Source organism: Marmota marmota, unplaced genomic scaffold (assembly GCF_001458135.2).
Source record: "Marmota marmota marmota unplaced genomic scaffold, marMar, whole genome shotgun sequence".
Taxonomy (NCBI): Eukaryota; Metazoa; Chordata; class Mammalia; order Rodentia; family Sciuridae; genus Marmota; species Marmota marmota.
Window position 1 is genome coordinate 1 of NW_025999894.1, and position 127,287 is coordinate 127,287.

Below are 127,287 nucleotides of genomic sequence, written 5' to 3' on the forward strand. Positions count from 1 at the left end.
CTTTTTTNAGTTATTCGTTGTATTATGTATTGAGGTAGGGGTCCAACCTCATTCTCTTTATGTGGATATCTAATTGTCCAGCACCATTTATTAAAAATTATTCTTCCCCCCACTGAATGGCTTTAGCACCTTGTGGTCAAAATCAATCAAAAAATTGATAGATGTTTGGTCTACCTCTGGACTCTTGAGTTGGTCTGTATAATATTTATCTTTTGGCAAGTTTTAAATCAAATTGGGAATTATGAGTTCTCTAGTTTTGTTCTTTTTCAAGATTTTTTGGCTTTTTGAAGCTTGCAACTCCATATAAATTTGAAAATTAGCTTTTCTGTTTAAGCAAAAAAGTTCTGAATTTTGGAATTTCGATAGGGGTTGTATTAAATCTGTGGGTCACTTTGGGCAGTATTGCCATTTTAGTCTTCAACCTATGAATACAAGATTCCTTTCCATATATTTAGATATTAATTTCTTTAGTGTACAGGTCTTTCTCTGTCTAGCCTAAGTTCAGTTTATTCCTAGGTATGTTACTTTTTAGATATTACTGTAAATAAAATTTTGTTTGTTTGTTGGAGCGTCCATTGGTCGAATATAGGAACACTACTGATATTTGCAAATTGCTCTTGTACCCTGCAATTGTGAAATATTATTTTTTAGCTGTAGTAGTTTGTTGTGGGTTTGTGTGGGTTTGTATTCTTAATGTTTCCTGCATGTAAGAACAGGTCACTTTCAAATGGAATTAGTTTGACCTCTTCCTTTCAATGTGAATTTTTTTGATGCCTGATATTTCTGGGCAGACCTTTCAGTGCAGTGTTAAACACAAGTAGTGAAAGTATCATCCTTGCTTCAGTCCTGAACTTAAGGGCAAAAGCTTTCACTCTTTCACCATTAAGTCTGATGTTGGCTATGGGTTTTTCATAAATATGCTTTATCATATAGGGTAAATGTTCTTCATTCCCTGGTTTTCTGAGTCTTTCTGTCATGAAAAGGCATTGGATTTGTCAAGTGCTTTTTCTGTTTGGAAGTAATTGTACATTTTCCTCCTTTATTAATTCTAGTATTTTCTGTGTGTGTGTGTGCGCGCGCGCGCGTGCTTGCGGGGAATCCCTTTATTTTGTTAATGTTGTGTATTACATTTATTTTTCTCAGGTTGAACAACTCTTGCATTACTGGGTAAATCTGACTTGAGTAATTTTATCAGTCATATTTGTTGTTCTTTGACATAAGAGCACTTTTGTGGCTTTTAATTTAAGAAAACCTTTTAAATTTTGGTTTATATTGTACTTAGCTATTTTGTCTTAGGAACTATTTGTTTCACATGAATTATTTCTTATTTAGTAACTTTTCCAAATAACTGCCATTTACTATACTTAAAAGACAGCAGTTTATAGATCTCAGGAGCTTTTTTTCCGGTAAGAATTGAGGACCTCCCCACACTCCAAGTTGTCCAAGCTGGTCATGATCCTCCTACCTCTATCAGTTTAGGCACTTTATAGTGAAAATGACTCAAGAAGTTTGGAAAGAGAAAAATCTATAGTATCTGCTTATGTATTTCATGTTATACACATAAAAAATTAAAATGCCAATTCAGAAGGTAATATAATTTCTTTTTCTTTCTGTTTCCTCCATTTTTATTTTATTTGTTTATTTATTTGGGAGAAAGGATCTTGCTATGTTGCCCAGGTTGGTCTCCAACTCTGAGCTCAAACAAGTAATCTTGCCTCATCCTCCTGGGTAACTGCGACCACAGGTATGCACCACCATCCCTGGCTATGACTTTTCTTTTTTGCTTTCTTTTTTTTGCAGCCTTATATATAACATACTCAGAAAATGCCTGGGCTTAGTCATCTCAGGTTGTTTTCTTATGCTGGTTTATTTCTACCATTTAACCAGCTACTGAGTTTCTCCTTTAGACATAATGACTTCTTCCTCCTAGATTTCTTGTTCTTTTTCATTACAACTACTCCTCCTTTATCTGTATGATTTTCTGTCATAACCTCAGAAGAGACAATAGGCTTGTTTTGGTTAGAGTCCTTTTATTTGTTTTGTTTATTATTTCTTTGGTTTTCCTATCTTCACTGGCATGGGTTTTTGCTATTTGATGATGTTTGATGAGACAAGGAAATACATGAGACCATTTCAAAAGAATTTCAGAAAAATAAAGAAGTGTCTAAATGAAAATATGTCCTGCTGCCTTCCTCCCTGAGATCATGGGATGAGGTAGGCTTTCCTGTCGATGCACCTGTGTATCCTTCTTTGAATCAGTTTTTTTGTTCATTTGCAAAGTTTCTCATATTGTAGGCATCCATACAGTGTGCTAGGTGTTAGTTCTATTTATATTAAAATTGATGGGTGTAATTGTGAGAAAAATAACAATGGAAGCCAGGCACATGTGGTACCTGCTGTAATCCCAGCAACTTTGGAGACAGAGATAGGAGGATCACAAATTCATGACCAGCATGGGCAACTTAGTGAGACCCTGTCTCAAAATTAAAAATGAATAGGGCTGGGATTAACTCAATGCTCCTCTGAGTTCAATCTCCAGTATTATTAAAAAAAAGGTGGGGGGGGGACCATACTTGAAGTAAATAACATAATGTAATGAAATGGTTAAATTTTAAGAATGTAATTTAACAATTCTGTCAAGTATAAGTCAGAAACAAACTGCAGCTCAGCTTCAAAACAGTTTATCTTCCATGTGCTCAGACCTTGAAAGTGGGTTCATCTTTGCCTCTAATCATCACTAGCACTTATTACTTCAGTTTTCAACATTAAAAGATTCTAGGTCAGGTATCATGATACATGCCCATAAACCCAGCAATTTGGGAGACTGAGGTAGGAGGATTGCAAGTTCTAGTTCATCTTGGTGACTTAGAACTGTTTCAAAATACAAAATTGAAAAAGTGGCTGGGGACAGATCAGTGGTATAGCACTCAGGAACCCTCACCCTCTCTCCTCCAAAGAAAAAGATTCCAAAGCAGCAGCTAATACTTTAATTGGATTTGTTTGTTTGCTTTTTATTTTAGGGATCTTTTTTATAATAGTACAAGGATGATTGCCCTTTCAGAAATTTGTTTCTTTAGCATACGGGAACTACAACATGTTGAAATAGTCATCTGTGTACCACACTAATTTGGAATTTGACAGTTAACTGGGATTTGAATTGGGTGACTCTCCTCATTATACTGTGAAATTGCATGTAATTGGGAGTCATGAGGGGATTTTCTGTTGACTTTATAGAAGCACCTTTATAACAGTTATTTGTTCGCATAGAGATGTGAGCTAATCACTGATTATCCTATTTTTTTCTTAAAAGGAATCTGTGTGTCTCACACCTTAGTAATACTTTCATCCTAGGTAGGCATTCCTTCCATTTCCAAAGGAGACTTTTGTTTTGAACTTCTCTTTTTGCAAAACTTCCAAGGAATCAGAGGACAGTTTTGAATCTTGGAGCATTGCTTTTCACTGACTGTCAGCATGACCTGTTAGAGACATAGTGGTAATCCCCAACCTCTTGTCTATCACAGATCCCAGATCATAGGAATGCAGTCATTGTGGTCAAGTCTCCATCCTCAGCTAAGAGGTAGGTGAGATCTCATACCTGTCCTTGGTCCTGCTTCTGAGGATGGTTCTGATCAAGTCCCAGGAGTTCCCAATCAGATGTTAGTGGTACCCCTGGAATCCCTTCTTGCTCTTCCATGTACTGATTTTAAGATTGTCCTGTCAACTCTTATTTATTTTGAGTTTATTTCCCCTCCCCTCCTCATTGCAGCCAGTGACTGCCAGTCATATTTCTTGACCAAAGCCATCCAGGTCTGGGGAGTATTAATTAGCACCTCCTTCCCTTCCAGATGGGCAAGCACTTGTGGGTCTTTAAATCTGCCAGTTAAAATACTGGTGAATATACCTTGTGGTTGTTTGCTGCCTCTTATTCAAAGAACTAAGTAACTTATTAACAGAAATGTATCCAGTTGAGAGGCTACATATTTATATATGTTAAAAGGTAACATTTTAAGAAACTGAAGCTCCCTGAGCTATACAAAGAGGGCAGCCCCGAGTCTGTACAGTGAGTTATGTTTAGCGTGAAGTAACCACTGAGTCAGGGATTCAGTACTTAAAATTGGACTTTGGATGACAGAATTTCATATGGCATTATTTTCTAGAGAAGCCAGTCCATTGGAGAGAGAAGGAACAAAAGCACAGGTAGGAATAAAGGCTTTTTTCCTTAAAATAGGTCTTCTAAAATGATTTTCCAGTTGTTTACCTTGTCTCTGTGGATCATTTTTTAAAATATTTTTATTTTTTTTGATTGTTGTTGGACACAATACCTCTTATTTATTTTTATGTGGTGCTGAGGATCAAACCCAGGGACTCACATGTGCTAGGCAAGTGCTTTACTGCTGAGTCACAACCCCCTCCCCTCTGTGGATCATTTTTGAGTCCTGTGATATGAAAAAAGCACAAAGTACCTCCACACTGGACCCAGCTTCTGTTAATATTGAAGAATGAAGACAATAGCCCATAGTAAGATATGATTTTATAAATCTTGCAGATAAGTTGTTGGATATTATTAATTAAACCTGACAATGTATATGCTTAGTATATTAAGTACAATAAGTTGGTCTTGGGACAGGTGGAAGCCTTCTCTGGGCTTTCTCTAACCTCTTTCTTCTCATAGAGGTTGTCACTAGCCTGAAAAATATCCATTTTTGTCCTCACTATTCTTTACAGTCTGCGGTGAGAATGTGTTTCCGAGTGCTTTATTTTTTTTTTTGGTTTGGCTTATTTGCGATATTACCATAAATGATTTCTCTGTGTACTCTTTTGTTCAGCAGTGTTGTTGAGATTTACCTGCTCAACGACATGGAGCTAGACATTGTTATTTTTCAATGTTGTATAATTTTCCCTGGTGTAACTGTTATGCATCTGATTTATCTGTTCTCCAGGCATTGCATATAGAGGGTTTTTTTTTTTTAATTTCCAAATAACACTGCTTTGATCAAGGTGATTGTAGGTTTGAAGGCAGCCCTACCAACTCAGAGAGATCCTCAGGAACTGACCAAGACCCTGTCTCAAAATTCAAAAGGAAAATGATGAGGGGTATAGCTAAGTGGTAAAGTGCCCTGGGTTCAACCTCAGTACCAAAACAATAAAAATTTAAAAAATAATAAACTTAGACCTGTGTAGCATTTACCCTACTAAGGAAATTTCCAAAATTATGTGACCTAAGAGAAAAGAGACTGCACTGATTTGAAAAATGCAGACTAGGCATATCACAGGGCTGGAATGATCAGGGGTTGCTGGGGACTAAGGGGCCAGGGGAGAGGGAGTGGTTATAGATACCCAATTCAGGAAAATGTTCTGGAACAACATAGTGGTGACTAGTGCAGAGTTTTGAGAATGTATTTAATGGCAATAAACTGAATCTTTTAAAAATGAATGAAATTTTTTCAAAAGCTAAATTTAACAAAATATATACATAAAATAAGAAGAAGCAAAGAAGCAATGGCAGAGCGGGGTAAGGGCAGCTCTGGGGTGGGAACAGTTATAAAGGTGTGCTTCATGGGTGTTGCTGGCTGAGGGGGCCTCTAGGAGCTGTTGGTCCATTACCTCCATGTGCAGCCAGTTTGATGGGAGCCTTGAGAAACCAGGAGACATGTAAATCAGGGGCTGCCTGCAGCCCAGATGTTTATAATGTGGGATATATATATATATGATCATGGCATCTGCAAACAGGGGTAATTAGACCTCTTCCTTTCCTATTTGGACACCATTTCTTTTATTCTCACCTCTTTCTGTGACCAACACTTCTAATAGTATATTGAACAACAGTGTTGTTTTGTTCCTGATCTTACAGGAAATTATTTCAGCTCTTCTCCATTCAGTGTGATGTTGTTTTGGGTCTGTCATCCATTGCCTTTATTTGGTTGAGGCACATTTCTCTTATTTCTAATTTATGAAGGTTTTCATTAAAAGATATAGAATTTTACCCAATGATTTCTGTAGTTATTTAAATGGAGCTGTGAGTTTTGTTTTTGATTCCTTTACTACAGAATATCACCTTTATGTATTTACACACGTTGAAACATCGTTACCTCCCTGGGATGAATCTCATCTATTGGTGGTGAATGATCACTTTGGTGTGCTATTAGATTAGGTTCAGTAGCATTTTGTTGAATATTTATGCATCTATGTTCATCAGGTATATTGGTCTATAGTAGTTTTTGTTTGCTTTTGTAGTGTCTCTGCATGGCTGTGGCATCAGAATAGTTCTGTGCTTATGAGTTTGGAAGGATTCCCTCTTCAGTATTTTAGAAGAATTTGAGAATTGGTAAATTAGTACTCTTTGTTTCAGTTTTCTGTTTTTGTTTTTTTTTCCAGACATAGGGATTAAACTTAGGTCTTAGCCAGGAAAGGCAAGCACATTACCACTGAGTACTGCCCTTACCCTGAATACTTTTTTAAAGGGTTGTTAGAATTCAGCACAGAAGCCATCAAGTCTTGACCTCTTCTTTATAGGAGACTCTTCATTATTTATTCAGCATCTTTACTCAGTATTACACTAAGTTTTCCATTTCTTCATAATTTCATCTTGGTAGATTGCATTGTATGTATCCTGCTAGATTATTGAACTTGCTGGCGTATAGTAGTGGTCTCTTTACAGGAGTTTCTTATGATTCTCTGTATTTCTGTTATGTCAGACGCAGTGTCTCTTTTTCTATTTCTGATTTCATTTAAGTCTCCCTTTTTTCTCTTCACCTAGCTGAATGTTTGCTGACTTTTTCTTAAACACCTGCTTTTAGTTTTGTTGATCTTTTTCAATTGTTTCCATAGTTTTTATTTTATTTATTTCTGCTCTGATATTTATTATGTCCTTCCTTTAATGAACTTTTGGGTTAGTTTGTTCTTTTTATAGTTCTTTGTTGTGTTGCATTAGCTTTTTGTCATCTTAGATCTGTTTTGATGTGGATGTTCACTGCTATAAACGTCTCTCATTAAACTTCTTTTGCTGCATACCATAGGTTTTGATGCAGAGCCATGGACTCAGGTAGGAGGCTTAGTGCTGGGGCCTGCCCTTCCTTGGTGGATTTCTCAGTTGGTTCAGCAGGTTGGGTGAGGCCAAGCCCATAGAAAGGAATTATACTGAGCTTTCTGATAAAGTTTCTGTTTCCAGTCTGAGAAACAGCATTCTAAACCCATCTTGGCTGTGCTTTGAACAGCCCAGACTTAAATATTTTTTAATTAATTGAAGGTTGGAATCTAGATCTGTTGTCCTACATATAGACCAGTAGAAACTCGAGAATGCCTTCCTCCATCATGAGTGCTGCTGGACCCAAGGTAGGAGTGTCTAAGTAGGAGTGTCATTAAAATAAAGACCCTAATGTCCATGTCAGAAGATAGGACTTTCAAATTAGAATCTATGGAGGTAAAACTAAATGACAGGTATAATTTACAAAACAGCATGTACATTGACAAGCACAATAAGAAATGATTGTCTCCCTCCCTCCCTCTCTCACCCCCTCCCTCTCCCTCTCCTCCCTCCCTCACCCCTCCCCCCCCNTGCTATTTGATGATGTTTGATGAGACAAGGAAATACATGAGACCATTTCAAAAGAATTTCAGAAAAATAAAGAAGTGTCTAAATGAAAATATGTCCTGCTGCCTTCCTCCCTGAGATCATGGGATGAGGTAGGCTTTCCTGTCGATGCACCTGTGTATCCTTCTTTGAATCAGTTTTTTTGTTCATTTGCAAAGTTTCTCATATTGTAGGCATCCATACAGTGTGCTAGGTGTTAGTTCTATTTATATTAAAATTGATGGGTGTAATTGTGAGAAAAATAACAATGGAAGCCAGGCACATGTGGTACCTGCTGTAATCCCAGCAACTTTGGAGACAGAGATAGGAGGATCACAAATTCATGACCAGCATGGGCAACTTAGTGAGACCCTGTCTCAAAATTAAAAATGAATAGGGCTGGGATTAACTCAATGCTCCTCTGAGTTCAATCTCCAGTATTATTAAAAAAAAGGTGGGGGGGGGACTATACTTGAAGTAAATAACATAATGTAATGAAATGGTTAAATTTTAAGAATGTAATTTAACAATTCTGTCAAGTATAAGTCAGAAACAAACTGCAGCTCAGCTTCAAAACAGTTTATCTTCCATGTGCTCAGACCTTGAAAGTGGGTTCATCTTTGCCTCTAATCATCACTAGCACTTATTACTTCAGTTTTCAACATTAAAAGATTCTAGGTCAGGTATCATGATACATGCCCATAAACCCAGCAATTTGGGAGACTGAGGTAGGAGGATTGCAAGTTCTAGTTCATCTTGGTGACTTAGAACTGTTTCAAAATACAAAATTGAAAAAGTGGCTGGGGACAGATCAGTGGTATAGCACTCAGGAACCCTCACCCTCTCTCCCCCTCTTTATGTTTTCTTTTTTGAGAAAAGGTCTCACTAAGTTGCCCAGGTTGACTTTGAACTTGTGATTCTCCTATCTTAGTCTTCCTGAGTCACTGGGTTTACAGGTTTTCACTACCATACCAAAATGTATGGCTATATCTTAGTGGTACTATTTTCACCAAAGTTTTTGTATTAAAGTTAAATGTCCTGAAATAATTATGTTTTTCAGAAAAAATGAGCATGCTTGGTTGATTCTCTCCTTTTCCTGAGGTGTATCAAAATCCTGATCTTCTTGAAGGTAAGAAATAAGGTATATACTTAAATAAGAGAAGTGAACATAGATTAGCTGATAATTCTGAAAACTGTGATTATCTTATTTTGCTATACTGAAATAAACAGGTGTAGCTATTTGTCTTTCAAAATTTCCTTTACTTTGGAAAGATGGTATGTGTTTCAAAAGATGGTATATGTTATCCATATACATTGTGAAATGATTACATAATCAGTCTAATTTATATACACATCCCCTCAAACACCTACCAATTTTTTGTGTGTGTTAGGAAAATTGCAGACGTTCTCTTTTAGCCATGTCAGTTGCACACTACATTATTATTAACTATAGTAGCTTCTGTACGTTTGATCTGAAATTGAATTGTATAAGTTGCTTATATATTTTTGGTGTTAGCCACCATCAAGTATATGCTTTGCAATGTCTCTCCCACTATTTGGCCTTCTCATTTTGTTGCTTGTTTTCCTTGTTGTGCAGAAGCTTTTGGTGTGATGTCATATCACTTGGTTTTTCTTGCTTTTCTGCATGTGCTTTCAGAGTCACGGTCATAAAGTCATTGCTAAGAGCAATATTATGGAGCTTTCCCTTAGTTTTTCTCTTGGGATTTTTATAGTTATAAGTTGTATGCTTAAATGTCTCATCCATCTATTTATTTATTTACTCATTAATTTTTGAATTGATGCATTATAATTACATATAAAATTGAAATATATTATAATATATTCATAAATGCATGTCAGCTTATTCCCTAGTTGTTCCCGTTTGCCTCCTGTCCTCCCTTATCCTCGATTTCCTGCTTCTACTCTCCTACTCTCAATTCTATTTTTGCAAGTTTACCCCTCTTTTCTCCTTAGATTCTACTTATGAGAGAAACCATTTGATGCTTGACTTTCTTTTTTTTTTAAGGTGGACACAGTATCTTTATTTTACATTTATGTGGTGCTGAGGATCGAACCCAGTGCTTCATGCATGCTAGGCAAGCACTCTACCACTGAGCCCCAGCCCCAGCCTCAGCCCCTGATGTTTGACCTTCTGAGACTAGCTTATTTTACTTGGCCTGACATTCTCCAGTTCCATCCCTTTACCAGAAAATGACAAAACTTCATTTTTTTTCATGATTGAGTAGAACTCTATTGTGTTTATATGTACATCTTCTTTATCCTTTCATCTATTGGTGGGCACCTAGGCTGGTTCCATAACTTGTCTATTGTGTATCGTGCTAATATATACTTTCTTATGCATATATCATTTTAGTATGTTGACTTTAAATCTATATCATAACTACCAAGGAGTGTGATAGATGGGCCATAAGAATGGATCCATTTGTAGTTTTTTGAGGAATCACCATACTGCTTTCCAAAGCGGTAGCGGTAATTTGCAGTCAAATCAACAATGTATAAATGTACATTTCCCCCCCATATCATTACCAACAATTATCATTTGTATTCTTGATGATTGTCATTCTGACCAGGGTGACATGAAATCTCAGTGTAGGTTTTTGTTTGTTTTTGTGCCAGAGATTAAACTCAGGAGTTTTTACCCACTTAGCCACATACCCAGCCTCTTTTTTAATTTTTTATTTTGAGACAGTGTCTCACCATATTTCTGAGGCTGGCATTGAACTTGCAATCCTCCTGTCAGCCTCTGAAGCCGCTAGGATTATAGGTACGTGCTTCTGTGCCTGGTTTCAATTTAGTTTGATTGGCATCTTTGTTGAACATATTTTTATATGTTTGTTGGCCATTTGAATTTTTTTTGAGAAATCTGTTTAGATTTTTTTGCCCATTTATTGGATTCATTAGATTTTTTATTGTCAATATATAACATTTTATAATATTTCTGGTTACTAATCCCCTGTTGGAAGGGTATCTGACAAACATTTTCTCCCATTCTGTAGGCTGTCTTCATACTCTTATTTTCTTTGCTGTGCACATATACACATACACAAGCATCCAACTAAAAAGATTCTGCACCTTATTGTGAATTAGCATGCACATATTAGAGAAATCATTTGGCCTTGGTTTTGTGGGATTGTTTTTTTTTTTGACATATGTATACATTGCAAATGATTCAGTTCATTTACATACCCACTGCCTCCCTAACTTACCTTTTGGTCTTCGTGGTTAGAACATTTAAATCCCTTAGAAATTTTGAAATATACAATTTTGACTGTGGTCATCATGCAGAGAAGTTGGTCAATAAATTTTCTTCTCCAATCAGGGAGACCCTGAGCAACTTTTTGAGACAGAGTTCAGGTGGCTGCTGCTTGGTTGGGGGGCCTGCTCCTGTTCTTGTTCAGCCTCCTTTTTTGCTCCAGCTGGGGCTGTCTGTTGACCTGCACATGGTGCAGGTGGGAGCATCTCCTCTAGGTGCCGTGCGCACTGCTGCTGCTAGAGCCCTACACAGCTTTCATGGAATGTGTATGTGTCCATCCCTCCACCAACATGTGTTTACTACAAACTGAGTGTCAAGTGCCTTGCACAGTCTGAAAGGTGCCTCTGCCTGGGCCTCCACCCAGGTGTGTGACATTCACACAGGTGGTTGACCTTTTATTGCCCTTTAAGGAAATTCCAGAATCTGTGAAAGCACCTTGTGACCTCACCTAAAGCAAAGAGGATTAACTTTGGCAGGATCTTAGAGACAAGGGCTACCGAATTGGTGAGGGTTGGGGTGGGGTGAAAAGATTTGTAAAAATTAGAGTCCTGTGCAAGGATCCCACAGAAACATTGTAACTGTTCTGAGCCTGGGATGCCTGGGTAAATCAAATTGTGTTATTGTGCTCTTTCAGTCTTTTCTTTTTTCCTGAAATGATTTTTAGGCTGGTTTTTATATTTCTGAGTAGATGTGGGATATTTTGAATGCTCTGTCACCATAAATGTGCACAGATGTTTTTGTACCTGTCAACCTAACTTACAAAGCAGGGTGACTAGGCCTTCCTTTCTGTCCTGGGAGTTAACCATATTGTTTGTCCTTTCAGGTCCTGACTCTTCCATGGTTAAATTTTCCATTCTGAAGAAACAAGGACATTTTCCCTGAAGAATGTAAAGAAGCTTGGTAAGCCTGTGTGAATCTTCTTTCCATCATTTTTGATTAAATGGCATTTTGTATTTTAAAAAAGAATATAACCATAGACTATGTGCTCTTTTTGTGTGAGATTTAGTAAGTATCTTCAGGTTTTTTATGCTTTTCCTGTGTCTGCACTGCGATCTCGCAGGGCAGTGCATTAATAGTGTACAGTTTGTTCATACATTCTTCTGCTAACCGACATCTGTAGTGTTTCCTGTATTTGTGTGCATATTTGAAAGGATTTGCTATGACCATTCCTGAAAAAGACATTATAAGCACCTACACTTCTATTTCCCTTCATTTAATACCAGATCATATTGGTAAATACATGTTCCAACTTTTTTTTTCTTTTTTTTTTTTTTTTAGTACTGGTGATTAAAGCCAGGGCTCCAGGCATGCTAGAGGTGTGCTCTACACTGGGCCACATCTCCTGTCCTTTTCCATTTCATTTTGAGACAAAGTCTTGCTAAGTTGGCCAGCCTGACCTGAGACTTATGATCCTCCTGCCTTATCTGCCTATGTAGCTAGGATTACAGCTGCACATCACCATTCCTGGCTTTGCATTCTGCTTTTAAGGACACTTTCAAACTGTTTCCCAAAGTGATGTGTCAGTTATATTCCCGTCAGTAGTGTATTGAGTTATCCACTTCCCCTGTGAGTATTCTCAATTCATGCTACTGTATTTTCAGCATTTTTATTTTTTGCAGAATCATTTGCCTTGGTGATCATTTAAAGAGTAAAGTTAAAAAAAAAAAAACACCAGAAATCCCATAAAATTATACTTCCCTAATTATTTTTGTCTTGTCCTTGATAATATTTTATGCATATGTGTAAGAGACATCATAAATAAATATTACTTTACTGGTAGATATTTCAGTTGTTTCTGTATCTAAGTATATGTCGTATTTTGTATGCATTTATAAAAAAGCATGTATGCACTCAGTTTCCCCCAACGATAACATCTTGCAAAACTAAAATTCAATATCACAACCAAGAAAACTCCATCAATACAGTGAGGATATAGAATGTTTCCATCACTAGGAGGAGTCCACAAGTGGGTTTTTTTTTTTTTGTAGCCAAACAAGCTTCCCTCCTCCTGTCTCTGCTTTTTCCTGCTGGTAACCACTGTTCTGTTCCCCCATTACTAAAATTTCATAAATCTTACAAAAAATCAAATCAATCGCATAGTATTTCCTATTTTGTGAGCATCATTCACTCAGGATATTGTTGCATGTATCAATTTTCATGTCTTAGTGGTGGCTAGGGTATAGATGTGCACAGTTTTTTGTTGTTTTTTTTGTTTTGTTTTTTGTTTTTGGTCTTATTATGTCCAAAAGGACATTTGGGTTGAATCAAGTTCTTAGTGTTACAAATAAGGCAGCTATATGAAAATCGAAAAAAAATTGGGGGTGTTGTTACTAAAGTCTTATTTCTCTGCTTAAATTCTCAGGTGTGCAATTGACACATCAAATGGTATTTGCATTGTTAGTTAGTTCTCCATTACGGTGTCCAAATACCTGAAATGATCAACTTCAATGGAGAGGTTTATTTTAGCTTGTAGTTTCAGTCCATGGTCGGTGGTCCTGTGGCTTTAGGGCCTCTGGGTGTTACATCATAGCATTAGTTGCTGTTCACCCAGTGACAGCCAGACTCAAACAAAGGGATATGAGGGGCTGGAGTTTCATTATACTCCTAAAAGTCATGTCGCTAATGACAAACTTCCTTCCACTAGGCCCCACTTCTTAAAATTTCCACCAGCTACTGTCAGCACCACATGCTGGGGACCAACCCTTCAACACATGGGCCTTTGGAAGACATTCAAGATCCAAAGTGTAGCATGCATATTTTGTTTTGAAGAAACTGCTTCCCAGTGGCTCTCATAATTATTCCCAGTGGCTCTCATAATTACATTCCCACTGGTAATGTGTGAGTGATCCTGTCTCTTCCTCTTCAGTAGAGTGTAGTGAGTATTTTCATTTGAGCTACTTTTAGCTGAGGTAGCAGTGTGTGTGTGTGTGTGTGTGTTGAGATGGGGGTCTTGCTATGTTATCCAGTCTCCTCTCTTACTCTTTGGCCCCAATGATCTCCTTCAGCCTACGTATTCTGAGTATCTGGGACTCTGGCATCTCCTACCTCACTTGACTCTCATTGTGATTTTAAGTTGCGTTTTCCTAATGGCTAAAGATGTTGTCCATCTTTTTCTTTCCTTGTTGGACTTTTTATTTTCTTCATGATTGTAATCCAATTACAGGATAATGACCTAGAAAAATTCTAAAATAAACGCAATATTAGATGAAGGAAGGAAATAATAAAGATTAAAAATGAAAATAATGACCGAGCACAGTGGCACATGCCTATAATTTTAGCAGCTTGGGAGGATCATGAGTTCAAAGCCAGCTTCAGCAATTTAGCGAGGTCCTAAACAACTTAGAAAGACTCTGACACTAAATTAAAATATTTAAAAAGGGCTGGGGGGCTGGGGCTGTGGCTCAAGTGGTAGCGCGCTCGCCTGTCATGCGTGCGGCCCGGGTTCGATCCTCAGCACCACATACAAACAAAGATGTTGTGTCTGCCGAGAACTAAAAAAAATAAATAAATATTTAAAAATAAATAAATAAATAAATAAAAAGGGCTGGGAATTTGTCTCAGTGGTTAAGCATCCCTGGGTTAAATTCCCACACACACAAAAAAAGAGGAAATAATGAAATAGAGAATAGAAAAACTGTGGTAGAATCCATGAAATGCAAAGTTTTTTTTTTTTTAAGATAAGAAAAATTAACAAACCTTCACCTTGAAGCAATGAGAACAAAAGGTAATACCCAAAATAAAAGATTTAAACATGGGGTCATTCTGCCTTACAGAAAGAAAAGTCATCCCAAGAGAATACTCTGAACAATATAATTACAGTGAATAACCTAGATGAAAGGTCCAATTCCATAATTCCATGCTAGTGAATCAGCAGGAGGTCACCAAGGACCATGAGGTCCCCTTGCAATAATGAAGGCAAGGATCCTGCCCTGAGCTCCTAGGGCCACTAGAAGACGCCAAATCCTGCTTTCTGCAGCAGGTGGTGCATATGCCTATAAAGCCTGCGCCAGTTTCCTCAGAACCCAGCCCTGGAAACTTATCCTCCACTTGAGTGGAGTGGGAGCCTCATCTGTGGTAAGGAAAAGACCTGTTGGAGGTTCTAAAGGATGAGGAAGGCAATTTGTTCCCCGCTGCTCTTGGATGGTTTTCTTAAGTAAGCCGTTCCCAAAGGTTTATTCTGTCCTTCTTCAGGTTATATTTCAGCAAGACTTGGACAAAATGACCATTTATTGCAGGTGGTGGCTCATCATAACAGAGGAGGGACATGAGGTTTTCTGCAGGCTCAGGTGGTTTCTGGGGAAGAAGTCTCCAGAACACATACAGAGAAAGGGACACCTACAATAGGGACAGAATGGACCTATCCCCCTAGCTATGTCTGACGAGCTGGGGACACATGCCTTTCCAGGGTGATGAGTGAGGAAGTCCAGGGGGAAAGGTTACTGGATGATGGCCCATGTATTTTTATAATTAATTAATGTTTAATTTTGCCCTCCAGGTGAAAGCAGTTGAAAAACAAGTGGCAAATTGAAAGGGGGTCAAGTAAAACTCATGACATTTTTCCAGGTTTCAATCTTGCATTTATATCAAAACTAGAATTCAATACAAGTTTATTTTCCTGGCTTTTATGAAAGCAAATTAATATATTTTTAAAAGGTACTTATTAGTTCTCCTTTTCAACCAAGAGAATTGTCATGTTTGACATGACCATGACCCAGTCATGACTCATGACCCAGTGATGACCTTAAATAATTTTACATTAATTTTGCACTCACTAAATCATCTTTCATAAGACCTCACTGTGAATGATGAGGCTTAGAAATATATGCCAAAGTAGGATTGGGGCTATAGCTTAGTTGGTAGAGTGCTTGCCTCACGTGCACAAGGCCCTGGGTTCAAGCCTGAGCACTATACGTACACGGCGGGGGTGGGGGGAAAGGATACATTTATGCCAAAGTGACTTTCAAGTGTGGATGGTGTTGCACCAAGCAAAATTTGTCAATCACTTTTAGAATATCCCCAAAATGATGGTGATTCTTTAATAACAACTATTGCATTTTATGGTGATAAAGGCCATTTATATAAAATGTCTACAGAGTTTAATACAAAATCCAGTAGTGGGGTTTTTTTACATGAGGTGTTTGTTAAATTAAATTTTACCTTCTTATTATTCAATATCTGAAGATACTTTCATTTTATATATCTTCAATTCATTGGGGAAAATTAGGATCACTGTAACATTCTTTAAATATTTGTTATGTAAAAAGGTAGGAAAAGGGTAATATCACAACAGATACTACAGAAATACAGAGGATAATTAGAAATTATTTTGAAAACTTATACTCCAATAAAATAGAAAATATTGAAGGCATCCACAAATTTCTTAAATCATACAATTTGCCCAAATTGAATCAGGATGATATACACAATTTAAACAGACCAATATCAAGTGAGGAAATAGAAGATACCATCAGAAGCTTACCAACCAAGAAAAGCCCAGGACCGGATGGATACATAGCCGAGTTCTACAAGACCTTTAAAGAAGAACTAATACCAATACTCTACAATTTATTTCAGGAAATAGAAAAAGAGGCAGTAATTCCCAACTCATTCTATGAGGCCATTATCACCCTGATTCCAAAACCAGGCAAAGACACATCAAAGAAAGAAAAGTTGAGACCAATATTTCTTATGACATAGATGCAAAAATTCTCAATAAAATTCTGGCAAATCGAATACAAAAATATATCAAAAAGATAGTGCACCACGATCCCAGGTATGCAAGGTTGGTTCAACATATGGAAATTAATAAATATAATTAATCACATCAATAGACTTAAAGATAAGAATCATATGATTATCTCAATAGATGCAGAAAAAGCATTTGACAAAACACAGCACCGTTTATGTTCAAAACACTAGGAAAAACTAGGGACAACCAGAACATATCTCACCATCATAAAGGCTATCATTTTAAAAGGAGAAAAATTGAAGGCATTCCCTCTAAAAACCGGAACAAGACAGGGATGCCCTCTTTCACCACTTCTATTTAACATAGTTCTTGAAACACTGTCCAGAACAAGTAGACAGATGAAAGAAATTAAAGGGATACATACAGGAAAAGAAGAACTTAAATTAGCATGATTTTCTGATGATATGATTCTATACCTAGAAGACCCTAAAAGTTCCACCAGAAAACTTGTAGAACTAGTAAATGAATTCAGCAAAGTAGCTGGACATAAAATCAACACCCATAAATCAAAGGTATTTCTGTATACCAGTGACAAATCCTCTAAATGGGAAATGAGGAAAACTACCCCATTTACAATAGCCTCAAAAAAGAAAAAAAAATAAAATACTTGGAAATCAACTTAAAGAAAAAAGTGAGAGATGTATACAATGAAAACTACAGAACCCTAAAGAAAGAAATCAAAGAAGACCTTAGAAGATGGAAAGATCTACCTTGTTCTTGGATAGGCAGAATTAATATTATCAAAATGACCATGCTACCAAAAGCACTATACAGATTTAATGAATTCCAATCAAAATCCCAATGACATTCCTCATAGAAATAGAAAAAGCAATCATGAAATTCATCTGAAAAAATAGGAGACCCAGAATAGCTAAAGCAATCCTTAGCAGGAAGAGCAAAGCAGGCGGCATCACTATAGCAGAACTTAAACTATACTACAGAGCAATAGTAACAAAAACAGCATGATATTGGCACCAAAACACACTGGTAGACCAATGGTACAGAAGAGAGGACACAGAGATTAACCCACAAAATTACAATTATCTTGTCTTAGACAAATGTGCCAAAAACATGCACTGGAGAAAAGAGAGCCTCTTCAACAAATGGTGCTGGGAAAACTGGAAATCCATATGCAACAAAATGAAATTAAACCCCTGTCTCTCACCATGCACAAAACTCAAAGTGGATCAAGAACCTAGGAATTAAGCCAGAGACCCTGTGTCTAATAAAAGAAAAAGTAGGCCCTAATCATCATGTTGGATTAGTCCCTGACTTCCTTAATAAGACTCCTATAGCTCAAAAATTAAAATCAAGAATCATTAAATGGGATAGATTCAAACTAAAAAGTTTCTTCCCGGCAAAAGAAACAATCTCTGAGGTGAATAGAGAGCCTGCATCTTGGGAGCAAATTTTTACCACTCACACATCAGATAGAGCACTAATCACTAAGGTATATAAAGAACTCAAAAAGCTAAACACCATAAAACCAAATAACCCAATCAATAAATGGGCCAAGGACCTGAACAGATACTTCTCAGAAGAGGATATACAATCAATCAACAAATACATGAAAAAAATGTTCATCATCTCTAGCAATTAGAGAAATGCAAATCAAAACTAAGATTTTATCTCACTCCAGTCAGAATGGTAGTTATTATGCATACAAACAATAGCAAGTGTTGGCAAGGATGTGGGGAAAAAGGTACACTCGTACATTGCTGGTGGGACTGCAAATTGGTGCAGCCAATATGGAAAGTAGTATGGAGATTCCTTGGAAATCTGGGAATAGAACCACCATTTGACCCAGCTATCCCTCTCGGTCTATACACAAAGGACTTTAAAACAGCTTACTACAGGGACACAGCCACATCAATGTTTATAACAGCACAATTCACAATAGCTAAATTGTGGAGCCAACCTAGATGCCCTTCAATAGATGAATGGATTAAAAAATGTGGAATATATACACAGTGGAATTTTACTCAGCTATAAAAGAGAATAAAATGGCATTTGCAGGTAAATGGATGGCATTGGAGAAGATAATGCTAAGTGAAGTTAGGCAGTTCCAAAAAAACAAATGTCGAATGTTTTCTTTGATATAAGGAGGCTGACTCATAGTGGGGCAGGGAGAGGGAGCATGGGAGGAATAGACGAACTTGAGATAGGACAGAGGGGTAGGAGGGGAAGGGAGGGGGCATGGGGTTAGCAAGGATGATGGAATGTGATGGACATCATTATCCAAAGTACATGTATGAAGACATGAATTGGGTGTCAACGTACTTTTTATACAACCAGAGATATGAAAAATTGTGCCCTATATGTGTAATATGAATTGTAATGTATTCTGCTATCATTTATTTTTTAAAAGTCAATAAAAAATTGTAGGCTAGCGTTTTGGCTCAGTGGTAGAGTACTGGTGTAGCATGTGTGAGGCACTGGGTTCACATAAATAAAATAATAAATAAAGTCATAGTTCATGTTGACAACTAAAAAAAATTTTAAAAGCATATGTTTATCTCCCCAAATAATTGAAACTTTCATCCTTGAAGCATACATTATTAAATTTTGTTTGCATTTTCTTTGCTCCTTTTCTAACTTGGAAAGTATATTCATGTCTTCTAACAGTTTTTCTTCAAACATTCTTGTAATTAGTTTGTTTTCTGGTAACTAAAGGCCTTCTAATATAGAATGCAGGTTTGTTTCTTTGTCAGTTGTTTTGTTGTTATTAAAAGCCTATTTCACTTTTCTCCATTTTTTCCAAAATATCAGCCCATATTGATGTGTTATAGAAAATTTCTAATTTATTTCTTCAGTTGGTATGATATATCTAATGTATATTATATACAATAACTCAGATACTTAATATATATTTATGTATATGAGAATATGATCAATGTTGTTAATTTTGGCGGGAAATGTTTGGATTGTAATAACCGTGTCTCCTCGTGCCACACAGAGGGGAAAATCCCAGTCTCTCCTAATCCCTGAGCACTCTCCATACTGTACATCTCTGCCACAATCAAGTGAGTCCCTTGCACCTCCAGACACTAGAACATGCCAGTAGAATCCCATAGAGCAGGAGTCAGAATGAACCCATAATCACTGTCCAATTATCTTTCTGCTGTCCTCTGCTGAACACAGGTGTGAACTGACTCAATAAAATGAAGCCTAGGATAAAAGTCAGAACTGATGCTGGAGCCATCATCTGGGGTCATGGAGAGTGAACTGAAGGAGACATTCCAGTGTGATGTGCAGCTTATCAGGAAGAGGGAGAGATGTGAGTGAATGCCCTTCTTTACAGAGTTGGGAATGGTGCAAAAGTCAGACAGTTTCAGGATACCCAGCAGAGGAAGTAGTTTATGTGAAAAAACAGAAATGATATAACCTCATGTCTCCAAAGCTGAGAGATATCAGAGAAACCTATGAAAAAGAAATTTCCCTGGGGCTGGGGTCTCAGTGGTAGAGTACTTGTCCCAGCACGTATGAGACCTTGGGTTCGATCCTCACAGCACCACATAAAAATAAATAAATAAATAAAGGTATTGTGTTCAACTACAACTAAAAAAATAAATATTAAAAAAAGGAAATTCCCTCAAAGATGTTCCAATTTTGTTTTAGTTCCAAAAGAAAGACTTCAAATGCTAAGTATGAAGAGATTATTGATAATTTTAGGAACACAGTACACCCCCTTATCTTGGAGGACCTGTTCCAAGATCTCCAGTGGATTTCTGAAACTACAGATAGTACTGACCCCTATCTACAAGCAGTGCAATTCCCCCCAGCTTATCTCATGGCCAGATGGTTGTCAAGGGAATGATGGGTAGGTAGCCTATAGAGCATGAACCCATTGGACTGAAGGTATGATATAATTCATGGTCAGGATAGAGAGTGATATTGCCTGATTTCATCATTCTGTTCAGAGAGGGAGCAATTTAAAACTTATACATTGTTTATTTCTGTGATTTTGAATCACATAGGTAGTTCATAGGTAAGTGAAAGCATAGAAAGTAAAATCATTTTTTATTTGTCTTAGATATATGTGACAGTAGATTATATATTCATATATATTATATACTCAGGGGAAAGTGAAATCTTTGATAAGAGGGAACCAGTGTGTTTTAGGCTTTTTCATTGCTATGAACAAAAGACATGACATAAATAATTAGAGGAAAATTTTCTTTTGGGGGATCACAGTTTCAGAGGTCTCAGTTCATACACAGCTGCCTCCATTTCTCTGGGGGTTAAGGTGAGGCAGAACATCATGGTGGAAGAGTGTGGTGAAGAAAAGTGTCTCAGGACATGATCAGGAAGCATAGAGAAATAAGCTCAGCTCACAAAATGTATATCAAAGCATGCCCCTCCCAGATGACCCACCTCTTCAGGCACACCCTACCTGCCTGTAGTCACCACTCTGTTAATCACTATGAGGGGATTGATGCACTAATTGTCTTAAAGCTGTCATAACCAAATCGTTTCATCTCAAAATATTCTTGTATTATCTCACACATGAGCTTATGGGGGACACCTAAAATCTAAACCATAAGATACTGTAACATTTAAGTACACCATGAGTTGCAAATTAACTTTGCCTCATGAAAAATGAGTTGGGAATGTGAAATAAAAATTCAGATAAACACATTTTGGTGTCAAGGTGTAGACATCCTATGAGTTATGATAAGAAAGACTGCGCTCTAACAGATACTTGGTGAACAAGAGCATGCAGTGTGAACTGCTGGGTTTGACCCTGCTAGGAGACTCTTGATGCTGCTATGGGACTCTTGATGTTTACTCCTTAGTTTTTCACTTCCAATATACAATTTCTGTTACCAATTATTATTTCTGATAATTTAGAACCATTTTACCTGGTTTACTTCTTGAAGGATTCTGCCACAACACATTTTTTTAACAGGGAAATAGGAAGGATGAATTATGATTAGGTTTGTAGTGAATTTAACTTACCTGATTCTAAACTGCATGAATTCTACCATACCAATACTTTTTTTTCAGTTATAAAAATCATAAATACTTCCAAACAGGAGAAGGAAAAATGATCAAAAATAATAACCATGAGTCAGTAAGCTGTCAGTGTTCCCACGTCCAGTGGATCAGAAAGGAAGCAACTTGCCTGACACAAAGCCAGCTTCCTCCCATTCTTTTTCAGAGCTGCAACAGTGAGACACCTTCAGTCCTCAGAAAATCAAAACTTGTAACTTCTTGATAGTGCACTGAAGCCATCCAGCCCTGGGGTAAGTTAGCAGTGGAAATCTCATGAGTTGTTAGAAGTCTCACAGAACACAAGTGGCAGGTAAGGCCAGAACAGGTGCTTCCAGAAAAAGGTAACCTTGAAATACTAATGGGCAGTTGAGAAGGACCCAGCATTCCCCTTGGCCTCCTCCTTGCCTCAGCAGGGAATGAGCTTCCTGAGCTCAGGTTCATCATGAGGGCTTGGCCAGGTCTTGGATCTGTGATGGCAGAGAGCTGATGGAGGGTATTCCAAGTTGAATATTCTGAGAGGAGGAATCACAAACCCTCTTCCTTTTCCTCATTGTGTTATGCTTGTCCCTTGCCTGAGGCAGAGTATCCCCAGGTGTCTCAGGTGACCCCAAGAACAAGTAGATTCATGTCCTCTGACCCTCAAAGCGACTATAGCATTCTGGCTGCAGGTTTTCGTGCTTTTGTGATGAATTTACCAGCCATCGACAAGTCAGGGATCAGCTATAACTCACCACCAAAAATTTGGTCTACCAAGCTGAAACCTGAGAAATGATACAAAATGTAAGCAGAGGTTAATAGTTAAGGTGCAAAACTGTCTTGAATAGGAGGAACATTAATAAACCCTAGACATTTAGCAGCACTTGTTCTGGTTTTTGCTTTGGAGGTGCTGAGAATGGAACCCAGGGCCATGCAAATGATAGCTAAGCATTCCAGCACACAGCAACACCACCAGCTCAGTGCTGCTGTCTTTAAGACTCATGATGAATTTTTAGACTTAGTGTGTCAGTAATATGATTTTCATTTCAAACATAATTTGATTTGTTTGCATGCAGATAGATCTGTGCATGAGTAGAAGTAGACTTTGGGCATTAATATTATGGTAATGAGAAAATGAAAAATCTGTGTGGCTAATGGTTAAACTTCTGTGTTACATTTGTAACATTAGAAGAGTGAATTACATAGGTATGTATGAATGAATTACCACATCTTACAATAAAAATATTTAAACATGTAAAACATTAACAGATCCCAAACAGCTAAATACATGCTTATATTAAAGTAGGATTTGCTGTAGACTAGACTATCTACCAAGAGAAAAAGGGAACTTCTGTATTCAGGATATACAGCCCAGATTCTAAATTATTGTTTGTGTTCTCTTAACAACAACAACAACAACAAAATGAAAAAATAAAACTTTAAGCAAACTACTGTAGGGCTAGACATCAGCCCTGGCCCATTCCCCTCATAGAGAAGTTCCTAAAGCATAAAGGAAAACAGTATAAAATTTTCTCAAAAATTTGAAAGAAGACTAACCATATGATTGATCTAACAACCCTGTTTGTTGATGGATGAATAAAGAATATGTAGTGTGTGTGTGTGTGTGTGTGTGTGAGAGAGAGAGAGAGAGAGAGAGAGAAAGGAGAATATTATTCATTTTTTTCTTTATACTGAGGATTTACCCCAGGGGCATTTAAGCCCTTAGTCACATCCCCTGCCTTTTAAAAATATTTTATTTAGAGACAGGGTCTCACTGTCAATTAGGGCCTCACTAAGTTGCTGAGGCTGGTTTTGAACTCACAATCCTCCTGGCTCAGCCTCTGAAGCTGTTGGGATTATAAGAGTGTGCCAGCACACCTGGCTATTACTCAGTCTTAAAGAAGAAAATCTTCTCATTTATAACAGCATGGATTCCTGAGGACATCATGCTACTGAGATCAGCCGACATAGAAAGAGAGATACTGCTTGTGCTCACTTCTGTGTAGAACCTAAAATAGTCAAATTCATAGAAGCAGAGAGTCCATGGTGGGCATCAGGGCTATTGAGAGAGAAAAGGGGTAGGTGATGTTGGTTAAAGGGTATAAATATGGTTATACAAGATGTAACAGTTCTAAAATCTAATGTATAGCATGGTGAAGACAGTTAATAATATGGGATATTTGAATTTGCTAAGGGGATAGAAATTGGATATTCTCACCACACACACACACACACACACACACACACACACTCAGAAGAAAATGGTGACTGAGTTGACAGATAAGTTCATTAGTTTGTGGTGATCATTTCACAGTGTATGCAAACATCATGTTTTGTACGTTAATTAATGTATGCAAATTTAATTTCACAGTTACACTTCAACAACAGTATTTACAAAATCAATAACCAAGAGTCTGCATGGTGTGGGCACCTGTGCTGGGGGAGGGAACAAGGCCACACTTCTCAGGGGATGTACCCAAAGAGCCATTCAGCAGGAAGACAGTGCCTTCTCACTGCTAAGAAGCAACCTGTCTCTTTAGGAGGTCTTGGGGATTATTTCCAGGTAACCACCACTCTCTAGATCAGAAAGCACTTGTGGATTTTGCAACAGAAATTACATTATAGCTCCACACAAAGCTCCTATCCTCAGCATAAAAAAAAATTTATGTTAAGTAGAACCAAAGCTATAACTACTTATTTTTCTTATATATTTTTTTTGTGTTTGAACACTAGTTCTTGACAAATCCAGCACTTGGTGTGGGCTTGCTAAATGCATACGTAAATACAAATGAACATGAATAAAATATATGATGCTTTGTTTATTGGTAATTTTCATGTCTTCAATGGAAGAAAGGAATAGGCTAGGCTTATGTGGTGATCCATGCAAACTTCAGTCTTTGAGGACCCCTACCAAGGAAGAGTATTGGGAAAGATGCTCCTAATGGGCTGTTTTATGTGCAACTCTTAGCATCAAAATACTTTCCAAAGGGGAAATCTATGCTGAAACTGGACATAGAGAAGAAGGCTAGGCAAATGCCCAAGAGAATGAGCAAGGAGAGAGGCAAGGGGCTCAACTCAGCAGGCTTTAAACAGTTCTTAACAAATGGGATGAACAATCAGATATTGATGGAGTAAATACCAAAGCTTAGTACAAGACTCCCAGGAATTGTGTGGACCCTAGAGATCCCCCAGATTGTTCCAGAAAGACTCTACTTTATCCAACATAGTTGGTTTGAATCCAAGAAACCTGACCCTAAGTCTCCTGGGAAAATAGTCCCACAATCTGATCAGTGCAAGGCCTGATGGAAAGGGGAAGGTCTCTTATGCACACAAAAAGGGTGAAAAATGGTCCAATGTTTGAGATAGATATTTCTGGGACTCCTTCACAGAGGATCCACTGCACCATGTTACCAAATCCACTGGGGAATACCTAATTAGGGTATAGTTAGCTTCAGAGGATAGAGATCTGCAAAGCTTGATAGAATTAAAGGAAACTTATGGATGAAAACTAGAGTTTTAAAAGCCTTCAAGAGACTATTGTATTTCATTCAATTGAGTGGTTTATGGAGATGGATACTGTTTGGTGAATGCTTCCATTACCTAGTGTTGAACAACAGAAGTTGGTAAGCCTGCAATATTAATTAGGTTTTCTAAATGTAAACAAGATAATTGCTTGAGTCCACACAGGAAATAGGATTTAAAGAGCACAGGATAAAAAATTTGCTCCCAGAATGTAGGCTCTCTATTCTCCACTCAGCCCAACCCCCTTTTTCTGGGGGAGGGAGTTTCAGTGATTTGGGATCTACTAGTGGTTCCTCTAGAACTTCTTTCTGGCTCTATTCCTATGAGGTCCCACTCCAGGGGACTTCCCTCTGGTTTCATTTGCAGCTGTCTGGACATAGGAAGATGTCCTGTCATGAGATGGCTGTGAAACCCTGGCTCAGCTTTCCTTTCACAATTTGGTTTTAACCTTTGATCTGTTATAAGGGCCCTGCTGTTCCCATCACACTTAAATTTTTATCTACCTTTCCAAATATTTTTAGTGGGTGAGTTTAAGTAAATTTCTACTCCCTCTCTGTCTTTCTTTCTATTGCCCCTCACCCCTTCCTCTATCCTGGCCTGGGTTCCAGATCAGGGAAACGTGTGCTGATTTTCTACTGTGGTATCCAGTATTTCCAGACCTAAGACTTGGTAATACTGAGTCTTTGAACCTTTGTCACTCATCTCTCAATTCTGATTTTCCTTCACTGCCTCCTTTCTGTGTGGTGAGGAGATCAGGAATTGCTGTCTTGCTCCCTTCTACCATCTTCCCAGTCTCTCATTGATTTTCTTTTAATTGATGCATTATAGTTACATGTAAAATTGGACTGCATTGTGATATAATCACACATGCACATAGTATAATTTGATCAACTTTATTCCCCAAATTCTTCCCCTTTGCCTCTTGTCCTCCCTCAACCTTTATTTCCTATTTCTACTCCTGTCCCTTCTATTTTTTGGAAGATCTCCCAACTTTATTCCTTGTCTCCCTAACTTACTTTTATGAGAGAAGGCATTTGATCCTTGCTTTCTGAGTCTGACTTATATAACTTGGCATGATGTTCTCCAGTTCCATTGATTTACCAGCAAATGAAATAATTTCATTTTTCTTTATGGCTGAGTAGAACTCCATTGTGTGTGTGTATATATCACATGTTCTTAATCCATTCATCCTATTGGTCAGCACCTAGGCTGGTTTCATAACTTGGCTATTGTGCTGTAGAATACTGATTAGGGATTTTTACATAATTACCAAGAAGTGGGAGAGCTGGACCATATGTGGTTCCATTTAGCGTCATCTCTACACTGCTTTCCAAATTGGTAGTACTAGTTTGCAGTGCCATCAACAAAGTATTAACATACTTTTTTCCCCACATCCTCAACAATTATCCTTATTTATATTCTTGATAATTGCCATTCTGGCTGTGGTAGTATGAAATCTCAGTGTCGGGGGGCCACCCTGCGCAGGAGCAAAGGACACCCCCTCAGCCTTGAGTAATGAAGGTATTGAACTGGCATCGCAAGCCACACACTGTACGAAGCAAAGTGGGCCTTACCTTCGCTCTGCAAGGAAGTGCTTCAGCTCTGGGCTTGAGCATTACCCAAAGGGATTGGGCAACCCCGCTTCTGAAATTCTATCCCCTACCTTATTTGGTTGGAATATTCCATCGAATGTCTTTTCCTAATAAATAGAGGGGTTCCTGGTGCTCTCTTGCCTTCGAGCGTGAAAGAGGACCCTAGAGGTCACAGAGCAGTCCCACCCTCGACCTGAGAAACTCATGTCGTGTGTTGCATGAACTGTTTGCCATTTTCTTAGCTTAATGTTGCAGCCGGCTCTTTTGAACCTAGCTCAGCTTGCTAGGGCAGGCAGCTGGCAAGATCTCAGTGTAGTTTTGACTACTATCTCCCTATTTACTAACACCGTTGAACATGTTTTTATATATCTGGTGGCCATTTGAATTTCTTATTTTGAGAAATGTCCCTTAAGATCTTTTTCCCATTTATTGAGTGGGTTTTCAGGGTTTTTTAGTGTTTCATTTTTTAATTCTTTATATATTGTGGTTATTAATCCCCTGTGGGAAAAATATCTGTCTAACATTTTCTCCCATTCTGTAGGCTGTTTTCACACTCTTAGTTGTTTTCTTTGCTATGCAGAAGATTTTTTAATGTAATGCTATCACACTTATTCTCGCTTTTTTTTTCTTGAGCTTTAGGAGTCTTATTAAAGATTTCCATTCTCCTGTCAGTGTGTTGGAATGGTGCCCCTATATTTTCTTGTATCAGTTTGCTGTTTCTGGATTAATTCCTAAGACTTTGATCCACTTTGAGTATATTTTTGTGCAGAGTCAAAGATAGGGATGCAGTTTCATTGTTCTGCATATGGCTGTTCAGTTTTCTCTGCAGCACTTGCTAAAAAGACTATCATTTCCCCAAGGTCTGCTTTTGGAACTTTGGCAGGAATCAGATTTATGTGGATTTGCCTCTGTGCCTTTAATCCATTTCTAGTTCACTTTTATGTACTGTGTAAGATACAGGTCCAGCTTCATTCCTTTGCATGTAAGTATCCTCTTTCCCAGCACCATACGTGGATGAGACTCTACCTTCACTATTGTCAGTTCTTGGTGCCTTTTGGTGATTGACTATGTGTGCATGGGTTTGTATCTGAGTTTTCTCTTGTGTTCCACATACATGTGGTATTCTCTACTCTCTTCTTTGTGTCAGTTTTCATGTCAGTATCTGAGTGGATTATGAGAGTCTTACAATATATTTGAAAATAATTACTATAAAACCTCTTCTTTGTTCTTCTTTTCTCAGGAGGAGATGATCTTTTGTGGTGTCATATGAATTAAAGGATTTTCTTTCAATATCTAGTAAAATTGCCATTGATAGATTGACAGGAACGTCACTGAATCTCTTGCTTTGGGTAGCCTGGACATCTTAACTATCTTTATTCTTCTAATCCATAAGCACACTATATCTTTCCATCCATGTATGTCTTCAGTTTTTCTCATCAGTGTTTTATAATTTGTATGATACATGTAAATTTGCTTTCTTTGAATACATTTGGCTCAATTTGTTCCTAAGTATTTTGTTCCTTTTGGTGCAATTGTAAATGGAATATTATTATTTGGGGGGTTTTTGTGATAGATGATTATTAAGGACATGGAAATGCATTTGATTTTCTCAGGTGGATTTTGTCTCCTGAACCTTGACTGAGCTTGTTAATTAGTTCTAACAATTTTCATTGGAAAAGAGTGTAGCATTCTCTATGAAGAGGACTTGTCCTCTGCCAACAGAGGTGGCCCTTCCTTGTTCCTTCCTGGTATGGATTCCTGTGGTTTCTTTTTCCTCACAGATTCCTTGTCTGGGGTCTTCAGCACTACATGGAACAGACATTGCTGCAGTGTGGGAAGCCTCACCTTGGTCATGATCTTAAGGAAAAGCTTTCCATTTTTTCAGCCACTGCATACAACGTTTGAGGTGTCAGATCCTTTTTGTGTGTGACCTTTTTGTCTTGTGGTGCATTCCTTTTTACCTAATTCTTGGAGGTCATGCATCATAAAATACTGTTGATTTTTTTCAGAATTATTTTTCTACTCTTATTGAGATAGTATGATTTTGATCTTTCATTCTGTTCATATGGTTTATCACATTGATTTGTTTATGTGTTTTGCAGCATTCTTGCACTCTGGTGTAGGGAGCCACTCTGAATGATTTGTGCATTCCATTCTGAAGCAAGAGGCTTTGAGAGGTCACTACACTTCATAGTGACCTGGACATTGTCCAGATCCAGGAAGTTGAGGGCCTGTCTTCAGAAGTAAGCATGTCACTCTGGGAGTTGAGCTACACTCACCTATTGCTTTGTAATACTACCTCTTTCCCTGTTTGGGATAGAATGTTCCATGAAATCATCCTTTGAGTGTCCCCTTCTCTTGCTCTGCCTTTGGGTGTGGCCTTCCTAGATGTCAGTCAACCTGCTGACAGCTGACATCAGGAAGCTAGACTCAACCCCCTGAAACGTGACCCCTTGCCTCATTTGAATGGCTTCTCCTTGATAAAAGGGTTCATTCAGCACATGCTCTCTCTCTCTCTCTCTCTCTCTTTTCCTGCAGACCCTTAAGGTCAGAAGAGCCATCACAGGACCCCAAAGAAAAAGGTATCTCTGTCTCTTGTGTGATGATTTCATGCAGCCCAGTTCCCCTGGAGTGACCCTGAGTGTTTTAGTCAATAGGAATGTGACCATTGGCACCCAAACAGGGACTCCAGGGTGATTTTTAGAAATTTAATGGGTTTAGAATTTCTCTCCAAAAGTTAAGCATGCTTAGGATTGCAGAGTATTGTAGGCTGAATCATAGAAAGCAAGTGAATTAGAAGAAAAATCTGTGATGTTAAACTTTTTAATATTTGGGAATATTTTGTCTTTAGAAAGAAAAAAATTCATAATTCTAGAGGCCCTAAATAAATATAAAGAATTATTAAGATGATTTATGGGATATGTTGTTGAGTCCTCTCCCATGGGAAAAGCGCTTTTGTGGACTTTTTTGGATTGTTTTTGTGAATCTTTATATTTTGAAATGTTAGGTAAAGATTTTTTGGGTTTATGTACTAGAAGTCTGTGCTTGGAGAGTGAGAAAAAGGAGAAAAAAATTGTGATGAGACTTAATACATAGATTCTTTACCTGTAGAGAAGTAACTTTTATATTTCTCTTGTTTTTGTGAATACTCAGAAAGTTTGTACTGAACCTCTTTACTACATTCTTGTCCTATGGGTCAGAATGACTGTAACTCAGCCTCTATGGACAAAAGACTTTAACCACTGTTCCCCATGGGGTCTGTAACTAGACCCACCACAAGCAGTGTTTTAACCCTTAAAAAATCTGGCCTGGATGCCAAAAGCAAACTGCCTTAAGATCTGATACTAACACTGGTGTCTACCTCTAAAACTCACTTTTAAAATAACAGGTGCTGCAAGGAAAAGGAGAACACAAGTTGCAAGCTCAGGTCACAAAGACAAGGCAAGCTGCTACCTGCTGTAGAATGTTGCCCAGGTGGGGGGAATGCAGACAAATCAAATAAAATTCAAATGGCTAGAGAAGCTCAGGGCCTTTGCCAGATAATGGGCAGTGGGCTCCATGATGTTTCCATCACCATGGTAACCAGAGGAGCCTGGCTGGAGGAGTGGGCTTCCTGGTCCTGCCTCCCTCATTTTCATGGGCTTCCTGTTGGTCCTTCCACTGTCACTCAGAAAGGACTTCTGGTCCCTCCTTCCAGCCACTAACCTGTAAGTCCTGTTTCAGACCTGCTTCCAGGAGCTACCCAGAGCCTGCATTTTTAAGAATGCCCATCTGTAAATGCTCTGCCTTTGGATGTGGCCTTTTTCAGGAAAAATCTAATTCCACAGATTTATACATTGCAGCCCTAAATTTAAGTTATTTTTAAGTTAAATAACCTCACTTTTTTCTATGGTTGTGTTACTAAATAATGTTCTATTGATAAGAGATATCAAACATATGCTTTTTTATATTTTGCTTTTAATTTTGGAGATTATGAGGATGCATTTGCTTGCCACAGCAACAAAAGCCAGCAATGTTCCTGTGATAGACCAAAAAAAATCCTTATTCTTTTCTTTTCTAACAATGTAATTACAAAAACAAATAAATTTATACACAAGGATCTTATTTCAGCTACATCACATGACATCACATATAAGAGTGCACTCCTAGTTAAAAATTAAATTGAAATAGATCCAAATATCTTAAGAACCACGTGGTTACATAAAGTTAATACAATTATAAGTTATGCCCTTATTCTTAATATATATTTTTGTAGGTATTTAGATAACCTATAGTTATTAATCCATAAAATAATTAACATGTCTAAATGTTTAGTTAATATATATTTATCTAATTGTTTTCTTCAACACAAAACCCATAATTTATACCTTTTATACATGCATTTCTCTGATGCTCTTTTAGTTACAGATATTTGAGATAAATATATTTTACTATAAATTTGCTTTCAGGAAAAAAATGCAACCTTCAAGTTATCTCTAATTCTCAAGGTTATTGTACAAACATTTATAAGATGATAACAGATACGACTCTGTCTTCAGAAATATCCAAAGGCTTTAACTATATTTTCATTGAGACATTTCTTATCAAGGTACAATAATTTGTTTAGATTCTAAGGTTTTCAGAAATTATTTCAAAGTATAACCATGAAAAATTCTAAAAGGAAACAACGATGCTTCACCAGAGAGGAAGCACACATTGGAGGTCCTAAGAAAAACAAAGGAATCATCTTTGGGTAAGAAAAGGTCATTATATTCTGGATGTTAATGATAAAAGTATTTTCCTAAAAAGGAAAATCTTTATATCATTATCAAGACAGATGATATAGAAAGTTAAAACAATTAAAAAAGAGATTTATATGTACTGGACTTACTATAAAATTTTTAACTGATTAATTCAAGGATACTCCAGGCTATTTTTCTGATTTTACTGTGCTGATATGAGCTAAGATTTTTTCCATATTTTGATATGATAAAGACCTATTAAAATGTTAAGTTTAACTTACTTAAGGAAGGTCTTTATTGTCTAATGATTCTTACTATTTAAGTCAAGGATTAATTTTGGTGAATAAATTCATATCCTTGATTAAACACTAAATATATTAACTGCTGACTTAGATCTCAATTTTGACAGTTCCCCTTGGATACTCAATGTGATTAATCAATCAAATTAATCAAAGACACTGTTGATTCTTACATATTACTTTTGTTTGTTGGATAATTATGAGATTTGAGAGATCATTCTATTAGGACTGAGGTTTTCCAAATTGAAGTTGTGTGTTAGTTTTGAACAATAAAGGTTGCAAACCTTGTTGGAAATTCATTATTATATAAGTTATTATATAAGTTCTATGACTGGATCTATTATCTATAAAAAATATGGTAGGAGTTATATATTATTCCCTACATTGAGAAGTAACCTTAATCATATTTTTAAAAGAAATTAAGAGACACCTATTTAAAGGACAATATTCTGAAATATACAAAAAGAGATTGAGGGTTCTTTCTAAATTCTTAGGATGATTCCTTTTTGAATTACAGGAATTTGTTCTTTGTCCCCCTAGAAAAATGATTTTCTCATGAAGTTTGATGTGTCCCTGGGATGTTAATCTTATATCAGTCTAGGTTTTTTGGGGGCAGGGTCCAAAAAGTTTTATTTATATTTCACAGCAGAATGCATTAAATTCTTATTACATATATAGAGCACAATTTTTCATGTCTCTGGTTGTTTAAGGAACACTTTGCTAGTTGTAATTTGTCTTTCTAAGTATCTATGTTCTTTTTGTTTTTTGATCAGGAGTCAGTCATTTCCTTTATGACTTCTGACCCTTGAGTCAGAAAAAAAATGCTTTCAACTTAAATGTTATCAAAGTATTTTCTAAGAAGCTTTCTTTTTACATATACACTTAGACCTGCTAGATGAGTAGCACATAACGATATCCCAGTGATTTAGGAGGCTGAGGAAGGAGGATTTAAAGTTGGAGGTCAGTTTCCCCAACCTAGGGAGCTCCTCAGGAACTTAGTGAGACTCCATCTCATAAAGAAAAAAAAAAAACTGGAGATGAGGCACTCACTAAATGCCCCTGGGTTCAATTTCTAATACTAATTAAACAAAAAAAAACTAAAAATCTTGGATCTCTATGGCATTTACTATTCAAAGAAAATTAATTAACAGTCCCTGCCAATATTGTGTGGACAAACACAAAAGTCCGACTACAATGACATGAAAAAGCCAGAAGAGAAAGATCAGAGGGAGGGTGTTCCCTGGAGACAAGCAGGAGGGAGAGCAGGTGTGGGTGGGTGTGGGTACCAGACACAGGACAGTGTAATGCACTTAAAGCCAATTAGCTGAACTTTTTAAAAAAAATCTTACATTTTAAAATAAATTAGTTTCAATAAAAATACAAAAGAAAAAAATAATAGGAGAGGTAAAGGGCAGTTCTGGGATGGGAGCTGGTGCAACGGGGGTGCTCAGTCGGTGGTCCAGGCTGTGTTCCCACTGGGAGCCACAGATCTGTTTCTGAACCTGGAGCTCTCTCTCAAGTGGTGGGTTGGTAATGCAAGATGAGCTGGACTTTCGTATCTTTTATCTTATGTTTACGATCTACTGCAAGTATGTATGTTTCTAAGTGCTTTATTATTCTACTTGGCTTGTTGATATTACTATAAATGATGTCTCCACATACTCTCTTGTTCAGCACTGGTGTGGAGAATCACAAACTCTAATGACAGGGAGCTGGACATTTTTGGTTTTGCCTGCTGGATATGGTCCCTGTTACAAAGCAGATTTATCTTTTCTCCAGGCATTGGACATTAGTAGTAGTAGTAGTAGTCAGTAGTAGTAGTAGTAGTAGTAGTAGTAGTAGTAGTTTTTTTATTTCCAAATAACACTGCTTTGAGGCAAAGGGTTTAAGTTTAGGGAAGCCACAGTAAACCAGCAAGAGGCTGACACAAAATGAAAAAGGAAAAGACCATGGATGTAACTCAGTGGTAATGTGCCCCTGGGCTGAAGCCCAGTAACAAAAAGTAAAAATAAAAAACATAAAAAACACAGATCTCTATGGCATTTGTCCTTCTAAGGAAACATAATTAGTCCCTTCCAACTTTACACAGCCCAGAAGAAATCAGACTGCACTGGCTTAAAAAATGCAGACTCAGCATATCACAGGACTAGAAGCTAAGGGGTTCGCTGGGGACTAGCAGGAGGGTGGGGAGGCAGTGATCATAGATACCGAATTCTGGAAGACGTTCTGGAACTGCATAGTGGTGACTAGTGCACAGTTTAGAGAAGGCACTTGATGGCAAATAACTGAGACTTTTAACAATGAAAACAAATCTTTAATTTTAAATAATCCTAAAATAATAAAGACAAACAATAAAAACAAATAAACCAATGGCCTGGGAGAACAGAGGCTCAGGGTTCCTCTCGGGATGCAGTGCTGACTGAATGGCCAGCAGGGTGTGTTGGCCTTGATGGTCCACTGCAGGTTCATCCAGCTCCAGTTCTCTATCAGATGGTGGAGTTGGTGGACCACGAACGGGAGCTTCCACAAGCACCAGAGCTGCTAGAGGAGCAAAGGTCCACAGACTATCCACGTTAGGTTCCAGGACAGAATATTCCCTACTGCCTTTCATACAATTCCATGCACAAAACCAACACCGGGCAGTGTTCCCCGAATGCACGCAGACAATGACAGCTCTGCCTCTCATTGTTCCTGCCCCGCCCCAGTTCCTGTGCAGTATGCTCTGCTTGTCCCTCCCTGTCCCATTCTGACATACTCATACCCCACCTCAGTCCTCCTCACCTTTGGCCTGTTCCTCCATGGGCTCAGGGTTTTCTGTCAAGGCTGGGACCTGGTGTCCTTGGTCCTCCTCCTCGGGGCCTGTGACAGTGACCTGGCTGCGGACATTACCAAGTGGGTAATGAGACAAATGCAAGTGAGTGAGTGAGGAGACCACCAAGAGGGATGGGGGCAACAGTATGAGAGGCCTGGCCTTTCCTACCATGAGGTCAGTGTTCTTGGCACCCCACAGTTCAGAGGAGCAGGCTGAGGCTCAGAGAGTCACAGGGCCAGTATCCGGACTCCCAAATGTATGTGACCCTGTCACCCTGGGCAGGGCTTACCTTCCCAACATTTGGCCCATCTCCTCTTGGATGGAGGAACTCGAGATGTTTGAGGCCGAAGAGAAAGAGTCATAGAAGGCGGGCTCCAGGGTCTCCTCCAGGTCCCCTGGGGAATACGCCTGGAACACAATATCCAGTGCTGGTATCATCCCCTCTGTAGCCACCTTCTTGGTTGGGACATTGAGGAAACATATAGTCAGTGCCAAAGTGATCCACCAGAAGTGTCTGGGGATGGAGTCCAGTGCAATATCCAAAGCACATAGGGGCTTGTCCCACAGAGGGGCAGGAGAGCCCCAGCAGGGCAATGGCTGGCAGAGTTCAAAGAGGAATTGCTGAGGGGATAGTTAGAAACACAGCAGCTTCAGGCCAGTTTGTTATCTGAGCAGAGGTGGCAGCTCTGTGCATTAGGAGCTTATCCCCTGAGTCCCACCAGCACACCACCTTCTGGAGATGGGAAAACGGGCTCATCCCAGACAGGAGGGTCCCTGTGTGAGGACACCCAGGACATCATTCTCTGTGGTGCTGTTGAAATGGCTCCAGAACGGAATGAGGTCCAGGTCCCACAGCCCTGAAAGGTTGAATGACTGTGGAACCTGGGTCCCCCTGGAAAGTGGTGAGGCCCTGGGGGCCCAGCTCCTGCTTCCACAGTCTGGGGTGTGTTCCTTGAGGCAGCAAGTATCAGAGAAGTGGACCAATTGGCAGGAGCCTTGTGATATTTCAGCTAAACGCAGCCCTAGTAATCCTGATGATGTGTAAGACTTGGAGAGAGTGTGGAAGGACCGTCAGGCCATTGCCACCTGGACACCTGGGTGTAGGAGTTATAGTCAGTTGGATGGCAGAGTACAAATCATCAGAGAATTAAAATGAAATAATGTCCATGTTGCTGTTCTGTTGTTGTTACAAATATGGGAACTGTGACCTTGGATGAGTCCAAGAACGAGGCAGGCAGAGAGGGTGAGGAGGATGGGTGAGGATTTGTTGTTCAGATTCCTCACGGTGGGGACTCTGCCCCTCCATCTCCCATCCCTACCAGGAAGGTGGTCCTGGTGGTGTCTGTGCTCTTATTCACTTTTATTCTGCTCTGTGCCCTGCCAGTAGAGTCCCCCCTGTCCCGCACTTGGGGGGAGGCCCAGCTCCTGCCCATTGGTGCTTGGCTCTGGATATTCCTCAGTGGACATGGGGTTGGAGCTGAAGCTGCAGCTCCAGTGCTTATTGAGGATAAACTGTGGAAAGAATGGAAGACAGTGCCTGGTAGCTGGCCGGGAGCCCCAGCCCCTGCTCGCCTCCATTCAGGGTGTTTGTGTCTCTTGTGGCCTTCTGCTCCCCCGACCTAATACAGACCCTGTGTCTCAGGTTTTACCCTGTAGGACAGGAAATGATACTGGGTGCCCAGGCCGTACCGTGGACACTTTCATTCCCCACCTTTTTCCCTGTCCTGGGGGTGACCATGATAGGACACGAGGCTCACAATCTCCCACCACCTTTTCCTGCCTCAGGTCCCTGTTCTCCCCTACTGAGGAGCAAGGTGGTGGGACTCTGCAGGGCTACTCACAGTGATGTTCTCTCCTGGATGTACCTCACCAGGGCTATCAGGTGTGGAGCTAAAGCTACTCCTCCCACTTTCAGGAGTGGCAATTGGAGGAGGACCATCAGCGAGGCACAGGCAGCAGCACCTGAAGCAACTTCGCAGTTCTTTCCAAAAGCTCCTTCTTTGGGGTGTCCAGTGGATTGGGTCTGGGGAAGGGGCCGTGCAGCCATAGGGGGAGCTCTGGCGGCGGGGCCTCCTACGGAGTCGGCCTCCACAGGGGAAGCAGGAAAACATGTTTTGGCTTTGAAAGTATTTCACCAAATGAGCTGGGAGGAGGCTGTTGCTAGAATGTGGGTGCCTGGTTACTGGGTTCCAAGTTCTGTTTGGCTCTATGACCAAGGAAGGGAGAGGCCATGTCTTGGGGTTCCTGGCCTAACCCATCCTCCAGATAAGCCCATGTTTGTCCCTCTGTTGGCTCTCCTCCAGCCCCATGACATTTTCATGTGTGTACACAGCCAACCCCAACACTGGCCCCATATCCCTTGACAGGCCTGGGTGCACCAGGGTCCCAGCTCTGAGGAGACACAGCTAGGTTTCAACCCAGCTCCTCCTCCCGTCCTCTCTGAAAAGAACCCTTTGTTCTCAAACTCCTGGGACATAAACAAAACTGTATTTAGCGGAGAAATTAAGTCTGTGTGACTTCTGTATTGAAATAGCAAGACAAAATAGCAGGAAGACACAGGAAGCCTGGCTGCTGCAGCAGTGTCCTTTAGGAGCAAACTCTGTGTTAGAGTCTTATCAGCCTCAGCCTTGATCTCAGGCACACAGCTCCTGGGAATAAAGGAACTCTCTTATTAGAACACCACAATGTTTCACTGAACCTAAACCCATCTGCATAACAGTAACTTTTTACAATGGACTTTCTTGAAAGCTACACAAAGTTCCTAACATTGCACATTTTAACTTAGTATGTGACTGAGGAATAAGCTGCATAATGTTGCTAAGTCTGTAACCTGCCTTTTAAGACAATGAACAGTATGTATTAATGATGCCAATGACCTAAAGTAACCTGTTGATATAAATAAAGCTTGGCAGCTTGGCCTCTCTGCCATTCTGCCATCTTTCTTTCCTGCTTCTGCATCTTGTCTCTGTGTCTCCTTTAATTTTCCTCATACAGAAAGGTGAGCAATCCTGTGGGTTGGTGTTAAGCAGCAAAAACTCAATCTCATCACTAGTTTCACTTTTCTTTGTAAAGGAAGAAGGGAATAGCAGACACATAGGAGATGACGCATGAGAAAGGAGACCTAAGCACAGATCCAGAGCATGCATGGGCAAGACTCCAGTTCCCCCAGGCAGGGGAGGATGATTAAAGACATACCAGACAGGACTGTGCACCCATCAGGCCATCTCTACCCATGACAGGCTCACAAAATCAGCCTTGGTGGAAAGCTATGAGGCAGCATCCAAGAAAATGAAAAATGCAAACATTCCCAGGAAACTCTTACATAGAAATAAAAACATCAGTACATTCAAGTGTGTTTATGGAGCATTGTGTCAAAAACTGTCAGCACATTGTTCTATCAGCAAGGAACATTGTGGTCACATGCAGGTTGTACATTAATGTTGATATTGGCCAGGAGAAGGAATGAAGTCAAGCTGAGAAACTACATTTAAGGGTGCCCCCCCTCCCCAGAGTGGGAACAGAAGATTCAGAAAAGTGAGTCTGGTAAGACCGCATTTATTGTATTCCCCCCACCCCCCGCATCTGCTGAGCCATTGGTATTATTGACTTTGTTAGTTAGTTTTCCATGACTATTAGAAATACCTGAGATAAATCAACTTATAAAGAAAAAAATTGTTTTGGTTCATGATTTCAGAGGTCTCAGTCCATGTTCAGTTGTCCCTGAGGATTTTGCAGTCCATCATGGCAGGAACAAGGACAGAGGAAGCTGCTAACATAATGATAGCCAGGAAGCAAAAGAGAAAGGCAGGAGTCATAATAGCCCCTTCCTTTACACATTCCTACTGACCTGTTTCCAATTAGGACTTCCTGGTAGTGATTCTACCAAGTCCAGATAGTACTTCAGCCTGAAAGGGTTAAAACACTTGGGCCTTTGGGAGCACTTATCATAACCTTGGCACTGTCCACAGTGGCACCCACAGATCACCATGAGAAGATATCACCTGCCAGGCTCCTTTTTCAGAAACATGACACATACAAGTGGTGAGAAAAATATTGGGAAACAGAGGAATAATCATGAGAAGCTGATGCTGAGGAAGGAGCTAACCAAGTATGTATGAAGCAAAAGCTCGAGCTAAAATGTGTACCACTTCTCTGCTTCTGTGTTAATTGACATCTTGGTGATTGTTGCAAAGAAATAAAAGTTTCCATTTTTTGAGTTCGTTTTTTGAGTTATGAGGATGCACTTGTTTACTGTGATCCAGGGTGGGGCTGCTCAAACCCAGGCAGATCAGCAGTGCTAACCAAAGCACGTCCTGGTGCATTCTGGCATGCTTGGGCTCTGCCCCCAGCCTACCACCAGGTGCATGGGTTAATAGGTGGAGGGCTCTACAGCTGGATGGGGTCCAGCCAACCTCAGACGGACTCTGCCTGGGCTAGGTGGGCCGGGCATTCCTGCTGCCAGGTGGCTGGTGTCTAACTCATAGTGATGTGTACTTTGCCACACCCTTCCCAGTAGAACGACTCCCTGCTTTCTGCCCCAGTGGGCTGCACTTAGTCTATTATTATCATTATTGTTATTATTATTATTATTATTATTATTATTATTATTAGATACAAATGGCAGTAGAGTGTATTTTGGCATATTATATATACATGGATCCTATTCTTGTGGTTGTACATGATGTGGAGTTACACTGGTTGTGTGTTCATAATAAATACAGGAAAGTTGTGTCTGATTCATTCCATCATGTAAATATACCACATTTTCTTCATCGGTTCATCTGTTGAAGGGCACCTAGGTTGGTTCCATAGCTTGGCTATTGTGAATTGAGCTGCTGTAAACATTGATGTGGCTGCATCACTGAAGTATGTTGATTTTAAGGCCTTTAGGTATAAACTAAGGAGTGGGATAACTATGTCAAATAGTGGTTCCATTTCAAGTTTTCTAAGGAAACTCCATGCTGCTTTCCAGAGTCTTTGTACCAATTTGCTGTCCCACCTGCACTGCATGAGTGAAACTTTCTCCCCACATTCTCTCCAACTTTTATTGTTTCTTGTATTCTTGTTATTTGCTTTTCTGACTAGAGGTGGAATCTCAGTGTTTTTTTTAATTCCAGATGACAGTTTATTGATTGTATGAAGTATTACAAAATATTTGAACTTCATAAGTCTCTGTCATTTTCACCATTTCTTTTTTTTTCCAAAAAAAAAAAAATTAAGTTGTAGATGGACACAATGCCTTTACTTTATTTATTTTTAGGTGGTGCTGAGGACCCAACCCAGTGCCTCACATGTGCCAGGTGAGTGCTCTACCACTGAGCCACAACCTCAGCCCTCATTTTTACTATTTTTTAAAGCAAGTTTTTTTTTCCTCTCTTTTGCATTGCTGAGAATTGAAACTAGGGCTTTGCACTTGCTAAGGCAAGCCCTCTGCCACTGAGCTGTGCTCCCTGCCCTAACGCAAGTATTTCTTCAATTGTTCTTCACTCTTTTCAGTGCTGTAAAGAAAACTGAAGATTGGAGTCAATCAGTTAAAAACCTTTGGCTGGGATTTTGACTCAGTGGTAGAGTGCTTGCCTAGCATGTGTGAGGTACTGGGTTTGATTCTTAGCACCACATATAAATAAATGAATACAACTTAAAAAAAAAAAATCTTTGAGAGGATACATCTGGGCTCATTGCCCAGAAAAGAGTCTATGTGAAATTATTTGGAAATTGTGTCTGGGAGTCTTTTCCTTCTTCTTCTTCTTCTTTTTTTTTCACTTTTTTAAATTTATTTTTTATTTATATGTAACAGTGGAATGCATTACAATTCTTATTACATTATTAGAGCACAATTTTTCATATCTCTGGTTGTTTACATAGTATATTCACACCAATTTGTGTCTTCATACATGTACTTTGAATAATAATGATCATCACATTCAACCATCATTAATTACCCCCTGCCCCTTCCCTTCCCCTCCCACCCCTCTATCCTATCTAGAGTTCGTCTGTTTCTCCCATGCTCCCTCTCCCTATCCCACTATGAATCAGCCTCTTTATATCAGAGAAAACATTCTGCATTTGGTTTTTTGGGATTGGCTAACTTCACTTAGCATTATCTTCTCTAACTCCATCCATTTACCTGCAAATGCCATGATTTTATTCACTTTTATTGCTGAGTAAAATTCCATTGTGTATATATATGCCACATTTTTTTATCCATTCATCTACTGAAGGCCATCTAGGTTGTTTCCACAATTTAGCTATTGTGAATTGTGCTGCTATAAACATTGATGTGGCTGTGTCCCTGTAGTATGCTGTTTTTAAGTCCTTTGGGTAAAGATCGAGGAGAGGGACAGCTGGGTCAAATGGTGGTTCCATTCCTAGTTTTCCAAGAAATCTCCATATTGCTTTCCATATTGGCTGCACCAATTTGAAGTCCCACCAGCATTGTATGAGCATTTCTCTAATTGCTGGAGATGTTGGACACTTTTTCATATATTTGTTCCACCATTTGCATTTCTTCTTTTGTGAAGTGCCTGTTCAGTTCCTTTGCCATTTATCGATTGGGTTTTGGGGGTTTGGGGGGTGGTAAGTTTTTTTGTGTTCTTTATATATCATGGAGATTAATGTTTTTATCTGAGGTGAGGGTGGCAAAGATTTTCTGTAGGCTCTCTCTTTATGTTCTGGATTGTTTCCTTTGCTTTTTAGTTTGACTCCATCCCATTTATTGATTCTTTGTTTTACATCTTGCACTTCAGAAGTCTTATTAAGGAAGTCAGTACCTAAGTCTACATGATAGAGAGTTGGGCCTACTTTTTCATCTAGAAGCAGGGTCTCTGGTCTAATGCCTCAATCCTTGATCAGCTTTAAATTGAGTTTGAGTTTATTAGTGATAATTTTATATCTTGCAGGGTGAGAGAGAGGGGTTTAGTTTCATGCTATGTTCATATGGATTTCCAGTTTTCTCAGCATCATTTGTTAAAGAGGCTATCTCTTCTCCATCATATGTTTATGGCGCTTTTGTCTAGTATGAGATAATTATATTTGTGTGGGTCTGTCTCTGTGTCTCCTATTCTGTTTCATTGGTTTTCATGCCCATTTGAAGTCAACACCATGCCATTCTGGTTACTGTGATTCTGCAGTATCATTTGAGGTCTGGTATTGTGATGTCTCCTTCTTCACTTTTTTCCATATGTATGGCTTTGGCTATTCTGGGCCTCATATTTTTCCAAAGGAATTTCATGGCTAGTTTTTCTATTTCTAAGAAGAATATCATTGGAATTTTAATAGTAATTGCATTAAATCTGTATAACACTTTTCATAGTATGGCCATTTTGACAATATTAATTCTGCCTATTCTTTCCATCTTCTAAGGTCTTCTTTAATTTTTTTTTCTTTAGTGCTTTGTACTTTTCATTGTAGAGCTCTTTCACTTCTTTTGTTAGATTGATTCCTAATGGGGTGTTTTGTTTTGAGGATATTGTGAATGGGACAGTTTTCTTGATTTTTCTTTCAGGTGACTCATCACTGGTTTACAGGAACATAATTGATTTATGGGTGATAATTTATATCCTGGTACTTTGCTGAATTTATGAGTTCTAGAAGCTTTCTGGTGGAGATTTTGACTCTTCTAGGTATAGAATCATGGGTTCCTAGCGGGGGATCACCGTGATCAGAAGTGATGTGCATCAGGGGTTAAGCCAAGTCCAGCATCCCTGTCCCCAGTCTCTCTTACCCTCATCAAATAGGGATAGTTTGAGTGCTTCTTCTCCTACTTGTATCCCTTTAATTTTTTTTCTTTGTCTAATTGCTGTGGCTAGTTTTCAAGGACTATTTTGAATAGGAGTGGTGAAACAGGGTATCCCTGTCTTGTTCCAGTTTTTAAAGAGAATGCTTTCAATTTTTCTCCATTTTTATTATGGTGACCTTGGGTTTAGTATATATAGCTTTTACAATGTTGAGGTATGATCCTACTATCCCTAGTTTTTCTAGTGTTTTGAATATGAATGGGTGCTGTATTTTGTCAAATGCTTTTTCTGCAGCTATTGAGATATTCATGTGGTTCTTGTCTTTAAGTCTGTTGATGTGATGAATTACATTTATTGATTTCCATATTTCAAACCAACCCTGCATCCCTGGATTGAATCCCACTTGATAATGGTGCACTATCTTTTTAATATGTTTTTAGGTGATTTCCTAGTGTTTTATTGATGTTTGCATCTATGATCATCAGGCATATTGATCTGAAGTTTTCTTTGGTTTATGTGCCTTTGTCTGGTTTTGGTATCGGGCGATACTAGGTTCATAGAATGAGTTTGGAAAGGTTCCCTCCTTTTCTGTTTCATGGAATAATTGGAAGAGTATTGGTGTTAGTTCTTCTAGGAACATCTGGTAGAACTTAGCTGAGAATCTATTTGGTCATAGGGTTTCCTTTGTTTGTAGGCTTTTGATGGAATCTTCAATTTCACTGCTTAAAATTGATCTGTTTAAATTTTCTGTGTCCTGATTCAATTTGGGCAGGTCATATATCTCTAGAAATTTGTCGATGTCTTTGTGGTTTTCTGTTCTGTTGGAGTATAGATTTTCAATGTAGTTTCTGATTATCATCTATATTTCATTAGTGTCCATGGTGATATTTCTTTTTTGTTATGAATTTTAGTAATTTGAGTTTTCTCTCTCTTTTTCTTCATTAGCTTGGCTAAAGGTTTATCAATTTTATTTTTTCAAAGAAACAATTTTTTTGTTTCATCAATTTTTTGAATTTTTTTGTTTCAATTTCATAATTTTGGCCCTGATTTTATTTATTTCCTATCTTCTACTTTGGGTGTTGATTTGTTCTTCTTTTTCTAGCCTTTTGTCTTAACTCGGTGATTACTTCCAGTGAGTCAGCTTCCTGGCAGCAGGAAAATCCAAAGGATGCATTGATTATTGGGGATCTCTGCAGCATATCTGAGGAAGATTTCTTCTTGCTCAGTCCTACCTTCCAAGTCCGGAAACCCACAGCTTCTCTGACACAAGGACTGTTACTGGCAGCTGATACAGAGAGATAAAAAGTCCTCAGAAGTTCTCTCCTGCACTTCCCCAGAAGGTATGGCTGAATTCCAGAGCAGAAGGGCAGTAAGAGCACTGTTGGCAGTGAAAAGGAAGGCTGGGTAGGAATAAAGAGAAATACAGCCTGAAGGGGGCGAATGCATAAAGATACGGGCTACTTCCATATCTTCTGAGGTCTCCCTCTGTCCCAGGCACTGTGCTAAGTGCTGGGCATACATAATATAAGCTATTTTAGAATCTCTTTAGGTTTATAGAAAAACTACAAAGACAGTAGAGTGCCCATATGTCCCAGCAACCCATCCAGGAGCCCCCATTGCATTCAGCTGCCATGTCCCTTTAGGCTCCTCTTGGCTCTGACCCTCCTTGCTTTGAATGGCTTGACCATTTAGAGGAGCAGTGGTCAGGTTCCGTAGAATGGCTCTCGGTTGAGTGTGTCTGATATTTCTGTCATGACGGGGCTGGGGCCAGGGGCTTGAGGAGGAAGATCACAGAGAGAAGGTGCCCTTTTTATCCCATCATATGAAGGACATATGGGAGCAATGTGACACATCACTGTGGTGTTGACCTTAATCTCTGCATGAGGTCATGTTTGTCAGGTTCTTTGCTGTATCTTATTCTTTTCTCTTTCATCCACATTGAACTCTTTTGAAGGAAGTCACTATTTCTGCCCAGACAGAAGGAGTTGGGAGTGATACTTGAGGGCAGAGGATCTACATGAATGATAGTTTAGTATGGTACATTAAAATAAGTGGGCTGAGGGTGTAGCTCAGTGGTTGAGTACTTGCCTAGCATAAGGAAAGCCCTGGGTTCCATCCCAGCATTGCAAAAGAAAATGAATTAAAATAATAAAAACATACTTCATACTTAAAGTATACAACTTGATTTTTTAAGTTCTGTTTTCAACCCTCACCACAATCAATTTTTAAACATTTCCATCTCCCCTAACAGAAAGCCCATATCCATTAGCAGTCACTTCCTATTCCTTGCCTCTAATGCCTCCCCAAAGCCCAGAAACCACTAATCTATTTTCCATCCCTATGAATTTGCCTTCTCTGGATATTTCATATAAGGGGAATCATGCAATATATGAATATGTATCTGGCTTCTTTCATTCAGCATTATGTTTTCCAGATTCATTCATGTTGGAGCATGTATCAGTTGCTCGTTCCCTTTTATAGCCGAATACTAACCCAGTATATGACTATGGCACATTTCTTTAGAGCAAATATCAGTTGCTCTTTCCTTTTATGACTGAATACTAACCCATCACATGACTATGGCACATTTCTTTTATCATTCATCAGTTGATGGACATCTGGGTTGTTTCCACTTTTTGGCTATTATGAATAATGCTGCTAGGAACATTCATGCCCAGATTTTTCTGTGGACAGGTGTTCTCCTTTCTCTTGTGTACATGCTTAGTAATGAAATTGTAGGTCATACTGTAACTCTCTGTATAACTACTCGAGGAACTTCCACACTATGTTCTAAAGTAGCTGCACCATTTTATACTCTCCCAGTGATGCAGGAGGCTCCCAACATTCTTACCATCATTGGGGACTGTCTGTCTTTTTAACTATAACAAGAATAGCTGCCAAGTCAGTGGTACCAAAGCATGTTCTTCCTGCTTACAAGTGGCTGGGGAAGCCAGCATATCAGGAGGAGGCCTGGCATGCACAGGATGAGAGCCACCTCATCCCATCAATCTCCACAGCCATCAGCACCTCTCCATGGCAACTGGGAGACCCTACCAAGGCTGCTGCCTGCTTATCCATGCATCCATGATGGGTACTATCAGTCAGCTGGTCTCTGAGGTAGTTTTTCCAGGCTAACAGACCCTTCTGGCCATGTGGTCTTTTTCAATCAAGCGGTCGATAAGTTCCCACTTCTTGGGGTCATCTGCCAGGCCTGCACTTGCCGGAATTCCACATCGAATGGAGTTTCAGGTGTTCCTGGATGTTCCCACCACATGCTCACAGACCATTCTCTGTCTGCCCATAAGAGGCATCATGTGTGGGTTTTCTTGTCCCTAGGTAAATCTGCTGAAAATCATCTTTATAGTAAAAGATGATTTTTAATATGATGGATAATTTCTTTTTATCTTAGACCCCAGGCATCCCCACATGTAGGATGATTTGGCACATTGGGCTGCTTCCATATCTTCTGAGGTCTCCCTCTGTCCCAGGCACTGTGCTAAGTGCTGGGCATACGTACTGGACAAAAGCTGAGATTGCTGCCTTCTTGTGAATTCCAGTTCATGGAGAGACAAGGAGAGAAGAAAAGCGATCAAAATAGTTACACAAAGATTTGATTGCAGATTTTTGCCAAGCTCCTAGAAGTAAGGGATGTATTATTGTGGGGGAAGGGATCAGGAAAGCTGAGATCTGAACACAGGTAAGAATTAGGTTGGTACAGAGTAGAAGGGAAAGTGTCCCAGGGAGGGAGAATGGCAGGGAAAAGGCCTTGAGGGAGGAAATCTCCTGGCCCTGTTGAGGAATGCTAGTGGCCTGAAGGTAGTGAAAACAGCGGCCGGTGATATAAAGTGAAGCATGTGCGGCAGCCAGGAGCCAAGATACACAGGACTCGGAGGCCATGGAATTTTTTCCCTGTGAGCAATAGGAAGCCACTGAAGTTTTTTAATCAGGGAAGAGATATGCTCAGGCCTTTCTTCATTGTCCAAAGTCCCCATAGGCAGCCTTTTAAAGAAGACATCACGGAAGATAATTTCAGGCTTCAGGGAGAACAGGCAGGTAGTGAGGACAGTGACCCAGGAGGAAGAGCGTAGAAGCCCAGTCTAGGATGAGGATCAGGAACACATTGTTAGGGCTTGCAGAGATACCAATCTCACGAACAGGTATCGGCAGGAGTTTCTATTACAACCCAAGCTATGCCAAAGCTAAAACTCTTTTTATTTATTTATTCGGTGCTGGGGAACATAGGGCCTCATGTGTGTTGGGCAAGCAGTCTACCACTGAGCTAAACCTAAGGTCTATAAGTGAAGATTTTAACCCCCCCCCAAAAAAAAAAAAAAAAAAAAACAACCTTGGGGGTTTTGTTCTCTGTTATTTAAAACCTTTCAGGGCTTCTTGCTCTGTCTGATAACCCCCTATTGTTGCTACTTATGGCAAAAGCAAAACAAAAAATTATCAAGACATATCTGTATGATAAGATCATTGTTGCTCGCCACCTCCCCAGCCTGACCCGACTGACCTACAAGCCTCTGTGCCCATAGAACACCATCCGTCTCCTCACCTCCTGCTGGCCACACCGTACATATCACACCTTATTGGTGACAAACTGTGGTGGACAGCCTTCTCTTATTTCCTGCCTCTGTACCTTTACTTTCTGTTTCAAGGTCCCTTGCTATCCCTTGCCTGAATACCTCTCACTTGGCTCAGATGTGCTTTTCACAGGACCCTCTTCTGAGCCCCTCTAACATCCCACACAAACCCCCATTACTACAGTTTTCATTTTATTCTTAATTGTTTTCATTTATTGCACTATTCAACAAATATTTATTGAGTACCTGCTGCATGCCAAACTTATTCCAGGTGCTGGGAGTTTCAGCAGTGAACAAAACACATTCTGGTTAGTGGAGTCCAGTAAGGGGAGGCCAGGTAGCAAACAAAATAAGTACAACCATGTGTCACTTAACGACATCCTTAGGCAGTTTCATCACCATGTGAGCACCATAGAACACACTTACACTAACCAGGTGGTCTCATCCACTACACACCTGCACTGTGTGGTCCATATGTGGTATGACCTATTGTTCTCAGGGCAACAATGAGCAAAGCAATGATGATTAAGTTCCCACAAGAAAAAAATGACATTATCAAAAGATACTGTAAACATATGATGTATGAGGCAGCAGAGCGCACTCTTCAGAGGAAAAAAAAAATTTGTAAGTGAAAGGAATACACTCTAAAATGATAAGGGTGATAAAATATGGTATAAGCAAATACATGCACCAGTCACAGTTGTTCATTACCATCATCCTGTATCATGCCCCGCACATAGTTCTATGTGTCGTGCCTTTAAAAACCGCCGTGTAGTGGATTTGTTCACACCAGCAGACATTTGAGCAAGGTGTTGCCCTGTGAGATTACAATTGCCCCACTGTCGCCAGGTGGTAGGAATTTAAAACCCCATTACAAGGACCATCAATATGTGGGTTGTGGTCACGTGGCACATCACTGTGGATAGATAGCACCTCAGAAGGATAAAGATGCTCTGGAGAAAAAGGAAACAAGGACCAGGTGGTGTCATGTGACATGATGTGAAGCTGAACCACCTGGATGGATATATGCTGCAGGCTGATCCAGGTAGAAGGAGGGAGAAATGAAGACCACATCCTCAGGGGCTCATAGGTCATAATGGGGACCTTATCTTTTCCTCCCAGTAAATGGGAGACCAAGACACCCAAATGCCAGCCTCCACGTGGGGCAAGGGTGTCAGGGAAGCATCAAGTAGGAGAAGGCCCAGAGTCTGGTATAGTGAGAAGTGACAGAATACAGTGCCCCCCGTGGTGTGGCACAGAGCGGATACCCAGCAAACGTCTGTTAAACTGCGGGGAAGGGACTTCCAGGAATAGGGCCTTCCCAGGTGACCTTGCAGGAGAAGCTTCTGGCCCTTTTTTGCTAGTCAGTGAGGGAGCAGATCCCCATATCAGTGAGGACCCCCCACAGAAAGCCCCAGTCTTCAGTTTGGGGTCTCTGCCTCAACAGAGCCGTGGTACCTGTGCACATGGTGGGGACAGAGGGGAATGTGAATTTGGGAGGGGGGGCATCGCGTGGTACACTGCTGTGACCTGTGGCTCACCCGCTGCTGACCTTATATAACAGGAAACTCCAAAAACAGCATCTGGCAAACACACTTTGGAAATCTGGACAAGGCTGAATCAGTCAGTGGCCCCCACGCCCGTGATAATCCCAGGCTCCTTTTGAAGGCGGGCTATGAGCCCTGCCCAAGGCTTCACAGACTCATCTTGCCTTTCAGAATAAAACAAAAACAGACAACCCAAGACCTAATCCCCCAAGCCCCAGCCCCAGCTGTAGGAGCCAAGGTCCGGATTGTGCTACACCCCACATTTGAATATTATTTTTTCCTTGTCACGCACACTTCCTGGGCAGGGACTCCAAGAGCCAAATGGGCGGGAAGAAAGGTCCTTAAATATGTCCCCTCTTGGGTTCTGTTCATTCCAGGAGCCCCAGCCACTAAGGAGAGACTATATTGAAGGTAATCCTCTTCCCCTAGGTTCCCTTTCCTTCACCCTCCCCTCCAAGGTGGGGATACCTGGGCAGAGCCTGCACTGGGAACAGGGGCCCTTAGGGTGAAAAGTCCTCCATCCATCTGTGAGTGGGGCTGGTCCCTGCCCCAGGATCATCATCTTAGGAGTGAGCATCCTCCCAGTTGGACGCACTGAGGGTCCCAGGTCAGATATCTGGTAGCTCTGCCATTCTTATAGCACTAGGAGGTGGAGGTCCTGGGAATTCATGGAGCAGAGGAACTGAGGTGGTCTTTGGGTGGAAGAGCTGGGTGGGCTGTCAGGGCTCTTCACTCCCCTGGAAGGCAGTGGGGCTGACAGAGATGGATGTGTGTTCAAATCCTGACCTTGGTAATTGCCAACTGTGACACCAAAGCTAGAGCACTGAACAGTTTTCAGCTTCACTCTCCTCATCTGTGAGACAAACCCATAGCTGTTCCTTCTTCATGAGCTGTTTACTATGGAGCATGGTGGTGATTGAAGGGAAGGCTGGGTGGGGAGCCTAGATGAGGGATGCTAGGGCAAAGTCAAAGTCAGCACAGATGAAGGTAGTGTGTTTGGGGGATGCTGGAGGACATGGTGTCACCCAGATGGTGGGCTGGCTCTGGGAGAAGGATCCCAGTTTGCATCAAAAGACGTTCCTGTCTGGGTGCCGAGCACTATGACAGGTGCTTTGTGTCACTATTAATCTGGGAAGCAGTTCTGTGGTCATCCCTGGCTGCTCACAAATGAGGCCCACATGCTTCTGAGTGGTGACTCTGGGGCATGAGCCCAGTACCATCCTACTCATCCCCAGGCTCTTCTCCTGGTCTTAGTAGCTAGTGGCTGGTTCAACCATCCAAGGCTGAGGAGGGAGCTGTATGGCTAGAGTCAGGTTCAGCAGGAGGATCCTGCCCTACAGGCAGGTAGAGCCAAGAGGTCTCAGTAAGGAGGCTTCCCTAGCCTCCTGCCAAGTCATAGGGAGCGAGCAGTAGCATGTACAGGCCAGTAGCATGTCCTAGAGATCAGCAGGGTCCCTCTTCCCTGAACAGAAAGTCTGGGACTGGACCTGGGGCTAGGGTCAGCACCTCATGGGGAAGAGAAGTGGTGGAAGGAATCAGGAACAAAAATTCAAGCAGGATCCTATATCTATATCTAATATGATTAAGTATTATGTGTGTGTGATATGCAGTGATTTTTTTTCTTGCTTTTTTTTTTTTTTTGCAAGATGGAAATTCCCCTCCCTCTACCATGCTGCCCAATGTTAGGCAATGTCTGTGGGTGGATTAAATATCTCTGAAAGGAAAGCGAGGAACTGGTAATAGTGGCCACCTCTGGGGTAGGACCTGACAGCTGGTAGAAAGGAAGAGACACTTTCCTGTGTGACCTTTTTGTCTCTTCTAAATTTTGAATGAACACGTATGCCTATTCAAAAATGTAACCAAACATTTAAAAATATGAGCTCATCGCAAAAAAAAAAAAAGTTACACTAGAGAAGAAACAGAGATCACTGGAGCAGTGGCACAGGGGTCTAGTTTAGTGGTAGAGAGTGTTTAGCATGTGGGAAGCCCTGGGTTCCGATCCCCAAAATGAGAGAGAAGGGAAAGAAAGAAAGAAAAAAATAAAAGAGAAAGAAAAGAAAACAAAGATCACCAAATATTACCTCCATCCAATGCTCCCCTGTGATGAGGCTATCTTTCTGGTCTTCTCTTGTATGCCTGCAAAAGTGCATGTACATCACACATGCAAGCCTGGCAGTCCTGTCATTCCATAACCTGTTCCTTGTCCCTAGAGCCTGGGACACATCTGGCACACACAGAGCCCTTATTAACATGCTGAGTAACTTTATTTCATTCCTAAATACTGCCCAATAACCACCACACTGAATGCAGCATAGTTCATTTGAACTGCCTCCTGCCTTAGGGCCTTTAGAGTGTCTTCAGTATTTATTCTATACAAACTGTGATGACTTCAGTGACTGCTTAGGAATACAGTAATTACTATAAACTCCTGAATATGAACCTTTTGTGCAGGTAAAATACCTTTGGAAGCCTTTTGCTAGATATTGCCCAGTTGCCCTCAGAAGAACCAATCCAATTTGCCAAGATGGTCTCTTGAACAAGTAACGGGAATTACCTCCATATTTTTGCACAGAAACCGGAAAGCGTGCGAGTTCCTTGCTAGCATTTATCTGTGTCTCCCAGGCTTAGCACGCCCTGATTTAATGACTTATGCCTGCTTTAGCTCTTGACCAGTCACCACCAGAAAAGGTTTTCAGGTATTTTGTTGCAAGTTTTTTTTTAATCAACCTGAGCCGTGGACTCTTGACCAATGTTCACCCAATCTAATCTGGAAAGTGTGTTACAGTTCCTGGAATGTTTGCCTGGGGGTGTTTCACCAGCTTTGCAAGCAGGTAGAGGCAAGAGTGGGACACCAGAGATGCCAGGAAGAGTCCTGTCGCCAGCACACTGCCAAGAAAGAACCCACTATGAGCAATTCTGCTTAAGATCAGCATCAGGGCTTCCTCACCCTAATTGCGGATGTCAGTTTGCCCTGGGACATCTCAAAACACCAGAAGGATCCTGAAATTTGCAGTAGAAAAGGGGACCTCGCAGTAAAAATGACAATTTTCATGGATCCAGAGAAGTTAACCCTCTTCCTATACTATTAAGGCAGCGGGGGAACAGTAAGCGTGAGCAAGTCCACTGGTGTAGGTGCCTAGATGCATTTCTGAGCCAAGGACGTGGCCTTCTTTCCAACCTCCTCCACCCTGCTGCAAGATCCCCTCTGTCCCTAGGTACCATGAGCAAGATCAGCGACTTGGTGAAGAGGGCCAGGGTCGCCTTCAACTCAGGCCTGACCCGCCCGCTGCAGTTCCGGATCCAGCAACTGGAGGCGCTGCGGCGCATGATCCAGGAGCGCCAGCCGGACATCGTGGAGGCTTTGGCCGCTGATCTGCACAAGGTGCTCGTGCTAGCAGGGCTGCAGGGCTGCGCGGGAGACCTCCACGAGAGTGGGGACAGTTGTGGTTTGGTGTAGGGTATCGCTAGCGTGCATGGGGTTCTGTGCTCAACATTTTACAAAGGATCAGGCTCGGCCCCCAAAACCCTCCGTTGAGTGTCATGACCATATTATAGAAGGGAAAATGAGGCTTGGAAAGGTTTAGGAACGGCTTGGAGTCACCCAGTTCATCAACAGCTGAGAAGTGGCATACCACCCTCTCTTTTCCTCTCACTCTCAGCAGAGGGGTTCCACTGTACCCCAGTGCATTTTGCTGTTGTGCAGGGCACTCCTTACCCTCGTCTGTCTGCTTTTACCTCCTGACCAGTTTTCTTCACCAGTTTTTTTCATCCTGACCAGGTCTTAGCTTGTAACATAAGACCACCCATTCCAACCAATCTCCTCCTACAGGACACCCGGAGCATCTGGTGCCCTGAGTCCCACATGGGAACACCTGGCTCTCCATGCCAAGGAACAGTTTGCTGCAGCTGGGAGGCCACCTGCTCCCTGTGGCTGCAGGGGGGTTGGGGCTGCTCCTTCACTCACTCTGAGAGAATGAGACTCCTCGGATTCACAAACCTTTCACCGTAGGGCCCAGAACACATCTGAGCCTGTTTCCACCCTCCCTCTTGCCTGAGAGAAGAGAAAAGGTGTCTCTGCAGGGTCCAGATCTTTGGAGCTCACCCCTCTGCCATCTCAAGGCCTTCCCACCACCCTATTCTGTAGTTTTAGAAGATTGCTCAGGACTATTCATCTTAAAACTAAGACGAGAAAACTCACTCTCTTGACCTCACAGCCAAAGCTCATATTTTCTGTCTGTGCCTCCCCTCTCCTCACTCTGTGCTGCCCCAGAAGCCCTCGGTCCCCTGCCTACTCCCTCTGTCACCTTGTCTCCTGGCTTCCCTTCTGACTCTCTTGGGAAGCCATCTCCCTGTCCCCATTTCTTCAGGGTGGTCTTGAGAGAGCTCCTTCCTAGGTTCAGGTCTTATTTTTGACCCATAAACTTTCCCAGACAACACAACACATTGCTCAATTCCCCCTCTCCCCCCGACACACACACTCACTAATGACCCTCAAATCTGTCTCCTCCATCCAGGCCTGGCTTTTTCTTTCAGTCACCAGCCCTCTCCCTGCCAGAACCCCCAATGTAGCAGAAGTTAGATCCACCACTCCTGTTAGACTCTCACCTCTGTTTCTCCCCCAACCCCCATGTACTCTCTATTCCTGGTCCCCCACCTGGGCTGGGGAACCCATAGTGTACAACTCCCATTGCCCTGGCAGCTGAGGACTGGGAATGCCTAGCTTGCACCCCCAGAAGCTTGGCCTTGCTTCTGGGCTAGGAGCTTACATGGTGTCTTCACCACAGAATGAATGGACCGCCTACTGTGAGGAGGTGGGGTACGTTCTGGAGGAGATTGCGTATATGATCAAGAATCTCCATGAGTGGGTCAAGGATGAGCCTGTGGAGAAGACTCCTGAGACCCAGCAGGATGAGTCCTACATCCACTCGGAGCCCCTGGGAGTGGTCCTCATCATCGGCACCTGGAACTACCCCTTCAACCTCATTATCCAGCCCATGGCCGGCGCCATTGCTGCAGGTACTAGAGGCTCCGTTCCAAGAGGGGCTCAGGCCTGGGGGAAAGAGGAGACCTGGTGGCAGACAGTGGTTTGATGTGACTTTCACAGGAGGCTGTGGAGACAAAACCATTTAGTTAGGCCTCCAGGTCCCTGCATCCGAGGCCAGTCAGATGCAGATAACCATGAGAACAGCCTCCACCTGCCCATGTGTGTGGGTGGCTAGGGCAGCTCTCAGCTAAATCGACCAGGAGGGGCTAACACTACTCTCCCAACCAGCCCAAGAGCATCTCCCTCTCCTTTGTCCTTTCCTCTTTCCCAGCCTCCCAGCAACTGCAGAGGGGAAGGTGCTGCAGTTCTAGCCAGCATGAGCCTAGGTGTGTACCTGTGTGCCTGAGTTTGTTCCTGTGGCATCTGCTCATGCGTGCTCCTCAGCCTATGCCTTGTGTGTATTGCAAGTTTATGTGCTTGTGCATGTTCCTACAAGTCTTCCCTCCACGCCTCTGAGGACATTGATGTTGGAAGGAAGGCTCCAGGGTTGGTCAATAGGAGAGAAGAGCATTTGGGGTGGCCTGGTGTGGCGCTAAGTCTGTTTACTTTGCAGGGAATGCAGTGGTTCTCAAACCCTCAGAGCTGAGTGAGAACATGGCAAACCTGCTTGCCACCATCCTCCCTCAGTATGTAGATAAGGTAAGGTACCCTCCAGGGCTCAAAGATAACTGTTTGAGGTCAGGTCTTTGGGGCTTGACCAAGCCTCAGGTTGGGGAAGTATAGCTCCCAGGAGCTGCCCTCTCCTGCTGGGATGAACAGAAAGTCTCTGAGCCCTAATAGGGGAGCTCTACTTGCCAGTGGCCAGCCAGGGTAGGGTGCTGAGTTGCTGGGCCACAGGACCACTGGTCTCAGCCATGGCCTTACATGCAGGGGTGAGGAGGGAGTTGGTCTTTGCTGAGCCTTTCTTCTCTCCTTGCATGAAAGGACCTGTACCCAGTGATAAATGGGGGTGTCCCTGAGACCACAGAGGTGCTCAAGGAGAGATTTGACCACATCTTCTACACGGGCAGCACAGGCGTAGGGAAGATTGTTATGACGGCTGCTGCCAAGCACCTGACTCCTGTCACACTGGAACTGGGAGGAAAGAGCCCCTGCTATGTGGACAAGGACTGCAATCTGGATGTGGCCTGCCGGTGAGGAGGCCATTCCTTCTGCTGTCTCTAGCACACCCAGGCTGCAGGCTAAGCACTGCAATTCTGCTCTGAATAGTACAAATGGGCCCTTTCCCCACTGGGCCTGCAGTCCTCAGCAGGAGCTCTGGGGGCGGGGGTAGTAGAAGCAGGAAAGGAACCTCATTCACAGAAAAGGTGCATTGAGTCCAGGAAGGCTTCCTGGAGGAAGAGAGTTCTAGGCAGAGCTCTGACCACTGTGTGGACATCACAGGGGAGGCAATGGTCCAAGCAGAGACCGCAAGAAAAACAAGTGTGGGGTGTTCAGGGCACGAAGAAGTTGGCCCTGACCAGCCCTCTGCCATAATTGAGCTGATAATCTGGAGATCATGACCCATGAGAAGAGCTGCTGACACTCAGTGTCCAAGGCAGGACTCATATCTTGACCTTCCGACCTTAGCCAGGGCTCTGGCCACCTCTGTGCACCACATATGTGGTCCTTGGAGATGGGGTAGGGGGTGCAAGTAGAGGTAACACCGGGCCACGAAGGCTGATCATAGAGGCACAAAGTCCACCAACCCCAGATATCCCCCAGAAGTTCCCCACCTGCCACCAATGAGTTTAGCACACATTGGCTCCAGAAGGCGCTCTCAGCCCAGTGTCCAGAAGTGAGTGGGCTGCTTAGAAAGACTCACTGTGACCTGCTCACAGCCTGTGGCTCCCACTGACCAGTGTGCTAAGCCCACTATGCCTTGACCCTGAGCGCACGGAATAAGGCCTGCGTTCTTGGGAATCTTCCCATGGCCTGCAGGACATAATCCACTCTGGAATTTTCACAGACGCATTGCCTGGGGGAAATTCATGAACAGCGGCCAGACCTGTGTGGCCCCTGACTACATCCTTTGTGACCCCTCAATCCAGCACCAAATCGTGGAGAAACTAAAGAAGTCTCTGAAAGTGAGTATGGGGCCCTGGAGCCTGAGAGTGGGAGCTGTGAGGCAAGAGGTGGGCGACACCAGGAATGACCTCTCGACTTGAGCAAATCGTTCCTTTCTTCTGATCATACAAGGAATACACACACACAATAGAGATCATTTCAGAAAGTTTAAAAAGCATAAAAAAAAAAAAACCTCTGCACCCAGAATCCCATCACCCAGTCTGCTGACATGTGGCTTGGAAGCCTTTGTCCTTCCCTGAAGCCTCCATCTCTTCTCAGGAGTTCTATGGGGAAGATGCCAAGAAGTCACGTGACTATGGAAGAATCATTAATGCCCGGCACTTCCAGAGGGTGATGGGGCTAATTGAGGGCCAGAAAGTGGCCCATGGAGGCACTGGAGATATGGCCTCCCGCTACATAGGTGCGTATCGGGCCCTCTAGAGCACTGCCAGGCTGCCTGGTCCTCCAAGGTTCCCACCAAGTTCACAGAAAGCAGCTCAGATACGTGACCACCAGGCAGAGCCCTCTGATGAGCATAAATTATTCTCACCAGTGGGCTTGGAGAGACTCGGGGGCCCTTAGTAGGCAGGGCTGACCATGCCTCCCAAGAAGCCCCATTCCAGCCCCAGAAGCCCATCTCCCACAAGACCAGAACGCCAGTCGATGATGGGGACAGTAGAGGTCATAATAAGAACCCCTGGTGCCTAGGATTGGGTCACCAGATGAGATCCATTTGGACCCCATTTTGTTGAAGAGACAGAAGGAGATACTTGTATCCTTCCAGCTGCTGTGCCTGCCCCATTACTCCCGTGTAGGTTAATTCAGAATAGTCCAGCGGTCTGCCATGATGGACCCCAGGAGGTGCATGGATCATGGGAAGAGCTCTTTAGCATCTCATCCGTCCCCCTCCCTAACACTGGGCAGCATCCTCTGGGAAAGAGTAGAAGCAAGAATCAGACATGCTGGCTGGGTGGAAGGGGGTCTCAGCACTAACTCTGGCTCCTCTCCCACCTCAGCCCCCACCATCCTCACGGATGTGGACCCCCAGTCCCAGGTGATGCAAGAGGAAATCTTTGGACCAGTGATGCCCATCGTGTGCGTGCGCAGCCTGGAGGAAGCCATCCAGTTCATCAACCAGCGTGAGAAGCCCCTGGCTCTCTATGTCTTCTCCAACAATAACAATGTGAGCCGATGGTCCTCCTGCCTGGGTCCTGGGGCTTCTGGGCACAGCAGTCACATGCAAGTAGGATCCAGGGATCCACCGGCCTGAATTCAAATTACAGCTTCCTAGTTCATTGGCTGTGTGACATTGGGCAAGACATTAGACCTTCTGAACCTCTTTAGCCTTGTCTTTAAGAAGTATGTAAGGGGTTGGGGTGGTAGCTCAGTGGTAGAGTGCTCGCCTAGCATGCGTGAGGCACTGGGTTCGATCCTCAGCACCACATAAAAACAAAGTAATGTATCCACCTAAAACTAAAGACACATAAATAAATAATTTTTTTTTTAAAAAAAGAAAGAAGAAGTATCTAAGAAGACAGTAGCATCACCTGGTCATCGGAGCTGTTGCTCATACTACCTCCCCAGGTGGTGCTGAGGGACATGTGATACTTGGGAAGGGCTGAGATGGTAGGTAGCTGTGCCTCTGCTACCTATGTCCTTATGGCTCCAGAACATGCTGAGACAGGACAGGAAGGGAAGCCCTCGGCATCCGCTCAGCAAGAGTGGATAATCAGCAGCTTGGTCCTCAAACAGGTGATCAAGAAAATGATCTCAGAGACATCAAGTGGCGGGGTGACGGCCAACGACGTCATCGTACACATCACTGTGCACTCTCTGCCCTTCGGGGGCGTGGGTGAGTCTAGGACTGGCTCTCAGCCCACCTGCTTCCCCTCTTGCCCAGGGTTCCCACAGGGCCAGGGAGACCATCAGGGGGAATTCAGGGGGACCTGGAGCAGCCAGGAGCCATAGATTCCCACTTACCTCTCCTATTTGGACCTCTGACTTCGGCCTTGGAGCACTAATGCATCCCTGGTGCACTAATCCGTTCCACGAAGACCCCAAGTCAAGGGTCTTAACCTCTTTTAGTGGCATAGCTGGCCCAGTTTGGACTCTTCCTAGGCACTCTCTATATTGTCCCCAGCATGGATGCCCAGGAAGAAATCCTAAGGATCATTCACCTGTAGGAGGCTCAGAAAAGGGGCCCTAGAGGCTTGTAGGCACAACTTGGGGGTGGAATCCTGGCCCTGAGCAAGCTCCTCCCACAGGGCACAGCGGTATGGGGGCCTACCACGGCCGGAAGAGCTTCGAGACCTTCTCCCACCGCCGTTCTTGCCTGGTGAGGTCTTTACTGAATGACGATGCCCACAAGGCCAGGTACCCCCCAAGCCCAGCCAAGGTGAGAGGTGGAGAATGGGGCTGCCAGGGGAAGCAGGCTGTGCCAGACAGCGCAGGGGCTTGGTCCTCACTGCCCCCACCTGTCCTTCCTTATAGATGCCCTGGCACTGAAGAGGGCCACTGCACCTGGCCTATCTGTGCTGTGCGGCCACCAGAGGATGAGACACCTCTCTTGCTCTCCGACTCCTGGAGCTCCTGACTCTGGCCTCTTGCTTCTCTGCTCTCCTAGGCAAGCCCCCAACTCCCAGATGGACCCCAGGTCCCAACTCTCCAAGACCCTTCCCCTGGCAGGACACATAGGGACCAATAAAGGTTTCTGCATGAAAAGTCGTGCTGTTAATGCTTCTTCTTTTTTTTTTGGAGGGGTGGGATTTTAATATTTTTTTATTTCTTTTTGCATTACAATTCTTAATACACCATTATACCATAATTTATCATATCTCTGATCATATATAAGGTATGTTGACACCAAATTCACATCTTCATACATGTATTTTATATAGTGATGAGGGTCTCCTTTCACCATCCATGCTATTCCCCTTCTCCCTCCCTTTCCCTCCCACCCCTATTCCCTATCTAGAGGTAATCTTCCTCCCCTGCTCTCCCTCCCAACCCCATTTTGAGTCACCCCCCCCCTTATATCAGAGAAGACATTCGGCATTTGTTTTTTGGGGATTGGCTAACTTCATTTAGCATAATCTTCTCTAATGCCATCCGTTTCCCTGCAAATGCCATAATCTTATTCTTTTTTATTGCTGAGTAATATTCCATTGTGTATAAATGTCACTTTTTTTTATCCATTCATCCACTGAAGGACATCTAGGTTGGTTCCACAGTTTAGCTATTGTGAATTGTGCTGCTATAAACATTGATGTGGCTGTGTCCCTGTAGTATGCTGTTTTTAAGTCCTTTGGGTATAGTCCAAAAAGAGGAATAGCTGGGTCAAATGGTGGTTCCATTCCCAGTTTTCCAAGGAATCTCCATACTTCTTTTCCAAATTGGCTGCACCAATTTGCAGTCCCACCACATCCTCTCCAACGCTTGTTGTAGTTTGTCTTCATAATGGCTGCCACTCTTACTGGAGTGAAATGGTATCTTAGAGTAGTTTTAATTTGCATTTCTCTGATTGCTAGAGATGATGAGCATTCTTCCGTATATTTGTTGACTGATTGTGTATCCTCTTCTGAGAAGAGTCTGTTCAGGTCCTTGGCCCATTTATTGATTGGATTATTTTGGGGGGTGCTTATCTTGTTGAGCTCTTTATATACCCTAGAGATTAGTGCTCTATCTGATGTGTGAGGGGTAAAAATTTGTTCCCAGGATGTAGGCTGTCTGTTCACCTCACAGTTTCTTTTGCTGAGGAAAAAACTTTTTAGTTTGAATCCATCCCATTTGGTAATGCTTCTTTTGCATCCTGCACCCACTCGCCCTGTCCCACCTGATCCACTGCCTCTTGAGATTTGGTCATTCCAGTGAACCAGTGAATCCCTCCCCACAGCCTCACATCAATCCCCAGGGCCTCGAGGCGGGAGGTCAATGTTAGACCAGGACGCAAGAAAAGACCACTGACTCCAATTAAAATCAAATTAAAGCAAGCTTATTATTTCGACCGGGGAGGCTGCCTCTCCCACCCAAAACTGCGGGAACAAGACAGCTGCTGCAGCTTTCCTGCAGCCCAGCTTTATAGCCCAGAAAGTTACACAAAGGGGGGTTACAGATAACAAACTCTGACAAGCATAACACAAAGGCTAGTTTATATTTTTGCTGGCCCCGACATCAGAATTTATGAAGGTCTTTAGAGCCTCAGAGAGGGTCGTTATCTGGCCAGGGAAGGCCAAGATTGATGAGGCGTCACTTAAGTTTCAGAGAGGGCTGCTGTCTGGTCAGAGAGCCAGGCATGGGTGAGTTCAAGGCACGGGCAGGCATTCCAAGCAAGTTCAGAATTTGCAGTAATTTATAGTAAAGCCGAAATTATCTGTTCATGGCTTTGTGGCGAAATGGCTCCCAATTTTAAGAAAAGATCAGGTTGGGTCTATCAGTCATTATGTTGGGGTGGCATGTATTCCACTCAGACTTTGGGGTATCTGCTCCATTCCTGATGTGTCCAGCTGTGGAGAAAATAAGGAGGCTGAGCCTTGACGACTAGGGGCTCCAAAACCAGAGACCAGCGCACTCTTCTTAAATCTGATTTAGCATCTAGGGAAGGGGGTCCTCATGAAACAACACAGTGGTCAACAGGGAGCCCCCCTTGGTGATGTCAAAGTGATGCTTATTGGGGCAGAAAGACAAAGTCAGGATTTTTGTTACACAGTAGCTCACCCCAGGTTCCATCCTTAGGGTCCTGGGGAATCAGGGTCCATGGAGGGAAGACTAAAGAGGGATGATGGTCTGAAAGTCTGATCAGAGCAACAGTTAAGTATCAGCCCCACCTGGGCCAGGTAGATGAGTTGGGCAGGTAAGGCAGTAACCTGTAAGGCTGGACCTTCTGTGGCAGGCCCTCCTGGTATCATGGAAGGCAGTCCCTCCTTCAAACTGGTAAGAATGACTGTGACTGAGCTGTCACCCTGAAGGCACTGCAGCCCTATGTTGCCATCCCTCCTGTGACTACACCAGTCATTGCTACTCCCAAGACAATCCAACCCTGTGCCTGGCCCACATCCAGTCCCCGAAGCCAGAATTAGGCAGATAGGCAAGGGTCAGATCCAGAGAATGGAGGAATTGAAATGTTAATTTCATAAGAGCCCTTCCCTTTTCCAACCTGTTGCTAAGGTAACCAGTCTCAGAGATTGTCCCTCCCTACAGGGAGTTATTAATTACACCCCCTTCCTGCCCAGGTCACTCCAACTTGGCCCCTCCAGCCCTTCTGCTTCTCAACTTGTGGCCATCCCACCCAGCATCTCCATGTGTGCAGAAGGAGAGAGATAAGGGAAAGAGAGCAGGAGAATAAAGGAGGCCTAGGACATATAAAAAGGCAAAACACCCTCCCTTCTTGGGATACCAGGATGCCAGCTATGGCTGTTACCCCTTTTTGAATAAACTGTGCTTTATATGCTTGCCTCTGTGTGCTTCTCTAATGTTATACTTCAACATGTGAGGAAGCAGAATGTCACCAGTAACTGGTGGTATAATCCCCATCTCCCTGTTTCCCACCCCTGACCCTCCACTCTCTCCTACACCATTGCTCTCCTCTCCTGTACTAGATCATTCCTTGTTGGTAACACCTCACACCTCATATTTAAAACCCCTCACCCCCAAACACCCTAAACCCTTAAGCAGTTATCTGTGCTGCATTCCCTCTAGTAAGAGAGAGCAAACTGCCCTAATTGTTGGAATGTTTTTTATGTGCACCTGAGACTTGCTGTACACATACCCAGGAAGGTGAATCATAGTAGGAAAACCAGTGTCTTCTCACAAGCCAGTCCCCTCTGGTTACTGCCTCATTTCTCTACTCTCTCCCCTTCCCAGTGAGAATCTAGTGAATGGTGGTCTACTCTTGGATGTCACTTGCTTATTTCCACTTACTTCAGCCCAGCCAGGTGAGGCTCCTTCACCTCCACCCTACCCAACCACTCTTGCCCAGTGTGCCAACAACCCCCATTGATACTGAACCAGACCCACTTTGCCTGCGCAGGGTGTGCCAATCACCGAGACCACCCGTATTGCAAAGCAGTTTATGGCTGAGAGTGGAAGGGGAGACCCTGTCATAGGACAGGGTATAAGGTCAGGCAACAGCAGCGACCAAAAGGCCACTGAACAGGGCTTTATTGAGATTTCACTCCCAGGTGGAACTCTCAGACCCGCAGAGTAAGAAGAGGGTCTGAGGAGAAACCGTGCAGGGGCTCTACCAGACTGGAATTTTTATTGGGCATAGGGCAGGAAGGGAGGGCTTGGGACAGGAAAGGGAGTTTTTAGAGTCCTTTGTCCCACTGGAGTTGACGGGGGGGGTAACTGGCTGAGATCCAGGATTGGCCAGGAGTCCCCGCTGATTGACAGGCTGTTCCATCAGTGCCTGACCAGTGTTTCGCACACACAGGCTGCTGGATGCTTTGTTCCTGAGTCACTGCCATCGACCTGACACAGGGTATGAGGATACTTATGGAATAAGGAAGAAAGGAGATTTAGGGCACAGGGAAAGGCATCTGTGGTGAAAAAGTCAGTGGTTTTGCTACAGGGGTCGCTTTATTGTAACGGGTCCACTTCATATTTTAAATATAACCTTGCTTCTCAACCACGGGCAACTTTATTTTTTTTTTTATTGGTTGTTCAAAACATTACAAAGCTCTTGACATATCATATTTCATACATTTGATTCAAGTGGGTTTTGAACTCCCAATTTTACCCCAAATACAGATTGCACTTTAAAGTAACATGTTTTTGCTCCCTGTTCTCCCTCTTTCCCTCCCAACCCTGAGGGGAACAATATGAATGTTCTTCCTGTCCTGAGCCAAGTTATCTGCCCTTCTACAAGAATAATGAAACTCTGGATCTACAAATTGGAACTACAGCTCATTCAAGGATATAAGTTAAACATTAATTAGCTCCACCACTAATGATATGTGGGAAAACTGCCCTCTTTTAAAGCCCTCTGTCCCCGCCCCCAGGCAGTCAGAATGCCAGCTGTGTGAACATGAGTTCATTGTCTTTCTCCTTCACCAGAAAGACAATAAATCCTCTTTTTTCCTTTTTCTCAAAACTTTGTCCTTGTTACTGGATCAGCATCTGGGACAAGGACCAAGCTTTTGGTTTCAGTCTGTGCACAAATAATTGAGAAACTGATGTGACTCCATTTTTTAAAAATAAATAAATAACAGCAGCTTCTACCTCAAGGCCTGTCCTAAGGAAGGGGGCATGACCCTTGTCCTTGGAAAAACCCACAGAGCACTCCTAGGCACATACCCACCCTGCTGAGTTGTTTGTCAGTAAATAACAGGAGAGGTCTGCGGCACCGGGTGTCCCTGACTCAGTTAGGCTAGGTGAAGACCCATAGCAACCCCCTAGCAACCTCCAATCAGCATGAGACAGGGAAAATACCTGGGATGCCAGATGACCCCCCAGTAGTTTATGGTGGTTGATAACATGTTGGGAAACCATGTAGTTTAGCATGTACACCCCTCGTGGCCTAAACCAATCAGTTCAAAAGGAATTCCCCCTCTTGTACTAACCAATCACCCTACCCAACTTGTTCCCACCAAGTGAATGCTGCTAATCAATGTTAAGAGTGGTTATTTGACTTTCCCGCGGTATGGAATGATTTGCTGTGTGATGTTGTGATGCATAAAGTATCCCCCCCAAACCTATAAAATCTCACTGGACAAAGGACCAGGACTCACTCCCTGGGACCACTGCATCGGAAACAGTTGTGAGTCCAGGCTCGAGCGTGCAATAAAGACTCTTGTGTGATTGCATCAGATTCAGCTCCTGGAGGTCTATTGGAGTCCCACAAATCTGGCATTACATAATCAAATTCCTTGGCTCTTCATGGCACTCATGTTCTTGAAAATGACAGCATTAGCATGGTGTGAGGATGGAGTTTTCAGCCCCCTGACTTCAAAAGTTCACCAATCGGACACTTGTGCAGACCCAAGTGAAGAGTCAGTGATTGTGACAAAAGCGACATTCAAATCCTGAAAAGTAACCTAAGCAATCACCATACCCCACAGGTCGGAAGTTTTATCTACAGCAAAGCTAGTGGGAAATGAAGAACATAGTTCTCAGCTGTGCAACTTCAAAAATGAGTGCTTTTAAAATTCAACTAAAAGCAAGTGAAGTTCGAGGATTTGTTTAGTTTTCCCTTGGTTGCACTGCCGTGGGTGTCCCATAGTCTCCTGGTCATCTTGAGAAGCGGCACCTGCTGCTACTAGAGTTGTAGGGCAAAGAATTTGGCTTCAGGGATTCCAACAGACAATTCTGCCATCCATCCTAAAATGCTAGTTGAAGACACAAACAATGGTGTTTGGATCGGCTTGTCTGCTGCTTGGATACCACCAGTTCTCAGTGATGGTTACCACTTACGAGTTCTGCTTCCTCAAATGTTGAATTTTGGACATAAGAGAAGCACCAAGGCAAGTGTATAAAGCAGGTTTTGTTTAAAAATAGTAACACAGACTTCTTCCAAAAGGGAGAAGGTGGGGCATAGCTGGTATCCTGATATCCCAAGAAGTGAGAGCATCCGACACTTTTTTATATATTTTAGACTTTCTTTGTTCTCTTGCTCTCTTCCCCCTAATCTCTCTCCTTCCTGTGTAGTGACTAGGCCCAGGAGATGCCAGAGAGATGGTCAAAAGGTGAGAAGCAGGTGGGCTGGAAGAGCCAAGGTGGACTGATGGGGCAGGAAGGGAGTGGCAGCCCAGAGGGCATTCATTAGCTGCTCTCTGTTGGTTCAGGGGTGCTTCATTAACATCCATCTGGAAGGTGCAGTTTAAGCAAGTAATCTTGGTTCTCACCATCTGCACGAGCTGGATTCAAAAGAGCTGGCTGTAACATAAAACTAAGAAAACAGCAGAAATCATGCAACACAGAGATGTGAGCTTCTCAGATCGAGGGCAAGATAGCTCTGCAACCTTAAGGGTCAGCTTCCACGCTGGACAGCGCTGGAAAGAGCATGCACCTGAAATCTCTTTATTTTAAATGGGGGACACACACAAAGGAGCTTCGATGGAATGTTCTTCGCCAAATAAGGCAGGGGATAATATTTCGAAGGTGGAGTTTTGCTTTGTGATGTCTTGTGGTCAGCAGATTGATTGACATCTTGGCAAGTCACCCATCTCAGATGCTGTGTGGGATCACAGGCAGGGCGAGAGGAAAGGCACACCTGCGTCACACAGCCCAATCAGCGCGCTACACCAGACCTGTCCCCTCACATCGCTCCAAGGTGCATAGCTCACACACATAGCCCTTGACACTTGGTAATCAAAGCACTCCTGAGGCATTAACATTCCAATCTCCCAAGGGCAGTCTCCAACTTCCCAGACTCAAATCCGCCTCCATTTTCTCAGTCCAACCCAATTGTCTATCTACACTGACGGCCTGTCTTTAATTCTTGCTTCACTGTGTCCAAAAGACTTGAGAAAAACAATTTGAGGAGGAAAAATTTATTTGGAAGCTCATAGTTTCAGAGGTCTCCGTGCATAGATGGCCAACTCTGTTGCTCTGGGCTAGAGGGGAGGCAGGAAGTGGGGTGGAGAGGGAGATTCCCCTCATCACCAACAAAATACATACCCCAATGATCCATCTCCTCCAACCACACCCTACCTGCCCACCATGACCACCAAATTAATTCCTATGAGGGATTAATTATCAGGGGATTACCATGCTGATTATGTCAAGGCTCTCATAACTCAATCACTTCACCTCTAAACTTTCTTTCATTGTCTCCCACGTGAGTTTTGCGGGGACACCTAATATCTAAACCATAACAAGTGGTGAAGGGAGGAAAGGAATGTGAATCGACATAGCTATAATCCTGGGTTACTGGCATGAGCTCCCAGGTCATATATGGTAGAGAGCCAGAAGTACGCACAGTCAAGCAGTCTTGGTCAAACTAAAGTCGAGTTGATCATCATCTCAGGATTGGTCCAGAGGGGCCTTGTCAGCAGATAAGAAAGTCGTTGTTGCCTGGGGTGTAATTTCCACTCTTCACAAGCTATTTATCAATCAGATCTGCTCCCAGAATCCAAAGCGACTGTGGGTGAAAATGACTCAGAGCAAAGGAGACAGATGCAAAATGCAAGCAGAGCTGCCAAATTCTAATCCTCGTTTTAGTCACCCACGGCGCATCTTGGGTCAAAGCAAAGACTCAGTGTTTTTAGCAAAGCAGACTCTAGGTCCTTGTAACACACTCTCAGCGTCCACCTCTTCCCACCTCCTCCCAACATTCTCTTCTCTGATTTCCTGGATCCCACACACTTCAATTCTCCTCCCTCACAAGCTTCTGTTGCCAAATTAAAGTCTCCAGCCCTGACTCTGAGCTCCTGATTCTTAGACCCAACTTACCTCCCTGGCATATGAACTTGGATTCTGAATAGGAACTTCACACTTACCTCCAAAAGAGAACTCTTCATTTTGCCAACATGGCACCGTCCTTCAGAGAGCTGCTGAGTCATTCTTGCCTCACTGCTTTCCTTCATGACCAGGACCTCAGAAACTCTCAGGAAAATGTGCCCTTCTCTGCATTTCCCCATCACATCCTGGTCTGAGCACCATCCCATGCTTCCCAAGTGGACATCTTTGCTCTGTGATTCGCTCTTCACTGAGAATACGGATGAAACCCCTAAAACAAAACTCAGGCCATGACATCCTAAGGGACAATTTTAAAAATTAAAAGTAACAAGCATAATCCTCCTGTTGAAGATAATGCAAGGGATTTCCCTGCCTTGTATTGGATCGATTACTTTGGAAAACTGTCTTTGCAAACACTTTCTCTTTGAAATGTGTGAACAGACTTTTTAGAAGCCAAAGAAGACTCCTGTTGGTTTAAGAGCCACTAATGTCTTTCTCAAGGGTCTGTGAGTCATCTCTTTAAAATGCAAATTTTGGAGACTGCAGGGAAAAGTCTTTGCTTAAAATGCAATCATTAAAGGAAAGGGCCCCCATCTCCTAGTTCCTGTGGCAGGCGTCAGAAGAGGAAATTAAAGCAAAGGTAGTAAAGTTTAAAGGTCTTGGTTGGCTTTTATTTGCACTTCTAGAATCGGCAACACCTCATTCTATAAAATAGGATAAGTGTTTTACTGAGGGAGGAGGTTGGCAGTATAGACAGAGAAGTGCCAAAAAGAGCAGATAAAACGAGAGAGGATTGCTGCTTCAAAGTTACTTTCCTTATAGGGTTAAAATAGAAGGATTAGGAAAATTTTAGGCTCATTTTGATTGGTTACTCTGAATTTCCTGGTTTGTTTTGAAAAGTGGCCTGCTTCAGAGTTCAGTTTATTCATTTACTTTTGCTGTGCTGGAGATGGAACCCAGGGTGCTCTACCACTGAGCTACATCCTCAGCCATTGTGGGTGTTTTTAATTTTATTTTGACACATTCTGCGATATTGGGAGTTAGGACTGTAACATATGGATTTGGGAAGGGTGTGGGGAAGGATCCACACGATTCAGCTAATATCAGTCAGGAGGAAGTGTGTGTGACAAATGATGTTGTTACATCCTCTTACTTAAGGGCTAGTTATTTTTCATCTTGAAAACATTATATAAAGGGGTTATAATTGATTGACTTATAAGGGGATACGCTTCCTTCCTATCTTTGCAAATTCTTAACAAATTGCTTTAATGCTTATTCAATAACTAAACTATTTTGCTGGGTTGGAAGATTGTGGTTTTAATTATATTTCCCCAATACCACTGAAGGAGTTCAGGGGATGCCACCCAAAAATATGCTAATTTGGCATACTGATTTGTTCAAACTAAGAGCCAGAACTATGGCTAGCGCATAGTAGGTGCTTAACACATATCTGTGGAGTAAAGGAAGAAGTGAATGTTTTTAAATGGTATCACTAGCGGGGCTTTTTTATTGTTGTTATTCTGATTCTCCTCTACCTCATGTCATCATCCTATCTGAAATTATGTTATTTTCAATGATGACAAGCTTCATATGAACCAGTTTTGTGGGATGAAACAACCCAGACGTTTTACTATTTATTTATTTTGTGTGTGTGGTGCTGGAGATTGAATCCAGGGCCTCACACAAACCAGACAAGCACTTCTACCCCTGAGCTAAACCCCCAGCCCCAGCCCAGAAGTTTGGAGCTATATTAACAAAAAAGGCAACATCTTAATCTGAGATGATGTATCCTACTGTCTTCCTCAGAGCCACTCAGGGCCCATCCAAGATGAGAGACCCAGAGGCACCACCCTGATAAATGACAGTTGCCCCCTAGTCAAATGGGAAGAAGGGGAAAGGCTTGGCTGGTATCTCTACCTTCTCTCCCCACCCTTAGTCCCCAACAGCTTTATACAGCAAGGACATAGACCCAGTTAAAGAGTAGGAAACTGAGGTTCAGGAAGTAATGCCACTTGGCCACGGTCTCACTGTGCTGGTCACAGGGACCATGGCTCAGGAGCATCTGCTCTTTGCTAACACCCTGGTGGCTCCTCAACACTTCTGTCTGAAGAGCTGTTGATCGAACTGGAAATACTCAACCTGGAGAAGAGAAGGCTCAGGATTTCCAAGGGTGTCCTCGGCATGTTTCGTAGTATCTGTGGGTAGTGATTATAGATGTCTCTCCTTCCCCTCCTCGCCTCCTCCCTCTTCTCTTCCTCTTCTTCTTTCCCTCCTTTTCTTTCTCTTTTCCTATTGATCATTAGTATTATAACACAATTTATACTATAAACTCTTTTAGTCATAAAGTTTCAAACCTGACCTGTTCTCCACTAATCCCTATTTCCAAAGTAGATTTGAACTTAAAACAATTTTAAAGAGAAAAAAAAAAACAAAACTACTTGGCCTACCCCCAGTACCCTGATTCAAACTACTATTTGTTTTTTCCATTACATGGTTAAGGAATGGGCTAAAAAGCTATGTGCACAATTAGGATTCAACCCTTTTAAACAATGGCCATCAACCAAACATAAATGGCCAAGAATTGTCATAATCTGTGAGTCCCCAGGGAAAGCAGGTGACATTCCTGGTGACATTGCCCATCACAGTCCATGACACGCTATGCATAGTGCACGGGAGGATACCTACGACATCCCAATTCATAGCCCAGGATCCACAACCTCAGCAAATCATTCTACTGTTCCATGGTTGCTTCTAGTGTTTAGATTCTCAGATTAAAACTTTTTTTTTGTTTTTGTAATCATAGTCTCTTCCAATTTACAAACTAAAAAGCAAAGTTTCCCTCCATAGGAGGCTTCCATCTTTGTTACATTCTGCTGGTACCCTTTATCTTTTGTTGTTATAGAACAGAAAGGAAGATTTCATCTTCATTTGTTCTCTCAACAAAAGTTTGTTGGGTGGACTGTTCCAGGTGCTGGGGATGACAAACAAGCTATCATTTTGAGGACCTTATCATTTAGTCAGGATAGGCTAGGTTACACTGTCATAACAAGTTCAACTTAGAATATTTGTGGTTAACACAGTAGTGTTAGCAATCAATAGAGGGCTCTTTAGATCATGAAAAAATGAAGCATAGCTTCTATGGTGTTACCAGCTCTCAGCTGCAAATGTTGGCCCCTCTCAGAGTTACCAGCTGTCAGGTTACCAGACCTTAGAGCTACCAAATCAGCTGAGGGCTAAAGTCCACTCAATTTAAGGTAGAAATCACAAAAAGGCAAAGCAATACCATGCAAATGAGACTTTTGGGGGGCTCATTCTTCAGAATGATAGTGCAGTGTGTGGGCTCTCTCTCGTCCAATGAGGAGGTCCACACAACAGGGCAGAGGAGAGTGTAGCTGCGGAGTCACTAATCAAGACTTCCAGAGACCAAGCAGGAAGCAGGTCTGATTTTTATTGTACAGTTACCATGTATATATACTCAGGCAGCAGCTAAGCAGATTACAGGCAGCCACAGTGCAATTTCTGGCCAATTCCCCTTGCAGCAACCAATTGAGGAGTGCACCGTGGAGCAAGCGCAGGGACTGCAATACGTGGCCTCACGCCCAGGGCTGGTTTGCGGCTCACACACCTAGCACTTAGAATGGGGGAGTGGTTTGCTACTCAGACACCCTTAACGTATGCCGTATATGCAGTTCTCCAGGCACTTGTCCCCACAGTGCAGAAATTCTGCAAACAATAGCTGACTGTGTCTTCGAGAGCCGGCCCCATCGTGCTAGTTCAGCTCTTTGCTTTCAGTTGTCATGAGATGGTGAAGGAGCTCCCTGTCACCACCAGGAGGCCAATCAAAGATGCCCTGGCAAGCCTTGAGGACCACCATCCACACTGGGTCTGGCAGCAGCAGCTGGGAGTAGGAGAGAAAAAGCAGTAGCTGTCAGCACACTGGAAGTCACAGGGGAAGTGTCATGGTGGTGGCAGCAGCTGTGGTGGTCAGAGCAGTGGTTTCTGGGTCAGCTGCATGAGCAGCAGTAGCCGACACAGCCAGGACAGTGTTGCTGCCTCAGCCTCAGCAGCAACCTCCCAGCGGTGCCCAGAGTCTCCAGCAAGGACAGGGTGGGGAGATGGTGGCCTCCCCCGCAGCCTCTTGCCCTATCTGGGTCCTGAAGTGATGAATGAGCATCGCAGGTGGCAGCCAGATCCCCATCCCTGCCTGGTCCAGCAGACTGGTGTGGCTGCACTCTGGAGCCACGGCAGCTGTCAGCCCAGGGGCTGGACACCAGGCAAAGGGGTGCGTGCTCCCACAGGCCCAGGCACCAACAACATCCTTTGGGGGAGACTCCGCCCTTCCTCCTCTCTTTCGTCAGGAGGTTGGTGGAATTCTGCTTCACCAAGTCACCTAGAGGCTCCATCTCCATGCAGGGCTGGGAACTTCAATCAAACAAGGGAAGGAAGAATCTGAGGGGGTGCAACCCCACGTCACCTTCACTCACACCCCAAGGACCAAACCGCAGCCCGCAGAGCTGAAAGGGTGCTAGGAAATGTGGAGAAGCAATTTGTTGAGCAGCAAATGAATGTCTCTCCCCGTTGGGGAGAGGAAGAAATGAAGACACAAATAGACAGTTAAGAAAACAGCCTTCAAAAATGCAGTGCTGTGCAGAGAATAATCTGCTGGCATGGTGATGACCAGTAGAGGAGGGGACCCATGGAAAGGTAGGTCATGCACCCCATGTCACAGGCCTTGACCTGAAATGACCTTGGCCCCTCCACTCCCCACTACGGTCACCCCAGGTCATCCCCACACCATCTCCTTTGAATAGGGAGGCCCACATCTAGAGTTCTGTGCACCACCACCAGGCCCGACTTCAGTCCCTGGTCATCTCTCTGTCCCCACACTGGAGTCCTCAGGGATCCCAATCATCACGCCTCAGGACAGGCTTGAAATAACAGCAAATCCAGATTCCAAAAGGTTAAACAATGAGAACACGTGTCCCCTCACACCCCAGAAGTCTGGAGGGAAGGTGGAGGCCAGTCTTGAACCCAGGTCTCCCGCTCTGCTTCTGCGATTTTCTTGGCTCCATTTCTCTTGTGGGCCAGCACTACCCTTGGGTGACAGCAGGGTGGCCTTTTCTCTTGAATCCTTTTATTTCTCAGAATTTTTTTGGAGTCAATGTGACAGGCTTGGATTGACCATCTGCACAAGGTGCGTGTGGCAGATATTGGTGTTGTCAATGCCAAATCCATTCTTCCTTCCTCTTTGCTAACAGAACTCAATTTTGAGAATTTTTCTTTAACAACAATGATGCCTAGGATCCTGAGGTTTTTATTCTTCAAGTGATTCTAACCTGCTGCCACGATTGGTATGAGTCAGTAATTCAGTGTGCTTTCCAGCCACTCATGAATTTAAAATGAGCGCATGACCCAGCTATAGTGTCCACTGGGGCATTCTGGAAAAACTTCTGTAGGAGATTAGCTTGACATGACTACAGCCATCTTGGTCATAACCACCATTTTACACACCAGGTGATCATGGATTTTCCCTATAAGGCAAAAATGTCATTAAGATAGTTGGCTGAGTGTGCTGTGCCAGCCACTGATGTCCAGACTGTTTCTTAACAGGCATTGAATATGTTAATAGGTTTTAAGAAAGACCAGGTACATTCTGATTAGCTGTGGCCAACCTTTGCACCTCTTAAACCCTTCCTTCTCCCTTGGGGTGCAGGGACTCACCTGACTTGTTTCTGCTCAAGATGCACTTCTGTCTGTAAATGCCCAGTAAATTGCACTTTGTGCAATCCTGGATCTGTCTGCCTTTTTTCTTCAATCTCAATCCCTACCACCTTGAGTACTGGATTATTCTGAAACAGATTCCTTCCTCCGACTTTTTAGTCCATTCCAGTTGCTTATAAACAACAGGAATTTATTTGTCACAATTCTGATGCCTGGGAAATCCAAGATCAAGGTGCTGACAGATTCGTATGCTGGTGACAGCTCTCTTCCTGACAGTACATTGACAGCACCTTCTTGCTGGGTCTTCATGTGGCAGAAGGGGTGAGAGGGTCTCTCTTGGGTTTGTGTTTTTTATGAAAACACCAATCATCTCACAAAGATCCTACCTTTGAGTATCATCATCAGGGGGTAGGACTTCAAAATATGGATTTCAGGGGCTGCACAAACATTTAGACCATTGCATCTGATGAAAATAGAAGCATAAGAAAACATGGTGCCTCTTCTACTGGAATTGGCATGTCTGGATGTGACAGTTGGAATAGCACAGCCATTTTATGCCAATGAGGACAGCACCTCCAAGGTTAAGCAGATCTAACTGGGAATAATATGGTAGAGATATGGAGACAACAAAGCTCTTTGAAGATAGAACTGAGCTCTGAAACTGCCTTATCTTTGAATTTTTTGTTACTTTTTTTTTTAAAAAAAGGTATTTTGAAGTGTTTTCAGGTTATTTACATTTGAAAGAATCTTAACTGATGGAGGGAATCAACCATGTTGCCAACATGTTGTCTCTTGTCTCCTGTCTCCCCTGAACTGGTATCCTGCTCCCCTCCTCTTGCCTCTTGGTCCATTCCTTATTCTGGTGTCCTCCGAACAGTGCTCACTGTTCTTCTGGCTGAGAGTTCTGCTCATACTCCCCAGGGGCTTCTCCCTCCAAGACTCCTCTTCCCCAATCCTGCAGGCTCAGATGTCCTCTGAGGCCTCTTGATTCTGGCTCCTTTCTCAGACCGCCCCCAAGCTCTTTACTCTGATCTAACGGGAGAGCTGGCAGTGGGTGTTTGTGGTTAGGAGACCCTACATTAGTCCCAACTTTGCTTCTTTTTTGCTCTAGGGCTGTATCGACCCCCTCGTGCTCCAGAAGACTGGAGGGAGGGTGGATGCCAGTTCTTGGACATGGATCTTCAGCTCTGCTTCTGAGGTTCTCTTGGCTCCACAGGAAACAGAACCACTCTAGGTATTTTCAGCAGAAAGAGATTCAATAAAGGCATTTAGGTCTCTGCAAAATCATTGGAAGGGCTGGCACAGCAGGTTCTAGGCTGGGCCTCCAAGAACAGTTCCTGGGTTGTACAGTACTACCCACCAGAGTTCATCCAGAACTCTGAAGTGCAAGAACTCACTACCCAAGGATCAGTAAACTGGGACTGGGAATCGGACACCATCATCTTAATTTCCTTTTGACTCCAACAAAAGAGGTGACTGGATAAAGGGATCCCCACATTCAGACCAGAGCATCTCCATTCCTTATTCGCCCAGAGAAGCCAAGTCTCACAAAAGTGCCTCTTAAGAGCAGAACTTAACTCTTACCTAGAACCTTGGCTTTAAGGGAGTATGAGAAATGTGGGTTTTAGCTTTCTAACCATTGATGCGCAGAGAGCTGTGAACAGAAATGGGGAATGATGCTGGAGCCCATTCTCACATCCAGCGCGGGTGAGTAAGGTATAGTCCATTGCTCAGCAACTCGGAGCCTATGTCTTGTTCTACAAATTGATTACACTATGCATGCTTAACTCTTAGCGGTGATGTGGGGATCGAATGAGTTCATTCACGTAAAGCTCTTGGCACCTTGCCTTAGCAATAGATGATGAATGTGAGATATTTTTGATATTTTTGTTTCAGATACTTCCAAACTTGACACCTTAATCTGAAATAGGCTCCGGATGTCTTTCGGTTGGTAGAAAGTTTGCAGAAGATATAGAAAAAGCGGGCTTGAGAGGGTGGTCATGTGATGAGTCAGGGACAACCAAGGCCCTTGGGTCATCCAGAGCCTCTCTGGACAGGCTGCTTCCTGAGCTCCTCCCAACTGCTCAGTCATGCCAGGCAGAGCAAACTCTCCAGCCAGAGATGTTATATAAGCTGCATTTTTTTTGTTTACAGGAAAATTTGAAAACATCAACGGGGCTTGGCCTAAGCTGCTTAATTCCTAAAGTCAACAAAAATTGGGCAAGTAAGGCAGGCATGTGCAAAGCATCTGTTTAGGCCCAGAGCCAGGGCTAGCACGGGCAGCCCCTGGTCATCTCTAGCTCAGCCTACTCTTGGTCCCAAGATTCAAAATCTGAAATGCCTGGGGGAAGCCATGTACTCGTGGATGCACGGCTTCCACGCACACTCACTATGGGCCTGGACCCTCTGCCAGGCGCTGAAGTTCTCTCCCCTAGTGGCAGCCCTGTACTCTGCTATACTCTGGAAGGCTCAGAATGCTCTGGAAGATCTCTCTAGGCATTTTCCAACACTTCAGACAGGGTTCAGTCTCTTAGCAAAGCAGGAAGAGTGAGAGGCACCTCAGCTGGAGAGGGAAGACAGAGGTAAGTGGACAGAGGGTGTCTCCTCCTTACAGTCTCAAACTTCTAAATCTCACAGCCTTTGTTCTCTCACATGACAATGGTGCTGAGCCGGTGCCAAGCTTCACAAGCAACTGCCTTGCCCCTCCTGGGAATTCTTCCCAGGGCTGGTCCCAGGCTGCTGCATTCACAGAACATCTTTCCTTTGAGCAGGAGCCAAACATGATCTCACAAGTCCTCATGTGGCCTTCTGGGAAAAAAATGTTTGTGCTGGTAAATGTTTGGCTTGAGAAAGAACCCTGTTTTCCAAAGCTCGTATGCTTTACAGGAGATTACAGGGTTGGAAAATGGAAGAAACTGGAGTAACACTATCCTTACCTCGAGAAAGGCAAAGGGGTAAGGGCAGAGAAGATCCAGATCCAGATAGATGACCTAGCAGGAGGACAATCAGGCTTCCTGCGCATCCTGACACTGAGTTCTTTATCAGGCCAACAGTGGCTACACAGAAACAAATATGTTTTCCTTCTGCTTCTGCTCCTAAGCTGGTGCTCCTTGTGATGTAGGTTAGAGAGGCTACCGCATAGCACACGTGCATTACTCCTTCATCCTGTGCCTGGGGCAGACATTGAAAATTGACCACCACACACTTTTCTGCTGAATTTTCAGAGGTTCACGGCACAGCAGTGCAGGACAATGTGGCCAATTGTGCAGAAATAGCAGGCTGGAGAAGATCTGTTTGCTATTCGTTATGGTTGAAGGTTTATCCCTGAGACAGAAGAGAAGGATCTCACATTCCCCAAGAGATACTGTATTTTTCTTTCCTCCATCTTTGTGTGTGTGTGCCTGCACATGTGGGGTGTGTTTGTTACTAAGAATTGAACCCAGGGGCACTCTACCACTCAGCTGCGGGACTCTATCATAGTCCTAGCCCCTTTTATTTTTTATTTTGAGACAGGGTCTCATTAAGTTGTCCACACTGGCCTCAAACCTGTGTACCTCCTGCCTCAACCTCCTAAGCAGCAAGAATTACAGTCATATATCACCACACCAGCCTCTTTTTTCCATCTTTGACATTTGCCTCACAACCAGCAGGTTACATCAGACACCCATGATTGCTTCAGGAAACATTTGCTTTGACTGCAGACCCATTCCAGATAGCTCTGCCCTATGGTATTTCTGGAGAACTCCACCCCTCTGCAGCCACTTCAGCTGTCCACACCCGGGACTTCGAGGAGCCATTCCCCTATCCATGACTAAGCAGAGAGTCTGCCATTAGCTAGCAGGACGCCGTGTGCATGTGTGTGAGCCCACATTGTTTTTGTTTTGTTTTGTTTTAATTTAAGCAGTCTTCTTTACCTTATCAGAACAGTTAATTGTGCTACTCCCTCTTATGATGCAGCACAAATCCTAATATAACCTTTTTGGGATAGTTTTATTTTGCCTACTCATGATTGCTATCTTGAGTAGAAGAGGCTGAGCAGGTATCACTGAGTCTGCTGGTACTAAAAATGGCCAACAGCAGGAACTGGTAACACTGAGGGCAGCTGGATCCAGAGAGCTGTGGGTGAGAAACTGATGTGACTCCATTTTTGAAAATAAATAAATAACAGCAGCTTCTACCTCAAGGCCTGTCCTAAGGAAGGGGGCATGACCCTTGTCCTTGGAAAATCCCACAGAGCACTCCTAAGCACATACCCACCCTGCTGAGTTGTTTGTCTGCAACTAACAGGAGAGATCTGCTGCGCCAGGTGTCTCTGACTCAGTTAGGCTAGGTGAGGACCCATAGCAATCCCCTAGCAACTTCCAATCAGCATGAGACAGGGAAAATACCTGGGATGCCAGATGACCCCCAGTAGTTTATGGTGGTTGATAACATGTTGGGAAACCATGTAGTTTAGCACGTACACCCCTCGTGGCTTAAACCAATCAGTTCAAAGGAATCCCCCTCTTGTACTAACCAATCACCCCTACCCAACTTGTTCCCACCAGTGAATGTGCTAATCAATGCTAAGAGTTGTTGTTTGATTTTCCCGAGGTATGGAATGATTTGCTGAGTGATGTTGTGACACATACAGTATTCCCAAAAACCTATAAAATCTTGTTGTAGGGACAAACGAGGCAAGGCACAAGATAACAGGAAACAGTTTTATTTGGCTGCAGAATTTTATACCCAGCTTGTCAGGGGAGGGGCTCAGAAGTTCACAGTCTGCAGAAGTTCACATAAAAGCAGCTTTTTCTTTCACCGTTCTGGGCAAGTTAACCCTTCAAGGACAACACCTGAGAAGGGGAGAGCTTCTTCTCCCCTTTCTTTCCTCCCCCTGCCAGTTGTTACCATGGAGCCCATTTGTAACTTATCTTAAAAATGTAGACCTCTCTGTGAAGCCCAGCTCAAGGCCAGAGGCCTTGTTTGCACATTTCTACAAAGTACTATACTGGATACATTTGAGAAACACTAGTAAGTGGGTGTCCAGCACCTGGAGTGCTGGTATCTTCCTGGCCAGTGGCCAAGTAAAACAAGGTGACACGAAAAAAGGAAGTTTATCCACATTGAACTCTTTTGCAGAAACTCTTTTGCTGACAGTCCTAAAATCAGCCATGGTGAAGAGGGCTTTTCTGTGGAAAAGAACAAAGGATCGGGGCTCACTCCCTGGGACCGGAAACAGTTGTGAGGCCAGGCTTGAGCTTGAATAAAGACTCTTGTGTGATTGCATCGAATTAGGCTCCTGGAGGTCTACTGGGGTCCCACGAATCTGGCATACATCAGTAACTGCTGGTTTTGGCTACTGGAAGATCAACGAGGAGAGCTGCTAACACTGGGAGGTGAGAACCACTGACACTCAAGGATCAGGGATGCTATACATTTTCCCAAACTACAGAACATCTGTTTTTCCACGTTAGATCACAGACCATCTCTATAAGTAAACAACCTTGATGTAAAGGGGCTTACAGCCTCCTTCCCCGGCTCCACAATTTTTAAATAGCTTTATTGAGATACAATTCACACACCACATTCACCTTTTTTGGGCATACAATTTAGTGGGTTTAGTGCATTCACAGGTATGTGTGATCATCAGCACAATTTTACAACATTTAAACCACTCCAGAAGAAACACTGAACCCCTTGGGACTGTCATCCTCAGTCCTCGTCCCATCTTCAGAAAGCATTCATCGACTCTGTCTCTACCAACCCACCTGTTTTGGCTTTTCACATCAAACATGTATGTGTTCTTTCACGTCTGACTTCTTCCACTTAGTGTGATGTTTTCAAGGTTCTGCCATGCATCCATGTAGCATGGATCAGTACTCATTCATTCCTTGACGGTGGAATGATATTCCACTATGTGAATAGACCACAGTTTGTTCATCCTTTTATCAGTTGATAGATGCTTGGGTCGTCTCCACTTTGGACTATTGTAAAGAAGGCTGCAGCTGCATTTACACAGTGACATGTAAAAGAAAAAAGGGCATTTTCCTTAGAAACCTCAATAAAATGCTTTCCATTTTCTAGTGTACTTTATTTTTTAAAGCAGTTTTAGGCTTAAAGAAAACTCTTGTTCTTTTTTTTTAATTTTTTTTTTTTTTTAGTTGTCAAGGATTTTATTTTGTTTATTTACATGTGGTGCTGAGAATTGAACCCAGGGCCTCACATGGGCCAGGCAAGTGCTCTACCAATGAGCCACAACTTCAGCCCCAAACTCTTGTTCTTATACCCCTTTACGGCTTCTCCACTACCCTGTCATGTTCCCCTATTGTTAACATCTTGCATGAGGATGCTGTATTTGTTCCAATGGATTCACCAATATCGATTCATTATTATGAACTAAAGAAGTCCATAGTGTACATTTGGGTTCACTCTGTATTATATATTCTATGAGTCTTGATGAATATCTAGTGGCGTGGATTCACATTACAGTGTTCTACAGAGGAGTTTCACTTTGGTAAAAATCCTGTATGCTCCACCTGTCTACCCATCCCACCTTCCCCCCAACCCCTGGCAACTCATGATCTTTTTTTTTTTAAATATTTTTAGTTGTAGTTGAACATGATATCTTTATTTTATTTATTTATTTTTATGCGGTGCTGAGGATAGAACCCAGGGCCTTGCACGTGCTAGGCGAGCGCTCTACCACTGAGCCACAGCCCCAGCCCTCTTGATCTTTTACTGTCTCCATATCTTTTGCCTCCTATGGTCGAGTAGGCAGCCTCTTCAGGGTGACTCCCTTCACTTACTAATGTGTTTAAGTTTCCTCCATGTATTTTCATGACTTGGTAGCTCACTTCATTACTGAATAACATTTATTTTTATTTCTTGTAAAACTTTCACCAGAGAGAAATAACCTCACCGTCTTCTGGGCCTTGAAGCCCTAGCACTTGGCAAGTATCCAGTGGGGGCTTCACTGTCATGTGGAGAATTTCGCCAGCTGGCTCTATCCATCCTCTTGACACCGGTCTTGAAAGTCTAGGAGCAGGTCCTTGTTCCCCAGGTGTTGAAGATTACAGAGGCAAGAAACAAGGAGGCAAGCAAACAAGTTTTATTGAAGAGACAGAACAGAGAGGGGGTGGGTGGGGACTGAGGCTCCTCCAAGAGAAGCCAGGAACCCATAGCTGGTGCCTGTGGGAGTGGGGGTGTTTTGCATTTTTATAGGTCCCCACTTGTTTTTTCGCTGGGGATGTGCCCCAAAGCCAGGAAAGAGTAGCCCCAGGGGGAAATCGCTTGTGTTGGGAAGTTGGATACTCCCCCTCCCCTGGAGGTGTTAGCAGCCCCTTGATGGGAAGCACTATCTCCTGATTTCCTTCTCTCTTATAATCAGCTACCTGTCCTTTGCCCCTGCCTCACCCTCACCCACAGGCCTCAGAAATGCCTTGGAGCTGAGCCCCAGGTATTTCTGGAGTCCCAAGGCCTGGGCCTGGAAGGTGCCCAGTGAGGTCTTGTTGGGAGAAAAAGGGAGAAAAAAAAAAACAGGAAAGAGTAAGGGGTAGAGGGAGGAGATGTTGGGGGTAGAGGCAGTGAGAAAAGGAAGCAGCTACCAAAATCTAAGCGGTAGTAGAGGGGGAGACCTGGGGGCTTCAGGGATTTGGGAGATGTTGATCACCCTCAACAGAAGAGCCAGGGATGGGAAGGAGGCAGAAAGCTCAGTCTTTCCTGTTGTCCTTCACCCTGATGATATATATGAGGCTGAGCCACCAAGAGGCCAGAGACCTCAGTCTTCTCCATGGAGAGCTTGGGGTTTTGCAGTCACAGGGCAGTGAGGAAGGGTCACAGGGAAGGGCTTTGGCCCATGACCTGAGGGTAGACTTCTTAGAGAGGTCTTGGACCTGGTAAAGCATAACTGAGTGAGAAAAGGTTGACTGAGACCCCAGCCTCAGACTGTACCTGGCCATCATTTGTCCTGAGAGCCAATTACAAGACCCTTCTTCCCAGTGGGCCCACAATGACTGAGTCCTGGTGCTTTGTAAATTCCTCCTGGCACAGGAGGCTACTGGGGATGGGACTGCTCATCCCCACCCCAGCTAGCAAAGCTTCCCCTGGCTGCTTGGAAGCCTCCTTACCCCACGTATCTCCCCTACCCTACCCCAATCTCTGCCTCCTGACATTCCCAGAATTTTGTAACTTTAGGTCTGTTACAGTTTGAATCTGGAGTGTCCCCCAAAGGCTCATGTGTTGAAGGCTTGGTCCCCAGTTGGTGGTGCTCTTGGGAGGTTATAGGAACTTAAGGGGGTAGGGTGTAGTCAGGAGAGCAAGGTCACTGGGGAAATGCCCAGGATATATTTTGCCCCTGGACTCTTCTGATCTCTGATTCCTAGCTGCTATGAGGTGAGCAATTCCATACCACCAGTTGCTGCATGCCGTGATGTTCTGACTGACCACAGGCCAAAAGCAACAAGGCCAAGTGACCATGGATTGAAACCTCTAAAACCATGAGCCAAAATAAATCTTTCCTCCTTAAAATTGATTTTCTCAGTTATTTTGACACAGCGACCAAAATCTAACTAATATGGTGTTTTTCTTCCCTGTGAGGGTACTGGGAAGGCCCAAGTCTCCTTAGAAAAGAACACCAAGTTCAGGGGAACTGCTCTGCCCTGTCTCAGTGATAAAGTAAGAGGAATGGGTTACATAGAAAAGGAGAAGAGAGATGGAGGATGGAAGAGGAGGGGAGAGAAAGAAGGGAGAGTGGTGGTGGATTGCAGAAGCTGCAGACTCTCAGCCGTAGAGATATGGAGGTTGTTCCTCCTTCATTAAATATTGGTCCACAGAAGGGGCAGAAGGGGCATGGGTGACCTTCCAGTCTGGGTGTTGACGTGCATGTAGCTTCCACTTGTATCCTGGAATGTCTTGTCTTCTGATGCAGCTCCTTGCTGAGAAGCCCTGTGAAGGAGGAAGTAGTGCTCTGTGTGACAGCTAAGGACAGGCACCCCCACCACCTGTGAGTGAGCCCTGAGATCAAACTAGTCCGGTTGGTTGAGCCCCAGGTGACAACAGTCACAGCCAGGACCAGGTGGACAAACACCACCCAGCTCACCCCAGGCAACCTAGAGTCATGATGTGAATAATGATGTTTGAAGACACCAGGTTCTGGTGACATGTATTATGCAGTAATAGAAAACCAGAACAGAACGTGCTGGCACGTTCTGCACAGCATCCCATCCTTTGGAAGGACCACACTGCACCACTCCAGGTGGTTCCTGACTCTTCTCCTTCCTACCCTTTCTGTCTCCTTTCCCATCATAAGTTGGTCCTTTTCTCAATCTTCCTAGAGTTTGTCTCTGGGACTGAAGGTGTTTGGAGCTGTCAGCTCAGGGGGTCTCCCTTGGACAATCTTGAGCGTTCGAAATGCCACGATTCTTTTCTCAAGGATGGCTGCTCCGTTCTCTTCGAGACCCCCTGCTAACAATTCTTCCCCTCCTCCATCTTTTGCCAATTATCACAAGTTAGTTTCTACCGTTTCCATCAAAGAGCCATTACTGACACAGAAATTGGTGTCAGGGAGGAAATCATAGGCCAGGTACCCCAAGGGAAATAGTGGGGTGGGGTGGGAACACATTATCATCTGGAAGGGGAGAGGTTGTAGATGTCACAGGGACTGGCTTTCATCATCTAGGGGAACATTAGCCCCTGTTTGAAAGAGATGAGCTGCTGATCAGTCTCCAGTGTGTGGTATCTGAGACATGGTTGTTGGACAGAGAAGAGGCAGAGGCTGAAATCTCAAAGTTCTTACCTGGTTACAGGACGATGCTCAGGTCTGTCTTTAAAAACCTCATTTTGGCTTCCAAGGGATGAATTCCAGAAAAGCAAACCCAGAGGGTGGATGAGCCTACTGATTGCTGTGCAGCCCAAGCTAAATTTGCTAGCACCACAATAAATACAGGGCCTTTGTTGGGAAAGAGAGGCATCACACCACTGGAAAGTCATTCCCTGGGAGATCTGGAGGACTAGAGAGCCCTGAAACCCACAGCTCGAGGAAGCAGTTCCCACTGTGCCACCTTCGATGGCAGTGGGGAGGGGCGGGCAGCAGCTCCTGCACTGCAGCAGTAAGTTGATACTCACCTGGTTGAACCGGCCAATCTGGGTTTTGAAATTTTGGATGTGTGGGAGAGAAGAATTTGGTCATGAAGAAATAAATGTTAGAGTGCAGAAACTTCTATCATAACAATCCTGGGGAATATTGTGGGAACGGATTTTGAAGATGCTCAGACAAAGATATGCCCTTGAGAAGATGAACTGACCTTGTGGGTCAGCACTCTGAAAAGCTTTGACCCCAAAGAATACCGAGCAGATGGTGGGTCATTTGCATTAAACACCATCCATCTTGGTAAGAACGGGGGAGTGAGTGGATTCATGTTTACTTTTTACTATCCTGCCCGAGTCCCCATAACTGGGGCCCCTGATACCTCCCCATCGTCACACACCCCTCTCTGCACAGCATGGCTTCTGAGTGCAAGATACACAGTCCTGTGACAGGAGCTAAGCAATGGAAGGCCAAGAGGGTGACCGCTTACCCATGTGCTCCGTCACCTGGAAGCAGCCGGCTTCACATAACAGACACTGGGGCTCAGAACCACCCGGGGGGGGGATGAGGGAAGATTTGGGCCAAACTTTCAAAAGAAGCCGGCTGACCAGCGGAGAGCCAGCCAAAGACAAGAGGAACACAGAAAAGTCATCGAAGGAGTGAAGTAATAAATGCTAACAATTACCCTGTAGTTAGGGTGCCAGGGGTTCCAACTGTATTTCTCTCCTTTTGTGTCCTATGATAATAATCACAATGGCAATAAAATGTCTTCCCTCTTTGTGACATGAGGATATGTTCACAGATTTCCCTGACCTCCAATGAAAAACAATTGGGACCCCAACCTTGACTCACTCCTCTCCTCACCCCCGTGTTCAGCTGTCTGCATGCCGTGCGGGTGCATGTCAGAGGCCCCAGAGGCTACAGATGCTGCTCTGCAATACACTAGGCCACTAGAGGGCGCTCTCCCTGGGGCTCCTGGCTTGCCAGCGGACCTGGAGACTGGGCTGGTTCCTAGCTGCAATTTACCAGCAGAATGACATGACAAGCATGTGCCTTGGCCATACTCAGAATGAATGATGCCTTCCTCCATGGGTGCTTTTGAAAAACAGTGGAAACCATAGTGAAAAGAGGTTGGCCAAGGCATGCCCCGGAGCTAGGGCTCAGGAAATAGCTGCAACTATATTCTACAAGCAGGCTGCAAAGGGAGGGTGCCACAGGCCCCCTATGGAGGCATCTACTGATGCCGTTACGTGCTGGCTCTGGCTCACACCACTGGACTGTTTCACAGAGCTCTACTCACCAAGGCACTGGAATGTCTGAGCATCCAGGGGACAGCTCTTTTGCACAGCTGTCCCTATAAGAAGCCCACGGTGGCCATCCTACAGAGAGGCATGCTCTTGCAGCCATTCTGATGCTTTTCTTGCTGTGCACTCTTTCTTTGAAAAAAAAAAAGTGTGTGTGTGTATTAGACATCAGTGGACTTTTATTTTATTCATTATTTATGTACAGTGCTGAGAGTCAAACCCAGTGCCTCACACTTGCTAGGCAAGTGCTCTACCACTGAACCACAACCCACAGCCCCTGTGTACTCTTTCTTGATTCCTAGGACATCCTGATGCTCTTCAGGCAGGCCATGTCCAGATTCTGTGTGGCTCCTACTGGGAATCCCTGGCTTGCCCCAGACCCAAAAGGTCCTGGGAAACCCAGATTCTGGATGGGAGCCCAAAGAAAGCCCACCCACCAGAACCCGTGCCTTTCTTGGCAACAGATCAGGCAGGACCTCTGCAGGGTTCCAGGGTTCATACTCAGAGGGATCCTCCTGCACAGTATGCCACTCCAGCTCCGACCACCAGGGGGCAGAGAGACAGCCAATTTCAATTTAGAAGGAAAGGGGAGAAATAGCTTAGGATCTGCATTTGATATGCGTTTGTGTCCAGATGCTAGAGTTTCATAAATGATTTTGAAAAAATAAATTGTGCCATGCCCCATTATTCCAAAAGAGGAGAAAACACACTAAACCAAATTTTGAAGAATTACAGACCTTATTATTAAATTTAGAAATGCCCTCTCATGGGGATGCCTTGTTCATTTTATATGTACACTTCATTTGGTTGTTTTGTGATTGTGATTTGAAAAAAAAAATTATTGAAGAAAACATGGAAAACATAGGGCAGAAAAGTTATGAATTATCTATATTCCTACCACCCAGAGATAAGTTAGGTTACTATGTATTTTCAGAATTCTATTAAAACAAACATGTATTGAAGTGACGTCTATCAGTGTATACTGTATTATAATCTGCTTTTTCCCTTTAAAATAGGTCATTAGAGCCTAGCATGGTGGTGCACATCTGTAATCCAAGCAACTCAGGAGGCTGAGGCAGGAAGATCACAAGTTGGAGGCCAGCCTCAGCAATTTAGTGAGGCCTTAAGCAACTTAGTGAGACCCTGTCTCAAAATAAGAGGGCTGGGGATGTGGTAAAATGGTAAAGCCCCTCTGGGTTCAAATCCCAGTACCAAATAAATAAATAAATAAATAGATAGATAGATAGATAGATAGATAAAATTGGTCATTAGTCTCTTGATATGATTAAATAGCCTTCCACAACATCAATTTTAAAGGTCACCTAGCATCTCATGGTTGTGCCACAAATTATTAACCAGTCACTACTTATTAATTTATTTTTACACATTTTTATTGGTGCATTAGAGTTGTGCATACATGGGGATTGTTGTTACATATTCACACATGTACACAATATAATTTGGCCAATATTACTCCCCAGCACGTTCCCCACTCTCTCCCCTACTCCCAGCCCTTTGGTCCCTTTCCTCTACTGATCTCCCTTTGACTTTCATGAAATCTACACACACCTTTCTTTTCCTTTTTCCTTTCTAGCTTCTGCATATGAGAGAACACATATGCCCCTTGACCTTCTGAGTTTGACTTATTTTGCTTAACATGATGATCTCTAGATTTATCCATTTACCTGCAAATGACAAATTTCATTTTTTTGTGGCTGAATTAAATTTCATTGTGTATATATACCACATTTTCTTTATCCATTCAACCACTGATGGACACGTAGGCTGATTATACAACTTGGCTTTTGTAAAATGTGCCACAATAAACATGAGCATGTATATATCTCTACAGTGTGATGACTTAAATTCTTCAGGATAAATATGGAGGAGTGTTATAGCTGGGTCATATGGTGGTTGCATGTCTAACCTCCATACTGATTGGCATAGTGGTTAGACTAATTTACAATTCCAGTAACAGTGTAAAAGTGTTCTTTTTCCGCCACATCCTTTCTAGCATTTATTATTATCTGTATTCTTGACAACTGCCATTCTAACTATTGTAAAATAAAAACTCAATGTAGTTTTGATTTGCATATCCCTAATGGTTAATGACATTGAACATCTTTTCATATATATATCAGCCATTTGTGTTTATTCTTTTGAGGAGTGTCTGTTTAATTCATGTGTCCATTTATTAATTGTGTTATTTGATATTTTGGGTGTAGATATTTTTAATTCATTATTCTAGATAGTAACCCTCTGTCAAAGGAGTAGCTAGCAAAGATTTTCTGCCATTCTGGGGGTCTCCCTTCACATTCCTAATTCTTTCCTTTGCTGTGCAGAAGCTTTTTTAAATATTTATTTTTTAGGTTTTTAAAAAATATTTATTTATTTTTTAGGTGAACACAATGTCTTTATTTTACTTTATGTGGTGCTGAGGATCAAACCCAGGGCCTCACACGTGCTAGGCAAGCACTCTACCACTGATCCACAATCCTAGCCCAAGAAGCTTTTTAATTCAATACCACTTCATGTATTCACTCTTGACATCATTTCCTGAGCTTCAGGGTTCTTATTGAGAAAGTCATTGCCTGTGCCTGTCGGCTGGAGTATTGATCCTACATTTTCTTCTAGGTATAATTCATGGTCTAATTCCTAGGTCTTTGATCAATTTCGAGCCAATTTCTGTGCAGGGTGGGATATGTATGGATAACCAGTTTTCTAAGCACCATTTGTTTAAAAGGTGTCATTTCCCCCAGAATGTGTTGTTGACACATTTGTCAAGAATCAGACAGTCATGTGTAAATGTGTGGCTTTGTCTCTGGTCTTCAGTGCTATACTGTTTAAAGTCAGCTCTTTCATTGGTATGACTAAAAGACCTGACTAGAACAATTTTGGAGGAGGAAAAGTTTATTTGGGGGTTGATGGTTTTAGAGGTCTCAGTCCATACACAGCTGGCTCCATTTCTTGGGACAGGAGGTAACATTATGGCAGAAGAGTGTGGCAGAGGGCTTCCGTCCACATGATAGAAAGTAGAGAGAGACTAGGCTCAGCTCACCAAATATATACCCCAAAGGCATGCCCCCAATGACCCACCTCCTCCACCCACACCCTACGCAGTCAGTTAATCCCAACAGGGGATTAATTCACTGATTGGGATAAGACTTTCATAACCTAACAATTTCACTTCTAAGCCTTCTTGCATCATCTCACACATGAGCTTTTGGTGAACACCTGACATCCAAACCATAACATGTACCATTGGTCTATTGCCTGTTTTTATGCCAGTGCCATCCAGTTTTTTCTCTGTAGTATAATTTAAAGTCAGGTATTGTGATGCCTTTCAGCATTTCTTTTTTAAGCTTGGAATTGCTTTGGATACTCTGGGTCTTTTATTCTTCCAAATTAATTTTAAGACTTTTTTTTTTCCTCTAGTTCTGTGAAGAATGCCATTGTTACTTTGATGAGGGATTGCATTGTATCTGTATATTGCTTTTGGTAGTATGGCCATTTTAACAATGTTAATTCTGCTTATCCATGAATATGGGAGATCTTGCCATCTTCTGAGGTCTTCCTCAATTTCTTTCTTCACTATTCCCTAGTTTTCATTGTAGAGACCTTTCACCTCCTTGGTTAGATTTATTTCTAGATATTTTTTTTAGGCTATTGTGAATGGAATTATTTTCCTGATTTCTTTCTCAGCAGATTTATTGTTGGTACATAGGAAAGCTATTGAGTTTTGTATATTGATTTTGAATCTCCTATTCACTCTGCTGAATTTGTTCATGAGCTCTAGCAGTTTTTTGATGGAGGGTTTTGGGTTTTTTTTTTTTTGGAGGGGGGGTCTTCTAGGTATAGGATCATCATCTGCAAACAGTGATAATTTGAATTCTTTCTTTCCTTTTTTTATCCATTTTATTTCCTTATTGTTTTTATCAACTTTTCACTATTGCAACCAAAAGACCTGGTTAAAACAATTATAGAGGAGGAAAGGTTTATTTGGCTCTCAGGGTTTTAGAGGTCTTAGTCTGTGTATGTAGCTGGTTCCATTGCTCTGGGCCCTTGGTGAGGCAGAACATCATGGCAAAAGAGTGTGGCAGAGGAAAGCAGCTCGGGACGTGGCACCAGAAAGCAGAGAGAGAGAGAGAGAGAGAGAGAGAGAGAGAGAGAGAGAGACTTCTCTCACTACAGACAACACAGACACCAGAAAATCATGCCCCAATGACCCACCTCCTCCAGCCACACCCTACTTACCTACAGTTATCATTCAGTTAGTCCCTATCAGGGGATCAGTTCACTTGATTAGGTTAAGCTGCTCATAATCCAATCATTTTACCTCTAAACATTCTTGCATGTTTGGGGGTCACCACATACATGAGCTTTTGGGGGTCACCACATAACTAAACCATAACACTTCTTTTGCAGAAATGCTCTGGTTAGAATTTCTAGCACTATATTAAATAGAAGTGGTGAGAGTGGACATCCTTCTCTTGCCCCAGATTGTAAAGGAAATGCTTTCAGATTTTCCCCATTTACTATGAGGAAATTGGCTTTTGTTTTTCACTTACAGCCTTTATGATCTTGACACAGATCTCTTCTATCCCTAGTTTCTTTGCTGCTTTCATCATGAATGGGGTGCTGAAAGGCCTTCTCTGCATCTGTTAAGAAGACTGAGTGATCTTTGTCCTTAATTCTAGTTATGTGACGAATTAACATTTATTGATTTGTGAATCAAGGTTTCATTCCTTGTATCTCTGGAATGAAATCGACTTTATTGTGGTGTACAATCTGCTTAATATATTGTTGAACATAATTTACTAACATTTTATGAAGTTCTTTTTTTGTTTTGTTTGTTACCAGGGATTGAACTCAGGGGCACTTTACCACTGAGCCACCTACCCAACCCCCTCCTTTAAAAAAAGTTTTTTTTTTTTGAGACAGGGTCTCACTAAGTTGTTTATGACTTTGCTAAATTGCTGAGACTGGCCTCAATCTTCTGCTCAACCTCCTGAGTTGTTAGGGTTTCAGGCATGTACCACCCCATCTGAATTTTTTTATAATTTTTTTTAGTTGTAGATGAACACAATATCTTTGATTTATCTATCTATCTATCTATCTATCTATCTATCTATCTATCTATCTATTTATATGTGGTGCTAAGGATTAAAGCTAGTACCTCATGCATGCAAGCGAGGCAAGAGCTCAACCACTGAACTATAACCCCAGCCCCTGACCCTGCTTTTAATAAGTATTTTTGCATCTATGTTCATCAGGGATACTGGTCTGTAGTTTTCTTTCCTTGATGTGTCCTTATTTGATTTTGGCATGAGTGAGATACTGGCCTTATAGAATGAATTTGGAAGTGCTCCGTCCCTTTATATTCCGTGAAATAACGAGGAATACTGGCATGACTCCTTTAAAGGTCTAGTAGAATTCAGTTGATAATCCATCTGGCCCCGGGCTTTTCTTTGTTGAAAGGTTTTTTATTACTGCTTCAATCTCATTAGTAGTTATTGTTCTGTTTAGGTTTTCTTTGTCCTCTTGATGCAGTTTTAACAGACGGTATTTGTCTAGAAATGTATCTATTTCTTGGAGGTTTTCCAATTTAATGGAGTCTAAGTTTTCAAAATAGCCCCTAATGATCTGCTGGATTTCTGAGATGTCTGTGGTGATTTCTCCTTTTTCAAATCTAATTCTATTAATTTGGGACTTCTCTTTTTTCTTTTAGTTAGTTTGCTAAGGGCTTATCAGTCTTGTTTGTCTTTTTCAAAGAACCAACTCTTTGATTCATTGATCCTTTGTATTTTTTTAATTCTCGAGTTCATTGATTTTGGCTCTGATCTTACTTATTTCCTTCCTTCTACTGGTTTTGGAATTGGTTTGTTCTTTTTCAAGGGCCTTGAGATGCATCATTAGGTTGTTTTTTGGGGACCTTTCTGATTTTCTTATGTAGGCACTCAGAGTATAAACTTTCCTCTTAGAACCACCTTCATAGTGTCCCAGAGGTTCTGGTATGTTGTGCCACTATACTCATTTGAGTCTAAGAATTTTTTAATCTCTCCCTTGATTTCTTCTATCACTCATTCATCATTCAAAAGAGTATTGTTAAATCTCCACATGTTTATATAGTTTTTGTAGGTCTTTGTTACATTGATTTCTAATTTCATTCTATCATGATCTGATAAGACACAAAGAATTATATCAAATTTTGTATTTGCTAAGATTGCTTTGTGGCTTAAAATGTGACCTTTTTTGGAGATGGTTCCATGAGCTGCAGAGAAGAAATGTATTCAGGTGTCATTGGATGAAATATTCTATAGATGTCTGTTAATTCATTTGATATATTTTTCATGTTCAAAGAGTCTTACTGAGTTTATGTCTGGATGACCTATCTAATGGTAAGAGACATGTTGAAATTATCCAGTATTATTGTACTGGGGTCTATCCAAGGTTTCAATTCCAGAACTGTTTTTTTTTTTTTTTTTTTTAATGTAAGTTGTAATACCCATGTTTGGGCATAAATATTTATTATTGTTATATATTCTTATTGTATTGTACCCTTTACCAGTATAAAGTGACCTTCTTTGTCTCTTCTGATTAATTTTGGTTTAAAATCTCCTTTGTGAGATATGAGAGTAGCTACTCCTGCTTGTTTTCAGGCTCCATTCATAAGGGATGTCAATCTCCATCTTTCACTCTGAGCCTGTGGCTTTCTTTGCCTATAAAGTGTGTCTCTTGCAAACAATATAAAATTTGGTCTTGTTTTTCAATCCATTCTAACAGTGTATGTCTTTTAATTGAAGAGTTGACACCATTTACATTCAATGTTATTTTAGAGAGATGTTTATTAATTTCTGCCATTTTGATTTATTTATTATGTTTAATTTTGTCCTGTTTCTCATTTGCTTAGTTACTCACTCTTCAAATAAGATTTCTTTTTTTCATTTGCTAACTGTGGGGTTTGTTTTTTATTTCTTCTGTAGTGTTGGTTTACACTTGATCTTAGCCAAAAGGCCGAGAAGCGATGTATGTAGTGTTGGTTTAGTGGTCATGAAATCTTTTAGTTTCTGCTTATCTTGAAAGGTTTTTATTTGTCTTTTAATAATGAAGGATAGCTTTGCTGGATATAGCAATCTTGGTTGACAGTTATTTTCTTTCAGGACTCGGAACACTTCATGCCAAGCCCTAGGCCATATGGCAGGTGCTTGCCAGGACAGCATGGCAGTGTTTGCTATGATCCTCCAGCTCCTGTAGCATCAACTGCAGTGTGTCCACCTCAAGATGGCTTCCACCTCAGCTCTCCCTGTCAATTGGATAACAGCACTTTTTAAGCACCAGTGCACAGTGCAGACTCTGTCTGTATCAGCTAAGTTCAGTCTGCTTTTCTGGACTCAGGTTTTTCCATACTACATCTATCCATTGTGTTTCTCTCTGTGTTCTCCCTCCCTATGTGGTGAACCAGTGAGCTAGCATTGCTGCAGCTGCTGTTAAAACCAGCTTGGCTCCAATGTTTTCTTTCTCCTTTGTTTAATGTACCCAAATTTCTGAGTCTGTAAGACACTCAGATTGTTCAATATTGAGATTTCATGAAATCCCTCTTTCACCCCTTCACTCCTCCTGCTGCTTAGATCCTGAGGCATGGAGCAACTGCTCCACCATCTTAAATCTCAGTTCGTATTTATAATGTTCACTATTATAAACAGGTCTGTGAGGACTGGGGATGTAGCTCAGTGGTGAATGTAGCATGTGCAAGGCTCTGGGTTCAATTCCCAGCACTGAAAAACATGTGAAAAATCTTTCTAGTTATTTGTAAAAATTTCCTTCTGTATTTCTTTCTTTTTTTATATACATTTATTTTATCTATTTATTTTTATGTGGTGCTGAGGATCAAATCCAGGGCCTCACACATATGAGGCCATAACCCCACCTCTTCTGTAATGATTTCCTAAAGATGCATTATTGGAAGTGGAACTGCTGATCAGTGGATTTTAATTCATAAATACCAAATTGTACTGATGTTTATCCTCACTAGCAAAAACCTCATTAGCATAGAGTGTTGCTAATAAAAATCTTTTTCAATTAGAGATAAACTGTTTTAACATATATTTACTGCTAATACGGCTGAACATTTTTTCATGTGTTTATTGGTCATTTATTTTTCTTCTGTGAGTGATCCATATCCTTTTCTGATTTTAGTGGTTTATTTTTCTAATTATTATAATTCTTGCTCCATTTTTGCTCAATAATATATTAATCTTTTGTCATATATATTGAATAACTTTGTATTTGAAATCCCATTCTTTGTAATATCTGTCTTGGATAAGTTTACATTTTTAATCTACAAGATTACATAAAAATCTATTAGACACAGGGTCTCTAGTTTAACTCCTAGGTCCTTGATCCACTTTGAGTTGAGTTTTGTGCATGGTGAGAGATAGGGGTTTAATTTCATTTTGTTGCATATGGATTTCCAGTTTTCCCAGCACCATTTGTTGAAGAGGCTATCTTTCCTCCAATGTATATTTTTGGCACCTCTGTCTAATATAAAATAATTGTAATTTTGTGGGTTAGACTCTGTGTCCTCTATTCTGTACTGTACCATGGGTCTACCAATCTGTTTTGGTGCGAATATCTGCTGTTTTTGTTACTATTGCTCTGTAGTTTTACTATTGTCTGATGTAGTGATGTCACCTTCTTTACTCTTCCTGCTAAGGATTGCTTTAGCTATTCTGGGTCTCTTATTTTTCCAGATGAATTTCATGACTCTTTTTCTATTTCTATGAGGAATTTCATTGGGATTTTGATTGGAATTACATTAAGTCTGATAGTTCTTTTGGTAGTATGGTCATTTTAATAATATTAATTCTGCCTATCCAAGAGCAAGGTAGATCTTTCCATCTTCTAAGGTATTCTTTGATTTCTTTCTTTAAGACTCTATAGTTTTCATTGTATAGATCTTTCACCTCTTTCGTTAAGTTGATTCCCAACTTTTTTTGAGGCTATATTTTAAATGGGGTAGTTTTCCTCATTTTGCTTTCTGAGGATTTGTCACTGATATACATAAATGCCTTTGATTTATGGGTGTTGATTTTATATCCTGCTACTTTGCTGAATTCATTTACTAGTTCTAGAAGTTTTCTGGTGGAACTTTTTGGGTCTTCTAGGTATAGAATCATATCGTCAGCAAATAGTGCTAATTTGAGTTCTTTTCCTATGCATATCCCTTTAATTTCTTTCGTCTGTCTAATTGCTCTGTCCAGTATTTTAAGAACTATGTTAAATAGATGTGGTGAAAGAGGGTATCTCTGTCTTGTTCCAGTTTTTAGAGAATGCCTTCAATTTTTCTCCATTTAGAATGATGTTGGCCTGGGGCTTAGCATAGATAGCCTTTGTGATGTTGAGATATGTTCCTGTTATCCCTAGTTTTTCTAGTGTTTTGAACATGAAGGTGTGCTGTATTTTGTCAAATGCTTTTTCTACATCTATTGAGATGATCATATGATTCTTATCTTAAAGCCTATTGGATGTGATGAATCACATTTATTAATTTCCATATGTTGAACCAGCCTTGCATGCCTGGGATAAACCCCACATGATCATGGTGCACTATCTTTTTGATATGTTTTTGTATTCGATTTGCCAGACTTTTATAGAGAATTTTTGCATCTATGGTTTTTCTGTATCACACAACCCACTGGAAAGGGCTGCTCTTTCTTCTCTGAGTCATCCCTATAAACCATATTTGGGCTCTTCAGGCCATGGTGAGAACACCTTGTCAAATAGGACCAGGGGGCCAGGTCAGAAGGAAACATTCTATAACCGTATCTCGGTTAGCATCTCTCTTATTGAACAAAACAAGGCCCTTCCATAAAATGATGCTATATAATTTAACTGCCAATAATAATAATGACTAATAACATTTACACAATTTTTGCCTAACACTTAGAATTTACCATACTGTTTTGTAAGCACATTGTGATATCTAGATAGATAGATATTTACACTAGATATACACATTTACAGGATAATACTGTAATTACATATGAGGAAACCAAAGCTCAGAAATGTTAAATAATTTGCCCACACAGTTCGTAAGAGGCAAAGCCAGGATTTGAAGCCAGGCAGTCTAGTCCCAGCTCTGTACTCTTAACCCCATACTATATTGAAAAGAAGAAAAAGCTAGGGAAAGAAAGGTGACAGGAAGGTGAGGCCCTGGACAGGCTTCTATGGATGTACCACGTGTTGACATATATGCCTGCCTTCTGTCCTCCCCAGCAAAGGACTTGCTACCTCCATGGGGTCTTGAATCTGCTTGGCAGAGGCTGCCCTTGGCCAGCACTGCTCAGTTCCTGTTATGCCCTTAGTCTAAGGCTACTCCCTCTGAAGCTGTTTCTGGAAACCAGAATCAGACCCTGGAGTAGGCATGATCTTTAGATTTGGACTCTGGTGAGTATTTCTGAGAACTGGCTCTGGGTCACTTTCCTAAGCTGAGAGAAACCAGGGTTGGCTGCTAGATGCCTTGCCTGTACACAGAGGTGCCAGAGAATGCTCTCTCTCAGAGAACAATCTTACCTCCTTTGTAACCAAGTGGATGCCCTGAACCCCCTCATAGGCAGGGCCAGCACAGGCCCATGTGGCCACATGGGCCTCAGCCCTCCAAGAGTGGGTCCTGAATATACTTTAGTGAAGTAATTGTCCAAACTTAGGTACCTATGTCCTAGGAAGGAATGTCTATAAATGTTTGGTATTTTGGGGTATTATAATTTATTTAAAGAAAAAAATTTTTATTTTATTTTATATAAGTGGCTTTTCTTCACCAGTCTGCAGGCAAACATTTGCACGATCAGATACATGTCCTTGGCTACAGAGACAGCCTCCTCCTCCAGCACAATGCCCTTTTCCAGCAGAGCTGGTGCCAAGGGGTGTTTTCCTCCCTCTCTGCCATCTATGAACCAGCCACTTCAAGGGATGATTTCCAACCTGCCCTGCCCTGCCATGTCCTGGTCTCTGGGACAGGGCCAGGGGGAAGCTATTTGTCCCGGTCTCTTCCAATCCCCAAATGAGGCCTGATATTTTACACACTCCTTCAGACCCACCTTACACCTTAGCAAGGCCAGTTTTCATTTATGTCAGGGGATCCTCTGAGTGCAAGTCCTCAGTGGTGTAATAACCGTCAATGGCATGGCCAACTATGCCATGGTTTCTATGCTGAACCTGTGTGTTAGTGTGCTGAAGGGACCTGGCCAGGGGGCAGCTCTCCACCCTGGTCAGGGCAGGTCAGTCACCATCCAAGTCTCCCTATGCCATCTCTAGAAGTAGGGGGTCATGGGGAATTCGGGAGGTCTGCTAGTCCCTCAGGTTCTGAGAATGACCCATGGCACCTCAGTTCAGGGCCCAGTGTGGTAGGAGGAAAATCACTCTCCTCCCCTGCCCTAGCCCACCATGAAAGGTTGTCAAGTGGAAGGCCCAGGAGGGCAGTCTCAGGATACTGAAGTCATGGCTGCCTAGGTGAAGAAACAGTGGCAGAGGGCCCTATGGCTTGGGGAGGCTGATTCCAGGACAGGGTACTGAGAAGCCATGCCTGCATTCCCTCCCACCTTCTGCTGGCTCAGCAGAAAGCCACTTATCCCCTACAACAAGAGCCCCAGCAGGGCAAGAGGCCAAGTCTACATGGCCCCAGTCCTGTTCCCCTACTTCCCAGGGCCTCTGTTTACACCAACACCACATCCCATTTCACATAGGCCATCTTTTTTTCTCTACACTGTTCTCAAGAATCCACACCAGAAGACATGGGCAGGTAAGCAGGGCCACCCCAGCTCTAGGAGGCCGAGAGGGTCCTCAGGATACTGTTTCTGCTATAGAACAGGGATGTTCAACAGGCAGATGGTCTAGGGAGCCTTGTTGGAGGAGGTGAAGGCCCTGTCTTATGCTGGTCTCATGTCCCTTCGGGATCCCCTCCTTTCCCTTTACTTCTCCAACTTCATTCCTGATCTCCTGAGAATATCCCCTATAGCACCTGATTCTCATTTTATATAAAGGAGACTGAGACACAGAAGTCAGGCAATTTGCCCCATACACCAGTCCTGGCCTTGCATCCCCAACCAGCCTGTATTTTTCTGCCTCCAGAGAGCCAACTCTGCCATGAGGAGGGCACCCTCTGCTAGGCATTTCAGGAACACTGGGGCCTCAGAAAGGCAGTGCCCGGGTCCTAGGTGTGGGCAGCCCATTCTACTTTATGACTTCTGCTGGGTCCTTATTTCCTGCAGTTTTCAGATGAGGGAACAGCCTCAAAGGGCAGGTAGTTAGTTGACCAAGATCCCAAGGTGTTGAGAGAAGGGTGGGGACCAAAACTAGTGCTCTGGGCTTCCAGTTGGGTCACCTCTGGTGCCGGCCAGTGAGCCTGATACCTTACCCTGCCTCCTCCTCTGCTCACCCCAACACTAGCCCTAACACAACCTACACCTCTTGTGTAAGATGTTTCATGCCTGGGCCTGTGAATGCAGAAATGGGAAGCACGGGGATATCACAGCAGATATCAGGGCAAGCGAGAAAAACAACTGTCAGCTCTGGTGCCTCTGTTTCTTCGCTGATGCAGCCAGTGCCTACAGGACTGGTTCCCCTTCTGCTCCCTGGCCATTCCCAGCATGCTCATGATACTCATTAAGTGGTGGGCCTATGATATTGGAGCTTCCTCATGGGTATGTGAAAGAGTACAGGGTGGGTAACAGTTTGACGGCAGCTCACCAAGCTCAGAAGCCCCCTTCCCAGGATAAGTAGTTCACCAACCCAGGGCCCAGCAGGGGACCTTAGCTGGAGATGTATCTGTCCTTGCTGGTCCATCTCCCCATCAGGCTGTAAACACCCAGGATGAAGATCTTGGCCTTCCTGCTGAATCCCAGACTGGGCCTGGCATTGAGTGGGCACTGGGAAGTGACCAAGTCATTGGAGAAGTGAGAGACTGAACAAACCCTTAGGGCGTGTGCATGGTACTCAAGGCTTGACAGGTTTGGGGCCTTTGTCTAGTGCCTTCCATGTGTGGAGTCAGCCTGAGGTCAGAAGGCAAAGGCTGGAATGGCCTAGAGACACTATCTATTCCAACCTCTGTCCCCCATTTACAGATGAGCAAACCAAGCCCCAAGAATGAGAGAAGTAGTTCAGACGTCCACAGAAAATCCATGGCAGAGGGCTGGGATTATGGCTCAGTGGTAGAGTGCTCACCTAGTATGCATGAGGCCCTGGGTTCGAACCTCAGCACCACATATGTGTAAAATAAAGATATTGTGTCTGCCTAAAAAACTAAAAAATAAATATAAAAAGAAAAAAGAAAAAAAGAAAACTCAAGGCAGGCACAAGACCAGAACTCAGGTTGTCTTGACTCTTGGCTTATTCTCCTTTCCTCCCTGGCCATGCCACATGCACAGAGGAGTTTATCTGAAAAGACAAACCATGCAGGTTGTAGCCTGTGGGGAGTTCCAGAACTGGGTAGCGTTTTCCTGGCAGGCCAAACAAAAACATCCTTTTCTTGTTATTGTTGCAAATCTGCCCTTCAAAGCCATGTTTGTTCCTAAGCAGAGGAGCACTATCAATCCAGCATCTGGGCATCTCCTGGTGTCTGGGGCGTTGGTGGGCAGGGTGCTGTCTCATGTTATCTTAGGCCCAGGCTTGTTCTGCCTGATGGATCTCTCCATCCAGGCCTGCAAGGTGGCCACATTACCTATGAATCCCCTAATGGCATGCCTGCCCTCATCCTCCACCTGACTGCCTAAATGTGCCACAGGAGGGTGCAAGCTGTCATCCCAAAACCTATTTCTGTCACCCAAGGGACCCAGGCCCACCAGACCCAGTCCCTGCTTGACTGATAGCAAGGATCACACACAGAGGCCGACAGTCAGTCCACTGAGAGAGATATCCATTCACAGATGTCAGAATTAAAGCATTACTTAAAAACGGAGAGATTTTACATTATAATCTGAATTTCTGTATTGTCTTGAAAGATGGAATATGTCATTCATACCTTAGGTATTGAAAGCAGGGTTGGGACCAAAACTAGTGTTATGGGCTTCTAGTTGGGTCACCTCTGGTGCTCGCCTTGTCAGGTATCAGGCTCCTATGCATTACAGTTGGTCTAAGCTGAGTGATAGTACCCCTAAAGGGCAAAAGACTCTCCACCACAGTTGCAAGAGCTGGATTACCTTCTTCCTTAGGTGTGGCCCATGTCACTTATATAGGCNTGGCGCGCCTGCCCTCCCGCCAGCCTGCAGCCACCGTGACTGGGTGGCTAGACTCCGAGACGCAGCTTGGCAGGAAGAGGTCTTTAGCCAAACCTTCATGAAATAGCGAGCCGGGAGCTGAGGCCAACAGGGGACGGACCAGTCCCACCCCTCCCTTCGGACACTCCGGCAAGGAGCCTGGGGCCCGCCATAGCAGAGAGGTGATGTCATCGGAGTTCGGCTGACGGAATTCATTCCCAGCGGAATCCACTTAGCAGGTGTGTGACTCCCACCCCAGCCAGATACAAGCAGCCAGGAAACCTCAGGGATCTCTCCGGGGGCGTGTCTGTAGGGAAGCAGAGGGGATTCCCGACCCCCAACCTCCCATATCACCAGCGGAGATTACCAAGGTCTTAGCCGCCAGTTTACCACAGCACTGGGGCTTAAATGGGACGCGGTGGGGCTGCAAGTGTGACTAGATCTCTGGGGAACCGCTTCTGGTGAACAGGACCTGGCTGGCTGGCTGACAGGAGGAAGGGGGGGGAAGGGCCGGAGAAGTGAAATGGCTCTGGACTGACAAGACTGAGAGTCTTCCAGGAGCTGCCTTACAGGGATTGCTATCAGCATGCAGAGGGCAGAAGCTCCGCTCGGAGGGCACAGCTCCGCCTACTGGAAGAGAAGAAAATGGATGTCTAAGACTTCAATTTTTTTTTCCTCTTCTCTCTCTGTTCCTTTCTCCCCTTTTCCTTCTTTCTTTCTTTCCCATTTCAAGTTTTATTGTTCTTTTCATTCTCCTCTATCTATCTCTCTCTCCTTCTTTCTTTTTAAGAGCACCTTCATTCCCCTACCCCCCAACTTTCATCCCAAGCATTACGTCTTCCATTACGTGTAACTGTCTAAATGCAAATAGGTGAATGTTTCGAGGCTGTCTATAGGGCTCCTAAATACCTAGCTACTACCAACACCCTGATCCAATCGCCTGTTAGTATCCCCCTTCAGTAGAGCAATCTTCTAAAGTAGCCAAGACATACTAACCTTCATACCATCATAGCACCTAACCTAAACATAAAGTCCTAAGAACAAACAACAAATCACTATATGCATACAGAACCTGGAAGCCTTTTATGAATTGAATGAATCAGCTTTAAAGTACAATAAAGCCCAACATTTCTAGGCATAATTTCCCACCACAAAGGAGAGACAACAGAGATATACAAAACCAAAACAAATTTATAGGAGAAAGCAGTTACACAGCAGTCAAACAGAGTTGGAAAGTAACGTGAACAACATGAAAAAACAAGGGAAAAAAGGATTACAAACAATGCAGGACAACTTAAATCTACAGGAGGAACTAAAAGCATCAGAAACATGGACAAGGAAAGAACTCAAGGCATACATAACTCAGATGGAACGGAATATTAGAGAAGACATGAGACAGCAAGTCCAAGCAATGAAAGTATATTTTAAAAACGAATTAAACAAACAAATTCAAACTGCAAAGAACGAGCTTTACCAGGAGATAGAGATTTAAAAAAAAAAACCAATTTCAAAAAAAAAACCAAACAGTAATCCTAGAAATGCAGGAAACCATAAACCAAATTAAAAACTCTAACGAGAATATTACAAATAGACTAGGTCAAGTAGGAATCAGAACATCAGATAATGAAGACAAAGTTTATCAACTTGAAAAGAATATAGTCAACACAGAAAGGATGCTTAAATCTCACGAGCAATCTATCCAAGAGTTATGGGATATCATAAAAAAACCAAACTTGAGAGTCACTGGGATAGAAAAAGGTATAGAGGTTTAAACCAAAGGAATGGACAACCTATTAAATGAAATAATCCTAGAAAACTTCCCAGAGATGAAAGATGGAATGGATTGCCAAATCATGGAAGCCTACAGGACCCCAAACATTCAAAACCGTAATAGACCAATTCCAAGACATATAATTATGAAGATAGCCAACATACAGAACAAGGAGAGAATATTAAAAGCTACGAGAGAAAGGAGGCAGATTACATTCAGGGGTAAACCAATTAGGTTAACGACTGATTTTTCATCACAGACTTTGAAAGCAAGAAGATCCTGGAACAACGTATTTCAAACGCGGAAAAATAATGGATTCCAACCAAGAATACTGTATCCAGCAAAATTAAGCTTCAGATTTGACAATGAAGTTAAAATCTTTCACGATAAACAAAAGCTAAAAGAATTCGCAGCCAGAAAACCAGCACTGCAAAGNGCAGCACAATTCACAATAGCAAGACTGTGGAACCAACTTAGATGCCCTTCAATAGATGAATGTATATCAAAAATGTGGCATTTATACACAATGGAGTATTACGTAGCACTAAAAAATGACAAAATCATGGAATTTGCAGGGAAATGGATGGCATTAGAGCAGATTATGCTAAGTGAAGCTAGCCAATCCTTAAAAAACAAATGCCAAATGTCTTCTTTGATTTAAGAAGAGCAACTAAGAACTGAGCAGGGAGGAAGAGCATGAGGAAAAGATTAACATTAAACAGAGACAAGTGGTGGGAGGGAAAGGGAGAGAGAAGGGAAATTGCATGGAAACGGAAGGAAACCCTCAATGTTATACGAAATCACATATAAGAGGTTGTGAGGGGAAAGGGGGGGGAATAAAAAAAAAACAAGGGAGAGAACTGAACAACAACAGATGAGGTAGGGAGGGAAGATGGGAGGGGAGGGGAGGGGGGATAGTAGGGGATAGGAAAGGCAGCAGAATACAACAGTCACAAATATGGCATTATGCAAAAATGTGAATGTGTAACTGATGTGATTCTGCAATTTGTATTTGGGGTAAAAATGGGAGTTCATAACTCACTTGAATCAAATGTATGAAAGATGATATGTCATGAGCTTTGTAATGTTTTGAACAACCAAATAAAAAAAAAGAACTAACTTTTGGTTTGGTTTCATTGGTTTTCACTGTTGTTTGGGTATAGATTAGATTCTTGGGTTGGAGAATTAGGTTATTGATTGAGATCTTTCTTCTTTTCTGACATAGGCATTTAAAACTACACATTTCCTGTTGGGTACAGTGGCATACCATTGTAATCCCAGTAACTCAAGAGGCTGAGACCAAAGGATCACAAATTTGACATCAGTTCAGCCCTGTCTCAAAATAAAATATAAAAAAGGGCTGGGGAGGTAGCTCAAGTGGTCAACTGCCTCTGGGTTCACTTCTCAGAATGGCAAAAATAAACAGTAACGATAAAAAAATACAACTATACATTTCCCTGTAAACATTGCACCTAATACATTTTTCTTTTCATTGAGTTCAAACTTTCTACATATCTATTGTGATGTATTTTTTGATCCATGGGCTTCAAAGCATATTACTTAATTTCCAAATATTTGGAGATTTCTTCCTGGTAGGTATTTCTATGTGGTCAGAGGGCATACTTTGTATGAATCCAGTCCTCTCTAATTTATTGAGGTTTATTTTGGGGCCTCTGACCTGGAAAGTTTGTGTGACCTCTTACCCCAGGACTGTTATCATGTTGGTTGCTTAATATTTTTCCTGAACTAATTCTGTGACTCCTGTCTCCTCTACATTGGGCAGTTGCTGATCTCTCTGCCCAGAATTTTTTTTTTTTTTTCTCATCTGCTAACTATAGCTTTCAGTCAATTATTAGTAAAAGATTGTGTTCAAACACTTTAGCTATTAAGGCTTCCATTCTCTGCAGAAGGACCTGTGTGTGGGCTGGAGACACCTTCAAAACTGGACTGTTTTCAGGTCTGCCCCAGCTTTTAATTTCTTCTGGGTCCTCATTTCTTTTGCCACATGTGTCAGTTTCACCATCCAAGGACATGTGGGAGGCTGCAGCCTGCTCTGGCCTCTCCTACACAGATGCACAGCCTCCATTCAACTTGGGATATGCTGAGAACTTAGCCCCAGTCCCAGCTATTTAACTTCATGAAATTCCCTATTAAATCCCTCTCTAGTCCCCTGGCCCGTGGCTTCTCTAAAATGGGCCTAAAACCTAGTTTTGCAGGGCCACCATTACAACTGCCTGTCATTAAAATTGCCACTTTAATTCACAGTGCTCACCAGGTTTCTTAGCCTCGTCACTACTGGTGTTTAGACTGGATAACTTTTTGTCATGGGAGCTTTCCTGTGCATTACAGGATTTTAGCCACATCCTTGGTATCTATCCATTAGACACCAGTAGCATCCCCTTGTTGTGACAACCAAAAGTGTCTCTAGACACTGCCAAATGTCTCCTGGGGGCAAAATCATCTCTGGATAAGAAATACTGGTCCAGAGTATGTCAGTCATAATTTGGGAGAACTTTTTTTTTAACCCCCAAAGATCATCCTCTATGTCATGATATATGAAACCCAGAAATGTGCACATTATATTTCATTGTTCAAGACGCACATATCTCTCCTCCATGCATTGACTACCTGTGCAAATGTGTAAAAGCAAAACAAGATCCTACCTATCCTTCATTTTAATTAAAGATAACCAAATACTACTGGTAAATAGTGCCATTTGACATAAACTAAGTCTGTAGTTCCTTGGTTTATTTCATCTGGGATCAAATTGGGAGAAAAAGATTAACCAAATAAAGCAAAGAGTACTTTTTGCAAAGCAGTTTTTGTTTGTGAGATGAGACATGCTCATGGACTTCAATGGGCAAGGGCTACCTACTGCATATGGACTAAGATACCACCTATCTTGCCACATGTGGCAGACAGAATAAAGGCCCCCAAAGATATCCACATCCCAATATTCAGAACCTGAGTATCATATAGCAAATGGGACATTGCAGATGTGATAAGAATCTTGAGATACAAAGATTATTTTGGATTATCCAGATGGGTTTAAAATAATCATGAAGGGTTTTTTTGGTGGGGGGAGGATACCAAGGTTTGAACTCAGGGGTGCTTAATCACTGAGCCACATCCTCAGCCCATTTTATTTTTATTTTGAGACAGGGTCTCACTAAGTTACTTAGACCCTCGATAGGTTGCTGAGGGAGGCTGACCTCAAACTCAAGATCCTCCTGTCTCAGCTCCCTTGAGCTGCTGGGGTTATAGGTGTGAACCACCTTATCTAAAATCCAAGCACACTCATGGGTACTTACAGGTGTAAACCACCGTATCTAATCACAAAGATCTTTATAAGGAAGTGGGATGGCCAGAGCCCAAGATGTAAGGGTGGAAGAAGTTGACGTAATGGGGGCCACAGGTCAAGGAATGCAGGCAGCTTCTAGAAGTTGGAACAGGCAGAAAAAGATTTAACCTGAGGACTCTAGCAGAAGACAGTCCTTGACATACAGTGAGACCCACTTTGAACTTCTAACCTACAGAACTGTAAAATAATGTTTGTAGTCATTGCTAGAACAGCCGCAGGAAGCCAATATACCATGTCTTCCCCATGTGAAGTTAGTCCTGTCTCCCAGACCAGCTGGTGGTTGGCCACTGGTTCCACCTTTACATTCTAATGAGCTAAAACACTAGAAGGTTAAGTGTGGGGACTCGGGATCTTTGTCTAAAACACACTATTCTATGTTCATGCATTAGATCAGGTCTCCCTATGACAGCCTCCTCGGGGTTTGAATTAAGTGATACAAATAAAGCAATGCCATGTAAACTGTTGGGGCTCTTGTCCCTTGTCACTCTCCCAGCATACCTACAGCACAGTACCTGGGAAGCAATCCTTTTGGAGCCACTGTGAACACTGAAATATATGATGTATCATCCGCTCCCTCTGGGCACTCTGCTAATCTTTGTGATTGGAATAAGAATTGTGGCATGTGGTGCTAGGAAGTCAGGAGAGGCTTGGGGTGGTCACCTGACATGTACTTTGGCACTTGTCTCCAACAGGCCTCTGGATAGGAATGCTGGCCTGTGACACTTTTTACTTTTTTTTAAAAAAACCTATCCCTTCCAGTTGGACAGAAAGCTAGCTGCAGAGGAGGTGAGTCGGTTGCCCCTGACCAGCATGGGTACTGACTGTTCAGCTGGAAGTGCCTGAATGCATCAGGACTTGGCAGTGGTCTGGGGTGTAAGCTGGGGGGAATGTGAAGGGGCCACTGGAGCCTCAGCCTCTATTCCTGACATTGTGGTTGGCCAGTATAAGCACCCTCCATAGTTACAGAGAGAAACGTAAAACCCAAGCCTTTCTGTGATGGCCGACCTACTGAAAATCAAAGTAAAAAGCTCAACCCGACTAGCCTGAAACCAGATAAGTACCCATGAGTGTGCTTAGATTTTAGATAAGGTAATGAAATTACTTGCCCATCATCCTCTTGGATAAGTGTTTTAAGCAGGCAGCTTTCACTTCTCAACTTAGACCCTGTCTCAAAAAATAAAAGGAGCTGGGGATGCATCTCATTCATAGAACACCTCTGGGTTTACTCCCAGTAAAACACACACACACACACACACACACACACACACAGCACACAGAATATAAATGGCTTCAAATTAAAGATTCAAATAAAACAAAAATTGCAAAAACCACTAACATTATAAGTTGTGCCTAGACTTGTTCTAGGCACAGCCTGATGCCTGTCTATTCACAGAGCCTCTATAACCCTCTGAGAAGCGGGCGGTGCGTCCTGCCCAGGGGACCCCTCAGCCCCCTGCAGGCATGGGTGCTGTAAGGCCCTGGCAGGGGCAGGGGTTGTCTGTGGATCTGCAGTCTTTCATCCCACTAACATTTTCAATATCACGGACTTGGAGAAGTACTCGCTCACATTGCAGTTTTTTTTTCTTACAGCAGTGATATGATATAAACCAGAGCAGTAAAGATGATTTTGCCACAGAGCCTCAGGATGGGATCCAGTGCTGATCCAAATTCCTGGATGCTTTTGAGGCCTGGAATTGGTGAATATCTTTGGGTTCAATGGTGAATCAGGCCACAGGTAGCCACCAATCAGTATCTCTCTTCTCCTTCTCCCTCTCCCTCTCCCTCTCTGCACCCGCCCCCACAACTCCACCCCAAGTAACCAGAAACCAAAGTCTGAGGAAATTTTCTTGGCTAAGAATTTAAAATGAGAAAGCACAATAAAGAGAGTTAACAAATACCACCTTTGGTAGACAAGAGCAAAAAATGAAGAAAACTTACAAAGGATCATCTCCAACAGGAATGTCCGAGGTTCCACATGAAAAATGATATCAAAATTCATGTCAGTTTTATGAAATATAACCATTTATTTTAGAGAATATATTAGTAGATAAGCCAATAATTTAGCTTAACTAGAAATTACAAAATACAATATACTAAATGAGAATTCCATATTGAAATTTTATGTAAGATATTCTATGATTGATCATTCTATCAGAACCACAGTTTAAGTAACTGTTTTCCTAAATTAGGCCAGTGATTAATTCTTGACACCTTGTGAGATGATAAAGATATACCATACTGCAGACAGCCTTAATGGAACAAATTACTTAACAAAATTGATTATACATTTGATAGTGCAAATTATATTTTGTCATTGAGTGGGCCAAGTCTCTTTTTCAAATTCAAGGAAAGGAACTGAGGTCCTGCAACCAGGAGCTCCAAGGCACAGCATAGCATTCCCTGGAGAGAACACCCCGTTCCACATAGGCCTCCTTTGGCACTTTCCCTCTTGGATGAGGGACCTCAGGCCTTGGTGATGCAAGGCTCTAGAGAGAAGATCTACCCATTTGTTCAGGAGATCCTCTTACCCTTTTCCATTCTTTTTAGTATGGCCAACTCACTTAAACAGCATTCTCTAAACTTCTCTATATTATCTACTCTCTCTTCCCTATGAAGCTCTCAAGCCCCAAAGTCCTAATATCCAAGGCCTCTTTTTTTTGTGACAGGAAATGATTCCCCCATTTTAAGTCCTGCAAGCTGAACAGAATAGAAAGGAACCTCTCTGAGGTTTAAAAGAGTGAAATTTACTTGTATGGTACTCTAGAAATCAGATGATTAAATACTTGTCCTTGAAGATCACTGACTTGCAACTTTAGGGTCCTGAGAAGACTATTTGCAGGTGGGACCACCATGTTGCCTAGGCTGGCTGAGAACTTCTGCACTTAAGCAATTCTCTGTCTCAGCTTCCTAAGTAGCTGGAATTACAGGCATATGCTACTGCTCATGGCAATATTTTCACACTTACTTTAATCAGAGCATTTTAAAAAGTGCTAGTTAGATTTCAATAAGATGTAAGTCCAACGTTATGTGAAAGACAGGTGATACTTGCAGGAAACTGGCAAGGATTTTCTAGCAAGCCCTTAGAGCTTACAAGACATTTTGAGTGATATTATTCACAAAGAGCATTTATGGATAACCCTGCAGACTGTAGCAACCAACTACCTGCACATGATAGAGAACAAATGAAAAAGGATGAAGAGCTCTAACTGCTGGACGTCAAGTTCTCAAGTCCCAATGGATGAGGGGCCACCTCCACCCCAGCCTTGCTCCCCCAACCCCAATTTTAGTGCAGCAAACTTCAAAGGGAACTAGGAATAACTAACCTTTCCTCTCTGTACTACAGAGGACTACTGGTAGCCCTGGGCAGTACTGAGCTCTTGAAAGCTTCACTCTGATGGCGGCAGCAGGGGCAGGGGATTGGATGTCCTATGAATTGGGATGAAAGTCACTGAGCAGGTTCAAGTCTTCAAGGAGTCTGGATTTAGCCAAACACATTCCTGCCCCTAGCACAATCTAGAATAAATTCTCTAACTATTCTTATTATCGGGGAATGTCAGGACTTGGCTGAAATGGCAAGTTTTATTAAAGGTGAGTGGTAATGACTTTTAGGTTTCATCATGGCATATTTGCATATTTTCTGATTTTGGTAGGAGTGAAAAATTATCAGTTCATTAGCCATTTATAGAGGAATAATTCAGTAGAAGAGGTTGAATAGACTCATTCTTCAGTAGTATCCAGCCTGGAAAGAGGAGAAAGTGGTTTAGGTTACTCAACTGATTTAAAAGTCACCCACAACCAGTCTTGGAACACAGTTAAATACCCCCTATCTTAAGAGACTCTTAAATGTATTGTACAATAAAGGCTATGCATCCTTATGAAGTCTAAGTGTGGTTTCAACTGAAGACCCAGGGTCACACCCTTCCCTCAACAGTAACAATAGCAAGAGAGGCTATTCTATTCAGAATCAGCATGTAGGTAAAAGCTAGGGCTGAAAACACTCATCTATTATGCTGGCACTGAAAACAGGAAGCTGAAATCTGCACAATTTGAAAACTGATAAACAAACTTGTTTCTAAATTCAGAAAAAGGAATGAAGTTATTCCATCCACTGAAGCCACCGAAGTACGATCCTATTTAATTGTAAAAGGCCAATGGCATTTATCAACTTGGACCTATGATGTTTTTCCACCCTTCAAACCCAGACTACCTATGATGCTTTCTGTAGTTTATAAGCTTTTTTTGAACTTTGTGGACTTATGTTCCAAATTCATTCTGACTCTAGTAAATTAATAAAATGAAATCAAACATCTAACAAAATGAGTAAACTATTAAGTGCAGAAAAGCCATTTCAGAAAAATGTTTATGATTACAATAAATGAAGGCTTATCGAATTGACAACAACTAAATGTATATTTCAAAAAAGCTAATAGGACTTTGAATATTCCTAACACAAAGCAATGATAAATATGAGATGACAGACACCAGCTGCCCTGATCTTATTAAAAATTGTGTACAGGGGCTGGGGCTGTGGCTCAGCAGTAGAGTGCTCGCCTAGCATGTGCGAGGCATTGGGTTCGATCCTCAGCACCACATAAAAATAAAATAAAGGTATTGTGTCCAACTACAACAAAGTTTTTTTAAAAAATTGTGTACAAGTAGCTAGATGTGGTAGCACATGCCTGTAATCTCAGCAACTGAGGAGGATGAGGCAATAGGGTCTCAAGTTTGAGACCAGCCTCAGTAATTTGGCAAGTAACTTTGTCTCAAAATAAAAAATAAAAAGGAATGAGGATATGGCTCGGTGATAAAACACCCTGGGGTTCAATCCCCAGTACAGAAAAAAAAATTATACAAGTGTTGAAATGACACACCGTACATCCCATAAATGTGTACATTATGTCAATTAAAAGTAAAAAAAAAGAACTTAAAGTAAATACAAAAAAAAACTTAAGTAAATACACAATATAGATTCATTCATTCATTTAAAATTAAACATGATTTGATAAAAAGAAGATTAAAATCTCAGAAACCAGAGCAGAGAAGCAAGCAAAGAGGCAAAGAAAACCAAATTTCACTGGTCCTACCAATAGTGAATCAAAAAAAAAAAAAAGCAACAAATGTGTCAGTTAGTAGTAAGGAGCGTGGAGAGAGAGTTTAAAGTAGCCTAGAAAGTCACCAATGCCCACTTTTGCACTGTATAGCTCAGGCCCAAGTGAGGGCTCAGGAAAGACCTTGATCAAAGTCTTAATTAAGCCAATAACTGAGCCAAGAATCAAACTCACAAATTCTTGTTCCCAGCTAAAGGATTCTATATGTTATTGCTTCTCTAGATCTGCACAGAGGAAGACCTGACTGCCAAACCCTTCTTGTGAATTCAAACCTACTTGGTACAGTACACTGCACCTGGGCAAGCCTTCTGGGGACAGCGTGAGCCTGGGGAGCACAGACCCAGCCTGGTTTTCCATATTGTCCAATAGGCTGAAAAATTCCACCCCGATCAAGATGCATATGAGGCTAGGGGATCATTGTCTCAGGAGAAGAGCAAAATAGGCAGATAAGAACCAGAAACCCAAGCCTGGCTCCAACCACATCTCCACCCTAGGGATGATTATAGAAGTAAAAGTAGAAACCATCTAAATTGCAAGTTATATTTGATTCAATACATTTGTCACTATGAATTCCAAAGTCAAACTTTTTTAAAAACTCAAAGCTAATCTGAACAACCGAACGATTTAAAAATTATTCTTAAATAATGAAATGGAGTTCAAAGTCTAAACGGTGACTACAGGTCTGAAAGAGCTGGCCTTTCCTCCAGGAAAGCTGAGTGTGTAGGGAAGAGAAATGAGGCTCATAGATGGCCATTCTTTTTCTAGAAATGATGTAGGCTCAGTAGTTGCCCCTATACATTTCTCTTAGATTCCCAGTGACCCACCCTGTCCTATTTAAATCTGTGAGTAAGGTGAATTTTAACACTTCAATACTCTCGGCAAAGTCTGAAACGAGACGGGTAAGTTTAAACACTCTACTTTCAGTAACCCTAAGCCTCCAGTTGGAGAAAAACAAGTACCAAAAAACAAAACAAAATAAAAAATACCCAAAAACTTGTCCTACCATATGCATAGAAAGAAAATAAGGAGTTCCTACCTCACTCTTAAAAGACAGAGTTGGATTTGAAATGTCCTGTCCATCACTGTTTATTGGACCAATGCAGTCTGTGAACTACCAGACAAATCAACAGGGCCTTTCTCCTCAGCACAGCTCGGTATTTCTGAGAAAACCCAAATGATTTCAAATGTAACTGGTATCTCCAGTTCCACCAAAACTGTGCTACTGTAAGACGAGCCAACCCCCCCTTTAAATTTCACACAAAACATAGATATAAATATATTAATTTCCATTAAATACTTGAATCTTGCCTCTCTTTCATGCCCATTCTTCATTGGAAGTTGTCAAATGTTTTCAATGCATTTCCTTGGCTGGCCGGGGGATACAATGACACAGGTGCCTTCCCCCATTCCATTCTAACTTTCAACCCCATAGATTTTCTCCTTCACACCAAATATACACAAACTGCCTGGAGAAAGCAGCTTTCTCAAGGGCCTCTTGCTAAGCCCATCTCTAGAACAACCAATCAACAAAGTCAAACATTATCTAGTAGTTAATTATGGGGGGAAACACTCAAGCCTCATAAAATATCCTTCACCACTACCGTCCAGCACAGAATGCTTTCTCCCATCCCCGTGGCATGCTGAGTTCATGCACATTCAAGAGTGAAACTGAAGCTGAAGAGGGAAGTCGGGTACCATAAGGATCAGAGGGTTAGACAGCTCAGGACTGTGTAAGCAAATTCCAGTATTTTAAACTCTTAGGCCAGAGGTCAGCAAACTTTTTCGGTTAAAGTTTTGGTCAATCTCTATCACAACTATTCAACTCTGCCATAGTATTAGGAAAGCAGGCAAAGATGAGAAGTGAGTATGGGTGTGTGCCAAGAACTTTATTCACAAAAACAAGAAGCTGGACACTGAACCTGTGTGAGACACTAAAAGTTTATGTAGAGTCTTGATAGAATTAATTTATAAAACTAGAGAAGGTCTGAGACAGGAGAAAAGAAGTAAAGGTGGCAGCCACTGGGGCAGGACCAGAACCGGCAGCTCCTGAGGAAAGGGGACTCACCTTGATAACCACTGCTGCCACCACACCCAGGAAAGTGAGCAACAGAAGCCCAAGTTTTCCTTTGTTGAACTGTTTCAGCACGAAAAATTTTGCCCAATCCACCTTTGACTGGCTGTTGGGAGGATACCTGAGTTTGTTAGCACCTTCTCTCTTCAAACTTTTTAATAAACAGGGACGTTGATGAGAAAAAGTATCAAAACTATGTTTTCCGTGATAAGCCCCCATCCCACTGGAACCTGAAAAGAGAAGAGACAAAACAGTTTTCACTGGAGGTGACCTGGGCTACTCCTCTGCCTCCACGCAGATGGAGAACACCTACATGCACTCCCTGCTGCATGAATGCCCACACTGAATTTCTCTGCCAGCAAATGTCTCTTTTCAAGAAATCCTCCCCAGTTTTGTCTTTAGCACAATCAACCTCCCTTTCAACCAGGATGCTTTCCAAGAGCAAGAAAAGGATTTGTAGTCCTTCTTGGGTAGCAGGGACTATGTGAAAAGTTTAAATAGATTCTCTATAAGTCTCACTTCATCAGTACTGTATTGAGTTCTATCAGTTCAGTTTCTAGAAAGGGAAAGGGAGCTCACAGGGTTAATTAACCTGCCTAAGGTCATGTGGCTGTTGAGTGGCAAAGCCAGAACATGTCAGACTCTTCTCCTATCATCCCAATATGGCTCTATTTATCCATGACTCCATTTACCCACTTGCTTCCTCCAAGCCAAGTAGTGACAAAGACTAGGGTGACAGGGTTATGCAGCTGGGTGAGAATAAGTAAGTGAAAACTTTGCCCTCTAAGAAGCCAGTTCTGTGAAAGTTTCTATTTTTCTAACTCACTATGGGTACAACAGACTGAGAGATGCAAGGGGAGACACATGTGCTGGGCAGGGAGAATGGCAGGTACATGACACAGTGAAATAAGGCCAGGTAACTGGAAGACAAGGGGCAATTTATTAGGGCCAGTCTGTAGGTGAAGTGGTAGCTGAAGCTACAAGAAGGGATAGATCGTTCAGGAAGCAAGACTGGTTCACAATAAAGCCCCAGGACCAAACCCTGAGAAACCCTAACACTGAGGAAGAGCAGAGGCCAAGGGGCCAGCCAAAGGCATGACCAAGGTAGGAAGGAAATGGGGGAAAATGTATAAAGAACTTAAGGAAGAAAAATGGCGTGAAAAATACTTAAAATTAAAGGTAAAAAGCCACATAAAGAAAACTACGAAGTGTTACTGACAGACATAAAACAGCTATATAAATGAAGAGATGGAACACTTTCCCCTTAAGACTCCATATTTTAAAGATCTAAATTCTTCCCAATTTGTTAAGATTAAAGCAATTTTAATCAAAATTCCAGGAAATCTCAAAGGTATTTTTTTCTCTTTGAGTAGGAGGAGATGGTGACTGATTTTAAAGTTCATCTTGCCTAGGTGATAGGCAAGAAAACACTAGAAAATAATATCCACAAGGGATATACTTTTAGATATTGAGCAGAATTGTTCCTGAGGAGTAAACTACTCGATTGGTTGCATGTATGGGTTTTAGAGACAGGAAATTTGGGCTCAGCTCCTGGTTCTACTATTTACTAGCTACTGGTCTCTAAAATGCATAGACTCAACTCTTGGCAGATAATAAGCACATTTGATATGCTAACTACATAGCTAACTATAAAGCTATTATAATTAAAACTGGCACATTGGTCCAGGGAAAGATAAGCAAAAAGTTAAGGAAGCAAAGAGGAAATGTAAAAATGACCCAAGTAATTGTTTTTATTGAATATAGATGATAGAGGGATAATTATGACAAAAATGGTCCCAGCACAAACTTACTCTTTGGAAAAAAATAAAGGTGTATTCTTTCTTATAAAACATTCCAAAATTAAACCCATGGTTAAAACATAAAAAGAAAATTAGGCAATTTAAAGAAACTACACATGAATATCTATAATGCTAAAGTAGGAAAGACTTTCTAAGCCAAATTAGAAGTTGGAGGCCTCACAGATTTGACTATACAAAGGTTTCAAATCACAGACAAAACTGACAGACAAATTACAATCTGGAAAGAAGTAATTTGTTACAGATACAGTTAATTTTTTTTACTTATAAAAAAGGCGACTTATGAATCAATAAGAGGTGACCACAACAAAATATCTTAGGACATAAAGAGGAAATTCACAAGAATCTTTAGCTCACCCTCACTAATCATGACAGGAGTTCAAATTAAAATGAGACCCTTTTTGGTCTAGCAACTTTGTAATGGAATAATCCAGTTTAGGGATATAAGGAAGTGGACATTCCTACGCTGTTCACAGAAATAGTGATAATACAACTAGCAAGATGTGTTGAAAGCAACTCTAAAGAAAAAGCTGAGCTACATACCAAAATTTTTGGTGTTATACACATAATTAAGTGTCTATGTCTGAGAGGTTATTGCATGTTTCCTTATATCATTCTGTGTTTTGTTTAACTGCTTAGGCCTTTTGCCATTAAGCCTATGTTGTGTCTAGAATTAGAAGAAAAAAGCATTTCACTTCAGGAAAGAAATATATAAGCCCTTTTAAAACAGTGATTACACTTCTAGACATATTTTCTAAAGAAATAATCAGATTGTACAAATATATTACAAAAAAATTATAATACCCAAAACTTTGAGGTCACAAAAATATAACTGAAGGAATTGCTAACACAAATTTACCAGATTCATATGATGGAACAGTTACTAAAATCATGACATAAAGCATTCACACTATCTTGTCACATACAATAAGATACCACTTTGCACAGAACATTAAATCTGTGTAGGCATATACACATATATGTGCAAGACATATATCAGTTATTTTCACATGTAGGGTTATGAATAATTTAAATTTATTTTTTAGGCTCTTCTATTTTGTCCAAGTTCTTTTAAAAAGCCCATATTGCTTTTGCATTGGTGAAGGAAGGTTTGTTTTGTTTTTAAAAAGAGGGTATTACTGATGATGCCACATGTTACCTAGCAGAAATAGGAAATAAACCCAATTAATTAAATGTGCAAATGGGGCACTGGTAACATCATGTGAAACAATAACAGATTTGCTGCGGTAGCACAGTGGGGGACAGAATCTTGTGGGATGAGATGAGGATCTAGAGACAACAGTCTAATCTTTTAAGAATTTGGGCTATAAAACTATAAGTGTTCCAGCCAAAATCTCAGGAGCCAACTTGCTTTCATTCACCTGTTCCTTCACATACACTCCATCTGGAAATTCTGCTTGACCCCCAAAATATTCCTTCCTATTCCCCTATCTCTTCTGCCACCACCCTCTCCAGTCTGGATCTGGTAGTGTCTACCTAGTCTCTCCCCAGGTCTCCCTCACATATGCCATATGTCAGTATCGTGCTGGGTGCTGGTGCTGTTTACATCCCCAGAAGGGACCAGTAGCACTCATGGGAGCAAGTCAGCGCTCCTTGGCTATGGAACAAGGTTTCCTTAACCAGGAACAGATGTTGCTGCCAGACTGGCTATTCATCCCATGGATTAATTTACATTATTACATATAGAGAAAATAAACCAGGGGCTTTCAAGATAGTTGCTTCTATAGTTTGCTCATTGTTGTGAGAATTTTTCCACATTGGTTATTCTGTACTATTGCTACTGTACAGCAGAGATATCTACCACTTAGATCCCAAAGAAATAAAAAGGTGAGTCAATCATCTCATGTGGGGAAGAGAGAGGTAGATCACATCCCAAAGGGAATGGCCAGGACCAGGCTGTGTCCACAGCCCATTTTCTCTAGAACATGGGAATCTTACTCTCTTCAAATGAAGGACAGGCAAGCATAGGCCACTCGTCCCCGACAGAGGGCTGAGAACCCAATACAGGTACTAGCTGATTATACTTGACACTACCTTGAGTGGAAAACAAAGGGATATCAGAAAACCCTCTGAATGCTGTCTCTTCTCTGACATTCTAAATGTTTCTTTCATTACCTCACTGAGAGAGAGAGAAAGAGAGAGAGACAGAGAGAGGGAGAGAGAAAGGGAATCTCACTAATTGAGACTGGAGTCTTAGTCCTCAAATCTCCTAAATATAGGAATAAAATAAACAAGTAAAGCAATGAAATGAACAAAGTACCCACAAGTGTGGCCAGTGCTAGTGAGGACAGAAAGTGGTGACAGGACAGATTCACCCTGGGGTACAAGGAATCAGGAAACTGGATGGCTGGGGAAGGCCTCTCTCAGAAGAGAACAATCATGCAGTGACCTATAGCAATCAGCTCTTTAACAGGCTGCACAAAAGACTGTTGAAATGCAGAGCTTCTGAATTTAATATGAGCAAATAAAGTGATATTTACCCACTCCTCCAAAAGGCAGAGAATTGAGAGTGAAGTGCATGATGACATCATTGCCTGTCACACCACCGCTGGATGTCTCGTCAATCATCCTTTTGATGAGCTAAGGAATAGACCAAAGGCATCCAGGTCAGTGACACTTGCATCTCAGGGAGTGCTCAGAGCTCCTCATAGGTAGGACCGTGTGGAAGGGAAACACATTCTTTACCTGCCAGCAGGAGTTCTTGAGTCTAGGGACACCATGCCAATTGGATAAAAACAAACTACACTGTGGTTAACTTAGCAAACATGTTGATATCTAACTTCTCAGACACATATCAAGTACAGGTTGGGCATCCTAATCTGAAGAGCAGAAGTGAAATGCTCCAAACTTTTTAAGTGACAATATGACACTGCAAGTAGACAATTCCATGCTATGAAACTCTTTCAAACACAGAATTACTAAAAACACTGCATAAATTATCTGTAGGCTATTTGTATATGAAACATAAATGAATTCTGTGTTCAGACTTGGGTCCCATCCCTAAGATATCTCATTATGCATATGCAAATATTCCAAAATCTAAAAAAAATTAATAACATAAAACATTTCTGGTTCCCAGTGTTTCAACTATACATTGCAGGAGGCACCCCTGAACTTTCTTGGAGCCTGTTCACTTGATTGCCACATAGACTTAATTCTCTACAAAACAGGAGCAAAAGGCTTTTATAACAGACAGTTCAGATTATATCCCACTTTTTAAAAATTATTTCTCTCTAAAATCTTTGGATTTCTAGAAATTAAAATCCAAAGATCTAAAAATATCTGCTCTAAATTGTAGCATACAATTAAAATGTATTAATCTTTATGAAATGCAAGATATTTAAGATTTTAAGTTTAGCATCCTATTTTTGAAGAAGTAAATGGTTGGCTGGCCTAAGATCCAAAAAAGGACATGACATTATACTAGCATCATTTCACCTGAGTGCTGACAAGCCCTTGAGAGTTCTTCGTGGCAGATGTCAAATATGGGCTGTAGTGACCTCAGGTGACCCAGGGCTCCCCACTCAGCTGCACCCTGGCCAAGAGACTTTAGGTTTCAGAGTTCCCACTCACCACATTATCTATCCATGTTCATTCAAAATGACAGATCATTGTTCTGTGAATAACTCAGTCTTCTCTGGGCTCTGCATATTGGTCTCACTTCAAATATCTATAGCTATTGGTGTCTTGTTAGCATCATAAGCTCCAGAAGCTGTCACAGAAAAACTGCTATTTTTTTACCAGCAGAACTATCCAGAACATACCTGGCTTATGAACTCCTCAGACTGACTGGTCCCATCTTCCCCCTTTTTCTTTTCCCACTTCTTCAGAGAGTACCTAAGCCTATTTGCCCACAAAGAGGCCACTGATTTTTAGCAGTAGCCCATTACCCAGAGACACAAATGAGAGAGCCATGCAGAAAGTGGCACAGATACTGGACTACAAGGTATGGGTTCCCCATTCTAACAAAAAAGAAATTTAATTTGAGAAACTGAAATCCAAAGTATTACAATTATTTATATGATGGTGCCAAAGGTCTGTGTCCTACCTAGCCTCATCTGAGTGGCTATGAATGCCATTTTGGTTACAAGGACAGGTTCTCATACAGCAATGCCTGAAAGATTAGTGTCACAAAAGCACTAAATGTTAGTACTTATAAGTTTTCCAATTATACAGGTGTTTGTGAGTCAAAATGACTCATGACACTCGCTCCTGGTGGACTCAGATCTAACCCCAGGGAGCAGGGGAAGGATGCAGGGATAACCCCAGGGCCTCATCACCCAAAACAACAAGCTATGAATATAAACTCATTTGGTGGACTTTGATATACAATAAACATAACAGTCATTCATGATAGTGAGCTGTTTTTTTCATAAAGTTAACCTTGTTGTTATGAGAAAATATATACAGCGCCAGGGGCTTTTCACGTTCATTTATGAAATTTATGGCTTCATCTGCATTTTTCACAGGCACTATTGGAAGAACTGGTCCAAAAATTTCTTCTTGCATCACTCTGGTTTCAGGATCAACATCAGTAAGTACTGTTGGGGCTAAAGAGAAAATAAACAAAATGAAAATGTTAAAGTAGAAGACAAAAATGCAAAACTCTCATCTTACTTTTATTTCACTGAGTCACCTACCCATACATTTCTCTCTCTCCCACCCAAGTCATATCTACTGGGGAAAAAAAAGTCCTCTTATCATGTGCCAGCCCTGGTTTTGTGACAGAACTGTGCAATTAAGAATCTTCAGAGCAAGTGGACCAGGATTCTTATGCAAACCAAGAGAAAGATACATATCCAAATACATCTTATTCACATTATGTTCCTGGTCATATGCATATTTAACCATAGGTTATAGTTACATCTTTCCCTGAACTGGTCTTTCTGGGAATATTGACAGCTCTTCATCATACTGCTTCTTCTTAACTCAAGTTGTTTCATGCATATTATTACAACTCTGTTAGATTTAGAAAACCATACTTATGTGGTCAAGATTCCCTATTTTGGCGCTGGGGTTGTGGAAAGTTTTCCTATTATACAGGTGTTTGTGAGTCAAAAGGACTTACGACACTCACCCCTGTGGACTCAGATCTAACCCCAGGGAGCAGGGGAGGGATGCAGGGATAACCCCAGGGCCTCATCACCCAAAACAACAAGCTATTAATATGAATTCATTTGGTGGACTTTTTTTTTTTTTAACAGAGATAGAGAGAGAGAGAGAGAGAGAGAAATTCTTTTTTTTTTTTTTTGGTAGATGGACACAACACAATGCCTTTATTTTTATGTGGTGCCGAGAATCGAACCTGGGTCCCGCCTGTGCTAAGCGAGTGCTCTACCACTGAGCCACAATCCCAGCCCATGGTGGACTTTGATATACAAATAAACCATAATTTGTTTTACAACAAATTAGAAACAACCTCAGTGGTAGAGTGCTTGCCCAGCACATGTGAGGCACTGGGTTCAATTCTCAGTATTGCATTAAATAAGTAAATAAATAAATGAATAAATAAAGATATCGTGTCCATCTACAACTAAAAATATTTTTTTAAAAAAGATTCCCTATTTTGTCTACAATGGGGAACGAGCACAAGAAAGAAGAGCAAAATGAATGCTGAAGAAGCTGTGCAGAGTATCCCAGCATCCATGCAAGGTAAAGTCATCAATTTGCAGTATTCAAGAAGACCCTGTTAATAAACTGGATCAAAACTAAAAGAGAAGACATCTGGGCTGGGGTTGTGGCTCAGAGGAAGCATGCATGAGGCACTGGGTTCAATCCTCAGCACCACATACAAATAAAATAAAGTTATTGGGTCCACCTATAACTAAAAAATAAATATTTAAAAAACAAAAAGAGAGAAGACATCTGAAAATAACAAGTTGGCTCTTTTTCTTTATCCCTACTTTCTACTTAATTCTTTTGGCAGCGTGGCTGAGGACAGCTCTTTGCAGCAGTACTCCTACATAAGCTGCTTCCCTAAATTCACTGCCCACATCTTCCTTGGGTCACAGAACCAATCTTGTTTGAGCCTCCCACAACGCCTCAGCATAGCTGTATGCTCAGGCGCTGTAACCTAGCTCCAGCTCAGTCAGACAAAGCTACGGATGATAGCCCCTTGTCTTTGCCATTTATTAGCTAGAAGAGGGCAAAGGTGATACGGAGAGGACAGGAGAAGAGAAAGACTGATAAAGGGGATTTTAAGGTATCCTTGAGCCACTGAATTATACAATCCAGGACAGACTAGGACAGATTATTATAAGAGAATAACTTTTTCCTTATTACTTAAGTCTTTCAAGTTTTTTTTTTTTAAGTTGGTTTTTTGGTTTCTTGCAGCTTCCTAACTCTTAAGAGATTAAGATTCTTTGGAGCAGATTCTTTGCCAACAAATGTGTCATATAATTGTTTTATATGTTATTTTAGAAAAATGTGTTTAAATTCAAAGTAATACATATTATAGCAAAAAAAAAAAAAAACCCACAAAGAAGGTAAACAAATAATAAAGTCAAGCATGATAAACCAAAACATTACTTTTGCTGTTGTCAATGGCATTGGCTAACTGCGGAATTTTGACACAGCTATTTCTTCGTGCTACTTTCCCATCCACGAATGCAAGAAAATTACAAAGTTCTATTCTGCTTCTCAGGGTTGTTAGGAATTTTTAAAAAACAGATAATATACATGTAAACATGAAAAAATTAGGGTAACGGTGTTGCACAAGTGGTATTAAACATGTATATGCACATTCATTTTAAAACGGTTTTTTAAAAAAGTGGTATATTAGAAAGCAGAATTCAGTAGTTTAATAATGAAATGCTATGTATAAATAATAGTTTATTTAGGGTCGATAAAGTAATAGTCAGTAAAATCTGTCAAACTGTCATTTTCCCATAGAAAAAGGTAAATTTCCATTACCTATATAGCGTGTGGCCTCATCAGTCTCCCCACCAAAAGCTATCTTTTGTCCTTCAAGCAAACTTTGTATCCTCTTAAAATGACGAAGATTGATGATTCTTTCATAATCAGGAGACTCTTTTATGTTTTCTCCATAAAATTCCTATTGAAATAAAAAAAAGCATTTAATTGTCACAAATTCATTTTTCAATTACTCTGAGTTCAAAATCCACTCATGCCTGAAAATCAATCTGGTTTTATATCCTCATAGAATCCAACACTCTACCCCCCAAATATTTAGTAGTAGTATAATAGCAATAAGTTTAAGCTTTTTGGCAGGTTTAGGGTAAGAAATAAAACATACCCCCTAACTGATCTATTATTTTCCATAGTTCCAGTAGGTTCTCTTGCAATCTACCTATGGGCTTCCCCAGGACAATTGTGAAAGCAGGTTTTGGAGAAGAAGTCTTACTCTATTTCGTTGACCTGTATCTTCTCTGGATGACAGTGAAACCACTTGAAGGATCAAAATACAGCTTTGGTAAATACCAAGGTCAAAGAATCACAATAAGCATACAATCAGTATTTATTGGGTAAAACAAACCCAAAACTACTGAATTGCTGCATCGCTTCAAAGCCTTGTGAGAGCTCTAGATTTAATCTCAAATAAAATGAACATTATTCACCCACCCTCCACCAAGAGCAACTCTCAAGTCTGAGTGGCAGGAACCACCTAGCAGCTTGCTGAAATGCACGTTCTTGGGCCCAAAGACCATGCCACGAACAGTGGTTTTCAGGGCTGATTGCATCACACAATCACCTAGAGGATCCAGACGATCTGAATCAATCTTTGGAGGATAAGGGCTGAAAATCTATTTTTAAACAGCTCTGTAGTGATTCTAACATGAAGCTCAGTTGAGAAACACTGTGTAAATGTCTCAAAGGAAGACAAAGGGGCCCTATTCCTTTGAAACTGAACTCATCACCATACTCAACAAGCAATTTGCCAATTCCCAATGTTTTCAATCTCATAAGTATCTTCAATTACTCTTCTTCTATCCCATATTCCCTGGTAACTGGCCAACTTTCATGTTCTCCTGGTCTGGATTCATATTTCAGTCCCATTACTAATGTCCAGCTTAGCACCTTATCTTACCTCCCTCAACTCCCTGGTATGCAATTTTCCTTCTCTGATCATACATGCCTCTTTGGAATTCTTGATGCTTCCTTCTAGTGTTCAAGTAACACTGGTTGACTGAACAACAATTATTCCAACAATTTCTTTCAGTAAGGGTGCATAGCAACCCCCTCCCACTGCTGAACTCAGTAATATGGGTGAACCCATTGCATTCCACCAACTTAAATCCTACATTTTTCTTTCAAATCTCAGCTCATGATAACACCATGAAGCCTTCCTTAGTTCCCTCATGCAGAACTTTACTTTAAACTTCCTATAAAACTGATAACCATCTAAAGGGTACTCTACAAAGTAGGTATTTGTTTAACTCACTCCCTTTAACCCCAGGCCCTCTACATATACAAAAACTGACAGCCTTAACCAGCAAAGGCCAATATGTCAAAAAGTCTCTGGTTATACTTCAAGGGATTGGCATCATTCTCTCAAAAGTACAGATAAAGAGCTTGGGCAAGATGGTACATACCTGTAATCCCAGTGACTCAGGAGGTTGAGGCAGGAGGATTACAAGTTCAAGGCCAGTCTCAACATTTTGGCAAGACCCTATCTCAAAAATTTAAAAAGGGCTCAGTGGTAGAGTGCTTGCTTAGCAAGTGTAAGGCCCTGAGTTCAACTCCCAATTAAAAAAAAAAGGAAAGAAAAAATTAGCTATTTACCTTTTTTCTTTTTAAGAATACACCACAATTAATCAATAAATCAAAAGACAGGTTAAGTGGATTTACATCAACCTAACTCTGCTCCCATTGCCCATTCTTATAAAAGGTACGCAGAGCATTTTTAACTGGTTAACAAGTTAATTCAGGCACATATGCTTCTGGAAATTTCCTGGGAGAGGAGGATAGGGATGCCATCTGCAAATAGTTGAATGATTCCTTACATACTGAAATCGGTAGAATCAAATATATTAAACACAGACCTTCACAGTTTCCTTTATCTTCTGCACTATTTGATTCTGGAGGGAGGCTTCACAGAGAATGTAGTCAGGAGCAATGCAGGTTTGGCCACAATTCATGTATTTTCCCCAGGTTATGCGTCTTGAGGGAAAAAACCTAGGTTAGCTATAAAATTCAAATTTTCATTTGTTACATACTTTGTGTCATTTGAATGTTTTCCAACCAAAATGTATTCATATATTTAGTTGGTACTCTTTTAAAAAAATAAATAAACTCATCTCTAAATTGTTTACCTGGAACTTATAAAAATACTTTTTCCTTCTGTGGTAGAATATTCTAAGTGGCAGGAAGGTTCTCAAGTCACCTCCTATGAAAGAGTACTTGAAAAGCAGTGAAGTCATTGCCTGCCTCAGGAAGGAGAAAGAGACTTCCAACACCTCTTTACCTCTAATCTCCAGTCAGAAGGCTGTCCTGGATGACAAGAGCTAGCTTCAGACTCTGCTGCTTTTGGCTGTGGCTATAGCTGCTGCTGGCAAGATGTGCAGGCAGTAAAGCAGGACACAGTCAGGATCTAAGACCACTCGCCTCTATGTGGAGCCCTCCCCGACGAAAAACTCTTTCTATGTATGGACAGAGGCCATGACCACAACATTCGTTGACAGAGGTTCTCTTATTCTGGTGATTACGATTATATTTATGAAGCCAACCTGGAACACTGACCCACCACCACACCTCCTTCTTGGCTCCCCGTCTCTGAAAGGGAAGCCACACCACCCAAAGCACAGAGGTAGTTCTATGTTTGTGCACTTCCTGGTAGCAAACCCTCAAGAAGAGAACCTGAATCCTTTTATTTTCTAGTTCCTGACTGCAAGATGCTATTCAAAGTTAAAAGAGGAGAAGTACTGGTTTCTATCAAAAAAAAAAAAAAAAAGATCTTAGTTAAGAGATCAACAAAATACCTCTTCCACTGAAAATTTAAAAATTTCACTAGGTACACACAATACTTTGGATTATCTACTTACTGGATCACTGGCTAAGAGAACAATAAAATTTCTCACCAGATTTAACTAGAATCTTGAGAAAAGAAAGAACTTTTCCAATATTCCTAAGGACATCTACACAATATCAGAACCTATGGCTCATCATTTCTGATAGTGGCATCAAAAGACAGTTTGTGAAAGGCTTCTATTACTCTTCAGCACTTTGACCACAAAAGTTTAATGACCTGTCTTAGAACCATAAGGCACGGGGTTCAAGTGCAAAGGCTCACATTAATGTACTAGGAAAAGTCTCCATTGTGCTGGGGAAATTAGGAAACCAAAGCCAGACTCACCTGCAGACAACGTCCAGGTCACAATCTTTATCAATGTAACATGGACTCTTCCCTCCCAGTTCAAGTGTCACTGGGGTCAGATACTTGGCAGCAGCTTCCATGACAATTTTTCCAACTGCAGAGTTTCCCGTATAGAGAATGTGATCAAATCGCTGCTTCAGAAGCTCTGTGGTTTCCTCAACTCCACCATTAACAACAGCATATAGGTCCTCAAAGAAAAAGAAACATGAACTCTTACATTGCCAAATTAATCCTATTGTCTAACATCAGCAACTTCTTCAATATAAACATGTAACATTCAGTAAAACCAGGAGACTGAGACAAGTGCCTGTGAAGATGGAAGAGGGACATGATCAAGGACAAATGGAAGAAAAGACATAGTGTCTGCTGATACATGGGAACCTTTAAAACCTATATGAAACAGACATGAAAAGAACCCCCTTTTTTTTTTCCTATGTAAGCTTGCAATGGAGGCACAAACAAGAGCAAATGGCTGAATCTGACCAGGGAAATGCATGAGAGAAAAGAAGGGTGTTATATAGAAGCTGAGGACGTAGGTGAGAAAGTGGCTACTATCAATGACCACATGACAGGTCCAAGGTGCATGGCTTAATCTATTTGTAGAATAGGACTTAGTCCAAGAAAGAAGCCAAGTTCATGTCTGCTGAATGAATAGTATATATAACATGGGACTGAGAATGCTTACTTTTGAAGTATATTCAGACAGATTCTGGGTTCTGCTACTCGCTAACATGTGTGACCTTAGGCAAGCTACTGAACATCTCTGAGCCTCAGTCTTCTTATCTGTTAGTGGGAGAATTCACATAGTTTCTGTGGACTGAACCTTTAGATGCACTGTGCATCTATTATTAGTAGCTACTCTAAAAGAGAGACTACTTTGGACAATAACAGCATGAAAAATAATGACTGAGAACAAATGGCAAAGAAGGAAGACAGAGGGAGATGTTGAAAAGATTCTGAGTTCTGAGTATGAAGCAAAAGCTGGCTTGTGGACCTCAAGTCTCCATTTGATTTCCTTCTCCTTAAAAGGCTAATTAGTTCTCATTCATTTCATGATTTAACTGCACAACACGTTTCAAGTTTTAACTTTTCTGTGGCTTCATGTCCACAGCATATGTAATGGACTGCCTAATAAGCTAACTGAAGCAACTAAAGCCTTATTTCCCTCCCTGCCTGGACAGTCAACTACTAATGAGTTTACCCCTGGTGAGGGACAAAGCAGGACCTTAATCTTCTATCTTTTGGCTCCATGTCCTACTCAATCCTTGACATCTCATTATCTTCCATTTCATCCTTCTGGATTGGATAACCACAGCTATTAGAACAAAATTGTTCTGTGGGCTGTCATGACAGTGATAAGCTAACAAAGAGAACAATGTTATTCCAAGAGCCAGAGTTGGCCTCAAGGCCATTATAAATTAATATGTACAATTCAGGCAGTATATTTTAAAGTTGTCTTGTTGAAAGCTAAATGAATTCCACAACAATTTCATGTGGAACTCAGCAGTCCTAAATTTGTGACTATCTTCCTCCCTAGGAGAGCACAAGAACCTCTGATTCAGACAAAGGAATAAATCACCCCATAGCCAAGTTTAAAGCTCTTAAGAGAATAAAGAATCTTCTTTATTCAGACTTTGATACTCTTAAATGCCAGCACTTTAACTCAGAGTGAGAATCCACTTTCTGTAGTTTTCATGCAGCAAGTGTGCCCTTTTAAAAAGCAGAAGTACTCTTATATAATAATATAGTATTATATTCTGTAAAGACAAAAGAGATTATCAGTGACAAAAATAAACTAGCAGCCAGCACAGTGCTAGCCCCTCATTAAGTAATTCATTAAATGAAAACATCTAAAAATCACGATAATGCAAACAAGGATTAATCACAAACACCATACTGTAGAAGAATATCTGTGAATAGCTGGCGTACTTAGGAAGCCACAAGCCTAAATATATTGTGTAACTACAAAAGACAGGTTTCTCCACAGTGTAATTTGGAACTTATCTTCTTTTAGTAAGCCAATTGTTGAAGGTTTAAGGAAACTGCAAACAATTCCCCAGCTAGCAATGACATACAGGAAAATCAAATGTATACCTTCCACTATGAACAGATGTGTTGAAATGGGTCAAGACATTCTTACCTGATCTAAATACTGAGGGAGGAGCTTAGCCAAGATCTTGGCTGTATTTTCACTTAGTTCAGAAGGCTTGATAATCACAGCATTTCCTAAACAAAATAAAAAATCAGAACAGTAATATCAAATACTTTAGTCATTTTAATGGCTACCAAAATGATATTCATGTACAGGTGAGATATTCCAATTATTTTTGCAGTGTTTTAAGTCTGGTCTTCATCAAGGGACATCAGAGCTTGTCTTACTTTCTCTTCCTTTTTATTTTCTCCTTCTTTATTGCTAACCCCTTAATTCATACATCTCCAGCCTTTCCCACTCCTCCAGCTATCATGTTTTTCTCCTAATTCTGCTCTTGGATTCTACTCTGTACCCTAGAATTAATGAGCAAATAGACTATGTCAACATAAAGCTGACAATCTGGATTCTCCACAGTAAGAAATCAATCTCTTGGCACTTGGTATACACCCAAGCTGGTATTACTCCCAGATCCTTTATCAGTATGAAGAAAACTGGTCAGACAGAATCAAATGGTACAACCAAGGCCAGAGCCAGCAATTGAAACTACATTAAATATGGATGCCTGACCCCAAATCCCTGCATCTATTGACTCAGATGCCTTTCAGTCTCACAGGTTCATTCCCCAGCTACTTCAAAACAACATTCATTCAAATCTTGTCAGCAGCTCATTTAAAAGTATATATTTATGAATTCTCGATACACTTCTGGTATAAACCAAAGCAAACCACCAAAGAAAATGTACTTAATTAGCCACAATCCTTACTTTATAACCAATGTGAGAGAATAATCCCCTCTAAAAAGGTATAAAGACATAAGCTGACACCAGACCTGCAGCAATGGCTCCCACCAGTGGTTGCATAGTGAGTACAAAGGGGTAGTTCCAAGCTCCAATAATCAGTATGACTCCCAGAGGCTCTGGTTGAACATAGGCCTCATCCATCATAGTGAGCAGGTTCTTCTTAACTGGTTTAGCAGTAACCCATTCATGAAGATTCCCCAGCATAAGATCTATTTCCCCAAGGACAGTAATGACTTCTTGATTGTATGAATTGAATTCACTCTGTTAGAAGAGAATCGAAGTTAACTTCCAGTTAACAAAATGAGTAGGATAGACTTGTACATGAATGTCAAAAGCTGCAGGCCAGGTACATCTGTAGTAACAAATAAATGGGTTACCATACTAGCTGGTTTGCCATCCAACTCCTCTATTAGAATTTATTAACTCCCTATGCAATATATGCAATGCTTTTAAAACCTCCTTTTACTAATCTAAGTCCTTTAAAACTCAATTTAAACATTTATCTCTCTCAAGGAGACCTCCCTGATTAATAATGCCCTGCCTTGATCACATTTTAACTAACATAGCAGTTATGCTTTTGACCTGTATCCTAATATTTCACCTTTAACACTCTGGTTTATAACTATACTCATATTTTATCTGTATGCTCTGTTTCCCAACTAAGTTTAAAGCTCTTAAGAGATGGGAACTTACTGTATTTCTTCAGTAATCATGTATTTACCACACACTGAAAAAAAAATTTGGAGCTTATAGAATGAATAAATGATTTACAGCAGTTCTGAATCTTAATTACTCCACTTTGTTTACTTAATATCACAGTGCCTCTCCACCATAAGTACTCCAAAGGAAATTCCATAGCTACTACTGTTACTACTTCTTGAAATAGTCTTTGACTGAGGAAGGAAGAATCAAACCCAGGGGAAGGCCTTGCTATCCCTGGAATGTACATAAAAAGCAAAAACAAGAGGAAAGCAATATTAGAAAATACAGAAATATTAGAAAAAAATACAGCAATAGAAAATTAGAAAAAATTATACCCTAAATACTACTTAAAACTTTGCTACTCAAAATGTGCTTCCAAAAAAGGCAGTATAGTCTCACAGGAGACCTCGTTGGAAACTTTCAATCTCAAGTCTTCATCACAGACCTATTGAACCATAATTTGTGTTTAAGATCCCCAGGTGAGACAGTCAGTGCAGAATTTGAGAAGCAAAGACCTAATAATACACAAAGCAATGAAGAAAAATCTGAGTGCAAAAATAATAACCCCCAAACCACTGTCTACAGAAGAAACTAAAAACGAAGTTATAAGTCAAGAATAGACCTGGAGCAAAATATCTGCTATAAGTCAGGCTGATAAACTTTTGACGTCCAGAATATACAAAAAGCTCCTACAAATCATAAGGAAAAGGACCATAAGTGCAACAGAAATATGAGCAAGAATATAAAAGGAAATTCTCAGAAGAGGAACTACAGACTTCAGGAAACGCATGCACTTCCAGGGTCTCTGCTGATACAGTTAGGGCTGGATCTAAGCAAGACTGGAGGATAAGGAGAATCGGAAAGTCGACAGGAATTTTGCTTTGTTTGTATTGCTGGGAAGAATACTCCAACAGTGCTTGCATAATCAGAAATAAAGGGAAAAGCAAAAGTTCGGGCGGAAATTGGCCCCGGAGTAAGGCTTCACGAGATTAGCATCCCCGCCCCTCCTTCCGCGTACTTACCTTGCACAGGTCGGCGGCGATGGCAGACAGGATGTCCTTCTCGCGCTCCTGCACCATCCTTCGCAGGGCCTCGAGCTGCTGCAGCCGGAACCGCAGGGATCGCGACCGGCCGGTCCGGAAAGCTTGTCGAAGCTGCCGGACTTGGCTCTCCATGGCCTGGTCCTGAAGAAAAAAAGGCAAGCTCCCGGGGCGCTGGGGCGTGGCGAACGGGATGGAAGCTGTGCTTGCAGGCGCTGTCCCCCCTCTCAGATATTCTCTCCTCCTTTCGGTTGGACTCCCACCGCTGAACCCAGGCCGCCCCTCACTTGTCCCACTAAATGCTACTTCCCTGGCGGCCTCAGCGCCGGCCACGTCCAACTGCCCAACAGAAGCGCCGCAAGGCTAAGCTCAACCCGGAGCCGCGTGCCTATTGGTCCTGGCGGCCCACGTGACCGCGCGGCCCCGCCCGCTCCCTCCTCCCTGACCGCGAGCGGAGGTGGCTGGGCTTTGGGTGCCGAGGTGAGTGAAGAGGTTGCGGGGGCTGGGGAAGGGAACCCCTGGATGGTTCCCAAAAAAAGGGAAGAGTAGTCCTGGAGAAGTGAGCTGAGTCGCAGAGGGGCAAGCAGCTGCGGAGAGCCAGACATCGTGCAGGAAGTACCCAGACGCCTAGAGAATGCAGCCCACGCACCGAGACGCCCTGGAAAGCGGGTTTCCTTCCTCCTCTGTTCTGTGGCTCTTCAGATGTGGCTGAATACACAGAGTCGGGGGGCCTGGGGGTGCCAAACGCGCTGGGCCTAGGTGGGCAGGGTCTCGCCTCTGGGTGGGAGAGTGGGCCCCAGAGCAGCGCCCAGCACCGCCTCAGCCACAAACCACCAGCCACCGAGGCCACCAAGGGGAGGAAGGACCAACCTTTTTTCCTCCAGCTGCCCCCACCCCCCCAGCACCCCCTCAGT

At 42.1% G+C, this 127,287-nt stretch overlaps 2 protein-coding genes and 3 long non-coding RNA genes across 14 annotated transcripts in view; 2 read left to right on the top strand and 3 right to left on the bottom strand.

Annotated features, from left to right (window-relative positions):
- Positions 1-2,755: 2,755 nt before the first annotated feature.
- Positions 2,756-58,201, top strand: Aldh3a1 (aldehyde dehydrogenase 3 family member A1). 9 transcript variants are annotated; one of them, XM_048796191.1, is made up of 15 exons: positions 8,627-8,699; positions 11,668-11,744; positions 19,550-19,616; positions 19,735-19,870; positions 21,755-21,839; positions 51,592-51,758; positions 53,161-53,392; positions 53,974-54,059; positions 54,345-54,553; positions 55,369-55,486; positions 55,746-55,887; positions 56,483-56,649; positions 57,219-57,318; positions 57,731-57,861; positions 57,957-58,201. In XM_048796191.1, exons 6-15 carry the CDS (start codon positions 51,597-51,599, stop codon positions 57,969-57,971), a joined length of 1,362 nt encoding a protein of 453 aa, XP_048652148.1. In that variant the 5' UTR covers positions 8,627-8,699; positions 11,668-11,744; positions 19,550-19,616; positions 19,735-19,870; positions 21,755-21,839; positions 51,592-51,596; the 3' UTR covers positions 57,972-58,201. The 9 variants fall into 9 exon arrangements, 4 of the variants coding, with proteins under 4 accessions (XP_048652148.1, XP_048652140.1, XP_015358911.1 ...); XM_048796183.1 differs by lacking the exon at positions 19,550-19,616; XM_015503425.2 differs by lacking the exons at positions 8,627-8,699; positions 11,668-11,744; positions 19,550-19,616; positions 19,735-19,870; positions 21,755-21,839 and adding an exon at positions 43,294-43,586.
- On the bottom strand, positions 12,157-19,736 carry LOC125614129. Its single transcript, XR_007344774.1, has 3 exons — positions 19,528-19,736; positions 16,002-16,004; positions 12,157-12,167 (listed from the first exon to the last, which is right to left on the bottom strand). It is a non-coding gene; the product is annotated as an uncharacterized LOC125614129 (long non-coding RNA).
- Positions 58,202-77,105: 18,904 nt separating the features above from the next.
- On the bottom strand, positions 77,106-82,116 carry LOC107157131. Its single transcript, XR_001505453.2, has 3 exons — positions 81,355-82,116; positions 78,481-80,504; positions 77,106-77,566 (listed from the first exon to the last, which is right to left on the bottom strand). It is a non-coding gene; the product is annotated as an uncharacterized LOC107157131 (long non-coding RNA).
- Positions 82,117-104,330: 22,214 nt separating this feature from the next.
- Aldh3a2 (aldehyde dehydrogenase 3 family member A2) lies at positions 104,331-126,747 on the bottom strand. 2 transcript variants are annotated; one of them, XM_015503426.1, is made up of 11 exons: positions 126,356-126,747; positions 124,661-124,892; positions 123,821-123,906; positions 121,660-121,868; positions 120,350-120,467; positions 118,260-118,401; positions 115,731-115,897; positions 113,828-113,927; positions 109,504-109,739; positions 108,475-108,598; positions 104,331-106,069 (listed from the first exon to the last, which is right to left on the bottom strand). In XM_015503426.1, exons 1-10 carry the CDS (start codon positions 126,506-126,508, stop codon positions 108,518-108,520), a joined length of 1,524 nt encoding a protein of 507 aa, XP_015358912.1. In that variant the 5' UTR covers positions 126,509-126,747; the 3' UTR covers positions 104,331-106,069; positions 108,475-108,517. The 2 variants fall into 2 exon arrangements, with proteins under 2 accessions (XP_015358912.1, XP_015358913.1); XM_015503427.1 differs by lacking the exon at positions 108,475-108,598.
- Positions 123,802-127,287, top strand: part of LOC125614141 — an 18,609-nt gene continuing 15,123 nt past the window's right edge. Inside the window, exon 1 of the long non-coding RNA XR_007344788.1 lies at positions 123,802-123,931. This is a non-coding gene — a long non-coding RNA (uncharacterized LOC125614141). The remainder of the gene's footprint in view (positions 123,932-127,287) is intronic.

Excerpts from the sequence above, each read along its gene's own strand:
- Aldh3a1 (XM_048796177.1), top strand. The coding sequence starts at position 48,724 with ATGTCCCCTCTTGGGTTCTGTTCATTCCAGGAGCCCCAGCCACTAAGG. Across the intron at positions 54,060-54,344 it reads TCCCTCAGTATGTAGATAAG|GACCTGTACCCAGTGATAAA; the intron begins GTAAGGTACCCT and ends CTTGCATGAAAG. Across the intron at positions 55,487-55,745 it reads AACTAAAGAAGTCTCTGAAA|GAGTTCTATGGGGAAGATGC; the intron begins GTGAGTATGGGG and ends ATCTCTTCTCAG.
- Aldh3a2 (XM_015503426.1), bottom strand. The coding sequence starts at position 126,508 with ATGGAGAGCCAAGTCCGGCAGCTTCGACAAGCTTTCCGGACCGGCCGG. Across the intron at positions 123,907-124,660 it reads GGTGGGAGCCATTGCTGCAG|GAAATGCTGTGATTATCAAG; the intron begins GTCTGGTGTCAG and ends TATTTTGTTTAG. Across the intron at positions 113,928-115,730 it reads TATTTTCTCATAACAACAAG|CTCATCAAAAGGATGATTGA; the intron begins GTTAACTTTATG and ends TCTATTCCTTAG.